This window comes from Euprymna scolopes, chromosome 46, assembly GCF_053919585.1.
Source record: "Euprymna scolopes isolate OS-2025 chromosome 46, ASM5391958v1, whole genome shotgun sequence".
Lineage (NCBI taxonomy): Eukaryota > Metazoa > Mollusca > Cephalopoda > Sepiida > Sepiolidae > Euprymna > Euprymna scolopes.
Window position 1 is genome coordinate 81,630,338 of NC_136527.1, and position 144,179 is coordinate 81,774,516.

Below are 144,179 nucleotides of genomic sequence, written 5' to 3' on the forward strand. Positions count from 1 at the left end.
AAAAAAGTAAAATAGAAAAAATTAAAATAGAAAAAAAGTAAAATATAAAAAAGTAAAATAGAAAAAAGTAAAAAAGAAAAAAAGTAAAATAAAAAAAAAGTAAAATAGGAAAAAAGTAAAATAGAAAAAAAGTAAAATAGAAAAAAGTAAAATAGAAAAAAAGTAAAATAGAAAAAATTAAAATAGAAAAAAGTAAAATAGAAAAAATTAAAATAAAAAAAAGTAAAATAGAAAAAATTAAAATAGAAAAAAAGTAAAATAGAAAAAAGTAAAAAAGAAAAAAAGTAAAATAGAAAAAAAGTAAAATAGGAAAAAAGTAAAATAGAAAAAAAGTAAAACAGAAAAAAAGTAAAATAGAAAAAAAGTAAAATAGAAAAAAGTTAAAAAGAAAAAAAGTAAAATAGGAAAAAAGTAAAATAGAAAAAAAGTAAAAAAGAAAAAATGTAAAATAGAAAAAAAGTAAATTAGAAAAAAGTAAAATAGAAAAAAAGTACAATAGAAAAAAAGTAAAATAGAAAAAAGTAAAATAGAAAAAAGTAAAATAGAAAAAATTAAAATAGAAAAAAGTAAAATAGAAAAAAAGTAAAATAGAAAAAAGTAAAATAGAAAAAAGTAAAATAGAAAAAAGTAAAATAGAAAAAAGGTAAAGTAGGAAAAAAGTAAAATAGAAAAAAAGTAAAGTAGAAAAAAATTAAAATAGAAAAAAGGTAAAATAGAAAAAAGTAAAATAGAAAGAGTTGCAACCTTGATTGAATTGCTGCTGTGAAACCTGACATAGTTATATGGAATAAGTCAGAGAGAGTTGCAACCTTGATTGAAGTGAGTGTTCCTAATGATGGTGGACTGAACAGAGCTGAAAGAGAGCAACAGACCAAATACCAAGGTCTCATGTATGATATGAAAAGAAACTGGAATCTTAAGGAGATATCAATCATACCAGTTATCATAGGTGCCACAGGGCTTATGTAGAAGAACCTGAAGTCCTACCTAAATAATATTCCTGCTGAACCAAGTGCAAAAGAGACCCAGACAATTGCACTTAAGGGAACAGCGAGAATACTAAAAAGAGGTTTTAGTTGGTTTCAATAAAAAGCTGGACAATGTTGGCAGCTGGTTTGGCTGCCCCATACCCAGCATTACAATCTTCAAAGAAAAATGAAAAAAGAGAAAAAACATATTCTTGTGAAGTATGTGGTGTTACACAGAAGTCAGATTTGTTTCGTCATATGCGAACACATAGCAAGCATACCAGATGAACCAAGTGCAAGTAAAATACGAACGATTGCACTAAAAGGGACGGCTAGAATCCTGAAAATATCTCTTGGTTGGACTCGCTAAATGTTAGACATGTTGTTGGATGTCCCACTCCCCTAGCAGAAAAAGATGAAGAAAAATGAAAAAAAAAAGAGAGAAAAACCATATTCTTGTTTACCCAGAAGTAAGATTTGTTCTGTCATGCGCAGACACACACTGGAAAAATAGCAGCCATAAAGGGAACAACATCTATTCTTAAAAGAGCCCTCGGATATAAATTTAAATCATAACAGAATCAAATGTTAGCTCCAGGAGGGAGCCCCTTGATCTCTTAATACTTACTGAAGTAAAATAAATAAAAAAAGAGAAAAACCTTATTCTTGTCAAGTATGTAGTTCTTCATTTAAACAAAAGCTAAGTTTATCACAGCATATGATGAAACATACCGGAGAAAAGCCGCATGCTTGTTAAGTGTGTCATTCTTTTACAAAGAAGTAAACTTTTTTAATACAGAATGCATGTTTGTTGGAGCATATGCAAACACATTGCACTTAAGGGAACAGCGAGGATACTAAAAAGAGCTCTCGGTTGGTTTCAATAAAAAGCAGGGCAACATTGGCAGCTGGTTTAGCTGCCCCATACCAAGCATTACAATCTTCAAAGGAAGAAAAAAGAGAGAAATACTATATTCTTGTGAAGTACGTGATTTCTATTAATACAGAATGCATGTTTGTCGGAGCATATGTAAACCACTGAAATGGGGGTAAATGTTAAACATCTGGTTGGATGCTCCCCTAGAAGATGAAGAAAAATGAAAAAAAGAGAGAAATACAGGTTCTTGTGATGCACGTGTTTGTTATTTATACAGAATGCATGTTTGTCGGAGCATATGCTGAAAAAAAAACAGAGAAATAATCATATTCTTGTGAACACACTTGAAACATCTGTTTCAAATGAGGTATGCACCATACATTATGACCATATAATCCCTACAGCCACGGACGTTTAAAATTCTGCTGTTAAACCTGACATAATTATATAGAATAATGCAGAGAGTGGCAACCTTGCTTGAATAAAAATAAATTTTAGTCAAACACATTGTAAAGCACGCTGCAACCAATCAAGTACTCATGCCAGTTATACTGTATTAAAAAGACAAACTCATTAAATATGTTGCTAATATTTTACATAAAAATAAACTTTAGTCAAACACATTGTAAAGCACTCTACAACCAATCAACTATGCATGCCAGTTGTATTGAAAAGACAAACTCATTAAATATGTTGCTAATATTTAACATAAAACTAAACTTTGAACAAACACATTGTAAAGCACTCTGCAGCCAAGCAACTACCTGTTTCATTTCGTATCTTCCAGCGAGATTAGTTCCTCATGCAACATCTTGTTTATATGTTTTATACTTTTCGGCCATTTATCACTGTCTATTTTTACACCCAATTTTATCACCTCCTATTCTTATTTTTAGATGCCATCTTTAAAGTTACTACGCTATTTTTACTCAATTCAACTATCTCTAATTTTTTAAAAACTCCCTTCGTAATCTCGTTTCATTTTATTTACTTAATCTATCACAGTTATATTTCCAGACACAATCTTTTAAATCTCTACGATATTTTAACTTTTAACATAATTCACGATGCTAGTTTACTTTAATTTATTATTTTCTCTCATAAAATGTATATATGTATATATATATATATACATCTAATTTACATAAGGAAAACACTCTGCTATCACCCATCACTATATATAGCCCTAAATCTTCCGACTCTCGCATCAATGACCATCCATCTTGAAAAAGCCGGTATAAATCGGGCAAAACGTTGAGTATTCAGGTCCTTCCACCTCTATTTTATTTCATATATATATATATATATTATATATATATTATATATATATTATATATACATATATATATATATACATATATATTATATATACATATATATATATGTATATATATACATATGTATATATATATTATATATACATATGTATATATATATAATATTTATTTATATGTATAGATAGATAAATAAAGCATTTCGACCATTTATCATAACGAAACACGAAATCCTAGAATTAAACTAAAATTGATGTCATTCTAAATGAATAATACTTAATGAAACACGAGCAGATTAATTTATTAATGCAAAAACCATACAAATATTTTTGTCTCCGTTTATGTGTTTTATACATTTCGACCATTTATCAAAATGAAACATTAAATCTTGTGCCTTTATATATTTACTTTCAATCACGTCGACCAGTATTTTACAAAAAGGTCGACATATATATATATATATATATATATATATATATATATATATATACATACATGTCGACCATTTTGTAAAATACTTTTATTGAATTAAATATTAGAAATTAAGTTATATATATATATATATATATATATATATATAACATTTACACTGCGTGTCACATTATTAACAACATTTTTTTACCAGTTTATGAAAGTTACCCGTAGTTTCGTATCATAAACTTTAGAAACGTTGGTAATGCTGAGCTGCGCCTACTGTGAAATTTCCGAGCAATGTAAACAACTTGCCATCGTAATTGTTGAATCCACGGTATTTGAGGCGTGTCGAATTATAAACAAGGCAGTTTTCTTCGTCAATAAAATGGGTCGTAAAGGTGGTTTGAGTAGTTCTGAAAAGAGTACTATTACAGGACAGCTAGGAAAAGGTAAAACTACCCTCGAAATATCGAAAATGATAGGAAGATACCATCAAACTATGAGGAACTTTGTCAGGAAATCAACAAAGATAGGTAAGAGTGCTGATAAAAGTAAATCTAGAGTCGTTTTACGCCATTCTCTATTCCAAATTAAACGTGAAGTTGTTAAGAACCCTGGCCAGACAAGTTGAGAAGTCTTTGAATAAGCCGGATAAAAGAATATCTCAAAGGCACTCGATGTCGTCTTCTGAAAGAAGTGTTAAAGTATGTTAAGCCTGTGACAAAGCCTCTATTAAAGCAACATCACATACAAAACCGATTGAAATGGGCAGAGGACAACATGAAAAGTTTTGTTCATGGATGAAGTGCGTGTCATTCTTGATGGCCCAGATGACTGGAGCAAGGGAACGGTCCTGGATGGACGACATCGTCGTCTACATTTAAAATGCGAACAAGGTGGTGATGGGATAATGATTTGTGTTGGGATTATCGGAGGTACTTTAATTGGCCCATCGAGAGTCCCAGAAAGCATACAAATGACGTCAAATGCTTACATAGCTTTTCTGAAAGAGCACTTTGAACCATAGATAAAGAAGCAACGGTTGGCGTTTAGAAGAACCATTATATTTATGCAGAATAATGCTTCCTCGCATGCAGCAAACAAAAGCAAAGAGTATTTGCAACAATTTGGGATTTTATGGGATACGGAAGATGGAGTGGCCTGCGAATTCACCAGATTTGAATCCAATTGAGAACCTTTACAGTATCATAAAGCAACGCCTCTATGCAAGCGGACGTCAATTTAAGAGCAAAGATGAGTTGTGGGATGCTGTGCAAGAGGTATCACGAGGAATAGCTGTTGACGAAATCACAAATTTGACTAATTCTGTGGACCAACGTCTTTTACAAGCCATTCCTAAAAAGGATCGCATATCCTCTACTAATTATGGCCATGTAGAATTTTTTATGTAGTTATTGTGTTCTAAGCATTTTTATTGTTCATTTAATGTTTGAAAATTATTTCAATAAACAAGTTAAGGGTATATAGTGTTTTTCTCAACACCCATTAATAACTTGACACACTGAATTCAACAGATATTCCTATCTTTTGCAATAGTTTCGCTAATACTGATTTAAATGCTTTTATTTTCTGATTGGAGTAGCTGAATAGAATTGTAAGCACTTTCGCAAAGTTTCATGGATTTTTATTTACTCATTCTTTAAATATTTAAAAAATGTAAACTCGTTAATAATTTGAAACGCACTATATATATATATATATATATATATATATATATATATATATATATGATTCGGCCTTTTATCATAGTGAAGCATGTATGATGAAGTATGTATCTATGTATGCATGCATGTATGCATACATACGTATGCATGTGCGGATGTATGTATGTATGTATGTGGGTATATATATAGAAATTGAGACAGTCTGCAAAACTAAATGAGATGACAGCATGAATACAGTATCGCACATGAAAGATTTATTTTTCAAGTGTAAATAAAATATTAAAATTCATTTGATGCTTTTCTAAACACCAGACAAACATTTAAAATTGTCATCTAACTACAGTGACACATTAACGAAATATATTAAATTTGCATAAATAATTCAAACCTGTTGTAAACGCAACTAAATCAATTTGAATTGTTACATTTTTAACATTTCCGTTTGTGATTTCATCTTTTTCCCATTTTCACCACAAAGCACAGTGCCACTTTATGTAGGGGCCACTGTCGAGGTGTTAAGCTGCAGGGATACGAGGAAGGGAGTTGAGCAGCAAGATGTATGTTCACATTACACTTAAACTTCTACACGTCAATACAGTTTGGAAAGCAGGGACTCGAAATGGAGTTCTAAAGTCGAGCAGTTCTGAGGAAGAAAATATTAGAGTAGAAGATTTTCTTACATCTAGGGATCTCTACTGTGTATGGGTGGGACTTAGTTGCTTGTCGGGTTTGTTGGGGGTATTTACGTCGAGGGGGGACAAGGACTTGTAGTTCGTCGGATTATCCACTATTAAAATATTTGTAGAACAAGGGATACAACATTTCGTCGATTGGACAGATGTTGAAACTTAGATGAAAGTTTAGGAACTGTCATGTTGGCGATACTCTTTGAATCCTGTCCAGGAGTGAGAGACTAGTAGCAGATGCACCAGTGTAAATGTGAACACATTACTCCATACATGGGTAGATGATGGCGTTGTTAAGGTACAGGATATTTTCAAGCATACATAACTTTCTAGCATGGTAGAGAGATCCCACCATCTCTGCAGCAGCCTTGGCAATGCTCTCGATGTATCTGTTTTAATTCATGTTCCATTTGAACGTTAAGCTTTTGTAGTGAGGAATTCTTACTCTCGGTGAGGGTGCTGGTCCCACACTCAACCTTCCCAGAAGGTACATACAGCGCCTAGCCTTCCCAAGTGGTCACCCATCTGGTACTGGCCAGGCTTAACGTTGCTTAATTTCGGTGATCTGGCGAGAACCAGTGTGTCAACGTGATTGTGCCGTACTAATGTATCTTTAGCCATTGTTATTGGTTGAGAAGGTTTCTTGTAATTATTGAAGGAAACAAGCTTAGTCTTGGCAGCATTGAATGTGACCATCAATTATTATCCCCATTACGCTACTTTCTCTAGCGTTTTAGCCATTTTCCTTAGATATGTGTTCATCCCCCACCCCGTGCCTGTTATAAAGCGTGGTTTCATCAGCAAACTTACCCATCTCAGAGACAATTTCATCAAGGAGGTCATTTATGAATATTAGGAATAGTAAAAGTCGAAGAATAGACCCTTGAAGTACACCCGCATTTATATCATATTATTGAGGACAACCAGGATTTTTCTCTTATTATTAAGAAGGATTTAACTATGTTAAGTATTCGCTCAATAATACCGTATGATCTGATTTTCCTGAGAAGACCATCGTGCCAAACCCTGTCAAAAGTATTAGATATATCTAGGACTACCGCTCTACTCTTCCCTGCTTTGTCCAAATAGAAAATGTGATAATTTTATGCAGTATTTTTCACTTTGTTTATCATGGCGATGTAATTAAGTAAACGTGCATATTCAAAATCAATTTAGCTTTATTAAAAGAGAGATCTGCCGGTGACAACGATAGAGTTATTTATACAATAGGTAATTCTTTTGTGATTCTGTCGAATTTTTCGGTTGACCCCTTTTGTCACATTTGTCCATTTGAGGTGGTTCTCTCAACCCCTTCCCCATTCAAACATTTGTCCATTTGAGGTGGTTCTCTTAACCCTTCCCCATTCAAACATTTGTCCATTTGAGGTGGTTCTCTCAACCCCTTCCCCATTCAAACATATACAGAGAAAAAACTGTAGTTACCATTCTTCATTGTCTGTGGCACAAATCACTTGTTTTGTATTGTTTATTAAATTGTTTGATGAAAGCACAGACTAGTTAAACACTTTCTCCTATACACGTTAAGGAAAGGGTCTTAACAAGTTTATTGCTTAAGTTGTTTTTTGTTTTTTCTTGTTCAAAAAGTTTATTGCATCAGTACAATTATTTTTGTTTGGGCTTCTGATTGTTTACAAATTATTTCCAATTGGTGGGGACCGTTTTGCTTAACATTGAATGCCCAGAAAAACGTCTCTTCTTATTAATGTTTACCAGTTATAAAATAAGCAAACACAACTTGGCAGTTTTCCAGAATAATAGAATATTTTTTAATTGGTAAACATTCATCAGAAATGATGTTTTCCTGACATATATGTGAAGCAGAATGATTCATATACGTGGAAAAATGAGGTAACTCCTTTTGAGGAAGCTGGGGCCTTCTACAATTATAAACCTTGTGCCTTACTTGATCTGCACTTGTGCAGTGCAAATGTGTTAAACACGTGTTTGTGATTTTGAAAATGTTCTGCTTTGACTCAATCCAAGAATGACAGTTTGTTTATAATATGGAACCAAGGCAAAACGATATTAGACCTTAGAATTTGAAAGGTCAAACCTGGAGAACTCGTAAACGAGGCATTCGAAAACAAAACAATGTTTAACCTGTACGAATGTATCTTCTCTATTTTTATGTACTTCTCTCTTTCTCTCTCTTTCACTCTCTCTCTCCCTTTCACTCCCCTTTCACTCTTTTTCTTCATTGAAAAAGAGAATGAACAATTTTATTGTTTTAAACAGTTGACGCTTGCATTCCAGGGTCGGCGAACGCAACATAAGCATGCTCCTCATTGTTCAATCTTAAATAAATTATATATATTTTATAAACATGCATTTGTTCGCTAATTTTTTACAAGCGTTCGATTTCAGCATGCCATAAATGCCGGCGATGGGAAGGTGCCTGTAAAGATGCGATAAAGAAGCGACCCATGCCAGTCAATTATAGCCGACGACATATCAGCCCGTATTTGTTGATGTTTCTAACATGTGCCTATCGTTAGATATCGTTGGATATCGTTTATTCCCCGGAGAGATGGTTGCGTTCCCGAGACGTTCCTCAACCAAGTAACCCTCCGGGGACGCGATGGTATCATACATAAACTAGAATGGATTTTTTTAATAGAAATTCATTTGTTTTTATATGAGAATTTGGAACGCTATAAGATTCCTTCCTAAACAACTTTGCAATGGGCACTTGTTAAAACAATTGTTACTGAGTCCATTTGAAGTGGCCAATTAGGCTGATTACCGGTTACCTAAGTATTCATCAGTACACCCGTAATATATATATATATATTTATATATATATATATATATATATATATATATATATATATATATATATATACTAGCATTTCAGACCGACGTTGCCTTGGTGTTTGGAGGTGTATATTGAGCAAAAAAAAGACGGTCAATTTTTTAACTTTAACTTTGACCCCTATTATGACTCCTTAACATTTATTATTTTGTGCTTAAATCAAATTATTAAGTTAGAATCATGTCCAAGGAACCTATATCTAAAATTACAAATGTTTAGACTCCAAATTTGCGGAGGAGATTGGTAGAGTTCTCAAAGGTAAAATCGTTGAACTTTGACCCCTTAACAGCCAAATTTCTAGCCAAAAATGGAGTACAGAGATTTTCCCAAATCTCAGTACCATTTATATCAAATTTCGAGTTTGTAGACTGAAAATTGACAGAGTTATTGCGTAGGAAAATGTACACAGACATAAACACAAACACACACACTTACACACACACACACACACATATATATATATATAGTAAGTTATAAAATATATATGGTGATTAAGCTACACTGATTATTCTGCATTTCATCCACTCTAGGACACTTCAGGCTTATGCGCATAAGCCTGAAGAGTCCTAGAGTGGGTGAAACGCAGAATATTCAGTGTAGCTTAATCGCCATATATATTTTATAACTTACTAACTAGCTCTACCTACGTATTGAGCACTTTTGAAGTAAATACTTTAAGTTTACGCATAAATTTATACTTTTGTATATTAATTTTATGTGAGTAAATGAAGTAGTTATATATATATATGTATATATATATGTATATATATATGAACAAATGATTAATAAAACATGTTAAAAGACATCTTGAAAAAGAGTTAAAAACATATTTAATTTTAAAACAAGGAAGCACAAGATAAGTGGATAGTCCTTAATCCGCAGAGTTTCAAAGAAATAGTCTCCTTGTCATCAGAGGGCAGGAAGTAGCAAAAAGCAGGATCGGATTTTGCATATAAAAGTATTTAATGAAACTACAAGTAAGTCACAGATCTTACTTGGTTAAAAAAAAGGGTGAGGTAAAGGGAATAGGAGGTAGAAGAAAAATGATAAAAAGATTTCACATGAATGGATAGTCCGGTGAAGGGTAAAAAATCCAAGAATGGTAAAATCCAAAACGGTCGAATTCAAAATTTCCAATCCAATGGGTAAATTCCAAATGGTCCAAAATGATCCAAAAGGCAGAGTTCCTTGGAAAAAATCGCAAATGGAATGAATTCCAAATCATTAAAAGAAAAAGCACCGGAGAGAACATTTAAAACACGTCTGTCAAGGCTGGAGGAATCAAGTAAATATATATATATATATATATATATATATATATATATATATATATATATATATATATATATATATATATATATATATATATATATATATATACAGTGATGATCATATTTATTGGCACGGTAAAATAAAAGTTAAATTTTGTCTAATAAATTCTAAAAAAAGGGATTAAATTAAAGAAAATAACAAAGTATATTATGTATTTTTAACTGGCCTTTCCGATGCAGCAATCGGATTTTAGAAAAAATAAATAACAAAGGAACAACAAACATAATTGCAAAAAATCATGGCTTTTCTTTTACTTATGTGGGATTCTGTAATACTTACTGTTAAATAAATATTTATGTAAAATAAGCAAAAAGAAAGAAAAAAATTAAGACAAATAAAAAAATAGCTAAATACAATTTTTTTAAAGGCTAAACTGCTTTTTAAGAGCCAAATTCGCAAAATCTGGCCATAAAAGGGGCAATCTAGCATTCGAATTAAAATCAATTCAAACAATAAAAAAATGTCATTTTCTTTTGTTCGTTGTCTGTTAAAATGTTAAAATATTGCAATAAATAAAAAAAAAAATTTTACACGTAATATTCACCAAAAATATCGTATCCATCTAAAAAAATGTCTCATTTTATTTTTATTTTTTTAATTTTCTGCGAACTAGCTCTCTCGTCGCCATTTTTAAAACGTGAAACTCGTCGCTCGATGACAACGTATACGTTACTTTTCCCCCCGGTAAGTATTGTATCATTATTATTTTTTTATTATTAGTTGTTGTTTCTTTAAAATATATTTAACAAACAACATATAATTTACTTTCTACCCTGTATTTTATTATTATTTGTTGTTTCTTTAAAATATATTTAACAAACGACATATAATTTACTTTCTTCCCTGTATTTTATTATTATTTGTTGTTTCTTTAAAATATATTTAACAAACGACATATAATTTACTTTCTTCCCTGTATTTTATTATTATTTGTTGTTTCTTTAAAATATATTTAACAAACAACATATAATTTACTTTCTTCCCTGTATTTTATTATTATTTGTTGTTTCTTTAAAATATATTTAACAAACGACATATAATTTACTTTCTTCCCTGTATTTTATTATTATTTGTTGTTTCTTTAAAATATATTTAACAAACGACATATAATTTACTTTCTTCCCTGTATTTTATTATTATTTGTTGTTTCTTTAAAATATATTTAACAAACGACATATAATTTACTTTCTTCCCTGTATTTTATTATTATTTGTTGTTTCTTTAAAATATATTTAACAAACAACATATAATTTACTTTCTTCCCTGTATTTTATTATTATTTGTTGTTTCTTTAAAATATATTTAACAAACGACATATAATTTACTTTCTTCCCTGTATTTTATTATTATTTGTTGTTTCTTTAAAATATATTTAACAAACGACATATAATTTACTTTCTACCCTGTATTTTATTATTATTTGTTGTTTCTTTAAAATATATTTAACAAACGACATATAATTTACTTTCTTCCCTGTATTTTATTATTATTTGTTGTTTCTTTAAAATATATTTAACAAACGACATATAATTTACTTTCTTCCCTGTATTTTATTATTATTTGTTGTTTCTTTAAAATATACTTTACAAACGACATATAATTTACTTTCTTCCCTGTATTTTATTATTATTTGTTGTTTCTTTAAAATATATTTAACAAACAACATATAATTTACTTTCTTCCCTGTATTTTATTATTATTTGTTGTTTCTTTAAAATATATTTAACAAACGACATATAATTTACTTTCTTCCCTGTATTTTATTATTATTTATTGTTTCTTTAAAATATATTTAACAAACAACATATAATTTACTTTCTTCCCTGTATTTTATTATTATTTGTTGTTTCTTTAAAATATATTTAACAAACGACATATAATTTACTTTCTACCCTGTATTTTATTATTATTTGTTGTTTCTTTAAAATATATTTAACAAACGACATATAATTTACTTTCTTCCCTGTATTTTATTATTATTTGTTGTTTCTTTAAAATATATTTAACAAACGACATATAATTTACTTTCTTCCCTGTATTTTATTATTATTTGTTGTTTCTTTAAAATATATTTTACAAACGACATATAATTTACTTTCTTCCCTGTATTTTATTATTATTTGTTGTTTCTTTAAAATATATTTAACAAACAACATATAAGTTACTTTCTTCCCTGTATTTTATTATTATTTGTTGTTTCTTTAAAATATATTTAACAAACGACATATAATTTACTTTCTTCCCTGTATTTTATTATTATTTGTTGTTTCTTTAAAATATATTTAACAAACAACATATAATTTACTTTCTACCCTGTATTTTATTATTATTTGTTGTTTCTTTAAAATATATTTAACATACGACATATAATTTACTTTCTTCCCTGTATTTTATTATTATTTGTTGTTTCTTTTAAATATATTTAACAAACAACATATAAGTTACTTTCTTCCCTGTATTTTATTATTATTTGTTGTTTCTTTAAAATATATTTAACAAACAACATATAATTTACTTTCTTCCCTGTATTTTATTATTATTTGTTGTTTCTTTAAAATATATTTAACAAACAACATATAATTTACTTTCTTCCCTGTATTTTATTATTATTTGTTGTTTCTTTAAAATATATTTAACAAACAACATATAATTTACTTTCTTCCCTGTATTTTATTATTATTTATTGTTTCTTTAAAATATATTTAACAAACAACATATAATTTACTTTCTTCCCTGTATTTTATTATTATTTGTTGTTTCTTTAAAATATATTTCACAAACAACATATAATTTACTTTCTTCCCTGTATTTTATTATTATTTATTGTTTCTTTAAAATATATTTAACAAACAACATATAATTTACTTTCTTCCCTATATTTTATTATTATTTGTTGTTTCTTTAAAATATATTTAACAAACAACATATAATTTACTTTCTTCCCTGTATTTTATTATTATTTATTGTTTCTTTAAAATATATTTAACAAACAACATATAATTTACTTTCTTCCCTGTATTTTATTATTATTTATTGTTTCTTTAAAATATATTTAACAAACAACATATAATTTACTTTCTTCCCTGTATTTTATTATTATTTATTGTTTCTTTAAAATATATTTAACAAACAACATATAATTTACTTTCTTCCCTATATTTTATTATTATTTGTTGTTTCTTTAAAATATATTTAACAAACAACATATAATTTACTTTCTTCCCTGTATTTTATTATTATTTATTGTTTCTTTAAAATATATTTAACAAACAACATATAATTTACTTTCTTCCCTATATTTTATTATTATTTGTTGTTTCTTTAAAATATATTTAACAAACAACATATAATTTACTTTCTTCCCTGTATTTTATTATTATTTATTGTTTCTTTAAAATATATTTAACAAACAACATATAATTTACTTTCTTCCCTGTATTTTATTATTATTTATTGTTTCTTTAAAATATATTTAACAAACAACATATAATTTACTTTCTTCCCTGTATTTTATTATTATTTGTTGTTTCTTTAAAATATATTTAACAAACAACATATAATTTATTTTCTTCCCTGTATTTTATTATTATTTATTGTTTCTTTAAAATATATTTAACAAACAACATATAATTTACTTTCTTCCCTGTATTTTATTATTATTTGTTGTTTCTTTAAAATATATTTAACAAACAACATATAATTTACTTTCTTCCCTGTATTTTATTATTATTTGTTGTTTCTTTAAAATATATTTAACAAACAACATATAATTTATTTTCTTCCCTGTATTTTATTATTAGTTGTTGTTTCTTTAAAATATATTTAACAAACAACATATAAGTTACTTTCTTCCCTGTATTTTATTATTAATTGTTGTTTCTTTAAAATATATTTAACAAACGACATATAATTTACTTTCTTCCCTGTATTTTATTATTATTTATTGTTTCTTTAAAATATATTTAACAAACAACATATAATTTACTTTCTTCCCTGTATTTTATTATTATTTATTGTTTCTTTAAAATATATTTAACAAACAACATATAATTTACTTTCTTCCCTGTATTTTATTATTATTTATTGTTTCTTTAAAATATATTTAACAAACAACATATAATTTACTTTCTTCCCTGTATTTTATTATTATTTGTTGTTTCTTTAAAATATATTTAACAAACAACATATAATTTACTTTCTTCCCTGTATTTTATTATTATTTGTTGTTTCTTTAAAATATATTTAACAAACAACATATAATTTACTTTCTTCCCTGTATTTTATTATTATTTGTTGTTTCTTTAAAATATATTTAACAAACAACATATAATTTATTTTCTTCCCTGTATTTTATTATTAGTTGTTGTTTCTTTAAAATATATTTAACAAACAACATATAATTTACTTTCTTCCCTGTATTTTATTATTATTTATTGTTTCTTTAAAATATATTTAACAAACAACATATAATTTACTTTCTTCCCTGTATTTTATTATTATTTATTGTTTCTTTAAAATATATTTAACAAACAACATATAATTTACTTTCTTCCCTGTATTTTATTATTATTTATTGTTTCTTTAAAATATATTTAACAAACAACATATAATTTATTTTCTTCCCTGTATTTTATTATTATTTGTTGTTTCTTTAAAATATATTTAACAAACGACATATAATTTATTTTCTTCCCTGTATTTTATTATTAGTTGTTGTTTCTTTAAAATATATTTAACAAACAACATATAAGTTACTTTCTTCCCTGTATTTTATTATTAATTGTTGTTTCTTTAAAATATATTTAACAAACAACATATAATTTACTTTCTTCCATGTATTTTATTATTATTTGTTGTTTCTTTAAAATATATTTAACAAACAACATATAATTTACTTTCTTCCCTGTATTTTATTATTATTTGTTGTTTCTTTAAAATATATTTAACAAACAACATATAATTTATTTTCTTCCCGATATTTTATTATTAGTTGTTGTTTCTTTAAAATATATTTAACAAACAACATATAATTTACTTTCTTCCCTGTATTTTATTATTAATTGTTGTTTCTTTAAAATATATTTAACAAACGACATATAATTTACTTTCTTCCCTGTATTTTATTATTAGTTGTTGTTTCTTTAAAATATATTTAACAAACAACATATAATTTACTTTCTTCCCTGTATTTTATTATTATTTGTTGTTTCTTTAAAATATATTTAACAAACGACATATAATTTTCTTTCTTCCTTGTATTTTATTATTATTTGTTGTTTCTTTAAAATATATTTAACAAACAACATATAATTTACTTTCTTCCCTGTATTTTATTATTATTTGTTGTTTCTTTAAAATATATTTAACAAACAACATATAATTTACTTTCTTCCCTGTATTTTATTATTATTTGTTGTTTCTTTAAAATATATTTAACAAACGACATATAATTTACTTTCTTCCCTGTATTTTATTATTATTTGTTGTTTCTTTAAAATATATTTAACAAACAACAAATAATTTACTTTCTTCCCTATATTTTATTATTATTTGTTGTTTCTTTAAAATATATTTAACAAACAACATATAATTTACTTTCTTCCCTGTATTTTATTATTATTTATTGTTTCTTTAAAATATATTTAACAAACAACATATAATTTACTTTCTTCCCTGTATTTTATTATTATTTGTTGTTTCTTTAAAATATATTTAACAAACAACATATAATTTACTTTCTTCCCTGTATTTTATTATTATTTGTTGTTTCTTTAAAATATATTTAACAAACAACATATAATTTACTTTCTTCCCTGTATTTTATTATTATTATTTGTTGTTTCTTTAAAATATATTTAACGAACAACATATAATTTATTTTCTTCCCTGTATTTTATTATTAGTTGTTGTTTCTTTAAAATATATTTAACAAACAACATATAATTTACTTTCTTCCCTGTATTTTATTATTATTTGTTGTTTCTTTAAAATATATTTAACAAACGACATATAATTTACTTTCTTCCCTGTATTTTATTATTATTTATTGTTTCTTTAAAATATATTTAACAAACAACATATAATTTACTTTCTTCCCTGTATTTTATTATTATTTGTTGTTTCTTTAAAATATATTTAACAAACAACATATAATTTACTTTCTTCCCTGTATTTTATTATTATTTGTTGTTTCTTTAAAATATATTTAACAAACAACATATAATTTACTTTCTTCCCTGTATTTTATTATTATTTGTTGTTTCTTTAAAATATATTTAACAAACGACATATAATTTACTTTCTTCCCTGTATTTTATTATTATTTATTGTTTCTTTAAAATATATTTAACAAACGACATATAATTTACTTTCTTCCCTGTATTTTATTATTATTTATTGTTTCTTTAAAATATATTTAACAAACGACATATAATTTACTTTCTTCCCTATATTTTATTATTATTTGTTGTTTCTTTAAAATATATTTAACAAACAACATATAATTTACTTTTTTCCCTGTATTTTATTATTATTTGTTGTTTCTTTAAAATATATTTAACAAACGACATATAATTTACTTTCTTCCCTGTATTTTATTATTATTTATTGTTTCTTTAAAATATATTTAACAAACGACATATAATTTACTTTCTTCCCTGTATTTTATTATTATTTATTGTTTCTTTAAAATATATTTAACAAACGACATATAATTTACTTTCTTCCTTGTATTTTATTATTATTTGTTGTTTCTTTAAAATATATTTAACAAACAACATATAATTTACTTTCTTCCCTGTATTTTATTATTATTTGTTGTTTCTTTAAAATATATTTAAACAAACAACATATAATTTACTTTCTTCCCTGTATTTTATTATTATTTGTTGTTTCTTTAAAATATATTTAACAAACAACATATAATTTACTTTCTTCCCTGTATTTTATTATTATTTATTGTTTCTTTAAAATATATTTAACAAACAACATATAATTTACTTTCTTCCCTGTATTTTATTATTATTTGTTGTTTCTTTAAAATATATTTAACAAACAACATATAATTTACTTTCTTCCCTGTATTTTATTATTATTTATTGTTTCTTTAAAATATATTTAACAAACAACATATAATTTACTTTCTTCCCTATATTTTATTATTATTTGTTGTTTCTTTAAAATATATTTAACAAACAACATATAATTTACTTTCTTCCCTGTATTTTATTATTATTTATTGTTTCTTTAAAATATATTTAACAAACAACATATAATTTACTTTCTTCCCTATATTTTATTATTATTTGTTGTTTCTTTAAAATATATTTAACAAACAACATATAATTTACTTTCTTCCCTGTATTTTATTATTATTTATTGTTTCTTTAAAATATATTTAACAAACAACATATAATTTACTTTCTTCCCTGTATTTTATTATTATTTATTGTTTCTTTAAAATATATTTAACAAACAACATATAATTTACTTTCTTCCCTGTATTTTATTATTATTTGTTGTTTCTTTAAAATATATTTAACAAACAACATATAATTTATTTTCTTCCCTGTATTTTATTATTATTTATTGTTTCTTTAAAATATATTTAACAAACAACATATAATTTACTTTCTTCCCTGTATTTTATTATTATTTGTTGTTTCTTTAAAATATATTTAACAAACAACATATAATTTACTTTCTTCCCTGTATTTTATTATTATTTGTTGTTTCTTTAAAATATATTTAACAAACAACATATAATTTATTTTCTTCCCTGTATTTTCTTATTAGTTGTTGTTTCTTTAAAATATATTTAACAAACAAAATATAAGTTACTTTCTGCCCTGTATTTTATTATTAATTGTTGTTTCTTTAAAATATATTTAACAAACGACATATAATTTACTTTCTTCCCTGTATTTTATTATTATTTATTGTTTCTTTAAAATATATTTTACAAACAACATATAATTTACTTTCTTCCCTGTATTTTATTATTATTTATTGTTTCTTTAAAATATATTTACCAAACAACATATAATTTACTTTCTTCCCTGTATTTTATTATTATTTATTGTTTCTTTAAAATATATTTAACAAACAACATATAATTTACTTTCTTCCCTGTATTTTATTATTATTTGTTGTTTCTTTAAAATATATTTAACAAACAACATATAATTTACTTTCTTCCCTGTATTTTATTTTTATTTGTTGTTTCTTTAAAATATATTTAACAAACAACATATAATTTATTTTCTTCCCTGTATTTTATTATTAGTTGTTGTTTCTTTAAAATATATTTAACAAACAACATATAATTTACTTTCTTCCCTGTATTTTATTATTAATTGTTGTTTCTTTAAAATATATTTAACAAACGACATATAATTTACTTTCTTCCCTGTATTTTATTATTATTTGTTGTTTCTTTAAAATATATTTAACAAACAACATATAATTTATTTTCTTCCCTGTATTTTATTATTATTTGTTGTTTCTTTAAAATATATTTAACAAACAACATATAATTTATTTTCTTCCCTGTATTTTATTATTATTTGTTGTTTCTTTAAAATATATTTAACAAACGACATATAATTTATTTTCTTCCCTGTATTTTATTATTAGTTGTTGTTTCTTTAAAATATATTTAACAAACAACATATAAGTTACTTTCTTCCCTGTATTTTATTATTAATTGTTGTTTCTTTAAAATATATTTAACAAACGACATATAATTTACTTTCTTCCCTGTATTTTATTATTATTTGTTGTTTCTTTAAAATATATTTAACAAACAACATATAATTTACTTTCTTCCCTGTATTTTATTATTATTTGTTGTTTCTTTAAAATATATTTAACAAACAACATATAATTTACTTTCTTCCCTGTATTTTATTATTATTTGTTGTTTCTTTAAAATATATTTAACAAACAACATATAATTTATTTTCTTCCCTGTATTTTATTATTAGTTGTTGTTTCTTTAAAATATATTTAACAAACAACATATAATTTACTTTCTTCCCTGTATTTTATTATTAATTGTTGTTTCTTTAAAATATATTAAACAAACGACATATAATTTACTTTCTTCCCTGTATTTTATTATTATTTGTTGTTTCTTTAAAATATATTTAACAAACAACATATAATTTACTTTCTTCCCTGTATTTTATTATTATTTGTTGTTTCTTTAAAATATATTTAACAAACAACATATAATTTACTTTCTTCCCTGTATTTTATTATTATTTGTTGTTTCTTTAAAATATATTTAACAAACAACATATAATTTACTTTCTTCCCTGTATTTTATTATTATTTGTTGTTTCTTTAAAATATATTTAACAAACGACATATAATTTACTTTCTTCCCTGTATTTTATTATTATTTGTTGTTTCTTTAAAATATATTTAACAAACGACATATAATTTACTTTCTTCCCTGTATTTTATTATTAGTTGTTGTTTCTTTAAAATATATTTAACAAACAACATATAATTTACTTTCTTCCCTGTATTTTATTATTATTTGTTGTTTCTTTAAAATATATTTAACAAACGACATATAATTTACTTTCTTCCTTGTATTTTATTATTATTTGTTGTTTCTTTAAAATATATTTACCAAACAACATATAATTTACTTTCTTCCCTGTATTTTATTATTATTTGTTGTTTCTTTAAAATATATTTAAACAAACAACATATAATTTACTTTCTTCCCTGTATTTTATTATTATTTGTTGTTTCTTTAAAATATATTTAACAAACGACATATAATTTACTTTCTTCCCTGTATTTTATTATTATTTGTTGTTTCTTTAAAATATATTTAACAAACGACATATAATTTACTTTCTTCCCTGTATTTTATTATTAGTTGTTGTTTCTTTAAAATATATTTAACAAACAACATATAATTTACTTTCTTCCCTGTATTTTATTATTATTTGTTGTTTCTTTAAAATATATTTAACAAACGACATATAATTTACTTTCTTCCCTGTATTTTATTATTATTTGTTGTTTCTTTAAAATATATTTAACAAACAACATATAATTTACTTTCTTCCCTGTATTTTATTATTATTTGTTGTTTCTTTAAAATATATTTAACAAACGACATATAATTTACTTTCTTCCCTGTATTTTATTATTATTTGTTGTTTCTTTAAAATATATTTAACAAACGACATATAATTTACTTTCTTCCCTGTATTTTATTATTAGTTGTTGTTTCTTTAAAATATATTTAACAAACAACATATAATTTACTTACTTCCCTGTATTTTATTATTATTTGTTGTTTCTTTAAAATATATTTAACAAACGACATATAATTTACTTTCTTCCCTGTATTTTATTATTATTTGTTGTTTCTTTAAAATATATTTAACAAACAACATATAATTTACTTTCTTCCCTGTATTTTATTATTATTTGTTGTTTCTTTAAAATATATTTAACAAACGACATATAATTTACTTTCTTCCCTGTATTTTATTATTATTTGTTGTTTCTTTAAAATATATTTAACAAACGACATATAATTTACTTTCTTCCCTGTATTTTATTATTAGTTGTTGTTTTTTTTAAATATATTTAACAAACAACATATAATTTACTTTCTTCCCTGTATTTTATTATTATTTGTTGTTTCTTTAAAATATATTTAACAAACGACATATAATTTACTTTCTTCCTTGTATTTTATTATTATTTGTTGTTTCTTTAAAATATATTTAACAAACAACATATAATTTACTTTCTTCCCTGTATTTTATTATTATTTGTTGTTTCTTTAAAATATATTTAACAAACAACATATAATTTACTTTCTTCCCTGTATTTTATTATTATTTGTTGTTTCTTTAAAATATATTTAACAAACGACATATAATTTACTTTCTTCCCTGTATTTTATTATTATTTGTTGTTTCTTTAAAATATATTTAACAAACAACATATAATTTACTTTCTTCCCTATATTTTATTATTATTTGTTGTTTCTTTAAAATATATTTAACAAACAACATATAATTTACTTTCTTCCCTATATTTTATTATTATTTATTGTTTCTTTAAAATATATTTAACAAACAACATATAATTTACTTTCTTCCCTGTATTTTATTATTATTTGTTGTTTCTTTAAAATATATTTAACAAACAACATATAATTTACTTTCTTCCCTGTATTTTATTATTATTTGTTGTTTCTTTAAAATATATTTAACAAACAACATATAATTTACTTTCTTCCCTGTATTTTATTATTATTATTTGTTGTTTCTTTAAAATATATTTAACGAACAACATATAATTTATTTTCTTCCCTGTATTTTATTATTAGTTGTTGTTTCTTTAAAATATATTTAACAAACAACATATAATTTACTTTCTTCCCAGTATTTTATTATTATTTGTTGTTTCTTTAAAATATATTTAACAAACGACATATAATTTACTTTCTTCCCTGTATTTTATTATTATTTATTGTTTCTTTAAAATATATTTAACAAACAACATATAATTTACTTTCTTCCCTGTATTTTATTATTATTTGTTGTTTCTTTAAAATATATTTAACAAACAACATATAATTTACTTTCTTCCCTGTATTTTATTATTATTTGTTGTTTCTTTAAAATATATTTAACAAACAACATATAATTTACTTTCTTCCCTGTATTTTATTATTATTTGTTGTTTTTTTAAAATATATTTAACAAACGACATATAATTTACTTTCTTCCCTGTATTTTATTATTATTTATTGTTTCTTTAAAATATATTTAACAAACGACATATAATTTACTTTCTTCCCTGTATTTTATTATTATTTATTGTTTCTTTAAAATATATTTAACAAACGACATATAATTTACTTTCTTCCCTATATTTTATTATTATTTGTTGTTTCTTTAAAATATATTTAACAAACAGCATATAATTTACTTTCTTCCCTGTATTTTATTATTATTTGTTGTTTCTTTAAAATATATTTAACAAACAACATATAATTTACTTTCTTCCCTGTATTTAATTTTTATTTGTTGTTTCTTTAAAATATATTTAACAAACAACATATAATTTATTTTCTTCCCTGTATTTTATTATTAGTTGTTGTTTCTTTAAAATATATTTAACAAACAACATATAATTTACTTTCTTCCCTGTATTTTATTATTAATTGTTGTTTCTTTAAAATATATTTTACAAACGACATATAATTTACTTTCTTCCCTGTATTTTATTATTATTTGTTGTTTCTTTAAAATATATTTAACAAACAACATATAATTTATTTTCTTCCCTGTATTTTATTATTATTTGTTGTTTCTTTAAAATATATTTAACAAACAACATATAATTTATTTTCTTCCCTGTATTTTATTATTATTTGTTGTTTCTTTAAAATATATTTAACAAACGACATATAATTTATTTTCTTCCCTGTATTTTATTATTTGTTGTTGTTTCTTTAAAATATATTTAACAAACGACATATAATTTACTTTCTTCCCTGTATTTTATTATTATTTGTTGTTTCTTTAAAATATATTTAACAAACGACATATAATTTACTTTCTTCCCTGTATTTTATTATTAGTTGTTGTTTCTTTAAAATATATTTAACAAACAACATATAATTTACTTTCTTCCCTGTATTTTATTATTATTTGTTGTTTCTTTAAAATATATTTAACAAACGACATATAATTTACTTTCTTCCCTGTATTTTATTATTATTTGTTGTTTCTTTAAAATATATTTAACAAACAACATATAATTTACTTTCTTCCCTGTATTTTATTATTATTTGTTGTTTCTTTAAAATATATTTAACAAACGACATATAATTTACTTTCTTCCCTGTATTTTATTATTATTTGTTGTTTCTTTAAAATATATTTAACAAACGACATATAATTTACTTTCTTCCCTGTATTTTATTATTAGTTGTTGTTTCTTTAAAATATATTTAACAAACAACATATAATTTACTTACTTCCCTGTATTTTATTATTATTTGTTGTTTCTTTAAAATATATTTAACAAACGACATATAATTTACTTTCTTCCCTGTATTTTATTATTATTTGTTGTTTCTTTAAAATATATTTAACAAACAACATATAATTTACTTTCTTCCCTGTATTTTATTATTATTTGTTGTTTCTTTAAAATATATTTAACAAACGACATATAATTTACTTTCTTCCCTGTATTTTATTATTATTTGTTGTTTCTTTAAAATATATTTAACAAACGACATATAATTTACTTTCTTCCCTGTATTTTATTATTAGTTGTTGTTTTTTTAAAATATATTTAACAAACAACATATAATTTACTTTCTTCCCTGTATTTTATTATTATTTGTTGTTTCTTTAAAATATATTTAACAAACGACATATAATTTACTTTCTTCCTTGTATTTTATTATTATTTGTTGTTTCTTTAAAATATATTTAACAAACAACATATAATTTACTTTCTTCCCTGTATTTTATTATTATTTGTTGTTTCTTTAAAATATATTTAACAAACAACATATAATTTACTTTCTTCCCTGTATTTTATTATTATTTGTTGTTTCTTTAAAATATATTTAACAAACGACATATAATTTACTTTCTTCCCTGTATTTTATTATTATTTGTTGTTTCTTTAAAATATATTTAACAAACAACATATAATTTACTTTCTTCCCTATATTTTATTATTATTTGTTGTTTCTTTAAAATATATTTAACAAACAACATATAATTTACTTTCTTCCCTATATTTTATTATTATTTATTGTTTCTTTAAAATATATTTAACAAACAACATATAATTTACTTTCTTCCCTGTATTTTATTATTATTTGTTGTTTCTTTAAAATATATTTAACAAACAACATATAATTTACTTTCTTCCCTGTATTTTATTATTATTTGTTGTTTCTTTAAAATATATTTAACAAACAACATATAATTTACTTTCTTCCCTGTATTTTATTATTATTATTTGTTGTTTCTTTAAAATATATTTAACGAACAACATATAATTTATTTTCTTCCCTGTATTTTATTATTAGTTGTTGTTTCTTTAAAATATATTTAACAAACAACATATAATTTACTTTCTTCCCAGTATTTTATTATTATTTGTTGTTTCTTTAAAATATATTTAACAAACGACATATAATTTACTTTCTTCCCTGTATTTTATTATTATTTATTGTTTCTTTAAAATATATTTAACAAACAACATATAATTTACTTTCTTCCCTGTATTTTATTATTATTTGTTGTTTCTTTAAAATATATTTAACAAACAACATATAATTTACTTTCTTCCCTGTATTTTATTATTATTTGTTGTTTCTTTAAAATATATTTAACAAACAACATATAATTTACTTTCTTCCCTGTATTTTATTATTATTTGTTGTTTTTTTAAAATATATTTAACAAACGACATATAATTTACTTTCTTCCCTGTATTTTATTATTATTTATTGTTTCTTTAAAATATATTTAACAAACGACATATAATTTACTTTCTTCCCTGTATTTTATTATTATTTATTGTTTCTTTAAAATATATTTAACAAACGACATATAATTTACTTTCTTCCCTATATTTTATTATTATTTGTTGTTTCTTTAAAATATATTTAACAAACAGCATATAATTTACTTTCTTCCCTGTATTTTATTATTATTTGTTGTTTCTTTAAAATATATTTAACAAACAACATATAATTTACTTTCTTCCCTGTATTTAATTTTTATTTGTTGTTTCTTTAAAATATATTTAACAAACAACATATAATTTATTTTCTTCCCTGTATTTTATTATTAGTTGTTGTTTCTTTAAAATATATTTAACAAACAACATATAATTTACTTTCTTCCCTGTATTTTATTATTAATTGTTGTTTCTTTAAAATATATTTTACAAACGACATATAATTTACTTTCTTCCCTGTATTTTATTATTATTTGTTGTTTCTTTAAAATATATTTAACAAACAACATATAATTTATTTTCTTCCCTGTATTTTATTATTATTTGTTGTTTCTTTAAAATATATTTAACAAACAACATATAATTTATTTTCTTCCCTGTATTTTATTATTATTTGTTGTTTCTTTAAAATATATTTAACAAACGACATATAATTTATTTTCTTCCCTGTATTTTATTATTTGTTGTTGTTTCTTTAAAATATATTTAACAAACAACATATAAGTTACTTTCTTCCCTGTATTTTATTATTAATTGTTGTTTCTTTAAAATATATTTAACAAACGACATATAATTTACTTTCTTCCCTGTATTTTATTATTATTTGTTGTTTCTTTAAAATATATTTAACAAACAACATATAATTTACTTTCTTCCCTGTATTTTATTATTATTTGTTGTTTCTTTAAAATATATTTAACAAACAACATATAATTTACTTTCTTCCCTGTATTTTATTATTATTTGTTGTTTCTTTAAAATATATTTAACAAACAACATATAATTTATTTTCTTCCCTGTATTTTATTATTAGTTGTTGTTTCTTTAAAATATATTTAACAAACAACATATAATTTACTTTCTTCCCTGTATTTTATTATTAATTGTTGTTTCTTTAAAATATATTTAACAAACGACATATAATTTACTTTCTTCCCTGTATTTTATTATTATTTGTTGTTTCTTTAAAATATATTTAACAAACAACATATAATTTACTTTCTTCCCTGTATTTTATTATTATTTGTTGTTTCTTTAAAATATATTTAACAAACAACATATAATTTACTTTCTTCCCTGTATTTTATTATTATTTGTTGTTTCTTTAAAATATATTTAACAAACAACATATAATTTACTTTCTTCCCTGTATTTTATTATTATTTGTTGTTTCTTTAAAATATATTTAACAAACGACATATAATTTACTTTCTTCCCTGTATTTTATTATTATTTATTGTTTCTTTAAAATATATTTAACAAACGACATATAATTTACTTTCTTCCCTATATTTTATTATTATTTGTTGTTTCTTTAAAATATATTTAACAAACAGCATATAATTTACTTTCTTCCCTGTATTTTATTATTATTTGTTGTTTCTTTAAAATATATTTAACAAACAACATATAATTTACTTTCTTCCCTGTATTTAATTTTTATTTGTTGTTTCTTTAAAATATATTTAACAAACAACATATAATTTATTTTCTTCCCTGTATTTTATTATTAGTTGTTGTTTCTTTAAAATATATTTAACAAACAACATATAATTTACTTTCTTCCCTGTATTTTATTATTAATTGTTGTTTCTTTAAAATATATTTTACAAACGACATATAATTTACTTTCTTCCCTGTATTTTATTATTATTTGTTGTTTCTTTAAAATATATTTAACAAACAACATATAATTTATTTTCTTCCCTGTATTTTATTATTATTTGTTGTTTCTTTAAAATATATTTAACAAACAACATATAATTTATTTTCTTCCCTGTATTTTATTATTATTTGTTGTTTCTTTAAAATATATTTAACAAACGACATATAATTTATTTTCTTCCCTGTATTTTATTATTTGTTGTTGTTTCTTTAAAATATATTTAACAAACAACATATAAGTTACTTTCTTCCCTGTATTTTATTATTAATTGTTGTTTCTTTAAAATATATTTAACAAACGACATATAATTTACTTTCTTCCCTGTATTTTATTATTATTTGTTGTTTCTTTAAAATATATTTAACAAACAACATATAATTTACTTTCTTCCCTGTATTTTATTATTATTTGTTGTTTCTTTAAAATATATTTAACAAACAACATATAATTTACTTTCTTCCCTGTATTTTATTATTATTTGTTGTTTCTTTAAAATATATTTAACAAACAACATATAATTTATTTTCTTCCCTGTATTTTATTATTAGTTGTTGTTTCTTTAAAATATATTTAACAAACAACATATAATTTACTTTCTTCCCTGTATTTTATTATTAATTGTTGTTTCTTTAAAATATATTTAACAAACGACATATAATTTACTTTCTTCCCTGTATTTTATTATTATTTGTTGTTTCTTTAAAATATATTTAACAAACAACATATAATTTACTTTCTTCCCTGTATTTTATTATTATTTGTTGTTTCTTTAAAATATATTTAACAAACAACATATAATTTACTTTCTTCCCTGTATTTTATTATTATTTGTTGTTTCTTTAAAATATATTTAACAAACAACATATAATTTACTTTCTTCCCTGTATTTTATTATTATTTGTTGTTTCTTTAAAATATATTTAACAAACGACATATAATTTACTTTCTTCCCTGTATTTTATTATTATTTGTTGTTTCTTTAAAATATATTTAACAAACGACATATAATTTACTTTCTTCCCTGTATTTTATTATTAGTTGTTGTTTCTTTAAAATATATTTAACAAACAACATATAATTTACTTTCTTCCCTGTATTTTATTATTATTTGTTGTTTCTTTAAAATATATTTAACAAACGACATATAATTTACTTTCTTCCTTGTATTTTATTATTATTTGTTGTTTCTTTAAAATATATTTAACAAACAACATATAATTTACTTTCTTCCCTGTATTTTATTATTATTTGTTGTTTCTTTAAAATATATTTAACAAACAACATATAATTTACTTTCTTCCCTGTATTTTATTATTATTTGTTGTTTCTTTAAAATATATTTAACAAACGACATATAATTTACTTTCTTCCCTGTATTTTATTATTATTTGTTGTTTCTTTAAAATATATTTAACAAACGACATATAATTTACTTTCTTCCCTGTATTTTATTATTAGTTGTTGTTTCTTTAAAATATATTTAACAAACAACATATAATTTACTTTCTTCCCTGTATTTTATTATTATTAGTTGTTTCTTTAAAATATATTTTACAAACGACATATAATTTACTTTCTTCCCTGTATTTTATTATTATTTGTTGTTTCTTTAAAATATATTTAACAAACAACATATAATTTACTTTCTTCCCTGTATTTTATTATTATTTGTTGTTTCTTTAAAATATATTTAACAAACGACATATAATTTACTTTCTTCCCTGTATTTTATTATTATTTGTTGTTTCTTTAAAATATATTTAACAAACGACATATAATTTACTTTCTTCCCTGTATTTTATTATTAGTTGTTGTTTCTTTAAAATATATTTAACAAACAACATATAATTTACTTTCTTCCCTGTATTTTATTATTATTTGTTGTTTCTTTAAAATATATTTAACAAACGACATATAATTTACTTTCTTCCCTGTATTTTATTATTATTTGTTGTTTCTTTAAAATATATTTAACAAACAACATATAATTTACTTTCTTCCCTGTATTTTATTATTATTTGTTGTTTCTTTAAAATATATTTAACAAACGACATATAATTTACTTTCTTCCCTGTATTTTATTATTATTTGTTGTTTCTTTAAAATATATTTAACAAACGACATATAATTTACTTTCTTCCCTGTATTTTATTATTAGTTGTTGTTTCTTTAAAATATATTTAACAAACAACGTATAATTTACTTTCTTCCCTGTATTTTATTATTATTTGTTGTTTCTTTAAAATATATTTAACAAACGACATATAATTTACTTTCTTCCTTGTATTTTATTATTATTTGTTGTTTCTTTAAAATATATTTAACAAACAACATATAATTTACTTTCTTCCCTGTATTTTATTATTATTTGTTGTTTCTTTAAAATATATTTAACAAACAACATATAATTTACTTTCTTCCCTGTATTTTATTATTATTTGTTGTTTCTTTAAAATATATTTAACAAACGACATATAATTTACTTTCTTCCCTGTATTTTATTATTATTTGTTGTTTCTTTAAAATATATTTAACAAACAACATATAATTTACTTTCTTCCCTATATTTTATTATTATTTGTTGTTTCTTTAAAATATATTTAACAAACAACATATAATTTACTTTCTTCCCTATATTTTATTATTATTTATTGTTTCTTTAAAATATATTTAACAAACAACATATAATTTACTTTCTTCCCTGTATTTTATTATTATTTGTTGTTTCTTTAAAATATATTTAACAAACGACATATAATTTACTTTCTTCCCTGTATTTTATTATTAGTTGTTGTTTCTTTAAAATATATTTAACAAACAACATATAATTTACTTTCTTCCCTGTATTTTATTATTATTTGTTGTTTCTTTAAAATATATTTAACAAACGACATATAATTTACTTTCTTCCTTGTATTTTATTATTATTTGTTGTTTCTTTAAAATATATTTAACAAACAACATATAATTTACTTTCTTCCCTGTATTTTATTATTATTTGTTGTTTCTTTAAAATATATTTAAACAAACAACATATAATTTACTTTCTTCCCTGTATTTTATTATTATTTGTTGTTTCTTTAAAATATATTTAACAAACGACATATAATTTACTTTCTTCCCTGTATTTTATTATTATTTGTTGTTTCTTTAAAATATATTTAACAAACGACATATAATTTACTTTCTTCCCTGTATTTTATTATTAGTTGTTGTTTCTTTAAAATATATTTAACAAACAACATATAATTTACTTTCTTCCCTGTATTTTATTATTATTTGTTGTTTCTTTAAAATATATTTAACAAACGACATATAATTTACTTTCTTCCCTGTATTTTATTATTATTTGTTGTTTCTTTAAAATATATTTAACAAACAACATATAATTTACTTTCTTCCCTGTATTTTATTATTATTTGTTGTTTCTTTAAAATATATTTAACAAACGACATATAATTTACTTTCTTCCCTGTATTTTATTATTATTTGTTGTTTCTTTAAAATATATTTAACAAACGACATATAATTTACTTTCTTCCCTGTATTTTATTATTAGTTGTTGTTTCTTTAAAATATATTTAACAAACAACATATAATTTACTTACTTCCCTGTATTTTATTATTATTTGTTGTTTCTTTAAAATATATTTAACAAACGACATATAATTTACTTTCTTCCCTGTATTTTATTATTATTTGTTGTTTCTTTAAAATATATTTAACAAACAACATATAATTTACTTTCTTCCCTGTATTTTATTATTATTTGTTGTTTCTTTAAAATATATTTAACAAACGACATATAATTTACTTTCTTCCCTGTATTTTATTATTATTTGTTGTTTCTTTAAAATATATTTAACAAACGACATATAATTTACTTTCTTCCCTGTATTTTATTATTAGTTGTTGTTTTTTTAAAATATATTTAACAAACAACATATAATTTACTTTCTTCCCTGTATTTTATTATTATTTGTTGTTTCTTTAAAATATATTTAACAAACGACATATAATTTACTTTCTTCCTTGTATTTTATTATTATTTGTTGTTTCTTTAAAATATATTTAACAAACAACATATAATTTACTTTCTTCCCTGTATTTTATTATTATTTGTTGTTTCTTTAAAATATATTTAACAAACAACATATAATTTACTTTCTTCCCTGTATTTTATTATTATTTGTTGTTTCTTTAAAATATATTTAACAAACGACATATAATTTACTTTCTTCCCTGTATTTTATTATTATTTGTTGTTTCTTTAAAATATATTTAACAAACAACATATAATTTACTTTCTTCCCTATATTTTATTATTATTTGTTGTTTCTTTAAAATATATTTAACAAACAACATATAATTTACTTTCTTCCCTATATTTTATTATTATTTATTGTTTCTTTAAAATATATTTAACAAACAACATATAATTTACTTTCTTCCCTGTATTTTATTATTATTTGTTGTTTCTTTAAAATATATTTAACAAACAACATATAATTTACTTTCTTCCCTGTATTTTATTATTATTTGTTGTTTCTTTAAAATATATTTAACAAACAACATATAATTTACTTTCTTCCCTGTATTTTATTATTATTATTTGTTGTTTCTTTAAAATATATTTAACGAACAACATATAATTTATTTTCTTCCCTGTATTTTATTATTAGTTGTTGTTTCTTTAAAATATATTTAACAAACAACATATAATTTACTTTCTTCCCAGTATTTTATTATTATTTGTTGTTTCTTTAAAATATATTTAACAAACGACATATAATTTACTTTCTTCCCTGTATTTTATTATTATTTATTGTTTCTTTAAAATATATTTAACAAACAAAATATAATTTACTTTCTTCCCTGTATTTTATTATTATTTGTTGTTTCTTTAAAATATATTTAACAAACAACATATAATTTACTTTCTTCCCTGTATTTTATTATTATTTGTTGTTTCTTTAAAATATATTTAACAAACAACATATAATTTACTTTCTTCCCTGTATTTTATTATTATTTGTTGTTTTTTTAAAATATATTTAACAAACGACATATAATTTACTTTCTTCCCTGTATTTTATTATTATTTATTGTTTCTTTAAAATATATTTAACAAACGACATATAATTTACTTTCTTCCCTGTATTTTATTATTATTTATTGTTTCTTTAAAATATATTTAACAAACGACATATAATTTACTTTCTTCCCTATATTTTATTATTATTTGTTGTTTCTTTAAAATATATTTAACAAACAGCATATAATTTACTTTCTTCCCTGTATTTTATTATTATTTGTTGTTTCTTTAAAATATATTTAACAAACAACATATAATTTACTTTCTTCCCTGTATTTTATTATTATTTGTTGTTTCTTTAAAATATATTTAACAAACGACATATAATTTACTTTCTTCCCTGTATTTTATTATTAGTTGTTGTTTCTTTAAAATATATTTAACAAACAACATATAATTTACTTTCTTCCCTGTATTTTATTATTATTTGTTGTTTCTTTAAAATATATTTAACAAACGACATATAATTTACTTTCTTCCTTGTATTTTATTATTATTTGTTGTTTCTTTAAAATATATTTAACAAACAACATATAATTTACTTTCTTCCCTGTATTTTATTATTATTTGTTGTTTCTTTAAAATATATTTAAACAAACAACATATAATTTACTTTCTTCCCTGTATTTTATTATTATTTGTTGTTTCTTTAAAATATATTTAACAAACGACATATAATTTACTTTCTTCCCTGTATTTTATTATTATTTGTTGTTTCTTTAAAATATATTTAACAAACGACATATAATTTACTTTCTTCCCTGTATTTTATTATTAGTTGTTGTTTCTTTAAAATATATTTAACAAACAACATATAATTTACTTTCTTCCCTGTATTTTATTATTATTTGTTGTTTCTTTAAAATATATTTAACAAACGACATATAATTTACTTTCTTCCCTGTATTTTATTATTATTTGTTGTTTCTTTAAAATATATTTAACAAACAACATATAATTTACTTTCTTCCCTGTATTTTATTATTATTTGTTGTTTCTTTAAAATATATTTAACAAACGACATATAATTTACTTTCTTCCCTGTATTTTATTATTATTTGTTGTTTCTTTAAAATATATTTAACAAACGACATATAATTTACTTTCTTCCCTGTATTTTATTATTAGTTGTTGTTTCTTTAAAATATATTTAACAAACAACATATAATTTACTTACTTCCCTGTATTTTATTATTATTTGTTGTTTCTTTAAAATATATTTAACAAACGACATATAATTTACTTTCTTCCCTGTATTTTATTATTATTTGTTGTTTCTTTAAAATATATTTAACAAACAACATATAATTTACTTTCTTCCCTGTATTTTATTATTATTTGTTGTTTCTTTAAAATATATTTTACAAACGACATATAATTTACTTTCTTCCCTGTATTTTATTATTATTTGTTGTTTCTTTAAAATATATTTAACAAACGACATATAATTTACTTTCTTCCCTGTATTTTATTATTAGTTGTTGTTTTTTTAAAATATATTTAACAAACAACATATAATTTACTTTCTTCCCTGTATTTTATTATTATTTGTTGTTTCTTTAAAATATATTTAACAAACGACATATAATTTACTTTCTTCCTTGTATTTTATTATTATTTGTTGTTTCTTTAAAATATATTTAACAAACAACATATAATTTACTTTCTTCCCTGTATTTTATTATTATTTGTTGTTTCTTTAAAATATATTTAACAAACAACATATAATTTACTTTCTTCCCTGTATTTTATTATTATTTGTTGTTTCTTTAAAATATATTTAACAAACGACATATAATTTACTTTCTTCCCTGTATTTTATTATTATTTGTTGTTTCTTTAAAATATATTTAACAAACAACATATAATTTACTTTCTTCCCTATATTTTATTATTATTTGTTGTTTCTTTAAAATATATTTAACAAACAACATATAATTTACTTTCTTCCCTATATTTTATTATTATTTATTGTTTCTTTAAAATATATTTAACAAACAACATATAATTTACTTTCTTCCCTGTATTTTATTATTATTTGTTGTTTCTTTAAAATATATTTAACAAACAACATATAATTTACTTTCTTCCCTGTATTTTATTATTATTTGTTGTTTCTTTAAAATATATTTAACAAACAACATATAATTTACTTTCTTCCCTGTATTTTATTATTATTATTTGTTGTTTCTTTAAAATATATTTAACGAACAACATATAATTTATTTTCTTCCCTGTATTTTATTATTAGTTGTTGTTTCTTTAAAATATATTTAACAAACAACATATAATTTACTTTCTTCCCAGTATTTTATTATTATTTGTTGTTTCTTTAAAATATATTTAACAAACGACATATAATTTACTTTCTTCCCTGTATTTTATTATTATTTATTGTTTCTTTAAAATATATTTAACAAACAAAATATAATTTACTTTCTTCCCTGTATTTTATTATTATTTGTTGTTTCTTTAAAATATATTTAACAAACAACATATAATTTACTTTCTTCCCTGTATTTTATTATTATTTGTTGTTTCTTTAAAATATATTTAACAAACAACATATAATTTACTTTCTTCCCTGTATTTTATTATTATTTGTTGTTTTTTTAAAATATATTTAACAAACGACATATAATTTACTTTCTTCCCTGTATTTTATTATTATTTATTGTTTCTTTAAAATATATTTAACAAACGACATATAATTTACTTTCTTCCCTGTATTTTATTATTATTTATTGTTTCTTTAAAATATATTTAACAAACGACATATAATTTACTTTCTTCCCTATATTTTATTATTATTTGTTGTTTCTTTAAAATATATTTAACAAACAGCATATAATTTACTTTCTTCCCTGTATTTTATTATTATTTGTTGTTTCTTTAAAATATATTTAACAAACAACATATAATTTACTTTCTTCCCTGTATTTTATTTTTATTTGTTGTTTCTTTAAAATATATTTAACAAACAACATATAATTTATTTTCTTCCCTGTATTTTATTATTAGTTGTTGTTTCTTTAAAATATATTTAACAAACAACATATAATTTACTTTCTTCCCTGTATTTTATTATTAATTGTTGTTTCTTTAAAATATATTTTAAAAACGACATATAATTTACTTTCTTCCCTGTATTTTATTATTATTTGTTGTTTCTTTAAAATATATTTAACAAACAACATATAATTTATTTTCTTCCCTGTATTTTATTATTATTTGTTGTTTCTTTAAAATATATTTAACAAACAACATATAATTTATTTTCTTCCCTGTATTTTATTATTATTTGTTGTTTCTTTAAAATATATTTAACAAACGACATATAATTTATTTTCTTCCCTGTATTTTATTATTTGTTGTTGTTTCTTTAAAATATATTTAACAAACAACATATAAGTTACTTTCTTCCCTGTATTTTATTATTAATTGTTGTTTCTTTAAAATATATTTAACAAACGACATATAATTTACTTTCTTCCCTGTATTTTATTATTATTTGTTGTTTCTTTAAAATATATTTAACAAACAACATATAATTTACTTTCTTCCCTGTATTTTATTATTATTTGTTGTTTCTTTAAAATATATTTAACAAACAACATATAATTTACTTTCTTCCCTGTATTTTATTATTATTTGTTGTTTCTTTAAAATATATTTAACAAACAACATATAATTTATTTTCTTCCCTGTATTTTATTATTAGTTGTTGTTTCTTTAAAATATATTTAACAAACAACATATAATTTACTTTCTTCCCTGTATTTTATTATTAATTGTTGTTTCTTTAAAATATATTTAACAAACGACATATAATTTACTTTCTTCCCTGTATTTTATTATTATTTGTTGTTTCTTTAAAATATATTTAACAAACAACATATAATTTACTTTCTTCCCTGTATTTTATTATTATTTGTTGTTTCTTTAAAATATATTTAACAAACAACATATAATTTACTTTCTTCCCTGTATTTTATTATTATTTGTTGTTTCTTTAAAATATATTTAACAAACAACATATAATTTACTTTCTTCCCTGTATTTTATTATTATTTGTTGTTTCTTTAAAATATATTTAACAAACGACATATAATTTACTTTCTTCCCTGTATTTTATTATTATTTGTTGTTTCTTTAAAATATATTTAACAAACGACATATAATTTACTTTCTTCCCTGTATTTTATTATTAGTTGTTGTTTCTTTAAAATATATTTAACAAACAACATATAATTTACTTTCTTCCCTGTATTTTATTATTATTTGTTGTTTCTTTAAAATATATTTAACAAACGACATATAATTTACTTTCTTCCTTGTATTTTATTATTATTTGTTGTTTCTTTAAAATATATTTAACAAACAACATATAATTTACTTTCTTCCCTGTATTTTATTATTATTTGTTGTTTCTTTAAAATATATTTAACAAACAACATATAATTTACTTTCTTCCCTGTATTTTATTATTATTTGTTGTTTCTTTAAAATATATTTAACAAACGACATATAATTTACTTTCTTCCCTGTATTTTATTATTATTTGTTGTTTCTTTAAAATATATTTAACAAACGACATATAATTTACTTTCTTCCCTGTATTTTATTATTAGTTGTTGTTTCTTTAAAATATATTTAACAAACAACATATAATTTACTTTCTTCCCTGTATTTTATTATTATTTGTTGTTTCTTTAAAATATATTTAACAAACGACATATAATTTACTTTCTTCCCTGTATTTTATTATTATTTGTTGTTTCTTTAAAATATATTTAACAAACAACATATAATTTACTTTCTTCCCTGTATTTTATTATTATTTGTTGTTTCTTTAAAATATATTTAACAAACGACATATAATTTACTTTCTTCCCTGTATTTTATTATTATTTGTTGTTTCTTTAAAATATATTTAACAAACGACATATAATTTACTTTCTTCCCTGTATTTTATTATTAGTTGTTGTTTCTTTAAAATATATTTAACAAACAACATATAATTTACTTTCTTCCCTGTATTTTATTATTATTTGTTGTTTCTTTAAAATATATTTAACAAACGACATATAATTTACTTTCTTCCCTGTATTTTATTATTATTTGTTGTTTCTTTAAAATATATTTAACAAACAACATATAATTTACTTTCTTCCCTGTATTTTATTATTATTTGTTGTTTCTTTAAAATATATTTAACAAACGACATATAATTTACTTTCTTCCCTGTATTTTATTATTATTTGTTGTTTCTTTAAAATATATTTAACAAACGACATATAATTTACTTTCTTCCCTGTATTTTATTATTAGTTGTTGTTTCTTTAAAATATATTTAACAAACAACATATAATTTACTTTCTTCCCTGTATTTTATTATTATTTGTTGTTTCTTTAAAATATATTTAACAAACGACATATAATTTACTTTCTTCCTTGTATTTTATTATTATTTGTTGTTTCTTTAAAATATATTTAACAAACAACATATAATTTACTTTCTTCCCTGTATTTTATTATTATTTGTTGTTTCTTTAAAATATATTTAACAAACAACATATAATTTACTTTCTTCCCTGTATTTTATTATTATTTGTTGTTTCTTTAAAATATATTTAACAAACGACATATAATTTACTTTCTTCCCTGTATTTTATTATTATTTGTTGTTTCTTTAAAATATATTTAACAAACAACATATAATTTACTTTCTTCCCTATATTTTATTATTATTTGTTGTTTCTTTAAAATATATTTAACAAACAACATATAATTTACTTTCTTCCCTATATTTTATTATTATTTATTGTTTCTTTAAAATATATTTAACAAACAACATATAATTTACTTTCTTCCCTGTATTTTATTATTATTTGTTGTTTCTTTAAAATATATTTAACAAACAACATATAATTTACTTTCTTCCCTGTATTTTATTATTATTTGTTGTTTCTTTAAAATATATTTTACAAACAACATATAATTTACTTTCTTCCCTGTATTTTATTATTATTATTTGTTGTTTCTTTAAAATATATTTAACGAACAACATATAATTTATTTTCTTCCCTGTATTTTATTATTAGTTGTTGTTTCTTTAAAATATATTTAACAAACAACATATAATTTACTTTCTTCCCAGTATTTTATTATTATTTGTTGTTTCTTTAAAATATATTTAACAAACGACATATAATTTACTTTCTTCCCTGTATTTTATTATTATTTATTGTTTCTTTAAAATATATTTAACAAACAACATATAATTTACTTTCTTCCCTGTATTTTATTATTATTTGTTGTTTCTTTAAAATATATTTAACAAACAACATATAATTTACTTTCTTCCCTGTATTTTATTATTATTTGTTGTTTCTTTAAAATATATTTAACAAACAACATATAATTTACTTTCTTCCCTGTATTTTATTATTATTTGTTGTTTTTTTAAAATATATTTAACAAACGACATATAATTTACTTTCTTCCCTGTATTTTATTATTATTTATTGTTTCTTTAAAATATATTTAACAAACGACATATAATTTACTTTCTTCCCTGTATTTTATTATTATTTGTTGTTTCTTTAAAATATATTTAACAAACGACATATAATTTACTTTCTTCCCTGTATTTTATTATTAGTTGTTGTTTTTTTAAAATATATTTAACAAACAACATATAATTTACTTTCTTCCCTGTATTTTATTATTATTTGTTGTTTCTTTAAAATATATTTAACAAACGACATATAATTTACTTTCTTCCTTGTATTTTATTATTATTTGTTGTTTCTTTAAAATATATTTAACAAACAACATATAATTTACTTTCTTCCCTGTATTTTATTATTATTTGTTGTTTCTTTAAAATATATTTAACAAACAACATATAATTTACTTTCTTCCCTGTATTTTATTATTATTTGTTGTTTCTTTAAAATATATTTAACAAACGACATATAATTTACTTTCTTCCCTGTATTTTATTATTATTTGTTGTTTCTTTAAAATATATTTAACAAACAACATATAATTTACTTTCTTCCCTATATTTTATTATTATTTGTTGTTTCTTTAAAATATATTTAACAAACAACATATAATTTACTTTCTTCCCTATATTTTATTATTATTTATTGTTTCTTTAAAATATATTTAACAAACAACATATAATTTACTTTCTTCCCTGTATTTTATTATTATTTGTTGTTTCTTTAAAATATATTTAACAAACAACATATAATTTACTTTCTTCCCTGTATTTTATTATTATTTGTTGTTTCTTTAAAATATATTTAACAAACAACATATAATTTACTTTCTTCCCTGTATTTTATTATTATTATTTGTTGTTTCTTTAAAATATATTTAACGAACAACATATAATTTATTTTCTTCCCTGTATTTTATTATTAGTTGTTGTTTCTTTAAAATATATTTAACAAACAACATATAATTTACTTTCTTCCCAGTATTTTATTATTATTTGTTGTTTCTTTAAAATATATTTAACAAACGACATATAATTTACTTTCTTCCCTGTATTTTATTATTATTTATTGTTTCTTTAAAATATATTTAACAAACAAAATATAATTTACTTTCTTCCCTGTATTTTATTATTATTTGTTGTTTCTTTAAAATATATTTAACAAACAACATATAATTTACTTTCTTCCCTGTATTTTATTATTATTTGTTGTTTCTTTAAAATATATTTAACAAACAACATATAATTTACTTTCTTCCCTGTATTTTATTATTATTTGTTGTTTTTTTAAAATATATTTAACAAACGACATATAATTTACTTTCTTCCCTGTATTTTATTATTATTTATTGTTTCTTTAAAATATATTTAACAAACGACATATAATTTACTTTCTTCCCTGTATTTTATTATTATTTATTGTTTCTTTAAAATATATTTAACAAACGACATATAATTTACTTTCTTCCCTATATTTTATTATTATTTGTTGTTTCTTTAAAATATATTTAACAAACAGCATATAATTTACTTTCTTCCCTGTATTTTATTATTATTTGTTGTTTCTTTAAAATATATTTAACAAACAACATATAATTTACTTTCTTCCCTGTATTTTATTTTTATTTGTTGTTTCTTTAAAATATATTTAACAAACAACATATAATTTATTTTCTTCCCTGTATTTTATTATTAGTTGTTGTTTCTTTAAAATATATTTAACAAACAACATATAATTTACTTTCCTCCATGTATTTTATTATTAATTGTTGTTTCTTTAAAATATATTTTACAAACGACATATAATTTACTTTCTTCCCTGTATTTTATTATTATTTGTTGTTTCTTTAAAATATATTTAACAAACAACATATAATTTATTTTCTTCCCTGTATTTTATTATTATTTGTTGTTTCTTTAAAATATATTTAACAAACAACATATAATTTATTTTCTTCCCTGTATTTTATTATTATTTGTTGTTTCTTTAAAATATATTTAACAAACGACATATAATTTATTTTCTTCCCTGTATTTTATTATTTGTTGTTGTTTCTTTAAAATATATTTAACAAACAACATATAAGTTACTTTCTTCCCTGTATTTTATTATTAATTGTTGTTTCTTTAAAATATATTTAACAAACGACATATAATTTACTTTCTTCCCTGTATTTTATTATTATTTGTTGTTTCTTTAAAATATATTTAACAAACAACATATAATTTACTTTCTTCCCTGTATTTTATTATTATTTGTTGTTTCTTTAAAATATATTTAACAAACAACATATAATTTACTTTCTTCCCTGTATTTTATTATTATTTGTTGTTTCTTTAAAATATATTTAACAAACAACATATAATTTATTTTCTTCCCTGTATTTTATTATTAGTTGTTGTTTCTTTAAAATATATTTAACAAACAACATATAATTTACTTTCTTCCCTGTATTTTATTATTAGTTGTTGTTTCTTTAAAATATATTTAACAAACGACATATAATTTACTTTCTTCCCTGTATTTTATTATTATTTGTTGTTTCTTTAAAATATATTTAACAAACAACATATAATTTACTTTCTTCCCTGTATTTTATTATTATTTGTTGTTTCTTTAAAATATATTTAACAAACAACATATAATTTACTTTCTTCCCTGTATTTTATTATTATTTGTTGTTTCTTTAAAATATATTTAACAAACAACATATAATTTACTTTCTTCCCTGTATTTTATTATTATTTGTTGTTTCTTTAAAATATATTTAACAAACGACATATAATTTACTTTCTTCCCTGTATTTTATTATTATTTGTTGTTTCTTTAAAATATATTTAACAAACGACATATAATTTACTTTCTTCCCTGTATTTTATTATTATTTGTTGTTTCTTTAAAATATATTTAACAAACAACATATAATTTACTTTCTTCCCTGTATTTTATTATTATTTGTTGTTTCTTTAAAATATATTTAACAAACGACATATAATTTACTTTCTTCCTTGTATTTTATTATTATTTGTTGTTTCTTTAAAATATATTTAACAAACAACATATAATTTACTTTCTTCCCTGTATTTTATTATTATTTGTTGTTTCTTTAAAATATATTTAACAAACAACATATAATTTACTTTCTTCCCTGTATTTTATTATTATTTGTTGTTTCTTTAAAATATATTTAACAAACGACATATAATTTACTTTCTTCCCTGTATTTTATTATTATTTGTTGTTTCTTTAAAATATATTTAACAAACGACATATAATTTACTTTCTTCCCTGTATTTTATTATTAGTTGTTGTTTCTTTAAAATATATTTAACAAACAACATATAATTTACTTTCTTCCCTGTATTTTATTATTATTTGTTGTTTCTTTAAAATATATTTAACAAACGACATATAATTTACTTTCTTCCCTGTATTTTATTATTATTTGTTGTTTCTTTAAAATATATTTAACAAACAACATATAATTTACTTTCTTCCCTGTATTTTATTATTATTTGTTGTTTCTTTAAAATATATTTAACAAACGACATATAATTTACTTTCTTCCCTGTATTTTATTATTATTTGTTGTTTCTTTAAAATATATTTAACAAACGACATATAATTTACTTTCTTCCCTGTATTTTATTATTAGTTGTTGTTTCTTTAAAATATATTTAACAAACAACATATAATTTACTTTCTTCCCTGTATTTTATTATTATTTGTTGTTTCTTTAAAATATATTTAACAAACGACATATAATTTACTTTCTTCCCTGTATTTTATTATTATTTGTGGTTTCTTTAAAATATATTTAACAAACAACATATAATTTACTTTCTTCCCTGTATTTTATTATTATTTGTTGTTTCTTTAAAATATATTTAACAAACGACATATAATTTACTTTCTTCCCTGTATTTTATTATTATTTGTTGTTTCTTTAAAATATATTTAACAAACGACATATAATTTACTTTCTTCCCTGTATTTTATTATTAGTTGTTGTTTCTTTAAAATATATTTAACAAACAACATATAATTTACTTTCTTCCCTGTATTTTATTATTATTTGTTGTTTCTTTAAAATATATTTAACAAACGACATATAATTTACTTTCTTCCTTGTATTTTATTATTATTTGTTGTTTCTTTAAAATATATTTAACAAACAACATATAATTTACTTTCTTCCCTGTATTTTATTATTATTTGTTGTTTCTTTAAAATATATTTAACAAACAACATATAATTTACTTTCTTCCCTGTATTTTATTATTATTTGTTGTTTCTTTAAAATATATTTAACAAACGACATATAATTTACTTTCTTCCCTGTATTTTATTATTATTTGTTGTTTCTTTAAAATATATTTAACAAACAACATATAATTTACTTTCTTCCCTATATTTTATTATTATTTGTTGTTTCTTTAAAATATATTTAACAAACAACATATAATTTACTTTCTTCCCTATATTTTATTATTATTTATTGTTTCTTTAAAATATATTTAACAAACAACATATAATTTACTTTCTTCCCTGTATTTTATTATTATTTGTTGTTTCTTTAAAATATATTTAACAAACAACATATAATTTACTTTCTTCCCTGTATTTTATTATTATTTGTTGTTTCTTTAAAATATATTTAACAAACAACATATAATTTACTTTCTTCCCTGTATTTTATTATTATTATTTGTTGTTTCTTTAAAATATATTTAACGAACAACATATAATTTATTTTCTTCCCTGTATTTTATTATTAGTTGTTGTTTCTTTAAAATATATTTAACAAACAACATATAATTTACTTTCTTCCCAGTATTTTATTATTATTTGTTGTTTCTTTAAAATATATTTAACAAACGACATATAATTTACTTTCTTCCCTGTATTTTATTATTATTTATTGTTTCTTTAAAATATATTTAACAAACAACATATAATTTACTTTCTTCCCTGTATTTTATTATTATTTGTTGTTTCTTTAAAATATATTTAACAAACAACATATAATTTACTTTCTTCCCTGTATTTTATTATTATTTGTTGTTTCTTTAAAATATATTTAACAAACAACATATAATTTACTTTCTTCCCTGTATTTTATTATTATTTGTTGTTTTTTTAAAATATATTTAACAAACGACATATAATTTACTTTCTTCCCTGTATTTTATTATTATTTATTGTTTCTTTAAAATATATTTAACAAACGACATATAATTTACTTTCTTCCCTGTATTTTATTATTATTTATTGTTTCTTTAAAATATATTTAACAAACGACATATAATTTACTTTCTTCCCTATATTTTATTATTATTTGTTGTTTCTTTAAAATATATTTAACAAACAACATATAATTTACTTTTTTCCCTGTATTTTATTATTATGTGTTGTTTCTTTAAAATATATTTAACAAACGACATATAATTTACTTTCTTCCCTGTATTTTATTATTATTTATTGTTTCTTTAAAATATATTTAACAAACGACATATAATTTACTTTCTTCCCTGTATTTTATTATTATTTATTGTTTCTTTAAAATATATTTAACAAACGACATATAATTTACTTTCTTCCCTATATTTTATTATTATTTGTAGTTTCTTTAAAATATATTTAACAAACAACATATAATTTACTTTCTTCCCTGTATTTTATTATTATTTGTTGTTTCTTTAAAATATATTTAACAAACGACATATAATTTACTTTCTTCCCTATATTTTATTATTATTTGTTGTTTCTTTAAAATATATTTAACAAACAACATATAATTTACTTTCTTCCCTATATTTTATTATTATTTGTTGTTTCTTTAAAATATATTTAACAAACAACATATAATTTACTTTCTTCCCTATATTTTATTATTATTTGTTGTTTCTTTAAAATATATTTAACAAACGACATATAATTTACTTTCTTCCCTATATTTTATTATTATTTGTTGTTTCTTTAAAATATATTTAACAAACAACATATAATTTACTTTCTTCCCTGTATTTTATTATTATTTGTTGTTTCTTTAAAATATATTTAACAAACAACATATAATTTACTTTCTTCCCTGTATTTTATTATTATTTGTTGTTTCTTTAAAATATATTTAACAAACAACATATAATTTACTTTCTTCCCTATATTTTATTATTATTTATTGTTTCTTTAAAATATATTTAACAAACGACATATAATTTACTTTCTTCCCTGTATTTTATTATTATTTGTTGTTTCTTTAAAATATATTTAACAAACAACATATAATTTACTTTCTTCCCTGTATTTTATTATTATTTGTTGTTTCTTTAAAATATATTTAACAAACAACATATAATTTACTTTCTTCCCTGTATTTTATTATTATTTGTTGTTTCTTTAAAATATATTTAACAAACAACATATAATTTACTTTCTTTCCTGTATTTTATTATTATTTGTTGTTTCTTTAAAATATATTTAACAAACAACATATAATTTACTTTCTTCCCTATATTTTATTATTATTTGTTGTTTCTTTAAAATATATTTAACAAACAACATATAATTTACTTTCTTCCCTATATTTTATTATTATTTGTTGTTTCTTTAAAATATATTTAACAAACAACATATAATTTACTTTCTTCCCTGTATTTTATTATTATTTGTTGTTTCTTTAAAATATATTTAACAAACAACATATAATTTACTTTCTTCCCTATATTTTATTATTATTTGTTGTTTCTTTAAAATATATTTAACAAACATCATATAAGTTACTTTCTTCCCTGTATTTTATTATTATTTGTTGTTTCTTTAAAATATATTTAACAAACGACATATAATTTACTTTCTTCCCTGTATTTTATTATTATTTGTTGTTTCTTTAAAATATATTTAACAAACAACATATAAGTTACTTTCTTCCCTGTATTTTATTATTATTTGTTGTTTCTTTAAAATATATTTAACAAACAACATATAATTTACTTTCTTCCCTATATTTTATTATTATTTGTTGTTTCTTTAAAATATATTTAACAAACAACATATAATTTACTTTCTTCCCTATATTTTATTATTATTTGTTGTTTCTTTAAAATATATTTAACAAACAACATATAATTTACTTTCTTCCCTGTATTTTATTATTATTTGTTGTTTCTTTAAAATATATTTAACAAACAACATATAATTTACTTTCTTCCCTATATTTTATTATTATTTGTTGTTTCTTTAAAATATATTTAACAAACAACATATAATTTACTTTCTTCCCTATATTTTATTATTATTTGTTGTTTCTTTAAAATATATTTAACAAACAACATATAATTTACTTTCTTCCCTATATTTTATTATTATTTGTTGTTTCTTTAAAATATATTTAACAAACAACATATACTTTACTTTCTTCCCTGTATTTTATTATTATTTGTTGTTTCTTTAAAATATATTTAACAAACAACATATAATTTACTTTCTTCCCTATATTTTATTATTATTTGTTGTTTCTTTAAAATATATTTAACAAACAACATATAATTTACTTTCTTCCTTGTATTTTATTATTATTTGTTGTTTCTTTAAAATATATTTAACAAACAACATATACTTTACTTTCTTCCCTGTATTTTATTATTATTTGTTGTTTCTTTAAAATATATTTAACAAACAACATATAATTTACTTTCTTCCCTATATTTTTTTATTATTTGTTGTTTCTTTAAAATATATTTAACAAACAACATATAATTTATTTTCTTTCCTGTATTTTATTATTATTTGTTGTTTCTTTAAAATATATTTAACAAACGACATATAAGTTACTTTCTTCCCTGTATTTTATTATTATTTGTTGTTTCTTTAAAATATATTTAACAAACGACATATAATTTACTTTCTTCCCTATATTTTATTATTATTTGTTGTTTCTTTAAAATATATTTAACAAACAACATATAATTTACTTTCTTTCCTGTATTTTATTATTATTTGTTGTTTCTTTAAAATATATTTAACAAACGACATATAAGTTACTTTCTTCCCTGTATTTTATTATTAGTTGTTGTTTCTTTAAAATATATTTAACAAACAACATATAATTTACTTTCTTCCCTATATTTTATTATTATTTGTTGTTTCTTTAAAATATATTTAACAAACAACATATAATTTACTTTCTTCCCTATATTTTATTATTATTTGTTGTTTCTGTAAAATATATTTAACAAACAACATATAATTTACTTTCTTCCCTGTATTTTATTATTATTTGTTGTTTCTTTAAAATATATTTAACAAACGACATATAATTTACTTTCTTCCCTATATTTTATTATTATTTGTTGTTTCTTTAAAATATATTTAACAAACAACATATAATTTACTTTCTTCCCTATATTTTATTATTATTTGTTGTTTCTTTAAAATATATTTAACAAACAACATATAATTTACTTTCTTCCCTATATTTTATTATTATTTGTTGTTTCTTTAAAATATATTTAACAAACAACATATACTTTACTTTCTTCCCTGTATTTTATTATTATTTGTTGTTTCTTTAAAATATATTTAACAAACAACATATAATTTACTTTCTTCCCTATATTTTATTATTATTTGTTGTTTCTTTAAAATATATTTAACAAACAACATATAATTTACTTTCTTCCCTATATTGTATTATTATTTGTTGTTTCTTTAAAATATATTTAACAAACGACATATAAGTTACTTTCTTCCCTGTATTTTATTATTATTTGTTGTTTCTTTAAAATATATTCGATGATTCGTTACATTACATTTTCAACGATTTTATTTTTTATTAATGTCATCAGTTATTTTCTTAGAGATAAATTTATGTTATTGAAGTTTGTTTAGGCAGATTTTCTATTTAATTGTACAAATAGCCTCGAACCCTGTTATAAAAAAAAAACAGACACGTTGGGTCGACACCGATATACAAGTTTGTTTACGTAAAATGTATTTTAGATTAACCAGTGGAGGTAACAGTGGTTCAGGGTACCCTCATTCTGTCCCTTAGCCTAGTCCCCGCTGTCGGTTGTAGTTTATAGTCCTACCCAAGACTACTTCTATTGATCGGGTAACAGACTAGGTCTACCCCTTCGTCTCCTTTGAGGTGCACAATCACTGCAGTACCATTTCTGTCTAGCGGGTGGAGCCAAGTCAATTCCAACACACTCAAAATGATACCACTCATCACAGGAATCGCAGCATATCATATCTTGGTTCCCTGGAGGTCTATTGCAGGCAGGACACAACCAAATGGTGCCATCTCCTTCCGAAAATGAACTAGAGGATTCCTGGTTTTGACTGCTACCTGCAGGAACAGGCGAGGATGCACCCGCCTGATTTGGTTCACTTTCCCCAAGATCATCATCAGATTGTGAAATTTCTATTGGATATAAATTCTTCAGTGAATGGACGTTCACCACACCATCGCCCTGTCTGACACGAGCTGTCCTCACCACTCCATCTTGTCCTGGGAGAACCTCAAGTATAGTACCCAACATCCAAAAGGGTCGTGGTTTTAAAGGGCTCTTGACCAAGACTATATCATTTCTTTTAATGCGATTCTGAAATGGTATCCGAGATCTTCCTGGCATCTTTCCTCTAAGATCCAGGAGGTACTCCTTGTACCACAGTTCTCTAAATCTTGACAACCATTCATTTCGTAATCCAATCGTCTCGATCAACCTTCTCCGGCTGGGAGGAACCATGGTGGAGAGATCATCTCTTCCCAACGGTACCAATAGACCAGGGCTTTTATTGGGTCTAATAAACATATTGGGTGTGATAATCATTGGTTGCCTGTCAGCGGACTCTTGATAAGTAAGGGGCCTGTTGTTTACAGCCCGCTGAATATCTGAGACAATAGTTAGGAAGGTATAATAATCTACCTTACCCCTACCAATAACCTTGTATAGGCAAGATTTTAAAGTCTTGATGCTACGCTCCCATACACCTCCAACCCAGGGGGAAAATAGAGGAATTGTCTCCCACTTAATGTTACATGACCCAAATTTGGCCTGGTAGTCCTGGAGAAGACAAAGGCGCTTAAACAGTCTTCCACTATCCAGAAAGGTTTTTGCGTTGTCGCTGAGAATTGACTCTGGAACACCATGTGCATTAGTAAATCTGACTAGAGCCTGAAAACAGGACAATATACTCATGTCAGGCACCACCTCTATATGCACTGCTCTTACACTCAAACAAGTGAACAACAACAGATACATTTTTTTTCTCACTGTTACCCTCCTTCACCCAAAAATGTCCTGTGAAGTCCATTCCAGTATTCCTATAAGGAACCTCAAATTCGACACGAGAAGTTAGTAGATTGGCCATGTTCTCAGGCAGTACCGGCCTAGAATTGTATCTTTTACACCTTGTGCAGGAATTCAGGGCATTTTTGACTGCCTGCCTCCCTTGAGGCACCCAGTATCCTTGACATCTCAATTCCGTTAAGGTTGATCCTGTACCCAGATGGGAACATTTAAGATGGCAGTCTAATATTACAAGTCGGGTCAGGTGATGATTCTTGCCCAGCAACAAGGGATTCTTAACTTCATAAGAAAACTGAGAAGACCTGTCCAGCCGTCCATGCGAGCGGATCAACCCTTCCTCATCCAGAAAAAGATCTAGTGCTCGAACACGATTAGGTGCAGGCCTTACCATAGGATTCCGCAGGTAATTCAATTCAGCCATAAATTCCTGCTGTTGCGAACATTTTATTAAGTAAATTGCGGCTTTCTTGTTGTAGTTGTCTTCCCTTTTCCTCATCAAGCCGATGAATCGGAAGACTAAAGAAGTTACCCTCAACAAACGGGTAAACGTAGAGAACCGCCGCATGGAGATCACCGAAGCACACTCCTCATCCACAATCACCGCAAAATTTGTTGATGAACGAACAATCTGCTGGCACCTATCATCAAGACAGGGCAACTCCTGCTCCGGCCAAGTCAAGACCCCACCGCGCAACCAAGAAGGGCCATGGTACCAAAAGTCAAAGTTGTCTTGGAACTTCCTTATCGTTAATCCACGAGTGATCAAGTCAGCCGGGTTTTCGGTGGTAGAAACATACCTAAAGGTCGGCCTGATGCCGTAATTCGTTTCCAAATCCAAGCTCATTAGCAGCACATCCTTTAACCTGTTTCTAGCAAAGATGCTTTTACTAGTCATCGTTTCTGATAAAATCCATGACAATACTACTTGTGCATCTGTTACCACACACAACCTAGAAGGGCGGACACCCTTGCATCCTACCAAGATAGTGGGAAAACACTTCAGAGCAAGAAATACCGCCATTAGTTCTAAAGTTGGTAATGTCTTATCCTTCACTGGAGCCACTCGTGCTTTGGCAAAGATCAATGCAGAATTGTTGTCCTGAACATAGTAGGCTGCAAATCCATATGCTTCTTTAGAAGCGTCACAAAACAGGTATAACTCTCCAGTTCGGTTCCCGTCATGAGCCTGTCTGCAGAAATGCATGTCACTCAATTTAGATAAGTCTTCTGCCAGGTTCCTCCAAGAAGACTGAAACTCTGGAGAGACTTCCTCATCCCATTGCACGCCTCGCTTCCATAATTCTCCCACCAAAATCCTACTCCTTATAGTCACAGGCAGGCAAAGAGATAAGGGATCAAATACCTTTGCCGATTGCGAAAGGATTCGCCTCTTAGTAGATGCACTCGGATCACACTTAACAGGAGCAGTGCGGAGCTTTTCTGAAATAGGATCATACCGGTACCCGAGCACCATCTCCCATCTGGCCTCATGTACCATCTTTCCTCATCTCCTCCCTAAGGATGTCACAGTTTGAGTTACAGGACTGCACCACAAATCCACCTTCCTGCAACCGCCTCCTAACCTGGGAATACAGCCTTACAAGCTTTGCTGGGTCAGACTCAGTAACCACCAGGTTGTCGACATAGAACTGGTTCTCCATCGCAACTCGATATTCATCAAAGGGATATTGGGCTGCATGAAACTTCAAGATACTTCCCAATATAAAGGGACTCGAGGTGAACCCAAAAATCAATGTGGCATAGCGGAAATATCGAAGGCGATCACCATCCTTCACAAAAAAACAGAACCTGTTTTTGTCTGCCTCCAGTGCAAGGCGAACCATCAAGAAAGCTTTCCTGATGTCTGCAATCAAGACAAACTTATTCGATCTAAAAGACATCAACAGGTCCAACATATCTCCTGTCATATTCACACCAGAGTATGCAGCCTCGTTAAGAGAGGCAGAGTTACCGACCTTCAAGCTACAGTTAAATACAGGCCTGATTTTAGTAGTAGCTGCCGGATCCGTCTTGAAAACTGGCCGATGAGGCACCCATACATAGTCCACAAAATTTTGAGGATCCACCTGTATTTCCTCTATGATACCCTCTTGTAGCTGCTGAAGGAATACATCTACATACTCCTGGTACAGCCCCTTCTTCTCCAGGCTCCTGATCACACGATCCAAAACGTGCAAAGCAATAGCATGATTGGAAGGAACCAGAGCCAGCTTATCTGCATGCCAGGGTAATCGCACATGATATTTACCATCCCTGAATATTATAGATTCCTGGAACTGCCGAATCATACCCTGATCATATCCTGAAATCTCTTCTCCGTCCTGAATGCCCAATGACTCAATGCTGAACATTTTCTCTAATCCTCTTTCCACATCGCTAGAGGGAAAGACATCCACCCAGGGGTCCGCATAGGTAGGGTCGGCTTCCAGGATGAAGCAAACATGCGATGATTCCACTTGGGGAGTATTCTCCATCACTGCACTGAACAACGTATAATCTCTTGAAATAGGGGCAGGATTTGTAGAAAAAAAAGTGTCCACCTCACCAAAGGGAATCAAACCAGCAGGAACAGAGAAAGCCCGACCCCCCAAACAAGGCACCAACTGTAAGGGGCCCAAATGTTGCACCAGATCCAGACCCATAATTCCACTTATAGCCACCGCATCAGTGCCAGATTCAAATTGCCCAGCCAGAGAACATCCAGTTCGCTTGAATTCCTCCAACAGCAAATGCCAATTTTTTAGATATAAGGATAGGTCCAATGAGTTGGCAACCAGTACCGAAAGTGCCCCACATGACCAGACCCCAAGTCCACATCCAATTTCACCTCTCTGTATACTTGCTCACATTCTCCGAGAAGTGTAGTCAGCCTCAAATGACAATCCAAACCGTCAGAACTCAAGGAACCCAAGGAGTGCAAGACATCACCAGACAAATACGTTCTGCCACTGCCAGTATCCAATAGGCAGTTTACAGAGATAGTTCTTCCTCCTCGACCGAAGGTAACACAAATCAGAGGAGGTAGTTTACTCGAGTAACCAGAAGGAGCCTGACAATCTGAATCTATGCGGAAAGAAACATCTCTGGTTGTAGTGGCTCTAGATTTTGAAACGGTTACCCGAGAATTGTTTCGATGGATATCCGAAGAACCAGGCAACCCGCCGCCTTTAATTAGCAAGCGTTTAATAGCCTCACTGGTGTCTTGCATTAAAACAGACAGAGAAGGAATTCTAGAGCCACATAACTGTATAAGCTCTCCCTTCAATGCTCTCGGAAATTTCAAAAAAAGTATTTTGGCCATTAATCGGGCCCCTGCAGAACCATCCTCAGAGAAATCACAATCGAGAGAGCTGGCCAGTTCTTCCAGAATGGAAGCTGTTCTGCAGATGAAACTACCAAGATCCTCATAAGAATTTTCCCCCTTGGGGGAGAAATCGATAATATCTTGGAATATCTTATCAATGATGTCACTCACATCTAAATATTCTCGTTTCAATACTGCCAGTGCTTGCTGATAATTTGTATTGATGCAACTTAAGTGATTAATCAGCAGCAGAGGTCTCCCAGACAGAGAGCATTTTAAAAAGTTTAACTTTTCTGCGTCATTTGCCATGCCTGCTGCACAATTTTCAAATCGAGATAAGAAATTGTAAAAACTCATTCTATCGTTTTCCATTTCACGACCACTGAACGTTGGTCCAGTGATTTGAACTTGAGGAAGTCTAACAGTGAATGATGAATTAGCTCTATCCGTAGAAGGTTCAGGCGTATAAGGAAGGGAAGGTCGCTCCGAATAGCCACTAGCCTCTGGAGGATGTAACAAGAGTGGGAGATCTTCTAATTCCTTCCGTAAATTCAGCTGGTAACTTAGCCAATCGGACTCCATAAGCTCTCTTTCCTCTTCAGAGACACAGGAAAGTTGCAACTTGCAGATGGAGATTTCAACTTCGTTGATATATTCCAAAATTTCCCTGTGGAATACAGAAAATATAGCAGGAGTAATCTCTGTGCCACGGGACAAACGAAGCCTTCCCTTGATTTTCATCTTCAGAATGGAAATCTGGTTATGGTGTCGCTCCCTGGAATCTGCCATAGTTGAAGTATCAGAGGTCTCCATATCCTTGTACGGGTAATCGAACAATTTCCAGAATTGTCACTAATTCCCGTTACCAATGACTCAAAGTTCTGTTAGAAATTGTTTTGAACTGTTGTATTTTTTTTGCAAATTGTTGGAAAAAAAGTCATATAACTGAGAGTAGCTAACCTGAAGTGAGGTTGCGAAAAAAATACAATCTTCTTTGCGACCTTCTTCTCAGGTCTTGTAACCACAGTAACATAAAAAAAAAGGAATAAGACTCTTCACAAAGGAGGAAGGTTTTTATAACAATTTACCTTACTCTATTAGTATAAATAACCACAAGGCTATTGTACTTCTTGATTGTTGGAAGACCATCCTCACCTCCGGCAGCCACACTCAGGTAAGCTATGTATTATTCACCACACTACATAAGCAACCCCGAGGCTGGCCAGTACCAGATGGGTGACCATTTTGATGAGTTTGGTTTTTAATGTGTATGTGTGTGGGGGGTCAGGCTCCCCCCAAATGGGGGGGATTTAAAGCAGAATAAAAATTAAACTAAACTACATAAGCAACCCTGAGTCTGCAAGTGTACGGGCCATACTAAAATAATAACTTTATTTAGAAAGCCATTCTTAACATGGGCGGGGGTTGTTCAACTATTCTCCACTTTCACCTAATAATTCAATGAAGAAGGTTTTACCATGTTTTTATGGTGCATATTTTTCGCAGTATGAAAAAAGTACTGTTTCTAGTTTAAAATTAATTTTTCACTGTAAAGTTTCGTTTATGGCAGACGGACGAACAAATGTGCGCTATAGTTTCGGTAAAATAAAAATAAACATGTGTAATAATAAAAATAATAATAAATTTTTATTTACCATCCATAATTTTGTCTCACAATGAAAAGAGAAACGTCTCGTTTCTATGTGAGTGTTGACCAACATAAATTGTACTGATTCACGCTTGCACCGGTTTTGGCAGTCACGGAGATACCATAAAATTATTTCAGCGCGTATGGTCCACCGTAGTCGAAAGGCGGCAAATGTTATCAAACGGGATCGAAAAACTGATGCTATTTTTAACACAAAGGGCACAATATTTATCGATTTTTTTGCATCGATTCTTCAAAGCATGCCCTGTTTAATAATGGTCATGCATTATGTGGCTCGCTAAAAAAAATTATTAATTTATTTATCAAAGATTTTAAAAGGCTTTTTTCGTATAAATATTTAAAAACATTTTTTTTTTGCTTAACTTAAATTAATTATTTTACTTTTTTTTTTTTTTTTTTTATTCAATTTTCACCCCAAACAAGGCACAGTGCCACTTTGAAGCAGGGGGCTACTATTAGGGAATTAATTAGCGGGGTCATTATGAAGGGAGAAGAGTAGAAAGATGTTTGTTAACATTACACTTGAACTTCTGCATATCATTGCAGTTGGGAAAGCAGAATCCTGGAAGGGAGTTCCAAAGACCCGCAGTTCTGGGGAAGAAACTATTGGAGTAAAAGGCTTTCTTGCACCTAGGGATCTCCACTGTAAAGGGATGAGACTTAGTAGCTTGTCGGGTTTGTCGGGGGTAGTTACGTCGGGGAGGTACAAGTGTTTGCAGTTCGTCAGAGCATTCACCATTAAAGTATTTGTAGAACAGGCAGAGGGATGCAACATCTCGTCGATGGGACAGAGGTTGAAGCCCAGATGACAGTTCAGGACCTATCAGGTTTGCGACTCTTTTTTGAACCCTGTCCAGGAGCGAGAGACAAGCAGCAGATGCACCAGCCCAGATGTGACAACAGTACTCCATACATGGGCGAATGGTTGCCTTATAGAGGTATAGGATACTGGCAGGCGTAAGTAGTTTTCTAGCACGGTAGAGGGAGCCAACCTTCCTTGCAGCAGCCTTGGCAATGCTCTCAATGTATCTATTCCAGTTCATATTCCCTGTAAACGTTAGGCCGAGGAGTTTAAAAGAAGTACTTTCAGGCAATGTGTTCTTGGCCATTGCTATTGGTGGTAGAGAAGGTTTCTTGTAGTTATTGAAGGAAACAAGCTTAGTCTTAGCAGCATTGAATGAGACCAACCATTTTTGTCCCCATTCCACTACGGATTGGAGGTCATCCTCTAGTGTTTCTGCCATTTTCTTGGATATGTGTTCATTTGTTTTCCCCTCATATCTGTTATAGAGAGTTGTGTCATCGGCAAATATACCCATCTCCGAAACAATATTTTCAGGGAGGTCGTTTATGAATATCAGGAACAATAGAGGTCCAAGGATAGACCCCTGAGGCACTCCCGCATTTATGTCATATTGTTTGGATGTACGTCCGTCGAGGACAACTTTGATTTTTCTATTACTTAAAAAGGATTTAATTACGTTATGAATTCTTCCAGTGATTCCATATGATCTAATTTTCCTTAGAAGACCATCGTGCCATACCCTGTCAAAAGCCTTAGATATATCAAGGGCCACCGCTCTACCCTCCCCTGTTTTATCCAACATATTCACCGAATTTCACACTCCAAAAGTCAAAAGCGAAATAATTAAACACAATCAAAGTTCTGATATTCAGACGTCAAAATAAGGTATGTAAACAAGTTTTTTTTTTATCTATAACCCTGTACCTTACAACACGGAATATGTTTTGTTTAGTTTCAGATGATTATTTTAAGCATATTTGGTACCCCCCCCCCAAAAAAAAACAAGGGGAGGTTTTGTAAGCAAAAAAAATATATATATATAAATATCGTTTATGAAAAATAAGTATACTGTTATAAAGTTCATTCTTCTCTTAATAATCACTGAAAATTTCGTATTGATTGGATAATTACCTGATTTTTGGTAGATTTTTAAAAAGACGGTCCGTCAAAAAGTACTTACCTACCCCCCCCCCCAGTTTTGGCGGTGCCTATATTATGTCACCAGAAAATTCCGTTTGATTTTTTAATTCTTTTATCTGATATTTAACATTTTAGAATGGAGATCACTTTCTTTTATAAAGTTTACACAAAATGTGCGAGTCTCTTGCAGTTGAGATAAACCAAATATGAGCAAAATACGCCTGAAAGAATGTTGCAATATTTTGGAGATATAATGGGGGTATGATCCCACACAGTCGGACGATTCTATTTAGAAAGGATGTTGCTAAGAACTGACGAATCAAATTAATTCATGTTCTGCTACCAACCAATCAGAAACCAGAATTGCTTCATAAATATTAAACCTTTCCTGTAGCAATTTCACATGCTCTTTTCCCGGGTTTCGACACGGTAAGAATATTTTGTTCCGTGGAACTGTCTACTACAAACAAGTCACCTCCCAGGACTTGTGTGTAACACGAAGCATTTGAAACTGTTCTGAAACTCAAAATGGCTTACACTTCTAGATGTTGACAAATGTCTGTGGCTATTCCAAACATTAGAGATCAAGGGACAGCAATATTGTTTTACCCATCTCGGATTAGGGCTTAATGTGGCCCATTTAATAATGCAGACCATTAGTAATATCATCGTCAGCCAGGATAAGACTATGAATGCAGCTACGTCTTCATATATTGACAACATTTTTGTGAATGAAACTGTGTGTGTTCCACAACATGTGTCAAGGAACATTTGAAGAAATTCTGGAAAGCAATAACCCAAAACAGCTACGTCTTCATATATTGACAACATTTTTGTGAATGAAACTGTGTTCCACAACATGTGTCAAGGAACATTTGAAGCAATTCTGGAAAGCAATAACCCAAAACAGCTACGTCTTCATATATTGACAACATTTTTGTGAATGAAACTGTGTTCCACAACATGTGTCAAGGAACATTTGAAGAAATTCTGGAAAGCAATAACCCAAAACAGCTACGTCTTCATATATTGACAACATTTTTGTGAATGAAACTGTGTGTGTTCCACAACATGTGTCAAGGAACATTTGAAGAAATTCTGGAAAGCAATAACCCAAAACAGCTACGTCTTCATATATTGACAACATTTTTGTGAATGAAACTGTGTGTGTTCCACAACATGTGTCAAGGAATATTTGAAGAAATTCTGGAAAGCAATAACCCAAAACAGCTACGTCTTCATATATTGACAACATTTTTGTGAATGAAACTGTGTTCCACAACATGTGTCAAGGAACATTTGAAGAAATTCTGGAAAGCAATAACCCAAAACAGCTACGTCTTCATATATTGACAACATTTTTGTGAATGAAACTGTGTGTGTTCCACAACATGTGTCAAGGAACATTTGAAGAAATTCTGGAAAGCAATAACCCAAAACAGCTACGTCTTCATATATTGACAACATTTTTGTGAATGAAACTGTGTGTGTTCCACAACATGTGTCAAGGAACATTTGAAGAAATTCTGGAAAGCAATAACCCAAAACAGCTACGTCTTCATATATTGACAACATTTTTGTGAATGAAACTGTGTGTGTTCCACAACATGTGTCAAAAAATTTTTGAAGAAATTCTGGAAAGCAATAACCCAAAACAGCTACGTCTTCATATATTGACAACATTTTTGTGAATGAAACTGTGTGTGTTCCACAACATGTGTCAAGGAACATTTGAAGAAATTCTGGAAAGCAATAACCCAAAACAGTTACGTCTTCATATATTGACAACATTTTTGTGAATGAAACTGTGTGTGTTCCACAACATGTGTCAAGGAACATTTGAAGAAATTCTGGAAAGCAATAACCCAAAACAGCTACGTCTTCATATATTGACAACATTTTTGTGAATGAAACTGTGTGTGTTCCACAACATGTGTCAAGGAACATTTGAAGAAATTCTGGAAAGCAATAACCCAAAACAGCTACGTCTTCATATATTGACAACATTTTTGTGAATGAAACTGTGTGTGTTCCACAACATGTGTCAAGGAACATTTGAAGAAATTCTGGAAAGCAATAACCCAAAACAGTTACGTCTTCATATATTGACAACATTTTTGTGAATGAAACTGTGTGTGTTCCACAACATGTGTCAAGGAACATTTGAAGAAATTCTGGAAAGCAATAACCCAAAACAGCTACGTCTTCATATATTGACAACATTTTTGTGAATGAAACTGTGTGTGTTCCACAACATGTGTCAAGGAACATTTGAAGAAATTCTGGAAAGCAATAACCCAAAACAGCTACGTCTTCATATATTGACAACATTTTTGTGAATGAAACTGTGTGTGTTCCACAACATGTGTCAAGGAACATTTGAAGAAATTCTGGAAAGCAATAACCCAAAACAGCTACGTCTTCATATATTGACAACATTTTTGTGAATGAAACTGTGTTCCACAACATGTGTCAAGGAACATTTGAAGAAATTCTGGAAAGCAATAACCCAAAACAGCTACGTCTTCATATATTGACAACATTTTTGTGAATGAAACTGTGTTCCACAACATGTGTCAAGGAACATTTGAAGAAATTCTGGAAAGCAATAACCCAAAACAGCTACGTCTTCATATATTGACAACATTTTTGTGAATGAAACTGTGTTCCACAACATGTGTCAAGGAACATTTGAAGAAATTCTGGAAAGCAATAACCCAAAACAGCTACGTCTTCATATATTGACAACATTTTTGTGAATGAAACTGTGTGTGTTCCACAACATGTGTCAAGGAACATTTGAAGAAATTCTGGAAAGCAATAACCCAAAACAGCTACGTCTTCATATATTGACAACATGTTTGTGAATGAAACTGTGTGTGTTCCACAACATGTGTCAAGGAACATTTGAAGAAATTCTGGAAAGCAATAACCCAAAACAGCTACGTCTTCATATATTGACAACATTTTTGTGAATGAAACTGTGTGTGTTCCACAACATGTGTCAAGGAACATTTGAAGAAATTCTGGAAAGCAATAACCCAAAACAGCTACGTCTTCATATATTGACAACATTTTTGTGAATGAAACTGTGTGTGTTCCACAACATGTGTCAAGGAACATTTGAAGAAATTCTGGAAAGCAATAACCCAAAACAGCTACGTCTTCATATATTGACAACATTTTTGTGAATGAAACTGTGTGTGTTCCACAACATGTGTCAAGGAACATTTGAAGAAATTCTGGAAAGCAATAACCCAAAACAGCTACGTCTTCATATATTGACAACATTTTTGTGAATGAAACTGTGTGTGTTCCACAACATGTGTCAAGGAATATTTGAAGAAATTCTGGAAAGCAATAACCCAAAACAGCTACGTCTTCATATATTGACAACATTTTTGTGAATGAAACTGTGTGTGTTCCACAACATGTGTCAAGGAACATTTGAAGAAATTCTGGAAGGCAATAACCCAAAACAGCTACGTCTTCATATATTGACAACATTTTTGTGAATGAAACTGTGTGTGTTCCACAACATGTGTCAAGGAACATTTGAAGAAATTCTGGAAAGCAATAATCCAAAACAGCTACGTCTTCATATATTGACAACATTTTTGTGAATGAAACTGTGTTCCACAACATGTGTCAAAGAACATTTGAAGAAATTCTGGAAAGCAATAACCCAAAACAGCTACGTCTTCATATATTGACAACATTTTTGTGAATGAAACTGTGTGTGTTCCACAACATGTGTCAAGGAACATTTGAAGAAATTCTGGAAAGCAATAACCCAAAACAGCTACGTCTTCATATATTGACAACATTTTTGTGAATGAAACTGTGTGTTCCACAACATGTGTCAAGGAACATTTGAAGAAATTCTGGAAAGCAATAACCCAAAACAGCTACGTCTTCATATATTGACAACATTTTTGTGAATGAAACTGTGTGTGTTCCACAACATGTGTCAAGGAATATTTGAAGAAATTCTGGAAAGCAATAACCCAAAACAGCTACGTCTTCATATATTGGCAACATTTTTGTGAATGAAACTGTGTGTGTTCCACAACATGTGTCAAGGAACATTTGAAGAAATTCTGGAAAGCAATAACCCAAAACAGCTACGTCTTCATATATTGACAACATTTTTGTGAATGAAACTGTGTGTGTTCCACAACATGTGTCAAGGAACATTTGAAGAAATTCTGGAAAGCAATAACCCAAAACAGCTACGTCTTCATATATTGACAACATTTTTGTGAATGAAACTGTGTGTGTTCCACAACATGTGTCAAGGAACATTTGAAGAAATTCTGGAAAGCAATAACCCAAAACAGCTACGTCTTCATATATTGACAACATTTTTGTGAATGAAACTGTGTGTGTTCCACAACATGTGTCAAGGAATATTTGAAGAAATTCTGGAAAGCAATAACCCAAAACAGCTACGTCTTCATATATTGGCAACATTTTTGTGAATGAAACTGTGTGTGTTCCACAACATGTGTCAAGGAACATTTGAAGAAATTCTGGAAAGCAATAACCCAAAACAGCTACGTCTTCATATATTGACAACATGTTTGTGAATGAAACTGTGTGTGTTCCACAACATGTGTCAAGGAACATTTGAAGAAATTCTGGAAAGCAATAACCCAAAACAGCTACGTCTTCATATATTGACAACATTTTTGTGAATGAAACTGTGTGTGTTCCACAACATGTGTCAAGGAACATTTGAAGAAATTCTGGAAAGCAATAACCCAAAACAGCTACGTCTTCATATATTGACAACATGTTTGTGAATGAAACTGTGTGTGTTCCACAACATGTGTCAAGGAACATTTGAAGAAATTCTGGAAAGCAATAACCCAAAACAGCTACGTCTTCATATATTGACAACATGTTTGTGAATGAAACTGTGTGTGTTCCACAACATGTGTCAAGGAACATTTGAAGAAATTCTGGAAAGCAATAACCCAAAACAGCTACGTCTTCATATATTGACAACATTTTTGTGAATGAAACTCTGTGTGTTCCACAACATGTGTCAAGGAACATTTGAAGAAATTCTGGAAAGCAATAACCCAAAACAGCTACGTCTTCATATATTGACAACATGTTTGTGAATGAAACTGTGTGTGTTCCACAACATGTGTCAAGGAACATTTGAAGAAATTCTGGAAAGCAATAACCCAAAACAGCTACGTCTTCATATATTGACAACATTTTTGTGAATGAAACTGTGTTCCACAACATGTGTCAAGGAACATTTGAAGAAATTCTGGAAAGCAATAACCCAAAACAGCTACGTCTTCATATATTGACAACATTTTTGTGAATGAAACTGTGTGTGTTCCACAACATGTGTCAAGGAACATTTGAAGAAATTCTGGAAAGCAATAACCCAAAACAGCTACGTCTTCATATATTGACAACATTTTTGTGAATGAAACTGTGTGTGTTCCACAACATGTGTCAAGGAACATTTGAAGAAATTCTGGAAAGCAATAACCCAAAACAGCTACGTCTTCATATATTGACAACATTTTTGTGAATGAAACTGTGTTCCACAACATGTGTCAAGGAACATTTGAAGAAATTCTGGAAAGCAATAACCCAAAACAGCTACGTCTTCATATATTGACAACATTTTTGTGAATGAAACTGTGTGTGTTCCACAACATGTGTCAAGGAACATTTGAAGAAATTCTGGAAAGCAATAACCCAAAACAGCTACGTCTTCATATATTGACAACATTTTTGTGAATGAAACTGTGTGTGTTCCACAACATGTGTCAAGGAACATTTGAAGAAATTCTGGAAAGCAATAACCCAAAACAGCTACGTCTTCATATATTGACAACATTTTTGTGAATGAAACTGTGTTCCACAACATGTGTCAAGGAACATTTGAAGAAATTCTGGAAAGCAATAACCCAAAACAGCTACGTCTTCATATATTGACAACATTTTTGTGAATGAAACTGTGTGTGTTCCACAACATGTGTCAAGGAACATTTGAAGAAATTCTGGAAAGCAATAACCCAAAACAGCTACGTCTTCATATATTGACAACATTTTTGTGAATGAAACTGTGTGTGTTCCACAACATGTGTCAAGGAACATTTGAAGAAATTCTGGAAAGCAATAACCCAAAACAGCTACGTCTTCATATATTGACAACATGTTTGTGAATGAAACTGTGTGTGTTCCACAACATGTGTCAAGGAACATTTGAAGAAATTCTGGAAAGCAATAACCCAAAACAGCTACGTCTTCATATATTGACAACATGTTTGTGAATGAAACTGTGTGTGTTCCACAACATGTGTCAAGGAACATTTGAAGAAATTCTGGAAAGCAATAACCCAAAACAGCTACGTCTTCATATATTGACAACATTTTTGTGAATGAAACTGTGTGTGTTCCACAACATGTGTCAAGGAACATTTGAAGAAATTCTGGAAAGCAATAACCCAAAACAGCTACGTCTTCATATATTGACAACATTTTTGTGAATGAAACTGTGTGTGTTCCACAACATGTGTCAAGGAACATTTGAAGAAATTCTGGAAAGCAATAACCCAAAACAGCTACGTCTTCATATATTGACAACATTTTTGTGAATGAAACTGTGTGTGTTCCACAACATGTGTCAAGGAACATTTGAAGAAATTCTGGAAAGCAATAACCCAAAACAGCTACGTCTTCATATATTGACAACATTTTTGTGAATGAAACTGTGTTCCACAACATGTGTCAAGGAACATTTGAAGAAATTCTGGAAAGCAATAACCCAAAACAGCTAGGTCTTCATATATTGACAACATTTTTGTGAATGAAACTCTGTGTGTTCCACAACATGTGTCAAGGAACATTTGAAGAAATTCTGGAAAGCAATAACCCAAAACAGCTACGTCTTCATATATTGACAACATTTTTGTGAATGAAACTGTGTGTGTTCCACAACATGTGTCAAGGAACATTTGAAGAAATTCTGGAAAGCAATAACCCAAAACAGCTACGTCTTCATATATTGACAACATTTTTGTGAATGAAACTGTGTTCCACAACATGTGTCAAGGAACATTTGAAGAAATTCTGGAAAGCAATAACCCAAAACAGCTACGTCTTCATATATTGACAACATTTTTGTGAATGAAACTGTGTGTGTTCCACAACATGTGTCAAGGAACATTTGAAGAAATTCTGGAAAGCAATAACCCAAAACAGCTACGTCTTCATATATTGACATGTTTGTGAATGAAACTGTGTGTGTTCCACAACATGTGTCAAGGAACATTTGAAGAAATTCTGGAAAGCAATAACGCAAAACAGCTACGTCTTCATATATTGACAACATTTTTGTGAATGAAACTGTGTGTGTTCCACAACATGTGTCAAGGAACATTTGAAGAAATTCTGGAAAGCAATAACCCAAAACAGCTACGTCTTCATATATTGACAACATTTTTGTGAATGAAACTGTGTGTTCCACAACATGTGTCAAGGAACATTTGAAGAAATTCTGGAAAGCAATAACCCAAAACAGCTACGTCTTCATATATTGACAACATTTTTGTGAATGAAACTGTGTGTGTTCCACAACATGTGTCAAGGAACATTTGAAGAAATTCTGGAAAGCAATAACCCAAAACAGCTACGTCTTCATATATTGACAACATTTTTGTGAATGAAACTGTGTTCCACAACATGTGTCAAGGAAGATTTGAAGAAATTCTGGAAAGCAATAACCCAAAACAGCTACGTCTTCATATATTGACAACATTTTTGTGAATGAAACTGTGTTCCACAACATGTGTCAAGGAACATTTGAAGAAATTCTGGAAAGCAATAACCCAAAACAGCTACGTCTTCATATATTGACAACATTTTTGTGAATGAAACTGTGTTCCACAACATGTGTCAAGGAACATTTGAAGAAATTCTGGAAAGCAATAACCCAAAACAGCTACGTCTTCATATATTGACAACATTTTTGTGAATGAAACTGTGTGTGTTCCACAACATGTGTCAAGGAACATTTGAAGAAATTCTGGAAAGCAATAACCCAAAACAGCTACGTCTTCATATATTGACAACATGTTTGTGAATGAAACTGTGTGTGTTCCACAACATGTGTCAAGGAACATTTGAAGAAATTCTGGAAAGCAATAACCCAAAACAGCTACGTCTTCATATATTGACAACATTTTTGTGAATGAAACTGTGTGTGTTCCACAACATGTGTCAAGGAACATTTGAAGAAATTCTGGAAAGCAATAACCCAAAACAGCTACGTCTTCATATATTGACAACATTTTTGTGAATGAAACTGTGTGTGTTCCACAACATGTGTCAAGGAACATTTGAAGAAATTCTGGAAAGCAATAACCCAAAACAGCTACGTCTTCATATATTGACAACATTTTTGTGAATGAAACTGTGTGTGTTCCACAACATGTGTCAAGGAACATTTGAAGAAATTCTGGAAAGCAATAACCCAAAACAGCTACGTCTTCATATATTGACAACATTTTTGTGAATGAAACTGTGTGTGTTCCACAACATGTGTCAAGGAACATTTGAAGAAATTCTGGAAAGCAATAACCCAAAACAGCTACGTCTTCATATATTGACAACATTTTTGTGAATGAAACTGTGTGTGTTCCACAACATGTGTCAAGGAACATTTGAAGCAATTCTGGAAAGCAATAACCCAAAACAGCTACGTCTTCATATATTGACATGTTTGTGAATGAAACTGTGTGTGTTCCACAACATGTGTCAAGGAACATTTGAAGAAATTCTGGAAAGCAATAACGCAAAACAGCTACGTCTTCATATATTGACAACATTTTTGTGAATGAAACTGTGTGTGTTCCACAACATGTGTCAAGGAACATTTGAAGAAATTCTGGAAAGCAATAACCCAAAACAGCTACGTCTTCATATATTGACAACATTTTTGTGAATGAAACTGTGTGTTCCACAACATGTGTCAAGGAACATTTGAAGAAATTCTGGAAAGCAATAACCCAAAACAGCTACGTCTTCATATATTGACAACATTTTTGTGAATGAAACTGTGTGTGTTCCACAACATGTGTCAAGGAACATTTGAAGAAATTCTGGAAAGCAATAACCCAAAACAGCTACGTCTTCATATATTGACAACATTTTTGTGAATGAAACTGTGTTCCACAACATGTGTCAAGGAACATTTGAAGAAATTCTGGAAAGCAATAACCCAAAACAGCTACGTCTTCATATATTGACAACATTTTTGTGAATGAAACTGTGTTCCACAACATGTGTCAAGGAACATTTGAAGAAATTCTGGAAAGCAATAACCCAAAACAGCTACGTCTTCATATATTGACAACATTTTTGTGAATGAAACTGTGTTCCACAACATGTGTCAAGGAACATTTGAAGAAATTCTGGAAAGCAATAACCCAAAACAGCTACGTCTTCATATATTGACAACATTTTTGTGAATGAAACTGTGTGTGTTCCACAACATGTGTCAAGGAACATTTGAAGAAATTCTGGAAAGCAATAACCCAAAACAGCTACGTCTTCATATATTGACAACATGTTTGTGAATGAAACTGTGTGTGTTCCACAACATGTGTCAAGGAACATTTGAAGAAATTCTGGAAAGCAATAACCCAAAACAGCTACGTCTTCATATATTGACAACATTTTTGTGAATGAAACTGTGTGTGTTCCACAACATGTGTCAAGGAACATTTGAAGAAATTCTGGAAAGCAATAACCCAAAACAGCTACGTCTTCATATATTGACAACATTTTTGTGAATGAAACTGTGTGTGTTCCACAACATGTGTCAAGGAACATTTGAAGAAATTCTGGAAAGCAATAACCCAAAACAGCTACGTCTTCATATATTGACAACATTTTTGTGAATGAAACTGTGTGTGTTCCACAACATGTGTCAAGGAACATTTGAAGAAATTCTGGAAAGCAATAACCCAAAACAGCTACGTCTTCATATATTGACAACATTTTTGTGAATGAAACTGTGTGTGTTCCACAACATGTGTCAAGGAACATTTGAAGAAATTCTGGAAAGCAATAACCCAAAACAGCTACGTCTTCATATATTGACAACATTTTTGTGAATGAAACTGTGTGTGTTCCACAACATGTGTCAAGGAACATTTGAAGAAATTCTGGAAAGCAATAACCCAAAACAGCTACGTCTTCATATATTGACAACATTTTTGTGAATGAAACTGTGTGTGTTCCACAACATGTGTCAAGGAACATTTGAAGCAATTCTGGAAAGCAATAACCCAAAACAGCTACGTCTTCATATATTGACAACATTTTTGTGAATGAAACTCTGTGTGTTCCACAACATGTGTCAAGGAACATTTGAAGAAATTCTGGAAAGCAATAACCCAAAACAGCTACGTCTTCATATATTGACAACATTTTTGTGAATGAAACTGTGTGTGTTCCACAACATGTGTCAAGGAACATTTGAAGAAATTCTGGAAAGCAATAACCCAAAACAGCTACGTCTTCATATATTGACAACATTTTTGTGAATGAAACTGTGTGTGTTCCACAACATGTGTCAAGGAACATTTGAAGAAATTCTGGAAAGCAATAACCCAAAACAGCTACGTCTTCATATATTGACAACATTTTTGTGAATGAAACTGTGTGTGTTCCACAACATGTGTCAAGGAACATTTGAAGAAATTCTGGAAAGCAATAACCCAAAACAGCTACGTCTTCATACATTGACAACATTTTTGTGAATGAAACTGTGTGTGTTCCACAACATGTGTCAAGGAACATTTGAAGAAATTCTGGAAAGCAATAACCCAAAACAGCTACGTCTTCATATATTGACAACATTTTTGTGAATGAAACTGTGTTCCACAACATGTGTCAAGGAAGATTTGAAGAAATTCTGGAAAGCAATAACCCAAAACAGCTACGTCTTCATATATTGACAACATTTTTGTGAATGAAACTGTGTGTGTTCCACAACATGTGTCAAGGAACATTTGAAGAAATTCTGGAAAGCAATAACCCAAAACAGCTACGTCTTCATATATTGACAACATTTTTGTGAATGAAACTGTGTTCCACAACATGTGTCAAGGAACATTTGAAGAAATTCTGGAAAGCAATAACCCAAAACAGCTACGTCTTCATATATTGACAACATTTTTGTGAATGAAACTGTGTGTGTTCCACAACATGTGTCAAGGAACATTTGAAGAAATTCTGGAAAGCAATAACCCAAAACAGCTACGTCTTCATATATTGACAACATTTTTGTGAATGAAACTGTGTGTGTTCCACAACATGTGTCAAGGAACATTTGAAGAAATTCTGGAAAGCAATAACCCAAAACAGCTACGTCTTCATATATTGACAACATTTTTGTGAATGAAACTCTGTGTGTTCCACAACATGTGTCAAGGAACATTTGAAGAAATTCTGGAAAGCAATAACCCAAAACAGCTACGTCTTCATATATTGACAACATTTTTGTGAATGAAACTGTGTGTGTTCCACAACATGTGTCAAGGAACATTTGAAGAAATTCTGGAAAGCAATAACCCAAAACAGCTACGTCTTCATATATTGACAACATTTTTGTGAATGAAACTGTGGTGTTCCACAACATGTGTCAAGGAACATTTGAAGAAATTCTGGAAAGCAATAACCCAAAACAGCTACGTCTTCATATATTGACAACATTTTTGTGAATGAAACTGTGTGTGTTCCACAACATGTGTCAAGGAACATTTGAAGAAATTCTGGAAAGCAATAACCCAAAACAGCTACGTCTTCATATATTGACAACATTTTTGTGAATGAAACTGTGTTCCACAACATGTGTCAAGGAAGATTTGAAGAAATTCTGGAAAGCAATAACCCAAAACAGCTACGTCTTCATATATTGACAACATTTTTGTGAATGAAACTGTGTGTGTTCCACAACATGTGTCAAGGAACATTTGAAGAAATTCTGGAAAGCAATAACCCAAAACAGCTACGTCTTCATATATTGACAACATTTTTGTGAATGAAACTGTGTTCCACAACATGTGTCAAGGAACATTTGAAGAAATTCTGGAAAGCAATAACCCAAAACAGCTACGTCTTCATATATTGACAACATTTTTGTGAATGAAACTGTGTGTGTTCCACAACATGTGTCAAGGAACATTTGAAGAAATTCTGGAAAGCAATAACGCAAAACAGCTACGTCTTCATATATTGACAACATTTTTGTGAATGAAACTGTGTGTTCCACAACATGTGTCAAGGAACATTTGAAGAAAATTCTGGAAAGCAATAACCCAAAACAGCTACGTCTTCATATATTGACAACATTTTTGTGAATGAAACTGTGTGTTCCACAACATGTGTCAAGGAACATTTGAAGAAATTCTGGAAAGCAATAACCCAAAACAGCTACGTCTTCATATATTGACAACATTTTTGTGAATGAAACTGTGTGTGTTCCACAACATGTGTCAAGGAAGATTTGAAGAAATTCTGGAAAGCAATAACCCAAAACAGCTACGTCTTCATATATTGACAACATTTTTGTGAATGAAACTGTGTTCCACAACATGTGTCAAGGAACATTTGAAGAAATTCTGGAAAGCAATAACCCAAAACAGCTACGTCTTCATATATTGACAACATTTTTGTGAATGAAACTGTGTTCCACAACATGTGTCAAGGAACATTTGAAGAAATTCTGGAAAGCAATAACCCAAAACAGCTACGTCTTCATATATTGACAACATTTTTGTGAATGAAACTGTGTTCCACAACATGTGTCAAGGAACATTTGAAGAAATTCTGGAAAGCAATAACCCAAAACAGCTACGTCTTCATATATTGACAACATTTTTGTGAATGAAACTGTGTGTGTTCCACAACATGTGTCAAGGAATATTTGAAGAAATTCTGGAAAGCAATAACCCAAAACAGCTACGTCTTCATATATTGACAACATGTTTGTGAATGAAACTGTGTGTGTTCCACAACATGTGTCAAGGAACATTTGAAGAAATTCTGGAAAGCAATAACCCAAAACAGCTACGTCTTCATATATTGACAACATTTTTGTGAATGAAACTGTGTGTGTTCCACAACATGTGTCAAGGAACATTTGAAGAAATTCTGGAAAGCAATAACCCAAAACAGCTACGTCTTCATATATTGACAACATTTTTGTGAATGAAACTGTGTGTGTTCCACAACATGTGTCAAGGAACATTTGAAGAAATTCTGGAAAGCAATAACCCAAAACAGCTACGTCTTCATATATTGACAACATTTTTGTGAATGAAACTGTGTGTGTTCCACAACATGTGTCAAGGAACATTTGAAGAAATTCTGGAAAGCAATAACCCAAAACAGCTACGTCTTCATATATTGACAACATTTTTGTGAATGAAACTGTGTGTGTTCCACAACATGTGTCAAGGAACATTTGAAGAAATTCTGGAAAGCAATAACCCAAAACAGCTACGTCTTCATATATTGACAACATTTTTGTGAATGAAACTGTGTGTGTTCCACAACATGTGTCAAGGAACATTTGAAGAAATTCTGGAAAGCAATAACCCAAAACAGCTACGTCTTCATATATTGACAACATTTTTGTGAATGAAACTGTGTGTGTTCCACAACATGTGTCAAGGAACATTTGAAGAAATTCTGGAAAGCAATAACCCAAAACAGCTACGTCTTCATATATTGACAACATTTTTGTGAATGAAACTCTGTGTGTTCCACAACATGTGTCAAGGAACATTTGAAGAAATTCTGGAAAGCAATAACCCAAAACAGCTACGTCTTCATATATTGACAACATTTTTGTGAATGAAACTGTGTGTGTTCCACAACATGTGTCAAGGAACATTTGAAGAAATTCTGGAAAGCAATAACCCAAAACAGCTACCTCTTCATATATTGACAACATTTTTGTGAATGAAACTGTGTGTGTTCCACAACATGTGTCAAGGAACATTTGAAGAAATTCTGGAAAGCAATAACCCAAAACAGCTACGTCTTCATATATTGACAACATTTTTGTGAATGAAACTGTGTGTGTTCCACAACATGTGTCAAGGAACATTTGAAGAAATTCTGGAAAGCAATAACCCAAAACAGCTACGTCTTCATATATTGACAACATTTTTGTGAATGAAACTGTGTTCCACAACATGTGTCAAGGAAGATTTGAAGAAATTCTGGAAAGCAATAACCCAAAACAGCTACGTCTTCATATATTGACAACATTTTTGTGAATGAAACTGTGTGTGTTCCACAACATGTGTCAAGGAACATTTGAAGAAATTCTGGAAAGCAATAACCCAAAACAGATACGTCTTCATATATTGACAACATTTTTGTGAATGAAACTGTGTGTGTTCCACAATATGTGTCAAGGAACATTTGAAGAAATTCTGGAAAGCAATAACCCAAAACAGCTACGTCTTCATATATTGACAACATTTTTGTGAATGAAACTGTGTTCCACAACATGTGTCAAGGAACATTTGAAGAAATTCTGGAAAGCAATAACCCAAAACAGCTACGTCTTCATATATTGACAACATTTTTGTGAATGAAACTGTGTGTGTTCCACAACATGTGTCAAGGAACATTTGAAGAAATTCTGGAAAGCAATAACCCAAAACAGCTACGTCTTCATATATTGACAACATTTTTGTGAATGAAACTGTGTGTGTTCCACAACATGTGTCAAGGAACATTTGAAGAAATTCTGGAAAGCAATAACCCAAAACAGCTACGTCTTCATATATTGACAACATGTTTGTGAATGAAACTGTGTGTGTTCCACAACATGTGTCAAGGAACATTTGAAGAAATTCTGGAAAGCAATAACCCAAAACAGCTACGTCTTCATATATTGACAACATTTTTGTGAATGAAACTGTGTGTGTTCCACAACATGTGTCAAGGAACATTTGAAGAAATTCTGGAAAGCAATAACCCAAAACAGCTACGTCTTCATATATTGACAACATTTTTGTGAATGAAACTGTGTGTGTTCCACAACATGTGTCAAGGAACATTTGAAGAAATTCTGGAAAGCAATAACCCAAAACAGCTACGTCTTCATATATTGACAACATTTTTGTGAATGAAACTTTGTGTGTTCCACAACATGTGTCAAGGAACATTTGAAGAAATTCTGGAAAGCAATAACCCAAAACAGCTACGTCTTCATATATTGACAACATTTTTGTGAATGAAACTGTGTGTGTTCCACAACATGTGTCAAGGAACATTTGAAGAAATTCTGGAAAGCAATAACCCAAAACAGCTACGTCTTCATATATTGACAACATTTTTGTGAATGAAACTGTGTGTGTTCCACATGTGTCAAGGAACATTTGAAGAAATTCTGGAAAGCAATAACCCAAAACAGCTACGTCTTCATATATTGACAACATTTTTGTGAATGAAACTGTGTGTGTTCCACAACATGTGTCAAGGAACATTTGAAGAAATTCTGGAAAGCAATAACCCAAAACAGCTACGTCTTCATATATTGACAACATTTTTGTGAATGAAACTGTGTGTGTTCCACAACATGTGTCAAGGAACATTTGAAGAAATTCTGGAAAGCAATAACCCAAAACAGCTACGTCTTCATATATTGACAACATTTTTGTGAATGAAACTGTGTGTGTTCCACAACATGTGTCAAGGAACATTTGAAGAAATTCTGGAAAGCAATAACCCAAAACAGCTACGTCTTCATATATTGACAACATTTTTGTGAATGAAACTGTGTGTGTTCCACAACATGTGTCAAGGAACATTTGAAGAAATTCTGGAAAGCAATAACCCAAAACAGCTACGTCTTCATATATTGACAACATTTTTGTGAATGAAACTGTGTGTGTTCCACAACATGTGTCAAGGAACATTTGAAGAAATTCTGGAAAGCAATAACCCAAAACAGCTACGTCTTCATATATTGACAACATTTTTGTGAATGAAACTGTGTGTGTTCCACAACATGTGTCAAGGAACATTTGAAGCAATTCTGGAAAGCAATAACCCAAAACAGCTACGTCTTCATATATTGACAACATTTTTGTGAATGAAACTCTGTGTGTTCCACAACATGTGTCAAGGAACATTTGAAGAAATTCTGGAAAGCAATAACCCAAAACAGCTACGTCTTCATATATTGACAACATTTTTGTGAATGAAACTGTGTGTGTTCCACAACATGTGTCAAGGAACATTTGAAGAAATTCTGGAAAGCAATAACCCAAAACAGCTACGTCTTCATATATTGACAACATTTTTGTGAATGAAACTGTGTGTGTTCCACAACATGTGTCAAGGAACATTTGAAGAAATTCTGGAAAGCAATAACCCAAAACAGCTACGTCTTCATATATTGACAACATTTTTGTGAATGAAACTGTGTGTGTTCCACAACATGTGTCAAGGAACATTTGAAGAAATTCTGGAAAGCAATAACCCAAAACAGCTACGTCTTCATATATTGACAACATTTTTGTGAATGAAACTGTGTTCCACAACATGTGTCAAGGAAGATTTGAAGAAATTCTGGAAAGCAATAACCCAAAACAGCTACGTCTTCATATATTGACAACATTTTTGTGAATGAAACTGTGTTCCACAACATGTGTCAAGGAACATTTGAAGAAATTCTGGAAAGCAATAACCCAAAACAGCTACGTCTTCATATATTGACAACATTTTTGTGAATGAAACTGTGTGTGTTCCACAACATGTGTCAAGGAACATTTGAAGAAATTCTGGAAAGCAATAACCCAAAACAGCTACGTCTTCATATATTGACAACATTTTTGTGAATGAAACTGTGTTCCACAACATGTGTCAAGGAACATTTGAAGAAATTCTGGAAAGCAATAACCCAAAACAGCTACGTCTTCATATATTGACAACATTTTTGTGAATGAAACTGTGTGTGTTCCACAACATGTGTCAAGGAACATTTGAAGAAATTCTGGAAAGCAATAACCCAAAACAGCTACGTCTTCATATATTGACAACATTTTTGTGAATGAAACTCTGTGTGTTCCACAACATGTGTCAAGGAACATTTGAAGAAATTCTGGAAAGCAATAACCCAAAACAGCTACGTCTTCATATATTGACAACATTTTTGTGAATGAAACTGTGTGTGTTCCACAACATGTGTCAAGGAACATTTGAAGAAATTCTGGAAAGCAATAACCCAAAACAGCTACGTCTTCATATATTGACAACATTTTTGTGAATGAAACTGTGTGTGTTCCACAACATGTGTCAAGGAACATTTGAAGAAATTCTGGAAAGCAATAACCCAAAACAGCTACGTCTTCATATATTGACAACATTTTTGTGAATGAAACTGTGTGTGTTCCACAACATGTGTCAAGGAACATTTGAAGAAATTCTGGAAAGCAATAACCCAAAACAGCTACGTCTTCATATATTGACAACATTTTTGTGAATGAAACTCTGTGTGTTCCACAACATGTGTCAAGGAACATTTGAAGAAATTCTGGAAAGCAATAACCCAAAACAGCTACGTCTTCATATATTGACAACATTTTTGTGAATGAAACTCTGTGTGTTCCACAACATGTGTCAAGGAACATTTGAAGAAATTCTGGAAAGCAATAACCCAAAACAGCTACGTCTTCATATATTGACAACATTTTTGTGAACCCAAAACAGCTACGATTGAGGTCGTGCCTATTCTATGAAATTAATTGTAAAACATTGTAGTGATGGGACAGTGGTGCTAAAACATATGGGGTGGAACCTATTAGATTTAATACCTTTAACCTTTTGTCTAAGATGATTGTTATGCTTTTTGCAGCTATATGTTGCAACAAAAGGTTTTCCAGTTTATATAGATATCAACAGTGAAGGTGTGGGATTTTGCTACTAGTCGAGTTAATTCGAAAGAAATATAAGAATAAAAGCTTGGTATATGCAAAATAGTGGCGACGGGGTTAAACCTATTAGATTAAATACCTTTAACCCTTTGTCTAAGATGATTGTTATGCTATTTGCAGCTTCCTATATGTTGCAACAATACTCAATGCATATGCAAATGTAGACGTCCAGTATAGTTCCAGACCAAAGTAATTTTCTAGCAGGGCTGTAAAAACCTACCTGCTTTCAAGATTTTTTTCAAATATTCTGAAATTATTTTGTAGTTACAAATAATTTTTATATTCAGATGAATTCGAGGTGAGTGGATATATTCCCTCAAACAAATGCAGATGGAATAATATTAAGAAAATGTTTTAATATTTTTGATAATTCTGCATATGTAGAGAAAGCAAAAACGTGTATGCAATGCTTTTTGGATGGACATATGATAATTTACTTTCATTCTTACATTAAAATACGTGTATATATATTGTAGTATTGTGTATATTAATATAAATCTATCTCTTCTCACTATGATGAAAATCATAACAAATTTACTTTCATTCTTACATTAAAATACGTGTATATATATTGTAGTATTGTGTATATTAATATAAATCTATCTCTTCTCACTATGATGAAAATCATAACAAATTTACTTTCATTCTTACATTAAAATACGTGTATATATATTGTAGTATTGTATATATAAATATAAATCTATCTCTTCTCACTATGATGAAAATCATAGCAAATTTACTTTCATTCTTACATTAAAATACGTGTATATATATTGTAGTATTGTGTATATTAATATAAATCTATCTCTTCTCACTATGATGAAAATCATAACAAATTTACTTTCATTCTTACATTAAAATACGTGTATATATATTGTAGTATTGTGTATATTAATATAAATCTATCTCTTCTCACTATGATGAAAATCATAACAAATTTACTTTCATTCTTACATTAAAATACGTGTATATATATTGTAGTATTGTGTATATTAATATAAATCTATCTCTTCTCACTATGATGAAAATCATAACAAATTTACTTTCATTCTTACATTAATATACGTGTATATATATTGTAGTATCGTGTATATTAATATAAATCTATCTCTTCTCACTATGATGAAAATCATAGCAAATTTACTTTCATTGTTACATTAATATACGTGTATATATATTGTAGTATTGTGTATATTAATATAAATCTATCTCTTCTCACTATGATGAAAATCATAGCAAATTTACTTTCATTCTTACATTAATATACGTGTATATATATTGTAGTATTGTGTATATTAATATAAATCTATCTCTTCTCACTATGATGAAAATAATAGCAAATTTACTTTCATTCTTACATTAATATACGTGTATATATATTGTAGTATTGTGTATATTAATATAAATCTATCTCTTCTCACTATGATGAAAATAATAGCAAATTTACTTTCATTCTTACATTAATATACGTGTATATATATTGTGGTATTGTGTATATTAATATAAATCTATCTCTTCTCACTATGATGAAAATAATAGCAAATTTACTTTCATTCTTACATTAAAATACGTGTATATATATTGTAGTATTGTGTATATTAATATAAATCTATCTCTTCTCACTATGATGAAAATAATAGCAAATTTACTTTCATTCTTACATTAATATACGTGTATATATATTGTGGTATCGTGTATATTAATATAAATCTATCTCTTCTCACTATGATGAAAATCATAGCAAATTTACTTTCATTGTTACATTAATATACGTGTATATATATTGTAGTATTGTGTATATTAATATAAACGTATCTCTTCTCACTATGATGAAAATCATAGCAAATTTACTTTCATTCTTACATTAATATACGTGTATATATATTGTAGTATCGTGTATATGATTATAAATCTATCTCTTCTCTCTATGATGAAAATCATAGCAAATTTACTTTCATTCTTACATTAAAATTCGTGTATATATATTGTAGTATTGTGTATATTAATATAAATCTATCTCTTCTCACTATGATGAAAATCATAACAAATTTACTTTCATTCTTACATTAAAATACGTGTATATATATTGTAGTATTGTGTATATTAATATAAATCTATCTCTTCTCACTATGATGAAAATCATAACAAATTTACTTTCATTCTTACATTAAAATACCTGTATATATATTGTAGTATTGTGTGTATTAATATAAATCTATCTCTTCTCACTATGATGAAAATCATAACAAATTTACTTTCATTCTTACATTAATATACGTGTATATATATTGTAGTATTGTGTATATTAATATAAATCTATCTCTTCTCACTATGATGAAAATCATAACAAATTTACTTTCATTCTTACATTAAAATACGTGTATATATATTGTAGTATTGTGTATATTAATATAAATCTATCTCTTCTCACTATGATGAAAATCATAACAAATTTACTTTCATTCTTACATTAATATACGTGTATATATATTGTAGTATTGTGTATATTAATATAAATCTATCTCTTCTCACTATGATGAAAATCATAACAAATTTACTTTCATTCTTACATTAATATACGTGTATATATATTGTAGTATCGTGTATATTAATATAAATCTATCTCTTCTCACTATGATGAAAATCATAGCAAATTTACTTTCATTGTTACATTAATATACGTGTATATATATTGTAGTATTGTGTATATTAATATAAATCTATCTCTTCTCACTATGATGAAAATCATAGCAAATTTACTTTCATTCTTACATTAATATACGTGTATATATATTGTAGTATTGTGTATATTAATATAAATCCATCTCTTCTCACTATGATGAAAATAATAGCAAATTTACTTTCATTCTTACATTAATATACGTGTATATATATTGTGGTATCGTGTATATTAATATAAATCTATCTCTTCTCACTATGATGAAAATCATAGCAAATTTACTTTCATTGTTACATTAATATACGTGTATATATATTGTAGTATTGTGTATATTAATATAAACGTATCTCTTCTCACTATGATGAAAATCATAGCAAATTTACTTTCATTCTTACATTAATATACGTGTATATATATTGTAGTATCGTGTATATGATTATAAATCTATCTCTTCTCTCTATGATGAAAATCATAGCAAATTTACTTTCATTCTTACATTAAAATACGTGTATATATATTGTAGTATTGTGTATATTAATATAAATCTATCTCTTCTCACTATGATGAAAATCATAGCAAATTTACTTTCATTGTTGCATTAATATACGTGTATATATATTGTAGTATTGTGTATATAAATATAAATCTATCTCTTCTCACTATGATGAAAATCATAGCAAATTTACTTTCATTCTTACATTAAAATACGTGTATATATATTGTAGCATTGTGTATATTAATATAAATCTATCTCTTCTCACTATGATGAAAATCATAACAAATTTACTTTCATTCTTACATTAAAATACGTGTATATATATTGTAGTATTGTGTATATTAATATAAATCTATCTCTTCTCACTATGATGAAAATCATAACAAATTTACTTTCATTCTTACATTAAAATACGTGTATATATATTGTAGTATTGTGTATATAAATATAAATCTATCTCTTCTCACTATGATGAAAATCATAGCAAATTTACTTTCATTGTTACATTAAAATACGTGCATATATATTGTAGTATTGTGTATATTAATATAAATCTATCTCTTCTCACTATGATTAAAATCATAACAAATTTACTTTCATTCTTACATTAAAATACGTGTATATATATTGTAGTATTGTGTATATTAATATAAATCTATCTCTTCTCACTATGATGAAAATCATAACAAATTTACTTTCATTCTTACATTAAAATACGTGTATATATATTGTAGTATTGTGTATATAAATATAAATCTATCTCTTCTCACTATGATGAAAATCATAGCAAATTTACTTTCATTGTTACATTAAAATACATGTATATATATTGTAGTATTGTGTATATTAATATAAATCTATCTCTTCTCACTATGATTAAAATCATAACAAATTTACTTTCATTCTTACATTAAAATACGTGTATATATATTGTAGTATTGTCTATATAAATATAAATCTATCTCTTCTCACTATGATGAAAATCATAACAAATTTACTTTCATTGTTACATTAATATACGTGTATATATATTGTAGTATTGTGTATATTAATATAAATCTATCTCTTCTCACTATGATGAAAATCATAACAAATTTACTTTCATTGTTACATTAATATACATGTATATATATTGTAGTATTGTGTATATTAATATAAATCTATCTCTTCTCACTATGATGAAAATCATAACAAATTTACTTTTATTGTTACATTAATATACATGTATATATATTGTAGTATTGTATATATAAATATAAATCTATCTCTTCTCACTATGATTAAAATCATAACAAATTTACTTTCATTGTTACATTAAAATACGTGTATATATATTGTAGTATTGTGTATATTAATATAAATCTATCTCTTCTCACTATGATGAAAATCATAACAAATTTACTTTCATTCTTACATTAAAATACGTGTATATATATTGTAGTATTGTGTATATTAATATAAATCTATCTCTTCTCACTATGATGAAAATCATAACAAATTTACTTTCATTCTTACATTAAAATACGTGTATATATATTGTAGTATTGTGTATATAAATATAAATCTATCTCTTCTCACTATGATGAAAATCATAGCAAATTTACTTTCATTGTTACATTAATATACGTGTATATATATTGTAGTATTGTGTATATTAATATAAATCTATCTCTTCTCACTATGATGAAAATCATAACAAATTTACTTTTATTGTTACATTAATATACATGTATATATATTGTAGTATTGTGTATATTAATATAAATCTATCTCTTCTCACTATGATGAAAATCATAACAAATTTACTTTTATTGTTACATTAATATACATGTATATATATTGTAGTTTTGTATATATAAATATAAATCTATCTCTTCTCACTATGATTAAAATCATAACAAATTTACTTTCATTCTTACATTAAAATACGTGTATATATATTGTAGTATTGTGTATATTAATATAAATCTATCTCTTCTCACTATGATGAAAATCATAACAAATTTACTTTTATTGTTACATTAATATACATGTATATATATTGTAGTATTGTATATATAAATATAAATCTATCTCTTCTCACTATGATTAAAATCATAACAAATTTACTTTCATTGTTACATTAAAATATGTGTATATATATTGTAGTATTGTGTATATTAATATAAATCTATCTCTTCTCACTATGATGAAAATCATAACAAATTTACTTTCATTGTTACATTAATATACATGTATATATATTGTAGTATCGTGTATATAAATATCTCATCTTACTATGATGAAAATAATATAAAAAACAAAAAATAATATTTTAACTAGATAATAATTTGAGCAACACTTGTATCGACTTACTCTCTGTTAAGTTAGAAAATATCTTGTCATTTCTTTGATGAAACTTATATAAATGTTTTATATGAAATAAATCAAGATGTTGTGGTTCAATCTAATAATATTAACAACAATAAACAAACAGAATATAATTATGTAAATGCAAATACTAAAAATATTGAACTTCATTGTTTTTTACAGATGTTCCTGATTGAACCCTATTTCAATTTTAATGGAGGATCATCATCTTTAAACATTAAGCTGTGAACATTTGATACTTTATTTGGAACACTACAACGACATCTGTGAGATAATTTATTATACTGAACAATACTTTTTAATGAATTTTGCTAAACACAACTTGAAGGTAATATAACTCTTTGTAAAAATGTGTGCAATGTTCAAATATACGGAATCAGAAAAATATGTGACTTTCAAAAAATACATATTTTCTTTAATACCGGAAACTATAACTCTAAAAATAGCATTTTAAAAAGATATCCACGTTGAAATATATGAAGAAGTAGATAGATGCTTGTCATCTGTATAGTGCCGTATGCACAGCATTAACAATTTAATAAGATAATTGAAATAAAAAAGAACGTGGGTGTGTGGATATAATCGTTTTTTCTAGATACGATTGAGTAAAACATATAGGAACTCACACTGGAAAAAGCCACAATTTTGTAAAGTTTGTGGATATTCTTGTGCATAATAAACTTTCGTGATCAATATGAGAACTCACACTGGGGAAAAACCACATTCATGTGATGTTTGTGGATATTCTTTTTCTAAAAAAACACATTTAATAAGCCATATGAGAACTCACACTGGGGAAAAGCCATATTCCTGTCAAGTGTGTGGATATTCTTTTTCCCAAAAATCAAATTTAGTGAAACATATGAGAACTCACACAGGGGAAAAGCCACATTCTTGTCAAGTTTGTGGATATTCTTGTTCTCAAAAGTCAGACTTAGCGAAACATATGAGAAGACATTCTGGAGAAAAGCCATATGCTTGTCAAGTTTGTAAATATTCTTCCACTGCAAAATCAGGCTTAGTGAGACATATGAGAACTCACACTGAGGAAAAGCCACATTCTTGTGAAGTTTGTGGATATTTGTTTTCTCAAATATCACATTTAGTGGGACATATGAGAACTCATACTGGGGAAAAGCCATATTCTTGTCAAGTGTGTGGATATTCTTGCTCTCAAAAATCTAATTTAGTGAGCCATATGAAAACTCATTCTGGAGAAAAACCACATTCTTGTGAAGTGTGTGGTTATTCTTGTTCTAAAAAATCTGTCTTAGTGAGACATATGAGAACTAACACTGGGGAAAAGCCACAATCATGTGATGTTAGTGGATATTCTTTTTCTAAAAAAACACATTTAATAAGCCATACGAGAACTCACACTGAAGAAAAACCATATTCTTTTCAAGTGTGTGGATATTCTGTTTCCCAAAAATCAAATTTAGTGAAACATATGAGAACTCATACTGGGGAAAAGCCACTTTCTTGTCAAGTTTGTGGATATTCTTGTTCTCAAAAGTCAGACTTAGCGAAACATATGAGAAGACATACCGGAGAAAAGCCATATGCTTGTCAAGTTTGTAAATATTCTTCCACTGCAAAATCAGACTTAGTGAGACATATGAGAACTCACACTGAAGAAAAGCCACATTCTTGTGAAGTTTGTGGATATTTGTTTTCTCAAATATCACATTTAGTGAGACATATGAGAACTCATACTGGGGAAAAGCCATATTCTTGTCAAGTGTGCGAATATTCTTGTTCTCAAAAATCGAATTTAGTGAACCATATGAAAACACATCATGGGAAAAAAAACACATTCTTGTGAAGTTTATGGATATGTTTCTCAATAATAAAAGTTAGTAGGTCATATGAGAACTCACACTGCCTCAGGACTCTATATTGTAAGGAAAGTAATGCCAACATTCCAAAAACGACGGGAACCAGAGGCAAAAGACAAAATTCCACGCTGGAAACAAAAGATCCAAAACCAGCTAAACCTGTGCCGAAGGGAATTGTCCCAGATTAAACAATTCCTAGCCGCCCCTGCTGTACAGGGACGACTGAAGAACATCATCGGCAAACTCAGCAGGAAATATTGTACAAACGCAGGACAGCTACAAAACGTAGCTAGAGAATTAGAAGGAAAAATCCCAGCACTTTCCAAACGCATTAAGAAAAGAGAAAGCAAGAATAGGGCAAAGCATGAAAACAAAACATTTAAGCAGAATGCTCGGTTATTTTACCGTAACCTAATAAGGGACACTATAACGGTGAATAACCCGCCCAAAATGCAAGAGCTGGAGGATTATTGGAGACCTCTCTTTGAGAACGAGATCACCCATAACAAAGAGGCTCAATGGATCCATACCATTGAGAGGAGCCTAGAAAATAAGCCAGAGATGCCGGAGCCAAAGATAACAGCTGGCACTATAAAAACGAAGCTAAATAGCGTCTACAATTACAAAAAGCCTGGCATAGACAATCTCCCCAATTTCTGGCTGAAACAACTAACATCATTACATGGGCATTATAGCAGTTGTTTCAACAGAATATTGAGAGGAGAAGAAACCACACCAGAATGGATATTAAGAGGAGATACAACCCTCATAGCAAAGACAAAAGAAACGCAACGCCCTAATAAATACAGGCCCATTTGCTGTCTCACTACCACCTACAAACTCTTCACTGGCCATGTTGCGGACAGTATATACCAACACCTCTCCTGCACCACATATCTTGAAAAAGAACAAGCAGGCTGTAGGAGGGACTGTCTAGGTACCAAAGACCAGCTCAACAAATAAAACTATCTTGGAAGACTGTAGGAAGAGACAGCGAAATTTAAGTATGGCTTGGATTGATTATCAGAAGGCTTATGACAGTGTACCACACACGTGGCTTCTACGCTGTCTAGAGCTATATAAGATACACCCGATAATCAAACAGGCCATAGCTACACAAATGAAAATGTGGCAAACAAACATGACATTAAGCCACACAAAAGGAAATATAAGGGTCACGGACGTAAACATCAGGCGAGGAATCTTCCAAGGAGATAGTTTATCCCCTTTACTCTTCTGCTTGGCAATAGATCCGTTAAGCAAACTTTTAAACAAAAAAAATGTGCTTACAATCTAAGCCAGGACCGCCGACAAGACCCAAACAAACGAATTAACCACCTGCTCTTCATGGATGACCTCAAGCTGTATGCCAGTTCTGATGCCGACTTAAATGAACTCTTACAAGTCGTACATAACTTCTCCAGAGATATTGGCATGAAATTTGGACTGGACAAATGTGCCAAGTGCTCCATCAAATCTGGGAAGAAGATCGAAACTGAAAATATTCAGCTTGATGAATATACCACCATCAAGGACCTAGAAGGGCAGGAAGGATACAAATACCTTGGCATAGAAGAGAATGATACCATCCAGCATGCCAAGATGAGAAACAAAATTGGAAGTGAGTACATACGCCGAGTCAAGAAGATATGCAAAACAGAACTCACAGGCAGAAACAAAATAACTGCCATTAACCAACTAGCCATGCCAGTAGTAACATACAGTTTTGGTATTGTCGACAGGCCACAAAAAGACATAAATAGACTAGACACTAAGACACGTAAAATGCTGACAATGTATAAAGTAATATACAGAAACCAGTGTCTGTCTAGAATGTATCTACCCAGATGGAAAGGAGGTATGGGGCTCTCGGAGATTGACCATCAACATCGTGCAACTATTGTGAGCACCGGACAATATCTGATGAGCTCTAAAAACCCAACTCTCAAGATGGTACACCAACATCAGGAATCAAGAGCCAGTAGAACAACATCCATCACAAAACTGGCCAAACATTTTGGGGAAGAATGTCTTACAAGTGAGACAGAAACAGAAAAGATACCTGCGACTGAAATAGCCAGAAAAAGTCGCCAGAAATACACTAAAGCTTTCCATGACAAGAAAGTTGAAGAATGGGCCAACCAACAACGGGCCAAGTATTTTCTGGACGAATATAACCAAGACTATATTGATAAGGAAGGGTCTATAAGCTGGCTAAAGGATGGATCGCTCCACTATGACCAGGAGAAGTTTATAATAGCTGCCCAAGATCAAGGCTTCATGACCAATGCGTTTAAAAAAATGAGTGGTCTCAGCAAAGACAACAAATGCAGGTTCTGCCACACAGACGTAGAGAGTGTGAGCCACCTGATTTCTAGCTGTAAGGTTCTGCTAGGGGACGGCTACTATACAATGCGACACAATGAAGTATGCAAATATCTCCACTGGACGATCTGCAATAAGTTAAATATCGAATGCAGTAAGAAGTCATGGGAACATATACCCGAAAGAACAGTCGGAAACAAGTCATATACCATCCACTATGACTATGCAATCCCTACAGCCACATACCTAGAACACGGAGCAATAAAACCCGACATTGTAATATGGGACAAGAAGGAGAAGGAAGCAACCTTGGTGGAAGTTAGTGTCCCGAATGATGCTGGGTTAAACAGAGCTGAGAGGGAAAAGATTACTAAATACCAGGGTCTTATGTATGACATGAAAAGAAACTGGAACATTAAGAAGATTTCTATCATTCCAGTAATTATAGGAGCAACCGGACTTATGAAAAAGAATTTTACAAACTATCTTACAAATATACCAGGTAAACCAAGTGCAAAGGAGATTCAAACAATTGCACTTATAGCAGGTGTATGTTTGGCATCTGGTAGGATGCCCCATCCCTGGCTGAAACAAAATGATAAGAAAAATGAAAAAATAGAGAAAAAGCATAATCTGCTGAAGAATGTGGTTCTTTTTTTCCAAACCATATTCTTGTGGAGTATGTGGTTTTTCTTTTGCACAGAAGTCACATTTGTTGCAACATATGCAAACCCATACAGGAGAGAAACTTACGGCAATTAACCAACTTGCCATGCCAGTACTAACATATAGTTTTGGCATTATTGACTGGCCTCAGAAAGACATAAATTGGCTTGACACAAAGACAAGGAAAATGTTAACCTTGTACCGAGTTATTTATCGAAATCAGTGCATGCCTCGTTTGTACCTACCCAGGCGAGAAGGAGGTATGGGGCTCTCGGAAGTCAATCATCAACACAGAGCCACAATCGTCAGCATAGGTCAGTACATAATAAGTTCCTGTAACCCCAAGCTTGTGAAAATTAAAGACCATTATCAGAATCGAGCAAGTAGCACAACATCTATAACACAACTTGCCACTCATTTTGGAAAAGATTGCCTTACAAATGATACTGAGAACCCAAACAAGCCTGCCACTGACATAGCCCAGAAAAGTCGGAAAAAATACACTAGCCAGTTCCATAGTGTTAAAACAGAAGAATGGACCAACCATAAACGGGCAAAATACCTACCGACTGAACTATCCCAAGAATATATTGATAGGGATGGTTCCCTGGACTGGCTCAAAAGAGGATCCCTCCATTACGACCAAGAGAGGTTGATATTGGCTGCACAAGACCAGGGCCTCATGACAAACGCCTTCAAAAAGATGTGTGGTCTAAGCAACAATAATAAATGCAGGTTCTGTAGCACTGAGGTTGAGAGTGTGGGCCACCTGATTTCTGGTTGCAAAGTCCTACTTGGAGATGGTTATTATACAGATCGCCATAACGGAGTTTGCAAATACCTTCACTGGAAGATATGTAAGAAACTCAACATTCAGTGTAGTAAAAACTCCTGGGAACATACACCCGAACGAACAGTTGGGAATGACAACTACACTATTCACTATGACTACATAATCCCTACTGCTACATATCTTGAAAATGCAGCTGTTAAACCAGATATAGTGATTTGGGACAGAGCAAACAAAAAAGCGACCGTAATAGAGGTCAGTGTACCCAATGATACAGGGCTTAACAGAGTTGAGAGGGAAAAGATTACAAAGTATCAAGGACTTATGTATGATATGAAACGAAATTGGAAATTAAAAGACGTTTCAATTATACCAGTCATCATAGGAGCAACTGGGCTTATGAAAAAGAACTTTAAAAAGTACATAGCAAGCATACCCGGTGAACCAAGTGCAAGTGAAATACAAACGATTGCACTGAAAGGGACGGCTAGAATCCTGAAAAGATCTCTTGGTTGGACTCACTAAAATAGGGGTAAATGTCAGACATCTGGTTGGATGTCCCATCCCATAGAAGAAAAAGTTTAAGAAAAATGAAAAAAAAAAGACAAGAGAGAAACCACATTCTTGTGAATTATGTGGTTCTTCTTTTGCACGAAAGTCACAATTGTGGCGACATATGCAAACACATACAGGAGAAAAAGCATAATCTGCTGAAGAATGTGGTTCTTTTTTTCCAGAAAACATATGCAAACACATACAGGAGACAAATCACATTTATACAAAAGTTTACTTTAATTAAACATATTCGTATGCATACGGAAGATAAACATGTATTAAGTGTGGAAGACAAATATGTTGGACTCATAATAACGATTTTCTCGCCCAGATTAGACTCATAATAAAATTTACTTCATCTTGTATGCATAATCCAGAGATATAAATATTTAATTACTGTAAGTATCATTTACTGGTTAAACGATGATGTTCAACAAAGTATAAGATATTATGTGCAACCAATTTACTTCTGACTTCATATATTTGTACTACAAACTAATCAAGTAATTTATCCATACTTTTTCTCTTTCGTTTAATTATTTGGTTTATTAGGTTTCCAGTTTTTTGTACCTCCACGAATGTCCCAGAGTGAGGTCCAGAATATATCTCTTGTTCTTGAAGTTGCATATACATGTATTTACCAAATTGTTGTGACATTACGTTGGAATCACTCGTTTGTGAAATAAGGGGACGTGGCAGTAATATGTGACCATGGTTGTCCATTTTACAATCAATCCGAATATGAAGATAAAATATTGCAGCTTGTGTTATAAGTCATATCTCTTCATCAATAAACTGCTATTACGATTTTGAAGATATGCTCAATCACGAAATACGGCACAGATCAGTTCAAGCATTAAAGGTTCATTGCTTGCCCAGTCAGAGGCAATCTCACTCAAACTGAGTACGTAAAAGACTCTTCTTTTTTCTGGTCAGGACAGGACACACCAAGCTTACTCCTTCCAGAGATTTCCTTTCCCCACCCCATCGTAACTTCTCTTTAAAGACGAACTGCGGATTTTGTTTCTGGCTCTGTACTTTTACAAGAAACAATTATTATATTTTATTATATTTTAGATGTGTGATTTCAAAGAATTTTCTAATTGAAATACATTTTTACACGGATGTTTCTGTTGTTTTCCAAATACAAGTCAATAATTTCTATAGATCAATTTTTAAAGAAAATGATGATCCATTAGAATTTTGTAAAGGCGTCAAAGCAACAACATCTGTAAATAAATAAAAAATAATGAAAATCAATATTTTTAGGGTTGTCTTTTATATATTAGTATTTTGTTTGTTTTTGTTGTGAATATCTTTGCATGAACTCAAAAGATTAATTTCATCATATAAGACAAAAAAGAAAAAAATCATTGATACAATACAATAACAATGCCTCCATTCAGTCTTGAAAGACAAACGATACACCATGTAAGAGTTGCGCAATTTCAAATCACAACTCCCCTGAATCGGCATTGTTTGAGTCTAGTGGCAAGGAGAAGTCCAGGACGACTGGAAGCAATGGCGAAATAAGCGGAGAGCACATACAGCACCTCAAAGTTCTAAATCGTCACCATTTAGTATTGACAGGTTCAACGTTGCTTAACTCCATTGATCCAGGGTGTTGATGTGATTATGTCGTACAGACAAATAAAACGGGAATTTTTATATCATTCACATCATGGAGACAAAGTAAACATTGATATGTGTGTGTACATGTATATATATATATATATATATATATATATATATATATATAATAGACAGTCCTGTTGTATTCCCACCTGAGTAATATCATGTCCCACATATGTGGGTCTTACAATAGGATTCCCGACCATTTCAACAAACAGCAACTGGAAGTATAAATACTGAAAGTGTTTGATAGGGATTTGCATGCAACATTTTCTCTATTACATTTTGCAGGTGAACAATTCTTCCCATTGTAATTCTGTGTTGTGCAGAGATGTGTAAGAATAAGATTGGAACCCTAGCCCTGACGTTATAAGATTATGTGTTGTATGATAATACCGCTTGCCACCATGTCATGCTGTGTTGTGCATGGATGTGTAAGAATAAGATTGGAACACGAGTGTTTGGTTGGTAAGAAGGGAACTAAACAATGGCACCCCATTTTATTAATTAATTGCTATGCGCATGTGTGAGAGCATGCAAAAGTTAGATCACGAAAACGGAATGAAAGAGTCTATATAAAAGTTACGGAAACGAAAGAGCAATTAAATATCATTACACATCCAACTGTATTAGATGTCCCCGTCTCTATTTAGAAAGTACCCGAGATATATCTCTCTCCAAAATAAACAAACATATATCTTTTCTATATATGACAAATATATGCAACAAAAGTCCCGATGTTTACAACCTTTTTGGCATAAAATTTCAGATTTCTTTGTTAGCTTTAATTTTTTTACCCTCTGAAAATGCAGCCCCCAGGCACGTACCGCCCAGGGCGGACCCCCTGCCCCCTTGCTACGCCACTGCGTTTTAGCATACAACAGACTGGCCAGGCGACGACACATCAACCCTGATGTGAGAAACACCGACGAACACCCAGCCGGACAATAAAAACGATTGACAAGTTCTGCCACATGAAGAAGTTACATTTAGTTGATGTCGACCAAGATAGTGACTTGGACGATCGAAAGGTCACACTTTACTGACCTGCGACCAGGATAGGTAAAAAATAACTAGTAAATTAAAATTAATAAATGAGCATATAATTATAGCATTGCTTTATATAAATAAACTTAAACTAACATAAACATAATTATTAATATCTATTAAATTAAAATTAATAAATGAACATAAATTATAGCATTGCTTTATATAAACACTTAATAAACTAACATAAAAATAATTAATTATTAATATCTATTAAATTAAAATGAATAAATGAACAAAAAGATAAAATAATTTTATTACTCATCTGTTAACTTTATTCAACTGAAAACTTAATTGAAAAAATTAAGAAAACAAGATTTACAAAACAAGTGAAACTTTTCATAGGACTGACAATGGTTTATTATAGCAGGCCAGGAAAGAGAATGTGTTGTACTATATTGGTCTATATACATATATGTAACGCGTGTATATATATGTGTGTGTGTGTGTCAGGTTGTATAGCGTCTATGTGACCGTGTTCATGTAAATGTTGTATAGCGTCTATGTGACCGTATGTAAACATGTTTCTTGATGTGATGATGTATGTTTTCTTCTATTTTGTTAGTACAAATTGTATGCGGGTGTTTTCTGTATGGATGTACACACATGCTAATAGAGACCGCAACAAATAACGTATGCAAGACCGTTCTTTTTACATAATGGATTGACATTTTTTGTGGCACATTAAACATTAAACTCACTTGGTGCTTGCCTGCTGCAACGGATACATTTTCCTCCAAAACACAACACTACAACATAATATTTAATGTCACTTTCTTTCGGAGTTGCACACAATTCTTTTTATGTTCTACATCGTTTCTGGTTCTCTGCTTTCAGGATTTGCAAAGAAACAATCTCTATGTCTGCTTGCAAATCCACACTCTGTGACGCTGCCAACTCTGAATGAATTAATCTGAATATTAAGTGAATATCTGTCATCTTATTGTTTATATCAAACTGTATTTTATTCCCGAGCTTTAAAAAATATTTGTAACAATTTTATGTTGTTTAACTTGCATTCACACGTCCTTTGTTTATTTTTATGAACTAAATTCAAACTGTTATATTTTATTTCGTAACATTCATTTCAATCGCCGATGTCCGGGAGTCATAAAATGAAACAATGTTTTGTAGTGAGACAGTGAATATCTGATAACTCGTTTCTTTGTTCATACACAACCGACCATGTCGTTTTGTTGTTTATATTAAACTGTATTTTATTCTTCAGCTTTTTGTCATCTTGTTTATATTAAACTGTATTTTATGATGTATGTATGTTTTCTTCTGTGTTGTTATTACATATCATCGGTTCTTTTCTATATACAAGTGTATGCACACATATTAACACTGTTCACAACTGCAACAAATAACAAGTATTTTATGATGTATGTATAATGTTTTCTTCTGTGTTGTTATTACATATCATCGGTTCTTTTCTATATACAAGTGTATGCACACATATTAACACTGTTCACAACTGCAACAAATAACAAGTATTTTATGATGTATGTATAATGTTTTCTTCTGTGTTGTTATTACATATCATCGGTTCTTTTCTATATACAAGTGTATGCACACATATTAACACTGTTCACAACTGCAACAAATAACAAGTATTTTATGATGTATGTATAATGTTTTCTTCTGTGTTGTTATTACATATCATCGGTTCTTTTCTATATCCAAGTGTATGCACACATATTAACACTGTTCACAACTGCAACAAATAACAAGTATTTTATGATGTATGTATAATGTTTTCTTCTGTGTTGTTATTACATATCATCGGTTCTTTTCTATATCCAAGTGTATGCACACATATTAACACTGTTCACAACTGCAACAAATAACAAGTATTTTATGATGTATGTATAATGTTTTCTTCTGTGTTGTTATTACATATCATCGGTTCTTTTCTATATACAAGTGTATGCACACATATTAACACTGTTCACAACCGCAACAAATAACGTATGCAAGACAGTTCTTTTTCCATGACGAATTGACATCTGTTTTGTTACGATTGTTTTCTGTATATTTAACTGTATTTTATTCCCCATCGTCTATTAATTGAATATATGATAACTCGTTTCTTTTACACAGCCAGTCATGTCATCTAATTGTTTATATTTAACTCTTACACAACTTATTATAAATTGTTTTCTGTATGTTAAACTGTATTTTATTCTTCAACTTTAAAAAATATTTGTACAATTTTATGTTGTTTAACTTGCATTCACACGTCCTTTGTTTATTTTTATGAACTAAATTTCAACTGTTATATTGTATTTTTGTAACATTCTTCTTCGTCGTCATAAAATGAAACAATGTTTGGTAGTGAGACAGTATATTCTTCAATAGCGTAGTGTCTTAATTGTTTTTGTTATAGTGATATGAGTTTCTCCCGTCAAAAGACTGATAGTCTATGTGGGAATTTCGCGATACTAGAATCAATCCAACTTTTACATTTCGGATGTTATTTTTGGCTCTGGCATTTCACCCCTGTTTTCCTAACATGGACTTATGTCTAAGGTTCACTAGTACTCTTGATTATTTTGCTCAGTGTGAATTCTCATTAGTAATCAATCGAAGCCAAGATTAGAATTTTCTGCTGTTTTGTACAACCTTCATTGATGATCTTGTTAATCAACTGGTGGGAAAACACTTCCTCCTTCATCCTGATTGTTCTTTTTTAAGCTCCACTTGAGACAATAATTGTTCATAGATGTTGTATGTAACCAGCTGAGTGAAGAGCCTTTATATTCGTTTGTATTTGCTAAGACAAATTGCTTTACTGTTATGTATTGTCTTTTTATTAGTCATGTTTTTGAAGCCTCCTTACAAATCAAAGGATTAGTGAAACAACAACAGTAGTTGCTATGGAGTTATGTTAGCTTCTTCAACCAGAAATTTGGTAAATTGTCTTTGCATTGATTTTGTCATACTGGAAATCAATCCAACGTTAACATCCCAGGCATTATTCCTGGTTCTAGAATTTCAACCTACTTTATCTCTTGTTTGTTGAATGTTTTGTCTTGTGTAAATTATCATTGGTAATCAATCCAAACAAAGATTAGAATTATCTGCCACGTTCTACAACTTTAATTGATTATCCTATTAATCAACAATTGGTTATGGTTATTATTGAAACATTTCTTCACCTTGCTTGTTTTTAAGCTATACTTCAGACAAAAATATTGCACAGATGTTGCATGCAACCAGTTGCAGTAAAGACCTTTTATATTGTAGTAAGACAGAATATTTGTCGGTATTTCTCAGGGAATAGTGTCTCAGTGTTCTGGCGATGAGTTTGAGTCGCCTGTAATAAGCCATGTTTGAGTAACCTACTTTCAAATAAGCAAATTGATGATGAAAATGATAATAGATTCTTGCATTTAGATTTGTTTTTGTTATGTTGAGAAATATTCAATATTTACTTGGTTTCTTGTTTAATTGTTTTATTTTCTAATCATTTTCGTCTAGCTATGATGATGAGGAAACCTATGTTTATGTATTCATGAGAGAGTTCCCCCCCCCAAAAAAAATACTTTGCACGCTGATGTTGCTCCCATTCTTTAAGGTTCATCCTTTGGAAGGTCTCGGTATATTTCTGGCGGATCTTTCTTGCTATTTATGTACTAGCTGAAGAAGCTGGTGCAAATACAACTGATGGTGGTGGTGGTGGTGGCGGTGGTCTAGGTGATTGTGGTCTAGGTGATTGTGGCGGTGATGCAGGTGATGGTATCCTATTAGGTGATGTAGATGTGTTGGTGTTTGTGGGGTTTCCAGCAGAGACTTTATGAAGGCAGATGTTATGTAAGCCAAAGATTACAGTGGCACAGGAGTAGAGCCTAGCATGTGCTTGGACAGATAGATGGGTTCTGATGGTAAAGTTGTGGTAATTTTTATTGGGTTTTGCAGGGGACATCTGTTGCTCACCAAAAGAGCTGTTATTTTTGAAGACATGTAGTCTAGTTCTCTTCTGGTGAACAATTTCAAATAGAGAGTTCTTCTGCAGTAATGGTGTACCTTATAAGCCGCCTGTAAAAAGTCCTTTGGTTTGGTTTAAACTGTTTTTAGTCATGGAGTTAATTTTGTTCTTCTGGTTTTTAATTCTTTTGCCTTTTTTGTTTTATTTTACTTCAGTCGAAGTTCTCAGAAATCAAGGGGCCCACAACCAGGGGCTAACACTTGAAGTTTATATGAGATACATAAATATTCGAATGTTCCATTAAAGTTAGTTATCTCTCAAGCACTGAGTTAGTAAAGAAATTGAGAACATAATTTTCCTCTCTCCAATTAACCATTTTTATACATTGTAGTATATCTTTCATTTTGGTCTCTTGGTCTTACTGGATTCCAGGACAAGAATTTATCTAGTCTGGTGGAGTATCCAGCTTCGTGCTATTATTTGCGGTAATATCACTTGGAGAAGGTGCACCATTCCTCGGAAAAACTAATGTGGGGTAGCCGTACTGAGGAGATCTTATTTGGGCAGCGAATACTATGTGATTTTGAATATTTGGTCAGAGTTAACTTCTATGGAAAAATATTCTCATGTCAGGATGTTCTAAACACCCCTGTACAGAGAGACCTTAGACACTCGAGGAGAGTGTCTAGCACGCATTCATGGTCTCTGCCTCGTATGAGTTTTCATATGAGCTTTCATATGTCTCATTAAATTCGATTTTACAGAGCAAAAATAATCACAAACTTGACAAGAATATGGCTTTTCTCCAGTGTGAGTTCTCATATGTTTCACTAATGCTGATTTTTTAGAACAAGAATATCCACACACATCACAAGGATATGGCTTTTTACCAGTGTGAGTTCTCATATGTTTCACTAAAATTGATTTTTCAGAACAAGAATATCCACACACTTTACAAGAATGCCCAGTATGAGTTCTCATATGTCTCACTAAGTTTGAGCTTTGAGAAAAAGAATATCCACACACTTCACAAGAATATGGCTTTTCCCCAGTGTGAGTTCTCATATGGTTCATTAACGTTGATTTTGCAGAAAAAAAATATCCACACACATCACAAGAATGTGGCCTTTCCCCAGAATGATTTCTCATATGGTTCACTAAACTCGATCTGTGAGAGCAAGAATATTCACACACTTGACAAGAATATGGCTTTTCCCCAGTGTGAGTTCTCATATGGTTCACTAACGTCGATTTGTGGGAATAAGTACATCCACAAACTTCACAAGAATGTGGCTTTTCTCTAGAATGTGTTTTAATATGTTTCACTAAACTTGATTTTAGACAGCAAGAATATCCACACACTTTACAAGAATATGGCTTTTCTCCAGTATGAGTTCTCACATGATTCTCTAATGTTGATTTTTCAGAACAAGAATATCCACACACATCACAAGAATATGGTTTTTCCCCGGTGTGAGTTCTCACATGTCTCACTAACATTGATTTGGCAGAACAAGAATATCCACACACTTTACAAGAATGTAGGTTTTCCCCAGAATGAAATTTCATATGTCTCACTAAAGTCGATTTTTGAGAGCAAGAATATCCACACACTTGACAACAATATGGCTTTTCCCCGGTGTGAGTTCTCATATGAATCACTAATGTTGATTTTGCAGAACAACAATATCCACACACAGCACAAGAATATGGCTTTTCTCCAGAGTGAGATCTCATATTGGTCACTAAAGTTCATGATACACAAGAATGTCCACACACTTTACAAAACTGTTCCTATATGTTTTACTCAGTTGTATCTGGCAAAACGATTATATCCACAAACACATTCTTTTTTATTTCAATTATCTCATTTGTCCAAGCTGAGGATGCGGCACTATACAGACGACAAACATTTAACTGTTCATATATTTTAACTGAGATATCTTTTTAAAATGATATTTTAAAAATTTAGCGTTTATAAGGTGTTACTTTTCTAAAAGATATTTTTGGAGTTATAGTTTCCGGTATTAAAGAAAATATGTATTTTTAAAGTCACATACTTTTCGGATTCCTTATATTTGAAAATTTTTACACACATTTTTACAAACATTTATATAACATTCAAGTCGTGTTATGTTTTCACCAATTTTTAGCAAAATTCATCAAATAGTACTGTTCATTACAATAAATCTTCTCAGGTGTCACTAGTGTTCCAAATAAAGTAATGACTGTTTACAGCTTAATGTTTAAAGATCATGATCCTCCATTCAAATTGAAATAGGGTTCAATCAGGAACATCTGTAAAAAATAATGAAATTCAATATTTATAGTATTTGCATTCGAATATTAATATTCCGTTTATTGTCAATATTCTTAGATTGAATCGACAACATCATGATTTATTTAATCTAAATTAATTCATATATAACACATTTGACACATTCCAAAAATGTTTTATGATTTATGTGAGAAGATATATTTATATATACAATGCTACAATATATATATACATATATCTTAATGTAACAATGAAATTAAATAACTATATGTTCATCCAAAAAGTATTTATTGCTTTCTTCAAACATGTATAACTTATGTATATGCAAAATTAACAAAAATATTGAAATATTTTCTTAATGTTGCTTTGTACCCAGAAGATACAAAATTGGTTAAAAAAGCTGCCGAACATTAGAAAAATATATTGAAAGACAATTGTGTTTTTTTTTTGCAATTCTGCAAGAAAATTACTTTGGACTGTGACTATTCTATATATATATTTATGTTAATTTATATACAATACTACAATATATATACATGTATAAATAATACAATATATATATATATTATTATATATTTATGTTAATTTATATACAATACTACAATATATATACATGTATAAATAATACAATATATATACATGTATAAATACTACAATATATATATACATGTATCTTAATGTAAGAATGAATGTAAAGTATTTATTTTATACGTTTTTGCTTTCTCCAATTGATCTATAAATATGCAAAGTTATCAAAAATATTTCATTTACCCTTTTTACCGATGATGCAAATGCTGGCCAGCAAGAGAGGTGAGAAAGCGGCTGCAGAAGGCATACCGCAGATCATGACACCAGAACATCAGCCCAAGATTCGTTCCAAAGATTCTGCTCCTCATGAGGACGATCCCTAAATAAGGGAGCAAGCCCAAAAGGGATATGGATCCAGTGAACATTGGATATGGATCACGTTCGATGGCACAACAAGATACTTTAACCAATGTTCCTGCTCCCCAGAAGGGTGACTCCCCTAGTGAGGAAAAGGAGAAGGAACACCTGGAGGATGAGTCCGTGGACATTCAAGGTGGACCAAAGCCGGTGGCACCTAAGTACACTCCATCTCAATCAACATTAATTACCAAAACTTCTGAAATATTTTTTAACTGGTAATTGTCAAATACATAAGCAAATAATCGAAGAAGTCACTAATAATAAAAAAAAACTATTAATTGCCTATTGTTTTGAGAAACGAATTGCTGGAAGGTGATGGTACATTTTAACGAGATAACAGTGAATTGATGAATACGACTAGATCAACGATAGCACTAATCTGACAAGCAGTTAGGACCCAGAAGTAGGTACCAGAATATGATACTGACATCACAAGTTAACTGAACAGCTAAATACTGACGAGCACTAGATACACAAGTTATATGACTCACACCAACTACTTTCATGGTAGTTAACGTACAGGTCACATATCTCTCAACCGGTATATATATATATATATATATATATATATATATATAATTACAAATATACACATATATATGATAACAAATAGGTAAAAGATAAATAATAACGAAAAATGTGGATTACATAATTCACTTTTTTCTAGTGATCCCTTTTTAGATGAAGTCAAGACATCAGTTGTGAGTGTTGTTACACCTAATGTTTATAAGACATGGACATGGACATGGACATGACATTGAGATATGATTCTGATATGCTGATAACAATTTTACATGTTTGCAATTTTCTTAGGATTTTTAAGCATGGTTTATTAAAGATTGGGATGGTATGACATCATAATATTATCAGGTGAATATGAATTGTTCAGAAAAAAGCTCAGTATCATGATAATTTATTTAATGTGTAAACAATTTGTAACAATTCACCTGCAAAATCGACTGACCCTTAAAATATGGTGGGGAAGAATGATGGTAAGATACAAGATAATTGTTGTTCTTATTGTCTGATCAATCAACCCTTGTCTGACAGGAACAGTTTTCTGTGTTTAATCAACCTTTGTTTAAGTGTTGCATCAAGACTATTTGCTATTCATGTAATAATAATAATAATAATAATGATAATAATAATAATAATAATAATAATAATAATACATTATGTATTGTGACTTGGATTTGAGCTGGCACTATTCATTTTGTGTGTGGTTTATAAGGTGTAGCCTCGAACATATGAAGTCATTTAATTAAAAGTGGATCACAAGTTTTTTAAGGATAGTTTCCAATTACCAAAACTCCTGAAACATTTTCTTAACTGATAATTGTCAAATACATAAGCAAATAATCAAATAAGAAGTCACTAGTAATAAAAACAGTAGGAATTGACTTTTGTTTTTACAAACGAATTACTGGAAGATGATGATGTATTATGACGAGATAAGTTAACAGTGAATTAAAGAATACAACTAGATCAACAAAAACACTAATCTGACAAGCAGTGAGGACTCAGAAAATGGTATCATAATATTATAGTGGCTTATAACAAGTTAACTGAACATCGAATTACTGAGGAGCATTTTTCGCAGAGGTATTTTGTCTGATTCATTAACCTACTTTTGAGCTGCCACTATTTATTTTGTGTCTGTTGTTTATAAGGTGTAGCCTCGAACATATGAAGCCATTTAATTAAAAGTGGAGCACAAGTTTTTAAAGGATAGTTTCCTATGCTTAGGATAAAGGTGTTGCTGCCATATTGCAAGACGGTCTCATCAACACTGTCATTATTCAACAAGAACTGATGATCATATTGTCATTAATTATCATCTTTGTTGTTTTACAGAAAACTTTAGTCAGAAAACATTTAATTGAGGTTATGCTACTAAGAATTGTATTTGTTTCACATATCATGTCTTAAGGAAATGATGAAATATGTTGCAATTAAGTTAAAAATTGATATATTATTGTGAGATTTACTGTTTAGAATTTTACACATCCATGCTTTTTTCCCTTTCATGTATTCCTGTATATCTGCTCCTGTTTACAATTACTTTACTTTTGTGATGTTACTTAAACGTTGATCGTTTAATTAAAAATATTTATCGATTTTAAACATTTTTAAAACTTACAAACATTCCATAAGAATTGTATCTGTTACACATATCATGTCTTAAGGAAATGCTGAAATGTTAGAATTAAAGTTTTAAAGATTTTTAAGAATGGTTTATTAAACAATAGTCCAAATATTTCTAGCAAATTTAAGACAAGTTAAAAATGGATATTTTATTGTGAGATTGTTAATTAAATGTTTGCAATTTTACACATCAATGTTTGACTTATGTTATTTCCTTTCATATATTCTTGCATATTTGCTCCTGTTTACCATTTATTTTTTGTGATGTTACTAAACCGTTAATCGTTTATCTATGAATGAAAAATATTTATCAATTTTTAACTTCTTTAAAACTAGCAAACAGGTTTTTCCTAATCTATAAATGTTCAAGCTTAAAGAATTTGCATTTCTTAATCAAACGTTAACACTTTCCATTTAAACTCTGTGCTAAAAAGAAATTCTTTTATATATAAATATTTCGATAGACAGCATCGCAAAACATACATATTGATGAGTTACTTTCAAACTAAAATAAATTAGGAAGAACATGATAGACATTTTAAAATCATTGATTAGTTTTTTGCAAACTTAAGCAAATTAAAGCAATTCAAATAGATTTTTTGTCAAACATAACCCAATTCCTACACAAAGTAATCCCGTACTATATGTGATTGGATATATACTTTTTAGATTAAAACATAACCCTTTAACATTTAAGAGATACTTAGCCAGAACTCAGTGATTCAGAGCACAAGTGTTTACCAAACAGAAAAAAAACATGCAGTTCAAAAACTTGATATGTAGTAGAGTTCACTGCCAGATATGTTATGTTCTATTACGTTCAAGTCAACGGCTTTATACACTAATCTTATTACGGGCCAATAAATTATTATGTTTATTAAATTGTTAAATGAAATCACGTTTACAAAATAGTTAACAAAGCCCTATCGTTATATTTAAAATAAATTTATAAAGAATAAAGATATTATTTGGAAAAACATTCCAAACATGTGAAGGGGGCTTGTTCAACATTTTTTGAGGATTTATACAAACAACATTTCAATTAATGATAAATATATTTCTAATTTAAATAAACTTTTGTATGAACTAAATATTTATAAAAACAACATTTCAATTAATGATAAATATATTTGTAATTTAAATAAGTTCTTGTGAGGATTTATAAAAACAACATTTCAATTAATGATAAATATATTTGTAATTTAAATAAACTTTTGTATGAACTAAATATTTATAAAAACATTTAAATTAATGATAAATATATTTTTAATTTAAATAAGTGAGAGAAATCGCATTAAAAAAATAAACTTTTGTATGAACTAAATATTTATAAAAACAACATTTCAATTAATGATAAATATATTTGTAATTTAAATAAACTTTTGTATGAACTAAATATTTATAAAAACAACATTTCAATTGATGATAAATATATTTGTAATTTAAAAAAACTTTTGTATGAACTAAATATTTATAAAAACGACATTTCAATTGATGATAAATATATTTTTAATTTAAATAAGTGAGAGAAATCACATTAAAAAAATAAACTTTTGTATGAACTAAATATTTATAAAAACAACATTTCAATTAATGATAAATATGTTTGTAATTTAAATAAATAAACTTTTGTATGAACTAAATATGCATGGGATTGATTTTCGCAATTAACCGTTGAACTGCTGAACCATTTTTAGTCGGAATCTGTAATTCTCTATCAATATTCAATTGAAACCAAACTAATTATATACGTGCTTAAAGAGTAATAAGAGAAATATTAGAAAATTAAAATATCCTTTTAATCATTTAAGTACCCAAAATTTCATATTTATTGGTCAATAAAACATATTTAATCATTTTAAAATTGCATTTTTTAAAAATTTATTAAATAACGCGATTAATTGAAATTAAATTTTAATCACATGATCACATTTTTGGCAGAGTTTCTGTAGTTGTACAAATAGCCTCGAACCGTGTTATCCAAAAAGGGGCATGTTGGGTTGACACCGGTATATATTGATTAATGTAAACAGAAGTTTGTTTATATTAACGTTATTATTGAAAATGTAATCCTGTGATAACAATTTAATTTAAATTAACCACGTTGTTTAACAAATAATAAAAGAAATTATGCAAGATGAAGTTTTAAAATTATTAAATGTTTTTATTTTATAATTTAAAATTAAATATTTTGGACAATAAAAATAAAATGTTGGTTTTGTTTTCGAAAAGAAATAATGAAAGATGGAGTTAAATATTGATTAAATATTGATTAATTCTATCACGTGATTAATGAAAATTTAATTATTTAATTATTATAAAACTTCGTATTTCATTATTTTTTTTTATTTGTTAAACAACGTATTATTTTTATTGTCCAATGTTTTAATATTTAAATTATACAATAAATAATTAAAATTATAAATTATAAACTAAAACACATTTAATCATTTTAAAACTCCGTCTTTCATTATTTCTTTTTATGTTTGTTAAACAACGTATTATTTGTATTGTTTAATGTTTTAATTTTTTTTCTAAAATAAAAATTTAAATTAAAAAATAAAACACCTTTAATCATTTTAAAACTTTGTCTTTCATTATGTTTTTAATTTGTTAAACAGCGTATTATTTATATTGTCCAATGTTTTACATTTTAAATTATTAAATAAAAATTTTAAATTATGAAATAAAAATATTTAATTATTTTATTTGTTAAACAACGTGGTTAATCTAAAATACATTTTACGTAAACAAATTTGTATATCGGTGTCGACCCAACGTGTCCCTTTTTTGATAACAGGGTTCGAGGCTATTTGTACAATTACACGGAAAATCTGCCTAAACAAACTTCAATAACATAAATTTATCTCTAAGAAAATAACTGATGACATTAATAAAAATAAAATCGATGAAAATGTAATGTAATGAATCATCGAATATATTTTAAAGAAACAACAAATAATAATAAAATACAGGGAAGAAAGTAAATTATATGTTGTTTGTTAAATATATTTTAAAGAAACAACAAATAATAATAAAATACAGGGAAGAAAGTAAATTATATGTCGTTTGTTAAATATATTTTAAAGAAACAACAAATAATAATAAAATACAGGAAAGAAAGTAAATTATATGTTGTTCGTTAAATATATTTTAAAGAAACAACAAATAATAATAAAATACAGGGAAGAAAGTAAATTATATGTCGTTTGTTAAATATATTTTAAAGAAACAACAAATAATAATAAAATACAGGAAAGAAAGTAAATTATATGTTGTTCGTTAAATATATTTTAAAGAAACAACAAATAATAATAAAATACAAGGAAGAAAGTAAATTATATGTCGTTTGTTAAATATATTTTAAAGAAACAATAAATAATAATAAAATAATAATAATAATAATAATAATAATAATAATAATAATAATAATATACTTACCGGTGGGAAATAAGAAACGTATATGTCGTCATCGAAAAATCAATCATTGATGTGACGATGTTAGTGACGAGTTTCACGTTTTAAAAATGGCGACGAGAAAGCTAGTTCGCAGAAAATTAAAAAAAAAAAAGAAGTGAGATATATTTTTAGATGGATGCGATATTTTTTACTGAATATTACATGTAAAATTATTTTTTTATTATTTATCGTAATATTTTAACATTTTAAAGGACAACGAACAAAAGAAAATGACATTTTCTTATTCTTTGAATTGATTTTAATTCGAATGCTAGAATATCCCTTTTATGGCCAGATTTTGCAAATTTGGCAAAAAAAAAAAAAAAGCAGTTTAGTGTCTACTTTTTAGCTATTTTTTTTTTAAATTGGCTTAAATTTCGTCTTTTTTTTCTTATTTTACATAAATATTTATTTAATAGTAATTATTATAAGAAAAGGTGCTTGTCCACAATCCCGCAAAGGAAAGGTCATGATTTAAAAAAAAAAGAAAAGAAAAGAAATCGTTTAACTTTAAAAAATTGATTGGCTTTTTAACGGGCAAAAAATAGACGAATTAAAGTAAGGGGTGTAATCTTTTGAAAGCCGATTTATCAATAAACAGTTTATAGGTTTTCGATTACTTTTGGATTATATTTAAAAGATTACAGACTAAAGTTCATTTCCAAAAGGCAAAAAAAAAAAAAATAAATTGTACACGTGAAAAAAAAAAAGCTTGGAAAACTGTTTTTTATGGCGAGCTAAACAATCCAGCTAAATTTTGAAGTTCAATAAATTCATTGTAAAAATCATTTAAAAGATAATTAATAGTTTTCTGGGTCTTTCAAAGAAAAATTTTTAACTATAAAATAAAACACAAATCATTGAAAAACTTCGTCTTTCATAATTTCTTTTTTTTTTTGTTGTTAAACAACATATTATTTGTATTGTCAATGTTTTAAATATTAAATTATAAAATAATTTTAAATTATAAAATAAAACATATTCAATCATTTTATTTGTAAATTTTATTACGTAAAGTCCTAAGATATGAATAAAATAAAGAAAACATCTTGTTTGTACAAAAAATAGCTTAGTCTAGGCACCGCCAAAACTGGGGGGGGGCAGGTAAGTACTTTTTGACGGACCGTCTTTTTAAAAATCAATCAAAAATCAGGTAATTATCCAATCAATACGAAATTTTCAGCGATTATTAAGAGAAGAATGAATTTTATAACAATGTACTTATTTTTCATAAACAATATTTATATATGTATTTTTTTTTTTGCTTACATCCCCCCTTGTTTTGAGGGGGTACAAATATGCTTAAAATAATCATCTGAAACTGAACAAAACATATTCCGTTGTTGTAAGATAAAAAAAAATTTACATACCTTATTTTGACGTCTGAATATCAGAACTTTGATTGTGTTTATTTATTCCGCTTTTGACTTTTGGAGTGTGAAATTCGGTGAATATGTTAAGTAAAATAATTAATTTAAGTTAAGCAAAAAAAAAATCTTTTTAATATTTATATGAAAAAAGCCGTTTTAAAATCTTTGATAAATAAATTAATAATTTTTTTTTAGCGAGCTGAATAATGCATTACCATTATTAAACAGGGAATGCTTTGAAGAATCGATACAAAAAAATCGATAAATATTGTGCCCTTTGTGTTAAAAATATCATCGGTTTTTTGATAACGTTTGCCGCCTTTCGACTACGGTGGACCATACGCGCTGAAATAATTTTGTTGAATCTCCATGACTGCCAAAACCAGTACAAGTGTGAATCAGTACAATTTATGTTGGTCAACACTCACATAGAAACGAGACGTTTCTCTTTTCATTGCGAGACAAAATTATGGATGGTAAATAAAAATTTATTATTTTTATTATTACACGTGTTTATTTTTATTTTACCGAAACTATAGTTGACATTTGTTCGTCCGTCTGCCATAAACGAAACGTTACAGAGAAAAATTAATTTTAAACTAGAAACAGTACTTTTTTTATACTGCGAAAAATACGCACCGTAAAAAAAATGGTTCAACCTTCTTCATTGAATTATTAGGTGAAAGTGCAGAATAGTTGAACACCCCCCATGTTAAGAATGGCTTTCTAAATAAAGTTATTATTTTAGTATGGTCCGTACACTTGCAGCCTCAGGGTTGCTTATGTAGTTTAGTTTAATTTTTATTCTGCTTTAATCCCCCCCCCATTTGGGGGAGCCTGACCCCCCACACACATACGCATTAAAAACCAAACTCATCAAAATGGTCACCCATCTGATACTGGCCAACTTCGGGGTTGCTTATGTAGTCAAAAAACCCTACAGTTCTTCCTCGTTCAATGAGGAGAAATCTTTCTAGACTGGGTGAATTTTATGAATAAGTGGAATTATTGGAAATCCAGGTACTTATATTATAATATTTTTGCATATTCTCATAGAAAATAACCCTAAATCTTAGTTAGACTAAAAATAAACAACTTAATTCTTTCAAAAACCTTTTTTGAAAAATATTTATATACGCTTTTTGTGCAAGACAAAAAATGTCAATCGTTAACTTTTGGGGAAATTTTAACATTTAAAATTTAATTAAAAATAGTAGAAAAAGTTTTACATTATTCAGCTTTCTATATGATAAAATTCAGGATTTTATCTTTCTGGAAAAAAAAAGTTACTCAGAAATCATGGATTTTAATAAATGTAATTTCGTTTTAAAAAACAACAACAACTTGATTTTTCGGCCACTTTTGGCGGTGCCTAGCTTAGTCTGTATCGGTTTCAAAATCACCGCCTCAATTTTTCTTTCTTTCTCCGCGCCCACCCCCCAGTGTTTCTCTCTGCATTCCCTTCTTTAAAATAAAGGACGTGATAGGCTAACACGAGCTAGACATATGAACAATATCCGGGTTCAGTGAATACATTCACCTTCTCTTTCTTTCCATTCTCGACTCTTATGCACGTCAGAATTCAAATCTATCAAACAAAATGCCAATAATTAAAGCAATTGAATTATTGCTTTTTAGACGAAATTAATTTAAATGGAATTCAAATCTATCAAACAAAATGCCAATAATTCAAGCAATTGAATTATTGCTTTTTAGACGAAATTAATTTAAATGGAATTCAAATCTATCAAACAAAATGCCAATAATTCAAGCAATTGAATTATTACTATTAATATATATATATTAATTATTACTTTTTAGACGAAATTAATTTAAATGGAATCAACAAACTCCCAAGCATCTTTTGATTGCATAAATTTCGCTTTAGAATTAATTAGACTCGTTTGTTTGTCTTATTAGGAGCGACACCTCTAACATCACACTGGCCAAATAAATAAAGCCAGCTTCGGCCCAGCCGGGCCTGAGCGAAGGCTCCCAGAGCAACAACCGACGCTACCAGTCATGTCGACCAAATACATTAGCCCCCAAAATTCTTGCAGCATACCGAGAAAAAAAACGATGGCCGACTTGAAAGATACTGTTAACGATAAAAAGGATTCCCAGCAGCAGCTCTCAGTGTTGTCTTTTCCTTAACACTGACCCCAACGTTCTCAGTACCCACCATATGCCCCGGATCATCCTGACGACCAGCCGATCGTCCAGACCCAGCAAGCAACCCTGAACCATGCTTCGTTTAGCAGACCTGTTCCAGACCTCCAGACCTTAGCCTCCAGTGACGTGCGACCTCCCGGACAACCAGCATCCAGATCATGCGAATTTTTGCTTCTTTTGCAAATAAAAGGAGAACCCTTGTCTTTAACTAAACAACCTGTGTCTGTCATTCAGACGACCGGCCCTGCAACAAATTAGCCCCCATAATGAGAGATTCTGCCCTTCACAAAATTACGACAAATGGAAGTTTTGTAAATACGAATTTTACGGCATCTCAAATTTTGCGACAGTCGAAAAAGATAGTCTGAGAATGAAGTTATGTAATTCAAAAGAAGGGAGGGGTGCTAGATTTCTTTTTTTTTTCCTTCAGACGTGCATCCGTACATTCCTATCCTGAATGTTTGTATCATTTTTACCATCTTTTAATTTAATTATTTTTCTATGTTCCTGTTTTCAAATCATTTTTTTTTAATTATTGTTGAAGATTATATAAAAATTATTGTTCAAGATTATATAAAATTATTGTTCAAGATTATATAAAAATTATGTTATGCCGAATGTTCACATTCATGCGAGCAAGGAAAATATCTTTAATATAAAAATTATGCGAAATCTGTAAATTTTTAAGTAGAAATATTTTTTGCAATTATAATTTTTTTCGTTTGAAAATATTAAATAAATAAGGCTTAATTCAATGATAATATCGGTAGTTCGAGAAATTAGTTTTTCTTCGAGTTATATCGAATTCATTAATAGGGATTTTAGGGGCTTTTATCGTAATGTTCCTGTAAAAATTATTTTTTCAAATGTTATAATTTACGATGCTTTATTTTCATTAAAAAAATAAAAAATAAATTCATTCATTTCTTTTACTACAGAAAGCCATAACTTTAGTAAAGGTATTTTTTGTTTATAGAAAATAATAAATTTCCACTTATATTTAAATAAATATAATGAGGTCATTATATTTCATAATCATTATTTGATAAAGACTGAAAATTTCATTAAAATTGATTAATTCTCTGATATTTGATGAATTTTTAAATAAAAGTAGGGGTCAAAATGTTTATACATTTTGAGCATCGGCATTCATTTTGCACGTACCTAATATTTGTCAATGACAAATATTTTTGCTTTTCGATTATTTTTTTTAATTTTAAAAATAAGAAAACGATATATTTTATAAATTAAAATTAAAGTTCCAAGATAACTAAATTAATTATAGTTTTCTTCCTGTGTTTTTATTTTCAGTTTTTTGGAGGCGGTGAGGCGTATTAGAATTTTGAGGGAATTTTTGACACCCCTAATAAAAAACTGCGAATAAAATACATTAAAAAACTCGTAATTGAATTTTACGAGTGATTTTGTTTTCAATTTTTAAACTTTAAAAATATATCGAAATCTTTCTATTAGTTCAATTTTTACGATATATTCAGGGTCAATGTGAAATTTTATGCTGTTTCCAATAAACCGAATATAATATTTTAAACAAATGTTATTTTTTAAATTTACCCCCCATTTTGAAATGTCTATTAAAATAAAATAATTAATTTACGTACCAAAGTTTTATATATCACAAATTGAAGATACAAGATAACTAAATAAAACATTTTAATTTAAAACAAAACAGAACAAGTGTTTTTGGAAATTTACCTGTAAAGTCCAAAGTGTAAAACCTTCTCTTTTTTAAACCACGTTTATTTTCTTTTAATGAAAGCTCATATATGCTTATATCGTCAAGTAAATACCGGACGCTGACGGCAATTTTTTATATTTCGTTCAATGTTTTCATTTTTCAGATATTTAAAAAAACATTCAGTCGATAAAGTAGAAATAGGGTATAATAATCAAAACTCGTGTATTTCATTAAGAGAATTAAAAAAATCTGTCGACTGGATGTTTTGTTTAACGGGAAAAACTTATGAGTTAATGTGTGCTATTTTTGAACTACGAAGGCCCCAAAATACTAATTTAGGTTAACAGCACGCAATAAAAAGACATATTAATTAGGGCGTTTATAATTCACCGTGAGATAATGACGAAAAAAAATCAGAGATTTATCTCCCTTTATTTGAACAGTCAATAAATCTGATCTCGCGTGTTTTTAAAATCTTTGTTTAAAAAAGTATTTTATTTAAAAAGGACATGGAATATAAGTATAAATATGGAGAAATTTTTTACAATGAACAATGGAAGTACACATTGAATAGAATTTTTTATAGGTAAGTGATTTTTTGGCATTTATATATGTTTTTTATAATCAAACTAAGTAAAATTTTGTTGATTTTTAAAGAAAATGGATTTTAAAAAGCAAATATTGCATAATTTGCTATTAAGCTTGTTATTTCTTTTTTAATTTGGTCTTTTCTCCTTTAATTGAAAAAATGCATTTGAATTACATTTTATAAGTAGTTATAAGCTTCGAAAGATAGTAAGTTGATTTATTCAAGTACATTTACGGCATTTTAAATGGCCGATTCTGATACAATTAGCGGTGCAATTGGTGTATTTGTTTGCGACTCGTTTGGATTATTTTCTGATTCTGTCTGATTAATAATACAGTCTTGTCAAAAATGTGTTGGCTCTTGTTTCGTGATGTTGACACATATTTTCACGTTTTGATTTGTTTTGTGATGTTGATGTATATTTTCATGTTTTGATTTGTTTTGTGATGTTGATGTATATTTTCACGTTTTGATTTGTTTTGTGATGTTGATGTATATTTTCACGTTTTGATTTGTTTTGTGATGTTGATGTATATTTTCACGTTTTGATTTGTTTCGTGATGTTGATGTATATTTTCATGTTTTGATTTGTTTCATGATGTTGATGTATATTTTCACGTTTTGATTTGTTTCGTGATGTTGATGTATATTTTCACGTTTTGATTTGTTTCATGATGTTGATGTATATTTTCACGTTTTGATTTGTTTCGTGATGTTGATGTATATTTTCACGTTTTGATTTGTTTCGTGATGTTGATGTATATTTTCACGTTTTGATTTGTTTTGTGATGATGTATATTTTCATGTTTTGATTTGTTTCGTGATGTTGATGTATATTGTCATGTTTTGATTTGTTTCGTGATGTTGATGTATATTTTCATGTTTTGATTTGTTTTGTGATGATGTATATTTTCACGTTTTGATTTGTTTCGTGATGTTGATGTATATTGTCACATTTTGATTTGTTTCGTGATGTTAATGTATATTTTCATGTTTTGATTTGTTTCGTGATGTTGATGTATATTTTCACGTTTTGATTTGTTTCGTGATGTTGATGTATATTGTCATGTTTTGATTTGTTTCATGATGTTGATGTATATTGTCATGTTTTGATTTGTTTCATGATGTTGATGTATATTTTCATGTTTTGATTTGTTTCGTGATGTTGATGTATATTTTCACGTCTTGATTTGTTTCGTGATGTTGATGTATATTTTCACGTTTTGATTTTTTTCGTGATATTGATGTATATTGTCACGTTTTGATTTGTTTCGTGATATTGATGTATATTTTCACGTTTTGATTTGTTTCGTGATGTTGATGTATATTTTCACGTCTTGATTTGTTTCGTGATATTGATGTATATTTTCACGTCTTGATTTGTTTCGTGATATTGATGTATATTGTCACGTTTTGATTTGTTTCGTGATATTGATGTATATTTTCACGTCTTGATTTGTTTCGTGATGTTGATGTATATTTTCACGTCTTGATTTGTTTCGTGATATTGATGTATATTTTCACGTTTTGATTTGTTTCGTGATGTTGATGTATATTTTCACGTCTTGATTTGTTTCGTGATGTTGATGTATATTTTCACGTTTTGATTTGTTTTGTGATGTTGATGTATATTTTCACGTTTTGATTTGTTTTGTGATGTTGATGTATATTTTCACGTTTTGATTTGTTTCGTGATGTTGATGTATATTTTCACGTCTTGATTTGTTTCGTGATGTTGATGTATATTTTCACGTTTTGATTTGTTTTGTGATGTTGATGTATATTTTCACATTTTGATTTGTTTCGTGATGTTGATGTATATTTTCACGTCTTGATTTGTTTCGTGATTGTGATGTATATTTTCACGTTTTGATTTGTTTTGTGATGTTGATGTATATTTTCACGTTTAGATTTGTTTTGTGATGTTGATGTATATTTTCACGTTTTGATTTGTTTCGTGATGTTGATGTATATTTTCACGTTTTGATTTGTTTTGTGATGTTGATGTATATTTTCACGTTTCGATTTGTTTTGTGATGTTGATGTATATTTTCATGTTTTGATTTGTTTCGTGATGTTGATGTATATTTTCACGTTTTGATTTGTTTTGTGATGTTGATGTATATTTTCACGTCTTGATTTGTTTCGTGATGTTGATGTATATTTTCACATTTTGATTTGTTTCCTGATATTGATGTATATTTTCACGTTTTGATTTGTTTTCTGATGCTATGTATATTTTCATGCTTTGATTTTGGTATAATGTCTATCTCTTTCGATTTAATCCATTCTTGAGGTCCTGATACTTGTTTTTTTTTTCTCGTTCAGTTCTGTTTAGGCCATAATATTTTGGGACAGCGACATCAATAATGAGTGCAGTTTTTCAGGCTTGTTGCATACAATGTCTGGCTTGATGGTCTTGTCTTTTATATGTTATCCCACCTGTAGATCTTTGTCATATAACATCGACACCATTTCCATTGGATGTTATCGGTGTTAATGTTTCCATGTTTGTTGGTCTTTCCAACTGCATCTCTCCATCTTTAATATTCGAGGAAGATATTACATAGTTTTACAGCATCATTAATACATGATCAACAATTTGTTCTATGCCTCTTTGTGCACGTTGCATTTTGATTTTTTCTTCATTATTTAATGAGATGTTAATTTTTCTAATTTTAAAATAATATAAAATGTTTCCATTTGATGTTTGTCGGTCTTTCAAACTGCATCTCTCCACTGATCTTCGAATGGAGGTACTTGTATAAACATGAGTTTTTATGATTTTTATGAAAATGTTCGACAACGTCATATGAATGAGGCGTTTCACTGTCTTTTTTTCATTTTTCTTCATTTTTTTATTCTAGGCGGTGGGACATCAAACCAGATGTCTCATATTTATCCGTATTTAAATGAGTCCAACCAAGAGATCTTTTAAGGATTCTTGCCACACCTTTCAGTGTGTGTCTTTTTTAATAAAATTTCTGTGAAAATGTTCTACCATATGGCTTTTCATTTTTTATCTAACTTAAGTCGAAGTTCTAAGAAATAAAGGCACCACAACCTAACACTTCAACTCTATATGAGATGCAAAGATATTCAAGTTCTTTATTTCTCAAACATTCAGTTAGTAACAAGAATATTTCTAGTCTGGTAATGTAGGTGATTTCATTACGATTTAAATTTATAATTTATATCCGAAGGCTCTTTTCAGAATAGACGTTCTTCCCTTTATGTCTGCAATCTGTATTTCATTGCAGCTTGGTCTTCCAGGGATTGATTCCAAGAATTTCCTCATGTTAGTTTTGACTAGGCCAGTTGCTCCTATTACAACTGCTATACAATCTCTTTCAGGGACCATGTCATTTTAAATCATTCTTGAGGTCCTGATACTTGGTTATCTTTTCTTGTTCAGCTCAACTCCCCAGTGTGAGTTTTTATATGAGTCATTAAATGTGATTTTTGAGAAAAAGAATATCCACATACTTGACAAGAGTGTGGCTTTTCCCCTCTTTGTTTTATTTTACTTCAGTCGAAGTTCTCAGAAATCAAGGGGCCCACAACCAGGGGCTAACACTTGAACTCTATATGAGATACATAGATATTCGAATGTTCCATTTAAGTTCTTTATCTCTCAAGAGTCCTTATATGGCTCACTAAATTTGATTTTTGAGAACAATAATATCCACACAGTTGACAAGAATGTGGCTTTTTCCCAGTGTGTGTTCTCATATGGTTCACTTAATGTGATTTTTGAGAAAAATAATATCCACACACTTGACAATAATGTGGCTTCTCCCCAGTGTGAGTTCTCATATGTTTCACTAAATCTGATTTTGTAGAGCAAGAATAGTCACACACTTGACAAGAATGTGGCTTCTCCCCAGTGTGAGTTTTCATGTTTCACTAAGTCTGACTTCTGAGATGAGATTTGTGAGAAAAAGAATATCCACACACTTGGCAAGAATATGGCTTTTCCCCAGTGTGAGTTCTCATGTCTAAGTCTGATTTTTTAAAGCAAGAATATCCACACACTTGACAAGAATGTGGCTTTTCTCCAGTGTGAGTTGTCATATGGATCACTAACGTTGATTTTGCAGAACAATAAGATCCACAGACTTTACATGAATGTGGCTTTTCCCCCAGTATGAGTTCGCATATGGCTCACTAAACTCGATTTTTGAGAGCAAGAATATCCTCACACTTGACAAGAATGTGGCTTTTCTCCAGTGTGTGTTCTCATATGGATCACTAACGTTGATTTTGCAGAACAAGAATATCCACACACATCACAAGAATGTGGCTTTTCTCCAGTGTGTGTTCTCATATGGATCACTAACGTTGATTTTGCAGAACAAGAATATCCACAGACTTTACAAGAATGTGGCTTTTCCCCAGAATGAGTTTTCATATGTCTCACTAAACTCGATTTTTGAGAGCTAGAATATTCACACACTTGACAAGAATATGGCTTTTCCCCAGTGTGAGTTCTCATATGTCTAACTAAGTCTGATTTTTTAGAACAAGAATATCCACACACTTGACAAGAATGTGGCTTTTCTCCAGTATGAGTTCTCATATGTTTAACTAAGTCTGATTTTTGAGAACAAGAATATCCACACACTTGACAAGAATGTGGCTTTTCTCCAGTGTGAGTTCTCATATGGATCACTAACGTGGATTTTGCAGAACAAGAATATCCACACACATCACAAGAATGTGGCTTTTCCCAAGAATGAGTTTTCATATGGTTTACTAAACCTGATGTTTGAGAGCAAGAATATTCATACACTTGACAAGAATATGGCTTTTTCCCAGTATGAGTTTTCATATGAGTCATTAACGTTGATTTTGCAGAACAAGAATATCCACAAACTTGACAAGAATATGGCTTTTCCCCAGTATGAGTTCTCATATGGGTCACTAACGTTGATTTTGCAGAACAAGGAAATCCACACACTTGACAAGAATGTGGCTTCTCACCAGTATGTGTTCTCATATGGCTGACTAAATTCGATTTTTGACAGCAAGAATATCCACACATTTGACAAGAATATGGCTTTTCCCCAGTATGAGTTCTCATATGGTTCACTAACGTTGAGTTTGCAGAACAGGAATATTCACACACTTGACAAGAATATGGCTTTTCCCCAGTATGAGTTCTCATATGGGTCACTAACGTTGATTTTGCAGAACAAGGAAATCCACACACTTGACAAGAATATGGCTTTTCCCCAGTATGAGTTCTCATATGGTTCACTAACGTTGAGTTTGCAGAACAAGAATATCCACACACATCGCAAGAATGTGGCTTTTCCCCAGTGTGAGTTCTCATAATTTTCACTAAAGTTTATGATACATAAGAATATCCAAACACTTTACAAAATATGTGGCTTTTTCCAGAGTGAGTTCCTATGTTTTCCTCAATCGTATCTGACAAAACGTTCTTTTTTATTTCAATTATCTTACTAATTTGTTCAAGCTGAGGATGCGGCACTATACAGATGAATACTATCTACCTATTCATATATTTCTACTGAGATATCCTTTTAAAATACTATTTTCAAAATTTAGCGTTTATAAGGTGTTATTTTTCTAATAGATATTTGTAGAGTTATAGTTTCCGGTATTACAGAAAATATAAATTTGTTAAAAGTCACATACTTTTCTGATTCCTTATATTTGAACATTTTTACACACATTTTTACAAACATTTATATTACATTCATGTCGTTTTTTCACAATTGTTTAGAAAAATTCATTAAATTCTATTATTCAGGTGTCATTGGAGTGTTCAAAACAAAATGCATTAAATTGTATTGTCCGGTAAATAATACATTTTCTTGCAGATGTCACTGTAGTATTCCAAATAAAGTAATAACCATTTACAACTTAATGTTTAAAAATCACGATCCTCCATTTAAATTGAAATAGGGTTCAATCAGGAACATCTGTAAAAAATAAATAAGTTTAATATTTTTAGTATTTACATGATAGTATTCCGTTTATTGTTGTCAATATTATTAGATTGAACCACAATATCTAGATTTATTTCATCTAAAAAATTCATAAAAAATGACCAGGTATTTTCTAACTTAACACAGAATAAGTCGATACAAGTGTTGCTGAAGTTATTATCTAGTTAAAATATCATTTATTGTTTTGTTAGTGAGAAGAGATAGATTTATATATACAATACTACAATATATATGCATATATCTTAATGTAACAATGAAAGTAAATTACCATATGGCCATCCAAAAAGTATTTATTGCATACACGTTTTTGCTTTCTTCAATCACGTACGTATAACTGATATATAAATATGCAAAATTATTAAAAATATTGAAACATTTTCTTTATGTTTGGTTGTTTTGTACCCAAACGACAATAATTTGGTTGTAACTACAAGTGTTTAACTTACAAGTGTGTTAATGTTTCATCTGTCCTTAAATATTGGCTTGAAAACATTTTTAGTTTATTAATTGTCTAATACATTAGCAAATAATTTCAGAATATTAGAAAGACGTCTTGAAAGAATGTGGGTTTTCTCAACCCTGCTAGAAAATTACTTTGGATTATAACTCCCCTGAACGTCTACATTTGCAAATGCATTGAGCATTGTTGCAACATATAGGCAGCTGCAAATACCATAATCATCAAAAGGTAAAAACGAGTCCATACGTTTAAGCTCTTGCATTCCTATGTTTCATAAGGAATTTCATAGCAAAAATGTCTTCAATGTTTTATCTTTATGTTCATCCCTAATTGATATGACCGTCAAAATGGTTTTAATAACAGGTTTGTAACTTATCGCCGTGTTGAATGTTTTATCTTTAAATATTTGTTCATCCCTAATTGATATGACCATCAAAATATTTTGCATTCCTATGTTTCATAAGGAATTTCATAGCAAAAATGTCTTCGATGTTTTATCTTTATGTTCAACCCTAATTGATATGAACATCAAAATATTTTTACATATTTGTAACTTATCACAGTGTTGAATGTTTAATCTTTTAATATCTGTCCATCTAATTGATATGAACGTCAAACAAATGCTGAGTTTTTTTTTAATCGGAGATTCATGCTATTTTTATTCACGTCTGTTATAAAGAATTCCAGAATCAATATTTTTTATTGGATTGCAATAAAAAATAAATTATTTTAAAAGTTATTCAATTTTTAAAGTGTTAAAAAGTAAAAGAAAAAACTTACCTTTCATTCCAGGAATTCAATACAAAAAAAGTCGGGATAAATTCGTTTTTTTTTCTTCTGTGTTAAAACCAGTTTTGTTTTACTTTTGTTTTGTGTGTCCAATTAATAATGTGAATAGTTCCAATTGATTAAGAAATAAAATATGTGAACATATAAAATAATCCAAATAAAAAAATGAAAAACAGGATTTTAATGTGAAATTATTTAAAAAGAAAATCAACTGCTAAAGAAAAAAGAATTTAAATCATCATAAGACGGTGTAATCATTGTTTTGTTCCTCGTGTAAAAGATATCCATTCATTAGCTTAACTGTGCCGAATTGTTTTCCTACCAAGTTTAGATTATTTTTTGTCAATGTTTAAGGCTTGTTTGAATTTCTTTATTAAAATTATTTGGCGTAATGGAAGAACAACCGTCCCCGTGCAAGTATAAATTGGTGTAAAGTGAAAATCTCACATTGGCCTAAAAATGTTCCACCATTAAACTATGAGTCACGACATGTTGCATGTTTTAGTTAAAAATAAGGCCAGTCTTGCACTTATGCCCGGCAAAGTCGAAAGTAAGCTCAACAACTCTAGAAATGTCACATTTGTATTTTACACAGTCAGATCATGATTACGAATTATTAAAATTTTGGTAAATGTGCAGTTTAGCGGCGTCAATTATTTAACAAACAATAATTTATAAAAACTATTTTTATATAAAACATATTATTAAACCCACACCAGAAAAAATTCACTTTTATTATTTTTTCATCATTTTTTATTAGACGAAATGTACGACAATCAAAGCCGCTGTATTGATTTTAAAATTTGGCTTTTCTAAGGTTTAACAGATTAACTTTTTAAAGTCAATTTGACTTTTTTATGCTTTTTCCTTACAAAAAAAGTATGGCGGCCAAAAACGGCATTTTCAGAGTTCATGAAAGAATATAAAAGATAGCAAATTTGGCCTTAAAAGGGCCAATCTGTCAAACGTTAGAAAGGGCAAATTTTAAAAACATTATGGTGGCCTCGATTGTTATACATTTAATCTAATAAAAATTATGAAAAAAATAATAAAAATTACATTTTTTTCTGGTTTTATTTCAACCTAAGGATCTAATCATGTGTTTTATATAAAAAAAATAATAGTTTTTATAATTTTAGTCCGTCAACTAATTTACACAGTTAAACTACACATTTGCCAGGGTTTTTATTATAATTTCACATTCAGGGCCATTTTTTTCTGTTCTTTACTAAAAACACAACAGCAATTATTTTACTAAATTAATGTTTGTAATTTTTGGATATATTCATTTCAACATGTCGAGTATTGTCTTTTTTTTACTTAAACGGCAGTTTTGCCCTTTAGTTGTACAAATATCCTCAAACAATATAATCATTAAAAGGGATTCTTAAAAGTCGACACCAGTATCGAGCAAGGGTTTGTTTACATGTAAAACAAACTGTAAATGGATAAAATATAATCACATAATTATTGAAAACGTGATCATGTGATTAAAATTTTATTTAAATTAACCATGTTGTTTAACAATTAAAAAATAATGCAAGATGAAGTTTAAAAATTATTAAATGTGCTTTATTTTATAATTTAAAATTAAAAATATTGAACAATAAAAATAAACTTTTGGATATTATGTATTTTTGGTACCATGCTGAAATAATAATGTTATTATTTTGAAAGTTATTCTTAACATGGGGAGGGTGTTTAACCTGACAAAAAACTATTTAAAAATAGCACAGCATCAATGATGCATAAGCACGAAATCTTGGTTTAATTCTGCAGTAGATATTGTCCTCAGATTCATACGATGGCACATGGTACCACGCTAATGTTATATAGTTTTTTTGTGTTTTTTTTTTCAGTTTAAATTCAAGTTTCACGATATGTTTTTGTTTTTTTTTCAATTGTAAGGTGGAAACACAAGAATAGTTACAAAACACCCTCCCTCCTCATATTAAGAATGGCTTTCAAAATAATGTTATTATTTCAGCACGGCACAAAAATACATAAGTACCAAAAATTTCATATTTATTGGTCAATAAAACATATTTAGTCATTTTAAAACTTCATCTTGCATTATATTTTTTAATTTGTTAAATAATGTGGTTAATTTAAATTACATTTTAATCACATGATTACATTTGCGGCAGATTTGATGTTTAGTTGTACAAATAGCCTCGAACTGTGTTATGCAAAAATGGACATGTTGGGTTGACACCAATATATTTTCTTTAATGTAAACATAAGTTTTTTTATATTTACGTGATTATTGAAAATGCAACCCTGTGATTTCAATTTAATTAAAATTAACCACGCTGTTTAACAAATGATCAAAATAAATAATGCCAATACAATAATACGTTATTTAACAAATAAACAATAAATAATGCAAGATAAAGGGTTAAAATGATTAAATGTTTTTTTTATTTTATAATTTACAAAAATAAAAACATTGGACAATAAAAATAAAATGTTGATTTTGTTCTCGAAAAGAAATAATGAAAGACGAAGTTAAATATTGATTAATTTAATCACGTGATTATTGAAAATTTAATTATTTAATTATTATAAAATAAAACACATTTAATCATTTTAAAACTTTGTCTTTCATTATTTTTTTTATTATTTGTTAAAGAACGTATTATTTTTATTGTTCAGTGTTTTAAATTTTATACAATAAAACATTTAATCATCTTAAACCCGTCTTTCATTATTTATTTATGTTTGTTAAACAACATATTATTCGTATTGTTTAATGATTTATATTTTAAATTATAAAATAATGTTAAATTACAAAATAAATCACATTAAATCATTTTAAAATTTTGTTTTTTATTATTTTTTTAATTTTATTTGTTAAACAACATATTATTTGTACTGTTCACTGATTTAAAATTTAAATTATACAATAAAAATGTTTAATTATAAAATAAAACACATTTAATCATTATAAAAATTCATCTGTCATTATTATTTGTATTGTTCAATGTTTTAAAATCTAAATAAATAAAATTTTAAATTATAAAATAAAACACATTTAATCATTTTAAAACTTCATCTTTCGTTATATATTTTTGTTAAACAACGTATTATTTGTATTGTTCAACGTTTTAAATTTTGAATTATAAAAAAACATATTTAATTATTTTATTTGTTAAACAACGTGGTTAATCTAAAATAGATTTTACGTAGGCACCGCCAAAAATGGCCGCAAAATCAAGTTGTTGTTGTTTTTTAAAACTAAATTGCATTTATTAAAATCCATTATTTCTGAGTAACTTTTTTTCCAGAAAGATAAAACCCTGAATTTTATCATATAGAAAACAGAATAATGTAAAACTTTTTCTACTATTTTTAATTCAATTTTAAATGTTAAATTTTCCCAAAAAGTTAATAATTGACATTTTTTGTCTTGCACAAAAAACGTACTTAAATATTAAAAAAAAAGGGTTTTTGAAATAATTAATTTATTTATTTATTGTCTAACTAAGATTTAGGATGATTTTCTAAGAGAATATGCAAAAATATTATAATATAAGTACCTGAATTTCAAATAATTCCACTTATTCATATAGGTAACCAGATATTTCGCGTCGACGTAGAATTCAGATCGACTCTGTATACGTTTTCTTTTGATAAGAAGAAAACTATGGAAGACAAAACAGGCCAAAAAAACTTATTTTTCAATGACGAAAATTTCAATGTATTATTAAGCTGAGGCTGGCCAGTACCAGATGGGTGACAATTTGTACGAGTTTGGTTTTTAATGTGTATGTGTGTGGGGGCCAGGCTCCCCAAAATGGGGGGGGGAATTTAAAGCAGAATAAAAAAAATAATTATTTCAGCGCGTTTGCTCCACCGTAGTAGAAAGGCGGCAAACGTTTTCAAACGAGATCGAAAAAAATGATGCTATTTTTAACACAAAGGGCACAATATTTATCGTATTTTTTTTGTATCGATTATTCAAAGCATGCTCTGTTTAATAATGGTCATGCATTATTCGGCTCGCTAAAAAAAAATTGTTAATTTATTTATCAAAAATTTTAAAATGGCTTTTTTCGTATAAATATTAAAAAATTTTTTTTTTTGTTTTGCTTAACTCAAATTAATTATTTTACTTAACATATTCACCGAATTTCACACTTCAAAACTCAAAAGCGGGATAATTAAACACAATCGAAGTTCTGATATTCAGACATCAAAATAAAGTATGCAAACAATTTTTTTTTTTTTAATCTATAATTCTGTCCCTTACAACAACACAATATGTTTTGTTCAGTTTCAGATGATTATTTTAAGCATATTTGTTCCCACTTCAAAACAAGGGGGGGGGGTGTAAGCAAAAAAATATATATATATAAAAATATCGTTTATGAAAAATAAGTACACTGTTATAAAGTTCATTCTTCTCCTAATAATCGCTGAAAATTTCGTATTGATCGGATAATTACCTGATTTTTGGTACATTTTTAAAAAGACGGTCCGTCAAAAAGTACTGCCCCCCCCCCCCAGTTTTGGCGGTGCCTAATTTTACATAAACAAACTTGTATATCGGTATCGACCCAACGTGTCCGTTTTTTTTTATAACAGGGTTCGAGGCTATTTGTACAATTAAACGGAAAATCTGCCTAAACAAACTTCAATAACATAAATTTATCTCTAAGAAAATAACTGATGACATTAATAAAAATAAAATCGATGAAAATGTAATGTAATGAATCATCGAATATATTTTAAAGAAACAACAAATAATAATAAAATAATAATGATAAAATACTTACCGGGGGGAAAAGTAACGTATACGTTGTCATCGAGCGACGAGTTTCACGTTTTAAAAATGGCGACGAGAGAGCTAGTTCGCAGAAAATTTAAAAAAATGAAAATAAAATGAGACATTTTTTAGATAGATACGATATTTTTGGTGAATATTACGTGTAAAATTAGTTTTTTTTATTTATTGCAATATTTTAACATTTTAACAGACAACGAACAAAAGAAAATGACTTTTTTTTTTAATTCTTTGAATTGATTTTAATTCGAATGCTAGATTGCCCCTTTTATGGCCAGATTTTGCGAATTTGGCTCTTAAAAAGCAGTTTAGCCTTTAAAAAAATTGTATTTAGCTATTTTTTTTATTTGTCTTATTTTTTTCTTGATTTTTGCTTCTTTTACATAAATATTTATTTAACAGTAATTATTATAAGAAACGGTGCTTGTCCAGAATCCCACATAAGTAAAAGAAAAGCCATGATTAAAAAAGAAAAAGAGATCGTTTAACTTAAAAAAATTGCATTGGCCTTTTAACAAAATAATATTTGTTAGGTACGGACAAAAATTAACGAATAAAGTTAGGGAGGACCTAGTTATTAAAGCCGATTTATCATAATCTTTTTATACGTCTTCTTCTTATTATAATTGATTATATTTAAAAAATTACAGACTTAAGTTAATTTCCAAAATGAAGAAAATATTTGTAAAAAAATAAAGTTATGAAAACCGTTTTCACGGGGAGCTAACCAATTCAGCTAAATTTTGAAATTAAATAAAGTCATTGCAACGACCTTAATATATTGAATTAAATACAGAAAACGCCTTGTCTATACAAAAAATAGCTTAATTAGCCAATAAATGACCAATTCTGCCCTTCACAAAATCGCGACAAATGGAAGTTTTGTGAACACGAATTTTACAGAAGCCGAAAATTTCAAATAGTCGAAAAAAAAGCTGTCTGAGAATGACGTTATTTAATTAAAAGGAGGGAGGTGTGTTAGTTTTCATCCCCCCGGAGGTGTATCCGTTCATTCCTATCCTGAACGTTTGTATCATTTTTACAATTTTTTAATTTAATTATTTATCCACGTTCCTGTTTTCAAATTATTATTTTTTTTAAATTAGTGTTCAATATTATATAAAAATTATTGTTCAATATTATATAAAAATTATGTTACGCCAAAAGTTTCACATTCATGCGAGCAAGAAACTTATTTAAATCTTACTTATAAAAATTATGCGAAAACTGTAATTTTTTAAAAAGTAGAAATATTTTTTGTAATTATAATTTTTTTGTATGAAAATATTAAATAAATAATATTTAATTCAATGATAATATCGGTAGTTCGAGAAAATAATTTTTCTTCGAGTTAAATCGAATTAATTAATACGGACTGTAGGTGCATTTTTTATAATGTTCGTGTAAAAATTAAATAATTCTTTTTATTGTTATAATTTAGGATGCTTTATTTTAATAATGTTCGTGTAAAAATTAAATAATTCTTTTTATTGTTATAATTTAGGATGCTTTATTTTCATAATGTTCGTGTAAAAATTAAATAATTCCTTTTATTGTTATAATTTAGGATGCTTTATTTTCATAATGTTCGTGTAAAAATAAAATAATTCTTTTTATTGTTATAATTTAGGATGCTTTATTTTCATAATGTTCGTGTAAAAATTAAATAATTCCTTTTTTTGTTATAATTTAGGATGCTTTATTTTCATAATGTTCGTGTAAAAATTAAATAATTCTTTTTTTTGTTATAATTTAGGATGCTTTATTTTCATAATGTTCGTGTAAAAATAAAATAATTCTTTTTATTGTTATAATTTAGGATGCTTTATTTTCATAATGTTCGTGTAAAAATTAAATAATTCTTTTTTTTTGTTATAATTTAGGATGCTTTATTTTCATAATGTTCGTGTAAAAATTAAATAATTCTTTTTATTGTTATAATTTAGGATGCTTTATTTTCATAATGTTCGTGTAAAAATTAAATAATTCCTTTTTTTGTTATAATTTAGGATGCTTTATTTTCATAATGTTCGTGTAAAAATTAAATAATTCTTTTTATTGTTATAATTTAGGATGCTTTATTTTCATAATGTTCGTGTAAAAATTAAATAATTCTTTTTTTTGTTATAATTTAGGATGCTTTATTTTCATAATGTTCGTGTAAAAATTAAATAATTCTTTTTTATTGTTATAATTTAGAATGCTTTATTTTCATAATGTTCGTGTAAAAATTAAATAATTCTTTTTTTTGTTATAATTTAGGATGCTTTATTTTCATAATGTTCGTGTAAAAATTAAATAATTCTTTTTTTTTGTTATAATTTAGGATGCTTTATTTTCATAATGTTCGTGTAAAAATTAAATAATTCTTTTTATTGTTATAATTTAGGATGCTTTATTTTCATAATGTTCGTGTAAAAATTAAATAATTCTTTTTATTGTTATAATTTAGGATGCTTTATTTTCATAATGTTCGTGTAAAAATTAAATAATTCGCTTTTTTTTGTTATAATTTAGGATGCTTTATTTTCATAATGTTCGTGTAAAAATTAAATAATTCTTTTTTATTGTTATAATTTAGGATGCTTTATTTTCATAATGTTCGTGTAAAAATTAAATAATTCTTTTTTATTGTTATAATTTAGGATGCTTTATTTTCATAATGTTCGTGTAAAAATTAATTAATTCTTTTTATTGTTATAATTTAGGATGCTTTATTTTCATAATGTTCGTGTAAAAATTAATTAATTCTTTTTTTTTGTTATAATTTAGGATGCTTTATTTTCATAATGTTCGTGTAAAAATTAAATAATTCTTTTTTTTGTTATAATTTAGGATGTTTTATTTTCATAATGTTCGTGTAAAAATTAAATAATTCTTTTTATTGTTATAATTTAGGATGCTTTATTTTCATAATGTTCGTGTAAAAATTAAATAATTCTTTTTATTGTTATAATTTAGGATGCTTTATTTTCATAATGTTCGTGTAAAAATTAAATAATTCTTTTTATTGTTATAATTTAGGATGCTTTATTTTCATAATGTTCGTGTAAAAATTAAATAATTCCTTTTTTTGTTATAATTTAGGATGCTTTATTTTTATAATGTTCGTGTAAAAATTAAATAATTCTTTTTATTGTTATAATTTAGGATGCTTTATTTTCATAATGTTCGTGTAAAAATTAATTAATTCTTTTTTTTTGTTATAATTTAGGATGCTTTATTTTTATAATGTTCGTGTAAAAATTAAATAATTCTTTTTATTGTTATAATTTAGGATGCTTTATTTTCATAATGTTCGTGTAAAAATTAAATAATTCTTTTTTTTGTTATAATTAAGGATGCTTTATTTTCATAATGTTCGTGTAAAAATTAATTAATTCTTTTTTTTTGTTATAATTTAGGATGCTTTATTTTTATAATGTTCGTGTAAAAATTAAATAATTCTTTTTATTGTTATAATTTAGGATGCTTTATTTTCATAATGTTCGTGTAAAAATTAATTAATTCTTTTTTTTTGTTATAATTTAGGATGCTTTATTTTTATAATGTTCGTGTAAAAATTAAATAATTCTTTTTATTGTTATAATTTAGGATGCTTTATTTTCATAATGTTCGTGTAAAAATTAAATAATTCTTTTTATTGTTATTATTTAGGATGCTTTATTTTCATAATGTTCGTGTAAAAATTAAATAATTCTTTTTTTTGTTATAATTTAGGATGCTTTATTTTCATAATGTTCGTGTAAAAATTAAATAATTCTTTTTATTGTTATTATTTAGGATGCTTTATTTTCATAATGTTCGTGTAAAAATTAAATAATTCTTTTTATTGTTATTATTTAGGATGCTTTATTTTCATAATGTTCGTGTAAAAATTAAATAATTCTTTTTATTGTTATAATTTAGGATGCTTTATTTTCATAATGTTCGTGTAAAAATTAAATAATTCTTTTTATTGTTATTATTTAGGATGCTTTATTTTCATAATGTTCGTGTAAAAATTAAATAATTCTTTTTATTGTTATAATTTAGGATGTTTTATTTTCATAATGTTCGTGTAAAAATTAAATAATTCTTTTTTTTGTTATAATTTAGGATGCTTTATTTTCATAATGTTCGTGTAAAAATTAAATAATTCGCTTTTTTTTGTTATAATTTAGGATGCTTTATTTTCATAATGTTCGTGTAAAAATTAAATAATTCTTTTTATTGTTATAATTTAGGATGCTTTATTTTTATAATGTTCGTGTAAAAATTAAATAATTCTTTTTATTGTTATAATTTAGGATGCTTTATTTTCATAATGTTCGTGTAAAAATTAAATAATTCTTTTTATTGTTATTATTTAGGATGCTTTATTTTTATAATGTTCGTGTAAAAATTAAATAATTCTTTTTATTGTTATTATTTAGGATGCTTTATTTTTATAATGTTCGTGTAAAAATTAAATAATTCTTTTTATTGTTATAATTTAGGATGCTTTATTTTCATAATGTTCGTGTAAAAATTAAATAATTCTTTTTATTGTTATTATTTAGGATGCTTTATTTTTATAATGTTCGTGTAAAAATTAAATAATTCTTTTTATTGTTATAATTTAGGATGCTTTATTTTCATAATGTTCGTGTAAAAATTAAATAATTCTTTTTATTGTTATTATTTAGGATGCTTTATTTTCATAATGTTCGTGTAAAAATTAAATAATTCCTTTTATTGTTATAATTTAGGATGCTTTATTTTCATAATGTTCGTGTAAAAATTAAATAATTCTTTTTATTGTTATAATTTAGGATGCTTTATTTTCATAATGTTCGTGTAAAAATTAAATAATTCTTTTTATTGTTATAATTTAGGATGCTTTATTTTCATAATGTTCGTGTAAAAATTAAATAATTATTTTTTTTGTTATAATTTAGGATGCTTTATTTTCATAATGTTCGTGTAAAAATTAAATAATTCTTTTTTTTTTGTTATAATTTAGGATGCTTTATTTTCATAATGTTCGTGTAAAAATTAAATAATTCTTTTTATTGTTATAATTTAGGATGCTTTATTTTCATAATGTTCGTGTAAAAATTAAATAATTCCTTTTTTTGTTATAATTTAGGATGCTTTATTTTTATAATGTTCGTGTAAAAATTAAATAATTCTTTTTATTGTTATAATTTAGGATGCTTTATTTTCATAATGTTCGTGTAAAAATTAATTAATTCTTTTTTTTTGTTATAATTTAGGATGCTTTATTTTTATAATGTTCGTGTAAAAATTAAATAATTCTTTTTATTGTTATAATTTAGGATGCTTTATTTTCATAATGTTCGTGTAAAAATTAATTAATTCTTTTTTTTTGTTATAATTTAGGATGCTTTATTTTTATAATGTTCGTGTAAAAATTAAATAATTCTTTTTATTGTTATAATTTAGGATGCTTTATTTTCATAATGTTCGTGTAAAAATTAAATAATTCTTTTTATTGTTATTATTTAGGATGCTTTATTTTCATAATGTTCGTGTAAAAATTAAATAATTCTTTTTTTTGTTATAATTTAGGATGCTTTATTTTCATAATGTTCGTGTAAAAATTAAATAATTCTTTTTATTGTTATTATTTAGGATGCTTTATTTTCATAATGTTCGTGTAAAAATTAAATAATTCCTTTTATTGTTATAATTTAGGATGCTTTATTTTCATAATGTTCGTGTAAAAATTAAATAATTCTTTTTATTGTTATAATTTAGGATGCTTTATTTTCATAATGTTCGTGTAAAAATTAAATAATTCTTTTTATTGTTATAATTTAGGATGCTTTATTTTCATAATGTTCGTGTAAAAATTAAATAATTATTTTTTTTGTTATAATTTAGGATGCTTTATTTTCATAATGTTCGTGTAAAAATTAAATAATTCGCTTTTTTTTGTTATAATTTAGGATGCTTTATTTTCATAATGTTCGTGTAAAAATTAAATAATTCTTTTTATTGTTATAATTTAGGATGCTTTATTTTCATAATGTTCGTGTAAAAATTAAATAATTCCTTTTTTTGTTATAATTTAGGATGCTTTATTTTTATAATGTTCGTGTAAAAATTAAATAATTCTTTTTATTGTTATAATTTAGGATGCTTTATTTTCATAATGTTCGTGTAAAAATTAATTAATTCTTTTTTTTTGTTATAATTTAGGATGCTTTATTTTTATAATGTTCGTGTAAAAATTAAATAATTCTTTTTATTGTTATAATTTAGGATGCTTTATTTTCATAATGTTCGTGTAAAAATTAATTAATTCTTTTTTTTTGTTATAATTTAGGATGCTTTATTTTTATAATGTTCGTGTAAAAATTAAATAATTCTTTTTATTGTTATAATTTAGGATGCTTTATTTTCATAATGTTCGTGTAAAAATTAAATAATTCTTTTTATTGTTATTATTTAGGATGCTTTATTTTCATAATGTTCGTGTAAAAATTAAATAATTCTTTTTTTTGTTATAATTTAGGATGCTTTATTTTCATAATGTTCGTGTAAAAATTAAATAATTCTTTTTATTGTTATTATTTAGGATGCTTTATTTTCATAATGTTCGTGTAAAAATTAAATAATTCTTTTTATTGTTATTATTTAGGATGCTTTATTTTCATAATGTTCGTGTAAAAATTAAATAATTCTTTTTATTGTTATAATTTAGGATGCTTTATTTTCATAATGTTCGTGTAAAAATTAAATAATTCTTTTTATTGTTATTATTTAGGATGCTTTATTTTCATAATGTTCGTGTAAAAATTAAATAATTCTTTTTATTGTTATAATTTAGGATGTTTTATTTTCATAATGTTCGTGTAAAAATTAAATAATTCTTTTTTTTGTTATAATTTAGGATGCTTTATTTTCATAATGTTCGTGTAAAAATTAAATAATTCGCTTTTTTTTGTTATAATTTAGGATGCTTTATTTTCATAATGTTCGTGTAAAAATTAAATAATTCTTTTTATTGTTATAATTTAGGATGCTTTATTTTTATAATGTTCGTGTAAAAATTAAATAATTTTTTTTATTGTTATAATTTAGGATGCTTTATTTTCATAATGTTCGTGTAAAAATTAAATAATTCTTTTTATTGTTATTATTTAGGATGCTTTATTTTTATAATGTTCGTGTAAAAATTAAATAATTCTTTTTATTGTTATTATTTAGGATGCTTTATTTTTATAATGTTCGTGTAAAAATTAAATAATTCTTTTTATTGTTATAATTTAGGATGCTTTATTTTCATAATGTTCGTGTAAAAATTAAATAATTCTTTTTATTGTTATTATTTAGGATGCTTTATTTTTATAATGTTCGTGTAAAAATTAAATAATTCTTTTTATTGTTATAATTTAGGATGCTTTATTTTCATAATGTTCGTGTAAAAATCAAATAATTCTTTTTATTGTTATTATTTAGGATGCTTTATTTTCATAATGTTCGTGTAAAAATTAAATAATTCCTTTTATTGTTATAATTTAGGATGCTTTATTTTCATAATGTTCGTGTAAAAATTAAATAATTCTTTTTATTGTTATAATTTAGGATGCTTTATTTTCATAATGTTCGTGTAAAAATTAAATAATTCTTTTTTATTGTTATAATTTAGGATGCTTTATTTTCATAATGTTCGTGTAAAAATTAAATAATTCTTTTTATTGTTATAATTTAGGATGCTTTATTTTCATAATGTTCATGTAAAAATTAAATAATTCTTTTTTATTGTTATAATTTAGGATGCTTTATTTTCATAATGTTCGTGTAAAAGTTAAATAATTCTTTTTTATTGTTATAATTTAGGATGCTTTATTTTCATAATGTTCGTGTAAAAATTAAATAATTCTTTTTTTTTTGTTATAATTTAGGATGCTTTATTTTCATAATGTTCGTGTAAAAATTAATTAATTCTTTTTTTTTGTTATAATTTAGGATGCTTTATTTTCATAATGTTCGTGTAAAAATTAAATAATTCTTTTTATTGTTATAATTTAGGATGCTTTATTTTCATAATGTTCCTGTAAAAATTAAATAATTCTTTTTTTTTGTTATAATTTAGGATGCTTTATTTTCATAATGTTCGTGTAAAAATTAAATAATTCTTTTTTTTTGTTATAATTTAGGATGCTTTATTTTCATAATGTTCGTGTAAAAATTAAATAATTCTTTTTATTGTTATAATTTAGGATGCTTTATTTTCATAATGTTCCTGTAAAAATTAAATAATCCTTTTTTTTTTGTTATAATTTAGGATGCTTTATTTTCATAATGTTCGTGTAAAAATTAAATAATTCTTTTTATTGTTATAATTTAGGATGCTTTATTTTCATAATGTTCGTGTAAAAATTAATTCTTTTTTTTGTTATAATTTAGGATGCTTTATTTTCATAATGTTCGTGTAAAAATTAAATAATTCTTTTTTATTGTTATAATTTAGGATGCTTTATTTTCATAATGTTCGTGTAAAAATTAAATAATTCTTTTTTATTGTTATAATTTAGGATGCTTTATTTTCATAATGTTCGTGTAAAAATTAAATAATTCTTTTTTATTGTTATAATTTAGGATGCTTTATTTTCATAATGTTCGTGTAAAAATTAAATAATTCTTTTTTTTGTTATAATTTAGGATGCTTTATTTTCATAATGTTCGTGTAAAAATTAAATAATTCTTTTTATTGTTATAATTTAGGATGCTTTATTTTCATAATGTTCGTGTAACAATTAAATAATTCTTTTTATTGTTATAATTTAGGATGCTTTATTTTCATAATGTTCGTGTAAAAATTAAATAATTCTTTTTATTTGTTATAATTTAGGATGCTTTATTTTCATAATGTTCGTGTAAAAATTAAATAATTCTTTTTATTGTTATAATTTAGGATGCTTTATTTTCATAATGTTCATGTAAAAATTAAATAATTCTTTTTATTGTTATAATTTAGGATGCTTTATTTTCATAATGTTCCTGTAAAAATTAAATAATTCTTTTTATTGTTATAATTTAGGATGCTTTATTTTCATAATGTTCGTGTAAAAATTAAATAATTCTTTTTATTGTTATAATTTAGGATGCTTTATTTTCATAATGTTCGTGTAAAAATTAAATAATTCTTTTTATTGTTATAATTTAGGATGCTTTATTTTCATAATGTTCGTGTAAAAATTAAATAATTCTTTTTTATTGTTATAATTTAGGATGCTTTATTTTCATAATGTTCGTGTAAAAATTAAATAATTCTTTTTATTGTTATAATTTAGGATGCTTTATTTTCATAATGTTCGTGTAAAAGTTAAATAATTCTTTTTTATTGTTATAATTTAGGATGCTTTATTTTCATAATGTTCGTGTAAAAATTAAATAATTCTTTTTTTTTGTTATAATTTAGGATGCTTTATTTTCATAATGTTCGTGTAAAAATTAATTAATTCTTTTTTTTTGTTATAATTTAGGATGCTTTATTTTCATAATGTTCGTGTAAAAATTAAATAATTCTTTTTATTGTTATAATTTAGGATGCTTTATTTTCATAATGTTCCTGTAAAAATTAAATAATTCTTTTTTTTTTGTTATAATTTAGGATGCTTTATTTTCATAATGTTCGTGTAAAAATTAAATAATTCTTTTTTTTTGTTATAATTTAGGATGCTTTATTTTCATAATGTTCCTGTAAAAATTAAATAATTCTTTTTTTTTTGTCAAATTTAGGATGCTTTATTTTCATAATGTTCGTGTAAAAATTAAATAATTCTTTTTATTGTTATAATTTAGGATGCTTTATTTTCATAATGTTCCTGTAAAAATTAAATAATTCTTTTTATTGTTATAATTTAGGATGCTTTATTTTTATAATGTTCGTGTAAAAATTAAATAATTCTTTTTTTTTTGTTATAATTTAGGATGCTTTATTTTCATAATGTTCGTGTAAAAATTAAATAATTCTTTTTATTGTTATAATTTAGGATGCTTTATTTTCATAATGTTCCTGTAAAAATTAAATAATTCTTTTTATTGTTATTATTTAGGATGCTTTATTTTCATAATGTTCGTGTAAAAATTAAATAATTCTTTTTTTTGTTATAATTTAGGATGCTTTATTTTCATAATGTTCGTGTAAAAATTAAATAATTCTTTTTATTGTTATTATTTAGGATGCTTTATTTTCATAATGTTCGTGTAAAAATTAAATAATTCTTTTTATTGTTATTATTTAGGATGCTTTATTTTCATAATGTTCGTGTAAAAATTAAATAATTCTTTTTATTGTTATAATTTAGGATGCTTTATTTTCATAATGTTCGTGTAAAAATTAAATAATTCTTTTTATTGTTATTATTTAGGATGCTTTATTTTCATAATGTTCGTGTAAAAATTAAATAATTCTTTTTATTGTTATAATTTAGGATGTTTTATTTTCATAATGTTCGTGTAAAAATTAAATAATTCTTTTTTTTGTTATAATTTAGGATGCTTTATTTTCATAATGTTCGTGTAAAAATTAAATAATTCGCTTTTTTTTGTTATAATTTAGGATGCTTTATTTTCATAATGTTCGTGTAAAAATTAAATAATTCTTTTTATTGTTATAATTTAGGATGCTTTATTTTTATAATGTTCGTGTAAAAATTAAATAATTTTTTTTATTGTTATAATTTAGGATGCTTTATTTTCATAATGTTCGTGTAAAAATTAAATAATTCTTTTTATTGTTATTATTTAGGATGCTTTATTTTTATAATGTTCGTGTAAAAATTAAATAATTCTTTTTATTGTTATTATTTAGGATGCTTTATTTTTATAATGTTCGTGTAAAAATTAAATAATTCTTTTTATTGTTATAATTTAGGATGCTTTATTTTCATAATGTTCGTGTAAAAATTAAATAATTCTTTTTATTGTTATTATTTAGGATGCTTTATTTTTATAATGTTCGTGTAAAAATTAAATAATTCTTTTTATTGTTATAATTTAGGATGCTTTATTTTCATAATGTTCGTGTAAAAATCAAATAATTCTTTTTATTGTTATTATTTAGGATGCTTTATTTTCATAATGTTCGTGTAAAAATTAAATAATTCCTTTTATTGTTATAATTTAGGATGCTTTATTTTCATAATGTTCGTGTAAAAATTAAATAATTCTTTTTATTGTTATAATTTAGGATGCTTTATTTTCATAATGTTCGTGTAAAAATTAAATAATTCTTTTTTATTGTTATAATTTAGGATGCTTTATTTTCATAATGTTCGTGTAAAAATTAAATAATTCTTTTTATTGTTATAATTTAGGATGCTTTATTTTCATAATGTTCATGTAAAAATTAAATAATTCTTTTTTATTGTTATAATTTAGGATGCTTTATTTTCATAATGTTCGTGTAAAAGTTAAATAATTCTTTTTTATTGTTATAATTTAGGATGCTTTATTTTCATAATGTTCGTGTAAAAATTAAATAATTCTTTTTTTTTTGTTATAATTTAGGATGCTTTATTTTCATAATGTTCGTGTAAAAATTAATTAATTCTTTTTTTTTGTTATAATTTAGGATGCTTTATTTTCATAATGTTCGTGTAAAAATTAAATAATTCTTTTTATTGTTATAATTTAGGATGCTTTATTTTCATAATGTTCCTGTAAAAATTAAATAATTCTTTTTTTTTGTTATAATTTAGGATGCTTTATTTTCATAATGTTCGTGTAAAAATTAAATAATTCTTTTTTTTTGTTATAATTTAGGATGCTTTATTTTCATAATGTTCGTGTAAAAATTAAATAATTCTTTTTATTGTTATAATTTAGGATGCTTTATTTTCATAATGTTCCTGTAAAAATTAAATAATCCTTTTTTTTTTGTTATAATTTAGGATGCTTTATTTTCATAATGTTCGTGTAAAAATTAAATAATTCTTTTTATTGTTATAATTTAGGATGCTTTATTTTCATAATGTTCGTGTAAAAATTAATTCTTTTTTTTGTTATAATTTAGGATGCTTTATTTTCATAATGTTCGTGTAAAAATTAAATAATTCTTTTTTATTGTTATAATTTAGGATGCTTTATTTTCATAATGTTCGTGTAAAAATTAAATAATTCTTTTTTATTGTTATAATTTAGGATGCTTTATTTTCATAATGTTCGTGTAAAAATTAAATAATTCTTTTTTATTGTTATAATTTAGGATGCTTTATTTTCATAATGTTCGTGTAAAAATTAAATAATTCTTTTTTTTGTTATAATTTAGGATGCTTTATTTTCATAATGTTCGTGTAAAAATTAAATAATTCTTTTTATTGTTATAATTTAGGATGCTTTATTTTCATAATGTTCGTGTAAAAATTAAATAATTCTTTTTATTGTTATAATTTAGGATGCTTTATTTTCATAATGTTCGTGTAAAAATTAAATAATTCTTTTTATTTGTTATAATTTAGGATGCTTTATTTTCATAATGTTCGTGTAAAAATTAAATAATTCTTTTTATTGTTATAATTTAGGATGCTTTATTTTCATAATGTTCATGTAAAAATTAAATAATTCTTTTTATTGTTATAATTTAGGATGCTTTATTTTCATAATGTTCCTGTAAAAATTAAATAATTCTTTTTATTGTTATAATTTAGGATGCTTTATTTTCATAATGTTCGTGTAAAAATTAAATAATTCTTTTTTATTGTTATAATTTAGGATGCTTTATTTTCATAATGTTCGTGTAAAAATTAAATAATTCTTTTTATTGTTATAATTTAGGATGCTTTATTTTCATAATGTTCGTGTAAAAATTAAATAATTCTTTTTTATTGTTATAATTTAGGATGCTTTATTTTCATAATGTTCGTGTAAAAATTAAATAATTCTTTTTATTGTTATAATTTAGGATGCTTTATTTTCATAATGTTCGTGTAAAAGTTAAATAATTCTTTTTTATTGTTATAATTTAGGATGCTTTATTTTCATAATGTTCGTGTAAAAATTAAATAATTCTTTTTTTTTGTTATAATTTAGGATGCTTTATTTTCATAATGTTCGTGTAAAAATTAATTAATTCTTTTTTTTTGTTATAATTTAGGATGCTTTATTTTCATAATGTTCGTGTAAAAATTAAATAATTCTTTTTATTGTTATAATTTAGGATGCTTTATTTTCATAATGTTCCTGTAAAAATTAAATAATTCTTTTTTTTTTGTTATAATTTAGGATGCTTTATTTTCATAATGTTCGTGTAAAAATTAAATAATTCTTTTTTTTTGTTATAATTTAGGATGCTTTATTTTCATAATGTTCCTGTAAAAATTAAATAATTCTTTTTTTTTTGTCAAATTTAGGATGCTTTATTTTCATAATGTTCGTGTAAAAATTAAATAATTCTTTTTATTGTTATAATTTAGGATGCTTTATTTTCATAATGTTCCTGTAAAAATTAAATAATTCTTTTTATTGTTATAATTTAGGATGCTTTATTTTTATAATGTTCGTGTAAAAATTAAATAATTCTTTTTTTTTTGTTATAATTTAGGATGCTTTATTTTCATAATGTTCGTGTAAAAATTAAATAATTCTTTTTATTGTTATAATTTAGGATGCTTTATTTTCATAATGTTCCTGTAAAAATTAAATAATTCTTTTTATTGTTATAATTTAGGATGCTTTATTTTTATAATGTTCGTGTAAAAATTAAATAATTCTTTTTATTGTTATAATTTAGGATGCTTTATTTTCATAATGTTCGTGTAAAAATTAAATAATTCTTTTTTATTGTTATAATTTAGGATGCTTTATTTTCATAATGTTCGTGTAAAAATTAAATAATTCTTTTTATTGTTATAATTTAGGATGCTTTATTTTCATAATGTTCATGTAAAAATTAAATAATTCTTTTTTATTGTTATAATTTAGGATGCTTTATTTTCATAATGTTCGTGTAAAAGTTAAATAATTCTTTTTTATTGTTATAATTTAGGATGCTTTATTTTCATAATGTTCGTGTAAAAATTAAATAATTCTTTTTTTTTTGTTATAATTTAGGATGCTTTATTTTCATAATGTTCGTGTAAAAATTAATTAATTCTTTTTTTTTGTTATAATTTAGGATGCTTTATTTTCATAATGTTCGTGTAAAAATTAAATAATTCTTTTTATTGTTATAATTTAGGATGCTTTATTTTCATAATGTTCGTGTAAAAATTAAATAATTCTTTTTATTGTTATAATTTAGGATGCTTTATTTTCATAATGTTCGTGTAAAAATTAAATAATTCTTTTTTATTGTTATAATTTAGGATGCTTTATTTTCATAATGTTCGTGTAAAAATTAAATAATTCTTTTTATTGTTATAATTTAGGATGCTTTATTTTCATAATGTTCATGTAAAAATTAAATAATTCTTTTTTATTGTTATAATTTAGGATGCTTTATTTTCATAATGTTCGTGTAAAAGTTAAATAATTCTTTTTTATTGTTATAATTTAGGATGCTTTATTTTCATAATGTTCGTGTAAAAATTAAATAATTCTTTTTATTGTTATAATTTAGGATGCTTTATTTTCATAATGTTCGTGTAAAAATTAAATAATTCTTTTTTTTGTTATAATTTAGGATGCTTTATTTTCATAATGTTCGTGTAAAAATTAAATAATTCTTTTTATTGTTATAATTTAGGATGCTTTATTTTCATAATGTTCGTGTAAAAATTAAATAATTCTTTTTATTGTTATAATTTAGGATGCTTTATTTTCATAATGTTCGTGTAAAAATTAAATAATTCTTTTTATTGTTATAATTTAGGATGCTTTATTTTCATAATGTTCATGTAAAAATTAAATAATTCTTTTTATTGTTATAATTTAGGATGCTTTATTTTCATAATGTTCGTGTAAAAATTAAATAATTCTTTTTATTGTTATAATTTAGGATGCTTTATTTTCATAATGTTCGTGTAAAAATTAATTCTTTTTTTTGTTATAATTTAGGATGCTTTATTTTCATAATGTTCGTGTAAAAATTAAATAATTCTTTTTTATTGTTATAATTTAGGATGCTTTATTTTCATAATGTTCGTGTAAAAATTAAATAATTCTTTTTTATTGTTATACTTTAGGATGCTTTATTTTCATAATGTTCCTGTAAAAATTAATTCTTTTTTTTGTTATAATTTAGGATGCTTTATTTTCATAATGTTCGTGTAAAAATTAAATAATTCTTTTTATTTGTTATAATTTAGGATGCTTTATTTTCATAATGTTCGTGTAAAAATTAAATAATTCTTTTTATTGTTATAATTTAGGATGCTTTATTTTCATAATGTTCCTGTAAAAATTAATTCTTTTTTTTGTTATAATTTAGGATGCTTTATTTTCATAATGTTCGTGTAAAAATTAAATAATTCTTTTTATTTGTTATAATTTAGGATGCTTTATTTTCATAATGTTCGTGTAAAAATTAAATAATTCTTTTTTATTGTTATAATTTAGGATGCTTTATTTTCATAATGTTCGTGTAAAAATTAAATAATTCTTTTTTATTGTTATAATTTAGGATGCTTTATTTTCATAATGTTCGTGTAAAAATTAAATAATTCTTTTTATTGTTATAATTTAGGATGCTTTATTTTCATAATGTTCGTGTAAAAATTAAATAATTCTTTTTATTATTATAATTTAGGATGCTTTATTTTCATAATGTTCGTGTAAAAATTAAATAATTCTTTTTTATTGTTATAATTTAGGATGCTTTATTTTCATAATGTTCGTGTAAAAATTAAATAATTCTTTTTTATTGTTATAATTTAGGATGCTTTATTTTCATAATGTTCGTGTAAAAATTAAATAATTCTTTTTTTTGTTATAATTTAGGATGCTTTATTTTCATAATGTTCGTGTAAAAATTAAATAATTCTTTTTATTGTTATAATTTAGGATGCTTTATTTTCATAATGTTCGTGTAAAAATTAAATAATTCTTTTTATTGTTATAATTTAGGATGCTTTATTTTCATAATGTTCGTGTAAAAATTAAATAATTCTTTTTATTTGTTATAATTTAGGATGCTTTATTTTCATAATGTTCGTGTAAAAATTAAATAATTCTTTTTATTGTTATAATTAAGGATGCTTTATTTTCATAATGTTCATGTAAAAATTAAATAATTCTTTTTATTGTTATAATTTAGGATGCTTTATTTTCATAATGTTCATGTAAAAATTAAATAATTCTTTTTTATTGTTATAATTTAGGATGCTTTATTTTCATAATGTTCGTGTAAAAGTTAAATAATTCTTTTTTATTGTTATAATTTAGGATGCTTTATTTTCATAATGTTCGTGTAAAAATTAAATAATTCTTTTTTTTTTGTTATAATTTAGGATGCTTTATTTTCATAATGTTCGTGTAAAAATTAATTAATTCTTTTTTTTTGTTATAATTTAGGATGCTTTATTTTCATAATGTTCGTGTAAAAATTAAATAATTCTTTTTATTGTTATAATTTAGGATGCTTTATTTTCATAATGTTCGTGTAAAAATTAAATAATTCTTTTTATTGTTATAATTTAGGATGCTTTATTTTCATAATGTTCGTGTAAAAATTAAATAATTCTTTTTATTGTTATAATTTAGGATGCTTTATTTTCATAATGTTCGTGTAAAAATTAAATAATTCTTTTTTATTGTTATAATTTAGGATGCTTTATTTTCATAATGTTCGTGTAAAAATTAAATAATTCTTTTTATTGTTATAATTTAGGATGCTTTATTTTCATAATGTTCGTGTAAAAGTTAAATAATTCTTTTTTATTGTTATAATTTAGGATGCTTTATTTTCATAATGTTCGTGTAAAAATTAAATAATTCTTTTTTTTTGTTATAATTTAGGATGCTTTATTTTCATAATGTTCGTGTAAAAATTAATTAATTCTTTTTTTTGTTATAATTTAGGATGCTTTATTTTCATAATGTTCGTGTAAAAATTAAATAATTCTTTTTATTGTTATAATTTAGGATGCTTTATTTTCATAATGTTCCTGTAAAAATTAAATAATTCTTTTTTTTTTGTTATAATTTAGGATGCTTTATTTTCATAATGTTCGTGTAAAAATTAAATAATTCTTTTTTTTTTGTTATAATTTAGGATGCTTTATTTTCATAATGTTCCTGTAAAAATTAAATAATTCTTTTTTTTTTGTTATAATTTAGGATGCTTTATTTTCATAATGTTCGTGTAAAAATTAAATAATTCTTTTTATTGTTATAATTTAGGATGCTTTATTTTCATAATGTTCCTGTAAAAATTAAATAATTCTTTTTATTGTTATAATTTAGGATGCTTTATTTTTATAATGTTCGTGTAAAAATTAAATAATTCTTTTTTTTTTGTTATAATTTAGGATGCTTTATTTTCATAATGTTCGTGTAAAAATTAAATAATTCTTTTTATTGTTATAATTTAGGATGCTTTATTTTCATAATGTTCCTGTAAAAATTAAATAATTCTTTTTATTGTTATAATTTAGGATGCTTTATTTTTATAATGTTCGTGTAAAAATTAAATAATTCTTTTTATTGTTATAATTTAGGATGCTTTATTTTCATAATGTTCGTGTAAAAATTAAATAATTCTTTTTTATTGTTATAATTTAGGATGCTTTATTTTCATAATGTTCGTGTAAAAATTAAATAATTCTTTTTATTGTTATAATTTAGGATGCTTTATTTTCATAATGTTCGTGTAAAAATTAAATAATTCTTTTTTTTTTGTTATAATTTAGGATGCTTTATTTTCATAATGTTCGTGTAAAAATTAAATAATTCTTTTTTTTTTGTTATAATTTAGGATGCTTTATTTTCATAATGTTCGTGTAAAAATTAAATAATTCTTTTTTTTTTTGTTATAATTTAGGATGCTTTATTTTCATAATGTTCGTGTAAAAATTAAATAATTCTTTTTATTGTTATAATTTAGGATGCTTTATTTTCATAATGTTCATGTAAAAATTAAATAATTCTTTTTATTGTTATAATTTAGGATGCTTTATTTTCATAATGTTCATGTAAAAATTAAATAATTCTTTTTTTTGTTATAATTTAGGATGCTTTATTTTCATAATGTTCGTGTAAAAATTAAATAATTCTTTTTTTTTGTTATAATTTAGGATGCTTTATTTTCATAATGTTCGTGTAAAAATTAAATAATTCTTTTTATTGTTATAATTTAGGATGCTTTATTTTCATAATGTTCCTGTAAAAATTAATTAATTCTTTTTATTTGTTATAATTTAGGATGCTTTATTTTCATAATGTTCGTGTAAAAATTAAATAATTCTTTTTATTGTTATAATTTAGGATGCTTTATTTTCATAATGTTCGTGTAAAAATTAAATAATTCTTTTTATTGTTATAATTTAGGATGCTTTATTTTCATAATGTTCGTGTAAAAATTAAATAATTCTTTTTTATTGTTATAATTTAGGATGCTTTATTTTCATAATGTTCGTGTAAAAATTAAATAATTCTTTTTATTGTTATAATTTAGGATGCTTTATTTTCATAATGTTCATGTAAAAATTAAATAATTCTTTTTTATTGTTATAATTTAGGATGCTTTATTTTCATAATGTTCGTGTAAAAGTTAAATAATTCTTTTTTATTGTTATAATTTAGGATGCTTTATTTTCATAATGTTCGTGTAAAAATTAAATAATTCTTTTTATTGTTATAATTTAGGATGCTTTATTTTCATAATGTTCGTGTAAAAATTAAATAATTCTTTTTTTTGTTATAATTTAGGATGCTTTATTTTCATAATGTTCGTGTAAAAATTAAATAATTCTTTTTATTGTTATAATTTAGGATGCTTTATTTTCATAATGTTCGTGTAAAAATTAAATAATTCTTTTTATTGTTATAATTTAGGATGCTTTATTTTCATAATGTTCGTGTAAAAATTAAATAATTCTTTTTATTGTTATAATTTAGGATGCTTTATTTTCATAATGTTCATGTAAAAATTAAATAATTCTTTTTATTGTTATAATTTAGGATGCTTTATTTTCATAATGTTCGTGTAAAAATTAAATAATTCTTTTTATTGTTATAATTTAGGATGCTTTATTTTCATAATGTTCGTGTAAAAATTAATTCTTTTTTTTGTTATAATTTAGGATGCTTTATTTTCATAATGTTCGTGTAAAAATTAAATAATTCTTTTTTATTGTTATAATTTAGGATGCTTTATTTTCATAATGTTCGTGTAAAAATTAAATAATTCTTTTTTATTGTTATAATTTAGGATGCTTTATTTTCATAATGTTCCTGTAAAAATTAATTCTTTTTTTTGTTATAATTTAGGATGCTTTATTTTCATAATGTTCGTGTAAAAATTAAATAATTCTTTTTATTTGTTATAATTTAGGATGCTTTATTTTCATAATGTTCGTGTAAAAATTAAATAATTCTTTTTTATTGTTATAATTTAGGATGCTTTATTTTCATAATGTTCGTGTAAAAATTAAATAATTCTTTTTATTGTTATAATTTAGGATGCTTTATTTTCATAATGTTCGTGTAAAAATTAAATAATTCTTTTTATTGTTATAATTTAGGATGCTTTATTTTCATAATGTTCATGTAAAAATTAAATAATTCTTTTTATTGTTATAATTTAGGATGCTTTATTTTCATAATGTTCCTGTAAAAATTAAATAATTCTTTTTATTGTTATAATTTAGGATGCTTTATTTTCATAATGTTCGTGTAAAAATTAAATAATTCTTTTTATTGTTATAATTTAGGATGCTTTATTTTCATAATGTTCGTGTAAAAATTAAATAATTCTTTTTTATTGTTATAATTTAGGATGCTTTATTTTCATAATGTTCATGTAAAAATTAAATAATTCTTTTTATTGTTATAATTTAGGATGCTTTATTTTCATAATGTTCGTGTAAAAATTAAATAATTCCTTTTATTGTTATAATTTAGGATGCTTTATTTTCATAATGTTCGTGTAAAAATTAAATAATTCTTTTTATTGTTATAATTTAGGATGCTTTATTTTCATAATGTTCGTGTAAAAATTAAATAATTCTTTTTATTTGTTATAATTTAGGATGCTTTATTTTCATAATGTTCGTGTAAAAATTAAATAATTCTTTTTATTGTTATAATTTAGGATGCTTTATTTTCATAATTTTCATGTAAAAATTAAATAATTCTTTTTATTGTTATAATTTAGGATGCTTTATTTTCATAATGTTCCTGTAAAAATTAAATAATTCTTTTTATTGTTATAATTTAGGATGCTTTATTTTCATAATGTTCGTGTAAAAATTAAATAATTCTTTTTATTGTTATAATTTAGGATGCTTTATTTTCATAATGTTCGTGTAAAAATTAAATAATTCTTTTTATTGTTATAATTTAGGATGCTTTATTTTCATAATGTTCGTGTAAAAATTAAATAATTCTTTTTTATTGTTATAATTTAGGATGCTTTATTTTCATAATGTTCGTGTAAAAATTAAATAATTCTTTTTATTGTTATAATTTAGGATGCTTTATTTTCATAATGTTCATGTAAAAATTAAATAATTCTTTTTTTTTTGTTATAATTTAGGATGCTTTATTTTCATAATGTTCCTGTAAAAATTAAATAATTCTTTTTATTGTTATAATTTAGGATGCTTTATTTTCATAATGTTCGTGTAAAAATTAAATAATTCTTTTTTATTGTTATAATTTAGGATGCTTTATTTTCATAATGTTCATGTAAAAATTAAATCATTCTTTTTATTGTTATAATTTAGGATGCTTTATTTTCATAATGTTCGTGTAAAAATTAAATAATTCTTTTTTATTGTTATAATTTAGGATGCTTTATTTTCATAATGTTCGTGTAAAAGTTAAATAATTCTTTTTTATTGTTATAATTTAGGATGCTTTATTTTCATAATGTTCGTGTAAAAATTAAATAATTCTTTTTATTGTTATAATTTAGGATGCTTTATTTTCATAATGTTCGTGTAAAAATTAATTAATTCTTTTTTTTTGTTATAATTTAGGATGCTTTATTTTCATAATGTTCGTGTAAAAATTAAATAATTCTTTTTATTGTTATAATTTAGGATGCTTTATTTTCATAATGTTCCTGTAAAAATTAAATAATTCTTTTTTTTTTGTTATAATTTAGGATGCTTTATTTTCATAATGTTCGTGTAAAAATTAAATAATTCTTTTTTTTTGTTATAATTTAGGATGCTTTATTTTCATAATGTTCGTGTAAAAATTAAATAATTCTTTTTATTGTTATAATTTAGGATGCTTTATTTTCATAATGTTCCTGTAAAAATTAAATAATTCTTTTTATTGTTATAATTTAGGATGCTTTATTTTCATAATGTTCCTGTAAAAATTAAATAATTCTTTTTATTGTTATAATTTAGGATGCTTTATTTTCATAATGTTCGTGTAAAAATTAAATAATTCTTTTTATTGTTATAATTTAGGATGCTTTATTTTCATAATGTTCGTGTAAAAATTAAATAATTCTTTTTATTGTTATAATTTAGGATGCTTTATTTTCATAATGTTCGTGTAAAAATTAAATAATTCTTTTTTATTGTTATAATTTAGGATGCTTTATTTTCATAATGTTCGTGTAAAAATTAAATAATTCTTTTTTATTGTTATAATTTAGGATGCTTTATTTTACTAATGTTCATGTAAAAATTAAATAATTCTTTTTTATTGTTATAATTTAGGATGCTTTATTTTCATAATGTTCGTGTAAAAGTTAAATAATTCTTTTTTTTTTGTTATAATTTAGGATGCTTTATTTTCATAATGTTCGTGTAAAAATTAAATAATTCTTTTTATTGTTATAATTTAGGATGCTTTATTTTCATAATGTTCCTGTAAAAATTAAATAATTCTTTTTATTGTTATAATTTAGGATGCTTTATTTTCATAATGTTCCTGTAAAAATTAAATAATTCTTTTTATTGTTATAATTTAGGATGCTTTATTTTCATAATGTTCGTGTAAAAATTAAATAATTCTTTTTATTGTTATAATTTAGGATGCTTTATTTTCATAATGTTCGTGTAAAAATTAATTAATTCTTTTTTTTTGTTATAATTTAGGATGCTTTATTTTCATAATGTTCGTGTAAAAATTAAATAATTCTTTTTATTGTTATAATTTAGGATGCTTTATTTTCATAATGTTCGTGTAAAAATTAAATAATTCTTTTTTTTTTGTTATAATTTAGGATGCTTTATTTTCATAATGTTCGTGTAAAAATTAAATAATTCTTTTTTTTTGTTATAATTTAGGATGCTTTATTTTCATAATGTTCGTGTAAAAATTAAATAATTCTTTTTATTGTTATAATTTAGGATGCTTTATTTTCATAATGTTCGTGTAAAAATTAAATAATTCTTTTTATTGTTATAATTTAGGATGCTTTATTTTCATAATGTTCGTGTAAAAATTAAATAATTCTTTTTTATTGTTATAATTTAGGATGCTTTATTTTCATAATGTTCGTGTAAAAATTAAATAATTCTTTTTATTGTTATAATTTAGGATGCTTTATTTTCATAATGTTCATGTAAAAATTAAATAATTCTTTTTTATTGTTATAATTTAGGATGCTTTATTTTCATAATGTTCGTGTAAAAGTTAAATAATTCTTTTTTATTGTTATAATTTAGGATGCTTTATTTTCATAATGTTCGTGTAAAAATTAAATAATTCTTTTTTATTGTTATAATTTAGGATGCTTTATTTTCATAATGTTCGTGTAAAAATTAAATAATTCTTTTTTTTTTGTTATAATTTAGGATGCTTTATTTTCATAATGTTCGTGTAAAAATTAATTAATTCTTTTTTTTTGTTATAATTTAGGATGCTTTATTTTCATAATGTTCGTGTAAAAATTAAATAATTCTTTTTTTTTTGTTATAATTTAGGATGCTTTATTTTCATAATGTTCGTGTAAAAATTAAATAATTCTTTTTATTGTTATAATTTAGGATGCTTTATTTTCATAATGTTCGTGTAAAAATTAAATAATTCTTTTTTTTTGTTATAATTTAGGATGCTTTATTTTCATAATGTTCGTGTAAAAATTAAATAATTCTTTTTTTTTGTTATAATTTAGGATGCTTTATTTTCATAATGTTCGTGTAAAAATTAAATAATTCTTTTTATTGTTATAATTTAGGATGCTTTATTTTCATAATGTTCCTGTAAAAATTAAATAATTCTTTTTTTTTTGTTATAATTTAGGATGCTTTATTTTCATAATGTTCCTGTAAAAATTAAATAATTCTTTTTTTTTTGTTATAATTTAGGATGCTTTATTTTAATAATGTTCGTGTAAAAATTAAATAATTCTTTTTATTGTTATAATTTAGGATGCTTTATTTTCATAATGTTCCTGTAAAAATTAAATAATTCTTTTTTTTTTGTTATAATTTAGGATGCTTTATTTTCATAATGTTCGTGTAAAAATTAAATAATTCTTTTTTTTTGTTATAATTTAGGATGCTTTATTTTCATAATGTTCGTGTAAAAATTAAATAATTCTTTTTTCTTTGTTATAATTTAGGATGCTTTATTTTCATAATGTTCGTGTAAAAATTAAATAATTCTTTTTTTTTGTTATAATTTAGGATGCTTTATTTTCATAATGTTCGTGTAAAAATTAAATAATTCTTTTTTTTTTGTTATAATTTAGGATGCTTTATTTTCATAATGTTCGTGTAAAAATTAAATAATTCTTTTTTTTTTGTTATAATTTAGGATGCTTTATTTTCATAATGTTCGTGTAAAAATTAAATAATTCTTTTTTTTTGTTATAATTTAGGATGCTTTATTTTTATAATGTTCGTGTAAAAATTAAATAATTCTTTTTATTGTTATAATTTAGGATGCTTTATTTTCATAATGTTCATGTAAAAATTAAATAATTCTTTTTATTGTTATAATTTAGGATGCTTTATTTTCATAATGTTCATGTAAAAATTAAATAATTCTTTTTTTTGTTATAATTTAGGATGCTTTATTTTCATAATGTTCGTGTAAAAATTAAATAATTCTTTTTTTTTGTTATAATTTAGGATGCTTTATTTTCATAATGTTCGTGTAAAAATTAAATAATTCTTTTTATTGTTATAATTTAGGATGCTTTATTTTCATAATGTTCCTGTAAAAATTAATTAATTCTTTTTATTTGTTATAATTTAGGATGCTTTATTTTCATAATGTTCGTGTAAAAATTAAATAATTCTTTTTATTGTTATAATTTAGGATGCTTTATTTTCATAATGTTCGTGTAAAAATTAAATAATTCTTTTTATTGTTATAATTTAGGATGCTTTATTTTCATAATGTTCGTGTAAAAATTAAATAATTCTTTTTTATTGTTATAATTTAGGATGCTTTATTTTCATAATGTTCGTGTAAAAATTAAATAATTCTTTTTATTGTTATAATTTAGGATGCTTTATTTTCATAATGTTCATGTAAAAATTAAATAATTCTTTTTTATTGTTATAATTTAGGATGCTTTATTTTCATAATGTTCGTGTAAAAATTAAATAATTCTTTTTATTGTTATAATTTAGGATGCTTTATTTTCATAATGTTCGTGTAAAAATTAAATAATTCTTTTTATTGTTATAATTTAGGATGCTTTATTTTCATAATGTTCGTGTAAAAATTAAATAATTCTTTTTATTGTTATAATTTAGGATGCTTTATTTTCATAATGTTCATGTAAAAATTAAATAATTCTTTTTATTGTTATAATTTAGGATGCTTTATTTTCATAATGTTCGTGTAAAAATTAAATAATTCTTTTTATTGTTATAATTTAGGATGCTTTATTTTCATAATGTTCGTGTAAAAATTAATTCTTTTTTTTGTTATAATTTAGGATGCTTTATTTTCATAATGTTCGTGTAAAAATTAAATAATTCTTTTTTATTGTTATAATTTAGGATGCTTTATTTTCATAATGTTCGTGTAAAAATTAAATAATTCTTTTTTATTGTTATAATTTAGGATGCTTTATTTTCATAATGTTCGTGTAAAAATTAAATAATTCTTTTTTTTGTTATAATTTAGGATGCTTTATTTTCATAATGTTCGTGTAAAAATTAAATAATTCTTTTTATTGTTATAATTTAGGATGCTTTATTTTCATAATGTTCGTGTAAAAATTAAATAATTCTTTTTATTGTTATAATTTAGGATGCTTTATTTTCATAATGTTCGTGTAAAAATTAAATAATTCTTTTTATTTGTTATAATTTAGGATGCTTTATTTTCATAATGTTCGTGTAAAAATTAAATAATTCTTTTTATTGTTATAATTTAGGATGCTTTATTTTCATAATGTTCATGTAAAAATTAAATAATTCTTTTTATTGTTATAATTTAGGATGCTTTATTTTCATAATGTTCCTGTAAAAATTAAATAATTCTTTTTATTGTTATAATTTAGGATGCTTTATTTTCATAATGTTCGTGTAAAAATTAAATAATTCTTTTTATTGTTATAATTTAGGATGCTTTATTTTCATAATGTTCGTGTAAAAATTAAATAATTCTTTTTATTGTTATAATTTAGGATGCTTTATTTTCATAATGTTCGTGTAAAAATTAAATAATTCTTTTTTATTGTTATAATTTAGGATGCTTTATTTTCATAATGTTTGTGTAAAAATTAAATAATTCTTTTTATTGTTATAATTTAGGATGCTTTATTTTCATAATGTTCATGTAAAAATTAAATAATTCTTTTT

At 26.0% G+C, this 144,179-nt stretch overlaps 2 protein-coding genes and 2 long non-coding RNA genes across 4 annotated transcripts; 1 reads left to right on the plus strand and 3 right to left on the minus strand.

Moving 5' to 3' along the window:
- Positions 1-10,712: 10,712 nt before the first annotated feature.
- Positions 10,713-83,821, plus strand: LOC145270049 (uncharacterized). Its single transcript, XM_080125652.1, has 2 exons — positions 10,713-10,753; positions 79,059-83,821. The coding sequence occupies exon 2, from the start codon at positions 82,082-82,084 to the stop codon at positions 83,819-83,821; it is 1,740 nt and encodes a 579-aa protein (XP_079981778.1). The 5' UTR covers positions 10,713-10,753; positions 79,059-82,081.
- LOC145270168 (uncharacterized) lies at positions 49,900-50,907 on the minus strand. The gene is made up of 2 exons (XM_080125790.1): positions 50,410-50,907; positions 49,900-50,202 (listed from the first exon to the last, which is right to left on the minus strand). Exons 1-2 carry the CDS (start codon positions 50,905-50,907, stop codon positions 49,900-49,902), a joined length of 801 nt encoding a protein of 266 aa, XP_079981916.1.
- A 4,177-nt stretch (positions 83,822-87,998) lies between the features above and the next one.
- LOC145271448 (uncharacterized) lies at positions 87,999-100,656 on the minus strand. The gene is made up of 2 exons (XR_013865879.1): positions 100,493-100,656; positions 87,999-93,978 (listed from the first exon to the last, which is right to left on the minus strand). It is a non-coding gene; the product is annotated as an uncharacterized LOC145271448 (long non-coding RNA).
- A 6,318-nt stretch (positions 100,657-106,974) lies between these two features.
- On the minus strand, positions 106,975-118,396 carry LOC145271396 (uncharacterized). Its single transcript, XR_013865852.1, has 2 exons — positions 118,343-118,396; positions 106,975-112,288 (listed from the first exon to the last, which is right to left on the minus strand). It is a non-coding gene; the product is annotated as an uncharacterized LOC145271396 (long non-coding RNA).
- Positions 118,397-144,179: the final 25,783 nt, after the last annotated feature.

Excerpts from the sequence above, each read along its gene's own strand:
- LOC145270168 (XM_080125790.1), bottom strand. The coding sequence starts at position 50,907 with ATGGAGAATACTCCCCAAGTGGAATCATCGCATGTTTGCTTCATCCTG. Across the intron at positions 50,203-50,409 it reads CTACTACTAAAATCAGGCCT|GATGGTGATCGCCTTCGATA; the intron begins GTATTTAACTGT and ends TTTTTTGTGAAG.
- LOC145270049 (XM_080125652.1), top strand. The coding sequence starts at position 82,082 with ATGGATGACCTCAAGCTGTATGCCAGTTCTGATGCCGACTTAAATGAA.